General features: G+C 45.1%; 5 protein-coding genes across 7 annotated transcripts; 3 read left to right on the top strand and 2 right to left on the bottom strand.

The window, feature by feature from the left end:
• Positions 1–11,625: 11,625 nt before the first annotated feature.
• Positions 11,626–15,015, bottom strand: OTOL1 (otolin 1). Its single transcript, XM_058031373.1, has 4 exons — positions 14,715–15,015; positions 13,605–13,694; positions 12,709–12,780; positions 11,626–12,521 (listed from the first exon to the last, which is right to left on the bottom strand). Exons 1-4 carry the CDS (start codon positions 15,013–15,015, stop codon positions 11,626–11,628), a joined length of 1,359 nt encoding a protein of 452 aa, XP_057887356.1.
• Positions 15,016–26,694: 11,679 nt separating this feature from the next.
• On the top strand, positions 26,695–37,936 carry SPTSSB (serine palmitoyltransferase small subunit B). Of its 3 annotated transcripts, none has more exons than XM_058031411.1 (3): positions 26,695–26,979; positions 27,283–27,568; positions 36,050–37,936. In XM_058031411.1, the coding sequence occupies exon 3, from the start codon at positions 36,078–36,080 to the stop codon at positions 36,312–36,314; it is 237 nt and encodes a 78-aa protein (XP_057887394.1). In that variant the 5' UTR covers positions 26,695–26,979; positions 27,283–27,568; positions 36,050–36,077; the 3' UTR covers positions 36,315–37,936. The 3 variants fall into 3 exon arrangements, with proteins under 3 accessions (XP_057887394.1, XP_057887393.1, XP_057887395.1); XM_058031412.1 differs by having other exon boundaries at positions 26,937–26,979; positions 27,412–27,568; XM_058031410.1 differs by lacking the exon at positions 27,283–27,568 and having other exon boundaries at positions 26,927–26,979.
• Positions 37,937–48,341: 10,405 nt separating this feature from the next.
• NMD3 (NMD3 ribosome export adaptor) lies at positions 48,342–55,968 on the top strand. Its single transcript, XM_058031072.1, has 15 exons — positions 48,342–48,406; positions 48,492–48,626; positions 49,212–49,308; positions 49,778–49,858; positions 50,092–50,220; positions 50,725–50,815; positions 50,956–51,034; positions 51,318–51,414; positions 51,626–51,743; positions 52,424–52,569; positions 53,092–53,204; positions 53,838–53,910; positions 54,369–54,475; positions 54,710–54,780; positions 55,194–55,968. Exons 1-15 carry the CDS (start codon positions 48,363–48,365, stop codon positions 55,325–55,327), a joined length of 1,515 nt encoding a protein of 504 aa, XP_057887055.1. The 5' UTR covers positions 48,342–48,362; the 3' UTR covers positions 55,328–55,968.
• Positions 55,969–60,990: 5,022 nt separating this feature from the next.
• On the bottom strand, positions 60,991–61,233 carry LOC131087716 (serine palmitoyltransferase small subunit B-like). Its single transcript, XM_058031550.1, has one exon. It carries the CDS (start codon positions 61,231–61,233, stop codon positions 60,991–60,993), a length of 243 nt encoding a protein of 80 aa, XP_057887533.1.
• Positions 61,234–79,451: 18,218 nt separating this feature from the next.
• PPM1L (protein phosphatase, Mg2+/Mn2+ dependent 1L) lies at positions 79,452–141,475 on the top strand. Its single transcript, XM_058031205.1, has 4 exons — positions 79,452–79,995; positions 129,560–129,734; positions 134,142–134,303; positions 135,360–141,475. The coding sequence occupies exons 1-4, from the start codon at positions 79,597–79,599 to the stop codon at positions 135,707–135,709; spliced, it is 1,086 nt and encodes a 361-aa protein (XP_057887188.1). The 5' UTR covers positions 79,452–79,596; the 3' UTR covers positions 135,710–141,475.
• The last annotated feature ends 552 nt before the right edge of the window (positions 141,476–142,027 follow it).

Here is a 142,027-nt window from a genome sequence, read left to right as displayed (position 1 = left end):
AATTTCAAATTTGAGTGAATTCATCCCCAATGACAAAGTCAAAGAAGAAAAGGACCTACAGGAGATACTAAAAGGGCCATGAAATATTTTTTTAAAGCATTTTAGATCTTTTAGAAGCCAGCACTTCATTTTTAAAAAATTAAAATAAATAATCTGCTGTCTAACCCTAAGCCCCCAGCTGGCTTTTTGTTGTTTTGCTGTTTCTGTGGGGTTTGTTTGCAACATCAGCTCCCTTTGAAGGCCAATGCAAATATCCTAAATGTGTGCTCAGGTATTGTCTCATTTCTGCAGCCTATTTTTGGCAATAAACAATTCTAAACAAGCTGATTCACCTCGGCTTATTGAGGAGAACGAGCTGGAAACAACAACAACAAAAAAGGTCTTGAACATCTAATTTAATTTTTATAACTCATTCTTTTAACTATAAAATAAGTAGTTATGACTGAATTCCAAAAATAATCATTCAGTATTTGCTATTTATTCAGATCTATGCAAATGCACACAACTTTCAGATAATAATGATGCTTAAAATGGGATTTTTGATTTATTTCCTCAAGTCTGAGTGCCTCTTAATGCCAAGTATCAGGAGTGGTCAAAATTGTCCTTTTTCAATCATTTGTCCCCAAAATAAAACTCTTCCTACAATGGCATTCAAGTGTCACCTGGTGGCCTTAATTTTAGGATTTTTTTTCCTTGATATATGATTCTTTATATTCTGTTTAATATCTTTATTCCACTCAAAAAACCCAAAATTCCCTTGTTGCCATCTCAAGAGAGCAGCAGGCAGAAGCACTGTGCACTCTGTAAAAATGAAGCAAATCACTGTTTCATGAGACTAAATCATGTCATGAGAGAAAAAACTCTTTTCATTATTAGTTGCCCCATAAATAAGGAAAGAACAATTATTCCTCCCAGCTCTCTGGGTGCCTGAAGTGTGATTTTTGTGTAATTTTGTGTAATTGGAATGACTCTGCCTGACACCCGAGCTCCATTATCTGGGAATTCATGGCTTTTACTGAAGGATTGCTAAAAATATTCCACATTTTGCATGCTATCCCTGCACACCCAGGGACACAGATGGGGCTGGAGATGAGTTAGAGGCACAAAGTGAGGGAATGTCACCCTGCCCAGCCAGGTTGTCATGGATAACAAGATTATTCCACATTAGTTGACCCAAATTAGAGATAAAGGATTAAAAAACATCACTCTGGATGGTGGCACCCTCTAAATGTCCCCCTCTTGCAGCTGCTCTGAAATGTTGACTTTGTGAGGGCATGAGCATCAGTTTTTCAAGCTAAATTTATTCTGTTTGAGCCCACATAAAGCAGAGAAGGGAGACACCCTCAAGGAAATACCAATTATTTCTCTGCAAGGCAAAGCAGGATTAGGTTATGGCATCTATTTAGGGACAGACACCTGAGCTACAACATCCCAAAACTCACAAGAGCAGAGAGTGGTAAGCACAAGATCATACAGATGCATGGTTTTAATGATTTCTGTTGAGACAATTACAGTGGGACAAGTTTTCAGGAGAGTTTATAGGAAATTGCCTTCAAAGTTGCTTTAAAATCTAAATCCAGGATCTTTTGGAAGTCTCCCCATCATTAATAGCAGGAACTCCTTCTGGCCAGAAATAGGGTGGAAATCAAGGTGTGCAGGGCAAAAACTGATGGAGACAATAGGAAAAGGGGGAGAACAAAGGCAAAATCTCCTCAGTTTTAAGGGATTTTTAGGTGATTTCTGTTTGAGTCTGGGCATCAAGCACACAGGGGACACAAGAACTGAAGGCCTTCATTTACCAGATTCCTGTTGTTTTGTCTCCCCCTATTAAATGTTGACTTGTTTCATATTTAGACAGCAAATAATGGATATTCTATGAGGCTTTTCCATGGGTTTTGCCTCCAAAGGTCAAAACTCCAAAGCTCAAACACCCTCCTGGCCTCAGGGGTGACCCACAGGCCCCACTCCTGTCATTCCTCAGAGCCAGGACCTTTCCAAACCCCTGTGCCATAAAAATGCATCATCAAAAACTCTGAATAAGTACAATTCCTTCTAAAATTAGAGCTGCCTGAGCAAGAAGAAGCATGAATATGAATAAAGGCCTCCTGCCCTAGTTTTAAGGTCAGGATCAGAGCAGTCTCATCATCCCAGGTCACAGCCTGGCTGTCACCACCACCTCCTGCTCGGCCACAAAAGGCAAAATGCTCCCAGAAAACAGCAATTAAGAGAGGATAAATAACCCAGCCATGTCTTCTTGGGCAGAAATAAATTACAGCAGAAACAGAAATTAAAATGTGCAGTGGCTGTTGAAGCTGAGGTGTCTGCAAGCTCTGAGGGCTGGGAAAATGGGACACAGCATAAGGGCACCTGAAATCCCCTGGCAATGCTCCCCGAGCCTGTCCTTGAACTGAATTAGTGCTCAAAATGTGGATATTGGGCAAATCTCACCAGGAAAGGCTCAGCTGCAGGATTCTGGCAGTGCCAGGGGGATCCCACCAGGGAGCGGGGCAGGGTCAGGGGGGTTGATGTCCAGCAGAAAAGTGAAAAAGTCAATAAAAACCAGGCGTAAGTCTGTCTTATGAGCCTCAGCCCTGGGTTAAATTTCCTGCAGGTGCAAGCTGAGCTCCTGAGTCCTCCCACTCTTCCTCTCCCCAGCATTACTTTGAAACCATTCTAATTTCAAGCCCAACCTAACTCAGTATTTGTTAAAAAAAAAAAAACAAAGAGAAACAACACATTGAAACAGCACACTGACACCACAGATTCTATTACACACTGAAATCATTTTTATATTAAACATTTCTCTCACAGGAAACACTGACAGGTTCCACTACTTAAAAATTGTTAATTTTTTTCCCCCCAGAATAATTGATCTGCCTTGAGCCTCACTGTAAAAGAACATTATCCCTAAAGCACTTTGCTCAAGAAGTTGATATTTATGAGCCTGAGTTCCCTCGGAATTTCAGCACCATGGAAAGCAGGGGCATCCCTTGGCTTTCCTTGCTCCACACAAACCATCCCTGACCCTCAACCACTCGGACACCCCCCGAGCTGAGGGATTTCACATTTCGTGGCTGAAACAACTCCAACTTCCCTGGAAAATTCCAAAGGCACCATCCCAGTGCTGTTTAATGCCAGAGCAGCTACAAGGGTATGAAGAGTTCATACATCAATATTTGGGGTTTTTTTTAATACTTCTCAGAATTTATTTCAGTGATCCATCCCTATCCATACCTGAAGCTGTTTATGAGGATGAGTTTCCATCTGGGATGGGTCCATTTAGGGGCACGGATTTAATAAACTTTTTCAATTCTGCTTTTAATGTGGCACAGACAGAAATTCAAGAGTCCTGTTGAGAAACTGGATGTGGGTTTCTTTTTCCAAGTGCTTTCCAAATCCCTTGTAAATGCTGATAGGCAAAATGAGAAGAATTTATGACAGCATAAAATAAAACCACCCTTCCCATAAAACTTGATTAGATTTATTGATTATCTAATAAAAACCTAGAGCTGGGTATTGATAAGCTACAAATGGGGGGTCCAAACTGAGAAGCATTTTGAGCTCCTCTCTTTCTGTAATCCTGGCTCAAACCAGGATTGAAAAGCAAAAACCAAGTCAGACCTTGAACATTGCTGGGTTTTCCAGCGATTCCCGGATTGCTGGGTGAACCCTCAGGGATAAATCCAGCCTGGGGACGGAATCCATTCCCTGGATTTCAAACACAAAACATCCACAAGAAACCCACAGGTGAGGATGGGCTTGCAGAAGGTTTTCAAAGCTGACAGTGACTTCCAAAGGAGTCCATCTCCAGGAAAAATGAGAATCCCTTGGGAATGCCCAGCAGTGGCTCCAGCACCCCAGTCCCATTCCCATCTGCCCCGGGCTCCAGCAGAGCAGCACAGAAAGAAAAAAAACCAAACAATTTCCCCAAAGGATAAATTCTTTCAGCCCCACTGAAGCTTCTCATGTTCCCATCAATGCTGATTTGCTTGGATTGCTCTAGGAAGCATCTCCTGCACCTGACCAATGGGAGCGATTTTTCCCTTCAGGATAAAAGTGTTTGGGGATTCTTCAGCAGGCCTGGGAGCCCCAGAGATCTCCTGGGAGGATGAGTTACTGCAAGCAGCAAATATTCCTCTGTTTAGATTAATCAGGGAGGAGTGAGCAGCTCCTGGCCACAGCAGCTCCCAGGAGAGGCTCTGCAGGGATTTTGTTTTCCTTGGCGCCTGGGGAGATGGGGCAGGGCTGTGCTGGGGGAGTTCAGTGCCCTTAGAGGGATTTTCCAACTTAATTCCAGGATTCCACCCTGTCCCAGCACTCAGCAGATATTTCTGAATATTCTGAATATTTTACACCACATTTTGCCTGATGCATATTCAGCTTTTCTCTAAAGCAGCAAAAAAATTTCACCGTTTTCCCATGAAAACAGGAAAAAACATTCACCATTTTCCCATGAAAACAGGAAAAAACATTCACCATTTTCCCATGAAAACAGAGCAGAGCCAGACATTTCCTTACCCAATATTCCTGTGTCTATTACAGAGTAATGTGGGCACATGGAGCTAAAATCCAAATGTTTTCTGTGAATTCACAGAATTCCAGATATTGCTTGTGAGGTCATTTCAACCCTGGAGTTGTTGATATATGTGTATTTACAATTATATCTTGTTTACTCAATAAACTCACTAAAACTGGTTTTATTTCCACTCACTTTTTGTTCAAGTGCATCATTTTGGTTTTAAAATAACTTTTCAGGGCCCGGGTTGAGTTTTTCTCCTTGATTACTCTGTTGGGCTGCCAAGAGATGCTGTAATTCCAATTATGTCGCAGATGAATTTGGGCTCCATTGGGAACAGCAGCTCATAATTTGGATTTATCTTTTTCTTTTAGGAAGGTTTTATGAGGAAAAAAAATATATATTTAGGCTCTATTTTTTTTTCCAAGTTATTTTCCTTAAAGTGACTGAGTCAATTAGAACCAATAGAGTGGAAAGATTTCAGCTGGAGGTAAACAGGGATAACAGCAGTGATGAAGGAATGGGAAGATAAATTTGGAAAAAGCTGTGGTGTGGCTGTTTGGAACTCTGATTACTGCTCCAACAGCCTGGAGCTTAAAACACCTGAATATTGTGACTTTCTGCACAGTTTTGGTGGCATTTTTGTGTCTACAGCTGGATCTGGAATATCCAACCCATCCCTCAGCACCACAGTTCCAAAGGTTCATTACTCTGGCTGATCCCACAAATATTTTTATTCCAATTCCCTTCACACAACTCAACATTATTTTCATATTTTGTAATGGGAGGAGGGTTTATAAGTAATTTTAAATAATAAATTTATTGTTTATAAATAATAAATGTATGAAATTCTTCATAAACCCAAGTCACAATCTACCAGCAAAGCCTTGCAGCTTTCCAGAATTTCCTGGAATTCCTTGTCAAATAAATTAGGGATGGAGGTTTGGGGAACTCACCTGTACAGGAAAACCTCATTTAAAAGCACAAACTGAATTTTCTGACAAAAAGAAAAAGCAGAGCTCATCACAAAAATTCAGTTTTTAAGCATTTAAGTGACACCAATACCCTCCCCCCTAAAATCACCTTTGTGATAAGGATTAAATTCTATCAAATTCTACCTGAGGGGTGAAGAAAAATCTTCATTTTATTCTTTATTTTAAACAAATATTTATTATTTATTAAACATTCTTGGGGTTATGTTTGAGTGAAGTATTAGGAGTTAAACCTCCAATTTACAGCTTTTTTTGGGGGCCAAAGTCCAGCCCAAAATCCAGATTTTACACAGATTTTGTTATTCCTGCAACTTCTCAGCTGGGAAACTGCACAAGACACAGAAGGAATTTAAATATAGAAATATGTAAGAAATGTGATAGATTAATATATTAATAACAATTTTAACATTAATTATTTGCATATTAATTTGTCCAAAAAGGCTCCCAAAGTCCAGTTTACATCTGAAAAATAAAATAACCTGGATATGGAGTAGAGAATCCATTCAGTAGAATGGATTTGAGGGCCCTGACCTGGTAACCATAACAACCCTGCTCTTCCAAATGACTCCCAAATCTCCCATTTTTCCACCCAAAAGTTGCTGCAGAGCAAAAGAGGCACCTGGCAATCACCAGCACAAACCATTTTTTCCTCCTTGTGCAGGCATTAAAGGGAAGCAGGAGCCTCTCTCTCGCTGCAAACCCAATGGATTTATTGAGGATTTGGATTCCAGGAAGCCTCATGAAACTTTTTTTTTTTTTGTTTTTAAGGAACACCTCTAATTGTCTACCACTAATTTGCCAGCCAAAAATCAATTGCAGGTGGAGATAACAGCATTTGGCTGCCTAATTAAATGATGAGAACCACAAATCAGGGAGATGGCCAAGCTTCTGTTGCATTTACAGCTTCCCTGCCTCATTTTCCATGTGTGGAGGCACCAAAAATGTGGGAATTCCAGATTTTTGGTCAGTTTTACCACAAGCCTTGTGTTGAAACCAGCAAAGAGAGTTCCCCATGTGGTCACAGACTTCCTGGGATTATTGAAGCTGGGGAATAATCACAAATTCCAAGCTGAGGTTTGTGCCCCAGCTCTCTGCATCTAGAGCTCTCAGTGTGGACACAGATTCTCAGTGATAAAATAACATTTAAATCAAAATAAACACACAGAGAGCCCCCAATAAACACAAGCCACCCCATTGTGGGCCCAAGCTTGGCCTTTTAAGGGCATCAAATCTTAAACAGACCTTCCCTAAGTGGAAGGGAAAGGCTGGGAGCGTCCCCTCATGCCAAAATCCACAAGCCCAGCTCCAAGGGGACACAAAGAACCTGAGGATGGGGACAAAGCATTTCCTGAGCAGCTCCACAACCCATCCATCACATCCTTTGGAAACAACAACCTATCCATCCATCACATGCTATGGAAGCAACTCATCCCAGACTATGGACAAAATCCATCCCATCCTATGGAAAAAAAACCCACCCATTCGTCTCACCCTATGGAAAAAGTCACATCCCATAGAAACAATCCATCCATCACATCCCAGCCTATGGACACAACTCACCCACCCATCCCACCCTACAGAAACAATCCATCTATCCATGCCAGCCTATAGAAACAACAATCCACCCATCCACCCTGTCCTATGGAAACAGCCCATCCATCCCACCCGAGAGAAATAATCCATCCATCCCTCCCAGCCTATGGAAACAACTCATCCACCCATCCCATCCTACGGAAATAATCCATTCATCCATCCCAGCCTATGGAAATCCTCCATCCATCACATCCCATCCTATGGAAATAATCCATCCATCCCTCCCAGCCTATGGAAACAACTCATCCACCCATCCCATCCTACGGAAATAATCCATCCATCCCTCCCAGCCTATGGAAACAACTCATCCACCCATCCCATCCTACGGAAATAATCCATTCATCCCTCCCAGCCTATGGAAATCCTCCATCCATCACATCCCAAGGAAACAACCCATCCACCCATCCCTCCTATGGACACAATCCATCCATCCCATCCACCCTATGAAAACAACAACCCATCCATCCATCCTTCCCACCCCATGGAAACAACACATCCATCCATCCTTCCCACCCTATGGAAGCAACAACCCATTCATCCATCCCATCCACCCTATGAAAACAACAACCCATCCATCCCATCCACCCTATGAAAACAACAACCCATCCATCCCACCCCATGGAAACAATCCATCCATCCACCAATCCTTCCCACCCTATGGAAGCAATCCATCCCTCCTATGGATACAACCCATCCATCATACCCACCCTATGAAAACAACAACCCATCCATCCATCCTTCCCACCCCATGGAAACAACACATCCATCCCTACGGAAAGCCCATCCCAGTCCCAAGTCCGGCTCCTCCCGTTTCCCAGGGAATCTCCGTGCGCATTCCCGGTTCGGTCGGTTCGCAGCGCCACATTGCCACCTGCTGTCCCTGCCGCGTCCCCAAACACGCCCGGAGCAGAGCCCGAGCTCAAACAGACCCCGAGACAGCGCTTTGCACGCAAAGGGTTTGATTAATTAATTAATTGAGTTACAAGGGATGAGCTCCATGTGGCACCAGAGCTGCTCCATCACTCCCTGCTCAGAGGGAAACCCAGGAATGGTTTGGGGTGAGGGAAGGACAGGGAGAGTCACAGGCAGTGTGGAGTCCACGTGGGGAAATAAATTTATCACCAGAACTGGGTGATGAGAAATAAAATTAATTATAATAGGAATAAACCTATTCCTCCCTTCTTCCTGGGCAGAGGGATCAGGGAATGGGGGCTGCAGGCAGCTCATCCCAGGTTTGCCCTCCTTGCTCCTCACACCTCCTGCTTCTTCCTGTGGGATCACACAGGGCTGATCCTGAGTGGATTTCCACGGGAATACCCAGAGCTGATCCAGGCTGAGCTTCCCAAGGGATCTCAGCCTCTGCCCTGCTGCACTGTAGGGTCAGTAGAAGGATCTGTGCTCCTCCATGGACTGGATTCCAAAGGGATCTCAGCTCCACTCTCTCCTTCTGGGGCTGCTGCTCCCACAAATCCACACTGCACTCTGCAGCTCTAGTATTTCTCCTCAGAATTCCTAAAATCTTTATCCCAGACATTCAGACTTGTCCAACAACAGGTCCAGCACCATTGGCTCCATGGGACATGAGGGAAGATCCTGGCAGAGAAATCCCCCCACTCCCAAATCCCTGCCCCACAAGGACACAGTGGGATGCAGAGTCCCAAAAACCAGCCCAGGAATCAATCCTGGCCCATCAGGTGAGCTGTGCGTGGCTGCACCGCTGCTCAAACAGCTCAGTCCTGCACCATAAATCCCAGCCCTGCGGCTCATAACATCTTATATTTTATCAGCCACACGCCCAGCATGAGTTTTTGAATGGCTCCTGGGGTGCTGCCCTGAGTTCTCTGCAGCAGATTCACCTTTCTGCTGAAACCCTGCAAGCACCCTCCACAGTTCTTCCTAAAATCCTGCAGGAAAGTCCATCAAACACAGGTTTAAGGCAGGATGAAGCCAGCTGGAGCCTGGGTCTTAATGATTGTGGGGGAAAAAAATATTCTTGTAAAATCCCACCAAGTTCTCTAGGCATAGAAAGTGAAAAACAAAATTTAAAAATCAATCGAACCCTTTTTTCTTTCCTCAGGAGCACCAATAAGAACATGAGGAAAACAAGGCTATCCTTGCTAAGCCAGGCCTAAGTTGCAGCCTGCTCCACAGACATTAATCCTCCCTGCAGCAGCTCAGGAGGGAGCCAACAGATGGACAATGACTTATCATGGGAGAGACTTGGATCAGCAAGTTAGAAATTCAGATTTCCACAGGAAAAGCAAGTTAGTCATCCAAACAAATGGATATGCCCTGGGGAGATGAAAAATCTGGATAGCAATGGAGCTAAAATAAAACCTTAAGAAAAATAAAGGCTGTGAGTTTGCAGAGGGGAGAGATAAAGTGAATGTGAGGAGAAAAGAGCCACACAAAGCACTGACAACTCTGCTAAATGCTCTTTTTTATTATTTTTTTGTGGGGCCATATTTATAACACCAGGAAATAAAGATTGCTCTGACAAGCACTGAGGGGATTTGTGTCTGTAGCATCTAAGGCCATATATTTGTGTTTTCCCCAATATTTCCCATCAAAAGGTGTTTGTCCTCCTTTCAAAAGGGAAAACCTGTCAGCAGCCAAGCAGCTGCAAACAAAGCCACAAAATTAAAAAAAAAAAAAAAAATTAACGTACATTTTAGCTGAAATATGGGAACTTGGAACAGGATATTGTATTTGCAACCCTGGTCAGAATCAATGAAATCCATCCATTTTCATCCAAATCAGAGTAAAACAGAACCAAGGGCTTACCTGGGACAAGGAATGGAAACCCAAAGTGGAAGGAGCAGGAGCTGAGTGAGGATCCAGCCAAGAGCAGCTCCCTGATCCCAAATAAGTACAGAATTCCCACCTGGCCCCAATTATCCCTGTAATTAACCACTCCCAGCCCTGAGGCTGCACAGGTGGGATTTGTTCTGGGGCAAACACAGCTCAGCTGGGGACACTCCTGATGGCAGCAGTGGCTTGGGGACACCTGGAAAAACCCAGGGCAGGAAGCACAGGCAGACACCAAGCTCTGCTGCTGATGTTCCTCTGGCTCAGAAGCACAGCCCTGCCCCTAAAATCACAGAACTAAGTGCTAATGTGTGAAATATTTGATTAAAAACATGGAAAACGCCACAAAATAGGTGTTTTTATGGCTTTGGAGTAATTTTTCATAATTACTGACAGGAGCTGCTGGCCTGCTTGGAACCCTGAGCATTTATTTTCTTCCACCTGTGTCAAAATGCTTCACTGCAGCCTGAAGAGGGGACAATTTTACCAAAGAAATTAAAAGCAGGAGTGAAAGGGAACAGATATTTTGGCTTTTTTTTTTTAGCAGGGCTCCACCATGAGACAAAGCACATCCTCAATCAATCCATTGTCATTCTGCCACAGTGTGAAAAATGAGGAAAAACAGCTCAAAAATGAGGAATTTTTTTTTTATTCTTCAATATTTTTAAGGTGGAAACCAGCTTGGATTAAGGTTTTCTGGTCAAATGATCTCTGTGAGGCTTTTTAAACATTCCCACAAATCCTCTGAGCCGTCACAACACCTCAAGGGAGTTTCAAAGTCTGTTCTTGGTGTCTCCTCCTCCTCCCAGCAGCCCGAGGATGATCCCACAGCATCAGAGGCTCAGAACCTGGGCGTCTGATTGGACCACTAAAGTAAATCATCTCTCAACTACTTTTGAAAGTTTCAGATTTATTTTTGTTTAAGAACAAGATTTAGGAGGGTTTCTTACGCTGACTGAATTCTCTTTTACACAATTTTTCACATAATTCATGACCAAAACTAAGGCACTAAATAATACTGATTCAAGGATAAAAGAGCTTTAAGTCTTTTCAGGTGATTTCAAGGAACCTACTGCTCATGTTCCCATCTGGTTGATCCCAAGCATCAGGATGATCCCAAGGATGATCCCACAGCATCAGTCTCAGAACCTGGTGGTCTGAATAGGCCAATAAAATAAAATATTCACCTCTCAGCTACTTTTGAAACTCTCAGATTTATTTTTGTTCAAGAACAAGATTTAGGAGGGTTTTTTACACTGATCTAATATTCTTTTAGACCAAGACTAAAGCACTAAATAATACTGATTCAAGGATAAAAGAGCTTTAAATCTTTTCAGGTGATTTCAAGGAACCTACTGCTCATGTTCCCATCTGGCTGAGCTCTATAAATCAAACCCTGGCATTTTTATCAAAATTAGAGATGATCAGAACTGATTCCTAGAGGGAGCCTGGGCCATGCAAGGCTTGCAGGAGCTGGGAAGGAGTTTCATTCCATGATTTGAATGTTCTAATTACAAACTGTGCTGGGAAATGCCCTCCCCATACTGGTCCTGTTGGTGCTTGGACAATGGGCAAAGGATGTCTGACTTCTACTAATCCATGTCTTGAAATATCAACATTTTTGTTAAAACCTCACAAAAATAACACCTAAACCAAGGTGCTGCCCTTTTCTCCTCTCACACCCAGAGGGAAAAGCTGTTCCTCAGGGTTACAAACTCACAGAAGGACCTCAAAACCATCGGGGTAGAGCAGGAACCCCGTGAAGACGCTGTCGTCCTCCGCGCCGGCGTAGAGCCCGTTCCAGTCCTTGCCAACCTCCAGCCACACCTGGTCACCCACCCTGAGCTTGAGGATGGTCAGGAAGGAGGCCTGGTCGATGTCCTGGCCATAGAGCGTGTCCCTGGCCTTGGCCACCCTCCTGCTGCTGGCCACGAGGCTGAGGCGCGCGGGGCGGCCGCGCACGGTGACGTGGTAGGAGAACACGTAGGCCCCGGGCACGCTGCAGTTGAACTTGCCCGTGGCCGGGTCGTAGTCGTGGCGCTCGTCGAACCACACGCGGTCAAAGCGGATGGGCACGTTGGGAGGAGGGAAGGGCCGCGACAGCGCCGCGCTGAAGGCCGAGCGCGGGGCCCTGGGGACGTTGCCCCGGGCGCCCTTGGCCCCGCGGGAGCCTTTCCTGCCCGGGGCACCGCGGCCGCCCTTGGCGCCGGGCTCGCCCTTGGGCCCGCCGGGGCCCGCCATGCCCACAGGGCCCACGTCCCCTTTGTCACCCTTGTGGCCCTGCTCGCCCTTCTCCCCCTGCTTGCCGGCCACCCCCCGCATGCCCTCAGTGCCCGTGTCCCCCTTGCTGCCCTTCTCGCCCTTGGTGCCCCCTTCCCCTCTGTCCCCCTTGGCCCCTCTGCCCCCCGGCTCCCCACAGTAACCCTTCTCCCCCGTGTCCCCCTTCTCTCCCTTGTCCCCCTGCTCTCCGCCAGCTCCTGGCTCCCCAGGATCCCCCCTGTCCCCTTTGTCTCCTTTGGTGCCGTTGTCACAGGTGTCCCCTTTAGCCCCCTTTTGTCCCTTCAGTCCAGGGAAGCCGTAGCTGCCCTTGCTGCCTTTGGCTCCAGCTTCACCTGGGGGAAAAATGAAGATTAAAACCAATAAAAAAGAAAGTTAAAACCAATAAAATTGGATTGCTCTGGAGGTGGAAGGACCATCCAAATGGGTTGGTCCTTCCAGGCTCTTGTAAAACCCAGAGCAGAGGGAAAGGTCAGAGCAACCCTGGGTTTTCCAGAGCAATCCTGGATTTTCCAGACCTACCTTGCAGCCCAGGTTTCCCTGGATAACCGGGGCTTCCACTCGCTCCTCTCTCTCCTTGCTCTCCTTTTCCTCCTAGGACATTGCAGCGGTGATTAATTAATTAATGAATTAATTGGTGCTGGCGCGTGCAGCACAGCAAACATCACATCCCGCTGGGACTATCTGTCCCTCACTTCGTTAGTAAAACAGAGGTGAGCAATGTGGGTTTTGAGGAAACAGCTCCAGGAGCCTCAGCTGGATCCCACAGCCCCCAGCACCACCTCACTCTGAGATTTCTGCCCCTCTGCCAGGCAGCTGCTGCTGTTTCATGGAAGGTGGAGAAGGTGACAGCCCTGCATTCCTCATTCCAGCATGGCCAAAAAGCTTTTCCAGGAGTGAATCACTGCCTAAGGGGCTGCAGGGACTGAACAGCACCAGACTCTGCTGGGAATCTCCTGCGTGATTCCCAGAGGCAGCAGCAGGATCCTGCCAGGATAAACCCCCAGGTGAAGGGCAGGGCTTCCTTTCAGGAATACTGATGGATAATGATGGCTCAGCATCTTAACTGAAGCTCTTCTGCCTGAGAGATTGAAATTGAAATGCAGATTTTACACCTGCACACGATTTCCATGGCGGCTTTTTCACTTCTGTCCTTCATCCAAAGCAAACTGAGCCCAGATTTTGAACTCCTGTTCAGAACAAGAATTTTTGAGTGAGATCTTTATGAGCAGCTGCTCCTATTCCACCTGAACAAACACTGCCACAACCTGAGTTCCTGTCCCTGCACTGATGCCAGCTAAACCCCTCCAGGGCTCAATCCCTGGCAGAATTTTTCTTTTGCTTTAAAAAATATGGGTTTTTTAATAATTTTGTGGTGTTTTATGAGGACAGCAGCATTTTCCATTACTCTGGTTTACCTCTTTCTCCTTTAGAGCCTTTTGGACCTTGAGGGCCAGGGGATCCTGGCAGCCCTGGCAGCCCAGCATCTCCCTTCTCCCCCTTGGGACCTGTAAAATCAACAAAATTACCTCAGTAACTCCAAGGTTTAACTTCCAAATAACATTTTCATCAACACCTGAGCAGTGTGGCATTGAGGAGTGTATGTGAGATGATTCCATCACCTTGGGAAGAGCTGCTTGTTTTATTTGACATCATCAAATCTCACAGCTCTGCCTTTCACTCTGGGCCTTAGTTAAAGACTTTTTAAAACCAACTTTGAGCTGCCTCAGAGCCACAGGAGCTCAGAGGTTCACAAAACATCAGAAATTAATCTGCCTTCAATATCTGAGGAGCTGCCAGAGCTTGGAATTGTCCCTTTCCTTAAGGAGAATTAATTCTGCCAGTATAGAAGGGGAACCTGGCCAAGAGCTCCACACTGCAGAAAGGAGGGATTGAAATCATTTCCCTTTTCCATCCCCTTGGGAATCCAGAGATTCCAGTGTCTGTCTGGGAGTAGATTATGGTACCTTCAATCACCACAAGGACTCTTCCATCAAGAGATGAGAGATCAAACTCGCTTTACACCTACCACAATTTCCATGAGCCAACCGTTCCCAAGCCATGGGAACGTGAAAATCCCTGGAGTGCATTGGATTAAAGGAGAAGAACCTTTCCCTAAAATCCTGATATCCACCCCAAACCTTCCCTGGAACAGCTCCAGCCATTCCCTGGCTCCTGTCCCTGTCCCAGGGAGCAGCGATCAGAGCTGCCCTCAGGAAGAGCTGATGCAGGAGATTTAGGGGTTACAGAGAAATTGATTAGGGGGAGCTGACTACACACTGTGTATCACTTAACATTTACTGTGCTTGCAGAAGTCAGATGAGAGAATGCAAGGCTGTTGTGATAAGAAAGAGAAGAATGCAGGGCTGTCGTGGTGAGGAGCCCCTAAAGCAGCCAAAACCACCCAGCATCAGAGCTGCAGATCGCTGAGATCTCCCCCACCAGCTGCACAAACACGCCCAATGATTTCTTGCGGGAAAAGCCGCTGGATTTGGCATTTCCAGCCCAGCAGAGAGGGCCCAGCACACCTGGGGGTCCCGGGGGGCCCGGCCAGCCCCGAGGCCCGGCCGCGGGCGGGCAGCAGTCGCAGCAGTTGAAGAAGAACTCGGCCGAGTCCAGCGTGGAGTTGTCCAAGGGGAGAAGCGTGGGGAGCTCAGCCCTGCCCGGCGCCGCCGGCAGTGGGATTTTCCCCGGCACAGATGGAGGGGCTGCCGGGGGCTGGGGAGGTCTGGGCTTGGTGTAGAGCACGGCCGGGGTCACCTTCAGCGCCGCCAGCGCGGGGACAGCCAGCGCCAGCAGCAGCGGGACGGGCCGCGGGCAGCTCGGCATGGCAGCGGCTGTGGGAGACACACGGACAGACACACAGACAGACAGCAAAACCCTCCTGCATCCTCTGCCTCACCCCTCTGCCCTTCACAGAGAGCAGCAGGCAGTAGTTTCCCAAGGATTTCTCCTGGGGAAGGCAGTGGGAAACTCAGAGAAGAAGAGAAATCAATTCGTTTCTCTATTGGCTGCTCCCGTTGTTGCACGTGTGGAATGTGTAATGGGGATTGTTTGCCCAAAGTGAATTGGTTAATTGGACATCATGAAAGTTGTTTTGAGTGACTGGCCAGTCACTCAAAGCTGTGTCCTGGATGTCTCAGACACTCATGGGTTTTTTTAGTATCTTTGGTATAGTATAGTATCTCTATAGTATAGTGTCTCTATAGTACAGTTATAATATAGTATTAGTGTAATGCAGTATACTTTTAATGAAACAATTTTTTAGCATTCTGAATCATGGAGTCAGGGCACATTATTCCCTGGATAATAACAATAATAACAATAATAACAATAATAATATAGCATTATATTATATATAAAACTATACAATTATGATTATGATTATTACGATTATTATTATTATTATTATTATTATTATTATTATTATTATTATTATTATTATTATTGTTAATAATAATAATAATAATAATAATAATAATAATAATAATAATAATAATAATAATAATAATAATAACAGGGGCATTGCTTGTTTCTCCTCTACTTCCCTGAAGCCAAGGGTGAGGCCCTGGCTCTGCTTCCCCTGAGGAGTTGTGGTTGCCCCATGCCAGGAGATGCTCAGGGCCAGGTTGGGTTGAAGGGACCTTAAATCCCATCCCGTTCCATCCCTGGGACACCTCCCACTGTCCCAACCCCATCCAGCCTGGCCTTGGGCACTGCCAGGGATCCAGGGGCAGCCAGGGAGTTCCTGGGAGGAATTCCTTCCCAAAATCCCACCCAACCCTGCCCTTCTCCAACTCCAGGCCATTCCCATCACTCCATGCTTTTGGGGAAAATTTTCTCTCCAGCTCTCTTGTAACCCCCTTTGGTCCTAGAAGGATGTGGAGAGAATTCCATAATGATTTCAGAGCCCAACACAACTACACACAATAAAGAGCTCTTTCTCTAAAAGAATAAATGGAAGCAAAATGAAACATCAAGTTTTCCAGACTCAGGTCGTTTGGTATCAAAAGTATCAAGTGCGCCAAAATTTTTATCTCGATATTTTTCCATTTCTGCCTGATTTTCTGGATTTTTTAGTGTAACCTTTCACATCTGCTCTTTCTATTTTTCAGGTGTTGATTCAGCTGAGCCAGGGAGAAAGGGCAAAGGCCCCAGTTTCTCCTCTAGGCCAGGCGCTGCCTCTCAGGTGACCCGTCACAAAAAGCACCTTTGTTCCTTTGTTAAAGCAGGGTCCCCCCTGTAAATGCAGATGGAACAGAGCCCCTTTCTTGCTGGGGCTGAAACCCAACCCTCCTGAGGAGCCACAGCATTCCAGAGCATGGGAAACCTCCAGGAGAGACCCCCCAGCCCTGCCAGCCAGAGGGCAAAAGGAGATCCAGCCCCACACCAGGCGTTTTTCCATCTTTAAAAAATCCATTTCAGAGGGAAAAAAGGTGATTTTTAAATTTTTTTTCCCCTCACCATTTTCAAACAAAATGAAATCATTGAATGGAAAATTGATTCCCCACATAAAACCCCCAGTGGTCACTCCTGGATGTTGGAATCTGCTGAGAATTTTAGAATTTAGCACTGACCTCCAAGAGAACACTGCTTTTAACCTGAGGCTGTAGGAAAAAACTTCCACAATTAAATGATAAAACTAAGATTATAAATGTGTGTTTGAAATAAAAGTGTGTAATATCACATAGTAAAAAACTTACAGTTTTAGAATATAATAATATATATAAAGCAAGATAAAAATTTTAAGGCAGAAGCGAATCCTTCTTCTTCACCTTCTTCTTCATTAAAGTAGTATTGTATAATTAAATTTTATATGTATAATTTTAAAATCCACATTACAAGCCACAAGTAGTTAGTAATTAAATTAAAAATAAAACTAATTTGTGTCATTTGTTAATAAAACAGTTTATCCTTATAAAAACATATAAAAACAAAGATACAACTCCATTTTGAATTTGTTAGAGTAAAACACTATAAAACTCACAATTTGTGAAGCTATAATATAAATAAAAACTAAAAAACACCTAAATCCAAACAAAACCCACTATCTCACACATTTAACCCCAACCCTAACAAAAAAGAAAATAAAACTCAGCAGTTGCCCACTGGGACCCTTCAATCCATAAGGATAAATTATCCCTTCCCTGTGGGTGAGTTTATTTAGAATGGGGTTCCAGGGCTAGATTTTTGTCCAAAACTGGGATTTTTTTCCCTTACCATGAAGAGTTTTCCTGGGAAGTTGGTGTGGGGGGAGATGCTCAGCACGGGCAGGCAGGGAGCAGCCAGAGCCTGCAGCTGCAGCCACAGAGAAAAAGGAGAAAAAAAGAGAAAAAGGAGAAAAATGAGAAAAAAGGAGAAAAAATGGAGAAAAAGGATAATCTGCTACCTGGAAAAAAAACCCCCAATTTCTCCTTTTGAGCAATATCCTCAGACAGGAGCGCCCTGTACCAGCTGGAGATAAGTAAATAAATCCACTATTTACACCAAAAACCCCTCAGAGATTTTAGGGATCTAATAGCTTTATGGGGAAACCTTAAATCAGTTCTCAAATCCAAACCATTCCTGAGTTTTCCTGTCACACATCACAAGCCCCAAACCCAGCCAGATTGATTGATTGCTGTCAAACACTGGATAAACATAATTAATAACCAAATTTTACCTCACCACCCTGAAAAAATTAAATCCTCAGAGCAAGGAATCACTAAACAAATTTTCATTTCAATGGGCAAGACTGTTTCTAGATTAATTATACTTAAATAATTATTTTAGGATTTTTTTACATGTCAGGGCGTTGGAACAAGTTGATCTTTAAGGTCTCTTCCAACCCAAACCAGTCTGTGATTCTAAATAAATGCACTTAAATAAAACTGAAATTTTGAGCTTCTTCATTACATTAATTCACCACCACTGAATATAAAATCATTCATTGGAATCCCCCCACTAAAATTATAATTCACAGTGAACACAAAATAGGAAGAATTAAACTTTGCTGCAGTGCCATATAATTCATAAATTAATCTACATTTAATTTGATCTAAATATCTACTAATTATTAACATATTTCCCATAATAAGATGGTAATAATACACTTTTTTGTGCGTATGCTTCCTAAAATTCCAGATATTCCAGTTCACAAGAGGAATTTAACCCAAATCCATCAGTTTGAAATATCAGGGAGATGATTGCACTTTATCTTATTTAATTATTCCTAGTTCTTAGATGTGTGAGGAAAGAAAAACTCTAATCCCCATGCAGTTACACACTGATTATAGACAGGAAATTTTCTGCAGATAAATTCTATTATTTTAAATTGTATGACTCTCTCCTACCTTATAAACGCCCCTGCTCCCAGGAGAACCCCCCCTCCATGGCACCTGCAAAAAGGGAATTTATTTTGGGAGAGAATCAGATTTATTTGGTCCCAGCTGCTGCTGTGGCCAATGAGAGCCTGCAGGGGGGACAGGGGGGATTGGCAAAGTCCCCGCAAGGAGCTGGGGACACTGAAATCCCAGAAACCCAACCCTGGCATTGGCACCAAGGAGCACAGGGACACTGAAATCCCAGAAATCCAACCCTGGCATTGGCAAAGTCCCTGCAAGGAATGAGGGGACACTGAAATCCCAGGAAAATCCCAGAAATCCAACCCTTCCCTCAAACCCTGGGATGCTCCTGGGATGTTTTGGCTCTACCCCAAAGATTTTTAGGGGATTTTAGGGATGCTCCTCCTTCATCTCATTGGGTACCACCAGACTCAGCAGGAATTTGCCTGGACAGTTTTGAGGACAGTTTTGACATTTGGGGACCCAAAGGAGAAGGAATTTGTGCATTTATTTCTGCAAGGTCCATTTATTTCTGCAGTGGGATTTCTCCATTTCTTCCTGCAAGGTCCAGACTGCACTCTGTATTTAAAATGCAGATTTTTGGCATCACAATCCCCTTCCTGAGCTGGGAGTGTGGAAAGGGGTAAAGGAAAAATAAAAAAGCTCTATGGGATCATGAAAGCAACACATGTTAAATTCCTTTTGGATGGTAATTTGTTTTTTTTTTCCCCCCAATTGATCAAATTGTGAATTAAATTCTTGAGAGAAATAAAACCTGAAAATGAAGGAGAAAATAATCTTTGGGTTTTGCCTTTATAGTTGTTCTGTTCTCAGGTTAAATTTGGGAGTAGAGGGGATTCATTTGTGATGAGAACTTTAAATGCTGCATGGGGTAAAAATTATTTCATTTACATAGAAAAAAAGCAATGGTTTGTGTAGGAATTTAAATGCTTGACTAAAGACAATACATAGAAAATTAGAAAATATATGGAAAATACATACTAGAGAAAATATCCCCCTCCACAGGGATTCCTTTGGATTCAGAGGAATAAAATGATCTTCCTGTAAATTCAGTCTCATTAAATTTGGTGTTACTAAAATTCAGATATCAGGGGGAAGATGGGACGGGGAAAACCTGCATCAGTTAGAGCATCCCACAGCCCCTGCACCAAATGTTGGTCCAAATCCCCTAAATCTGCAGTTGCACCTAAATAAGGATTTATTGCCCTTTAAATTTACTGGCTAGGAGCTCCAAAAGCTTCTATTTCCCAAAAATAACCATTTGGGGAGTTATTTGAGAACCTCCTGGAGTCAATCCCTCTGAGAGCCCCGAAATGCAGATTTAGAGCAGCAGAAACACGCAGTTATTTATGGGAGACACCAGAATTACAGCTCAGGAATTATTCTGGGCTGGGTTTTAGAGCCTTTTGGGATGTAAAACATATTCCACATATTCCCTCAGGTGTTATCCCAAACCCTGCCCCGGGATTTCCTTTGTGGGGAGCTCTGGGCTGAGAAAAGCATCCATTGTCTGCTCTGGAAACTGGAGACACCAAAGGGAAAAGGGATAAAATTCCCTGGCTCCCCTTTTCACCCGGGGGGCCCTTTGTGAGGCAGCCCCGGGATGTCATGGACACCCTTTTATTCCCAGGAAATCTTGTTTTCCTTGTGTGTTTGGGAAACAAAACCATCCTCAAGAGCCCTTTTTGGCATTGTTGCCCTCCTTGTGGCCAGTGCCAGATTTCAGGGAAAATGAGAGGCTGGAAATGAGGGGGGCAGGAGTTCCTTTGGGGCAGGGCTGCCATTCCCTCACCCCAGCAAAGCCTCTGGAGTCATCATTTAATCCTGGCAAATCCATCCAGCACCCAGCTCCCCACAATAATGAATATTTTGTGAGATAAAGGGCTTGGAGGTTTAATTCACGAGAGGATCCTGTGGCACAGGGTCCCTTTGCAGGTGATTTCAGCCCAGCAGGTGTTGCAACACTCCTTGGAAAGAAGGAAATGGGAAATTCTGGTTTCCTTTCACCCAAATTCTTCTTGGCTCTGGCAAATCCGGGCTGTGCAATAAAATCCAGGGCTCCAGCACAGGGCAGTGCTGCAGCACCTTCAAATCACAGCAGGAAGCAAAAATCTGGGAATAAAACTGTCTCTTGTGTGCTGGAGTCAAGGAATTCAGGGAGGTTATGGTATTTTGGGAATTAAAAAGCAAAGGAGAGTGAGAATTTTATTTTTCTGATCTAGAAACTCGCTGCAAGGGCTTTGGATGTGCACTAAAATCAGAGGGAAGATTCCCACTGATTTCTTTGGAAGAGATGCCTAAAACTCTCCACCTCCTCTGCAACTCACCCAGAAACAGCAGAGGCAGCAAAATATCTCCAAAAAATAAACAGGGGGGTGTAAACAGCAATGAATTATAAATAATTGTAAAATATATTGTAGTTGTTAGATCTCCTGACTCAAATCATATCCTGAGTTGGAGCAGATCATTAAAGTCCAACTGCTGGCTCTGCACAGGACATCCCACCCACCAGGAATCCCACCAGGATTAGGGCAGGAGCAGAGTCACTTCATTTCCTGTTCTTATTTCTCATTTCCTGTTCTTATTTTTCATTTTCAGCTCTCATTTTTCATTTCCAGCTCTCATTTTTCCCTTGGAAAGGGAGAAGCAGCAGAAAGTGCTGAGGTGGGAAGGGTTCCTCCGTTCCATGGAGGTGGCAGCTGTGCCAGATGTCACCCGGTGCTGGAACTGGGGACAGCAGCTTTTAAAAAGGGGTTCCAGGCTGGCAGGTGGAGCTGGGGAGGAGCAGGATGGAGGGCAGGAGTGGGATGGAGAAGGAAAAGCCAGGAGGTTTTTGGGAAACACGGGAATTGCTGCTCCAGGTGAGGCTCGGCACAAGAGGGAGCTCCAGGGGCTCCCAAGAGCCCGGCCAGGGACGGGTTTGCAGCTGAAGCACCAAAATCAGGGAATATCCCGGTTGGAACGGCCCCACAGCCCAATTCCTGGGCAGGACACCCCAACAGTCCCACCCTGTCCAACATCCCAGCCCTAAGAATTAATGACCCACAAACGCTGAGCCATCCTGATCCATCCAGGACAAGCACAAAGCTCCAAACAGAACATTTTCCTGGGATAACTTCCCAAAATGGAAATTTTTGAACACAAAATGAATTTTCTGAGAGACCTGCACTGTTCAAACCTGTTTGCATTGGGAGCAGTAACCTAATAGGGGGAAACAAGCAAAAAAATAAAACCTGGATGTGGGAAGAATTCCTCATTTTATGGAAATTTCCTGTGGAGAACTGATTTTAGAATGAGTAGGATTGCTCTCAAAGCTGGGCCTTCTACCAGGTGAAAAACTTCTCCAGCCCCAGGGTGGGATGTGTTCAATGGGTGATTCCTCCAAGAGCACCCCAAACTCAGCTGCCTCCTCCAGAGGGAAACCTGAACCTCCCAAAGCAACTGGATTTTCCTCTGGAACCCTTGGGAAGCAGTGATGGGCATTCCCTGGGTGGGGATCCCCACCTGCTATCCTGCAGCCATGATATTTTCTGAAAAATCCCTTATCAGGATTTTCCTCCTGAGAAGCTGAGAGGCCTCAGGAACAAAATGTGAACAATGGTTATCTGCTGCTGTGGGATGCAACAGGTGCATCTGGGATTGGCCTCATGTGGTTGTTTCTAATTAATGGCCAATCACAGTCAGCTCGCTCAGAGTCTCTGAGAGTCAAAAGATTTTATTATCATTCATTTCTATTCCTTGCTAGCCTTCTGATGGAATCCTTCCTTCTATTCTCTTGCTATAGTTTTAATATAATATATATCATAAAATAATAAATCAGCCTTGTGAAACATGGAGTCAGAGTCTCATCTCTTCCCTCGTCCTGTGAACACCAGCACAGTGTCCCAGTGAGGGTGGCAGGATGGGCACGCTGGGATCTGCAGGTCAAGAACAAATCCCAGTTATCCCAGTTATCCCAGTTATCCCAGCAGATCACACACTCTGCTCTTCCAGCCTGGCTGGAGCAATTCAGCATTGGCCAAGGGACACAGCAGGAAGCAGAGATGTGGGAATGTGACTCACCCGGCACTGGAGATCCTGCCCAGCCCTTGTTCTCTTTATTCCTTTACCTTCTAATTAATAACTTGTTCCTGATCCCAGAATTCCACCCAGCACCTCCTCTAGCTGGGTGCAGGCCAATTAACCCAGAACATTAATTGATATTGCTATTGATTTTTTGATATTGAAGAGAACAAGGCTGCTGATAAATAATCCCAATTCCACATAAAACAGATAAAACAGAATTTCTCAGAAGGAACCACGGAACTCATTTGGCACAAAGCTCCCAAGGAAATCACAGCACAAGGGAGGGTCAGACCCGGTCACTGCTGCCACCAACCCCCAGAACAGGAGCTGTGGTGGCACCTGGAGAGACGCTCACCCACAAAGGGCTGTCACCACACCCCACAGGGCTTTGTGCAGCCTGCCCTGTCATTAGATAAAAGGGTTGTTCTCTAATTTGATAAAAGGGTTGTTCTCTAATTTGTCAGCAGAGGGTGGCTGTGGGCAGGATCACCGCACGCCAAATTAGTTGGGAGCACAATTAGCAACACGATAATCTCAGGTTCAGCCAGAGCATCACCTCAGCCCACAATATTCTGCAGACTCTGCCAGATTTCCTTGCTGACCCTGGAAATTTCCTTTCCTTTAATCAGGACAGCCTCACCAGCCAGACAAAACCTGAACAGACACATCCAGATCTCCCAGTGATGGAAAATGAAGAGTTCAGGCTGTGGCTTTGTTGGGTTTGCAGGAACATCCTCAAGTCTGCTGAGGTGGAGGCTTAGATGAGATTTTAGGGAGAAATTCCTCCCTGTGAAGGTGGGGAGAGCACCCAGGGCTGCTCCATCCCTGGCAGTGCCCAAGGCCAGCTTGGATAGGGCTTGGAGTGACCTGGGACAGTGGGAGGTGTCCCTGCCATGGCAGGGTGCAATGAGATGATTTTAAGGTCCCTTCCAAGCCAAACCATTCTGGGATTCTGTGAAATTGGATTTTCTGGGAACTCCTCTGGTGATCCAGGCTGGGAAGAGCCTGAGCTGTTGTGTTCCTGCAGGGCTGGGGCAGCCCAAAGGCTCAGGAAATACTCCCAGACTCTACAAAAGCCATGCTGGCCTCTCTGGCAGGGCAGGGATTTTATTCCTGTCCCCCGGGGCTGAGCTGGACGTTTCCTGCAGGAGCCAAAGCCACGCTGGACTCCCCAGCAATAATTAACACAAATCCCCAGGGGCCAGAGCAGAAAGGGATCAGATCTCCCAGAGCAGCAGCCCCTGGGCAGACAAGGAAACAAACTCCTGTACTTTTATCTGCTTTATGCAGAAATTTGGTCTGATTTTACCATGACAAGCAAAGGGCTCTTAGGGAAGGCTGAAGTTCAAGCAGGTCTGGAGCAGGAGGATGGTAACCCTGAGGAAGTTGGCAATTAAATGTGCTTGTGTTCCTTATCTTTTATTTTATTTATTTTATCTTTGATTGTAAAGCACTGGGAGATTCTGGGGCTCCTTTGCTCAGTGCAAAAGGGTCAGCCTGCAGCTGATAAATGCACGGGTTAGGCTTATAAATAAATTTATTTAACCACATGAAGTCTCTCCTTTTCAAACCCTGCTGTAATAGAAAATTAATTCAAAAGTTAATTCTTAATTTCCCTTTTTTTTTCTTTTTCTGTTTTGTTTATTTGCTTTTCATTCCTTGCAAGGACAATCCAGAGGCTTCTCCTGAGTCAGGGGAGGAAGCAGCAGGAGCACGAAGCTCAGGAGGAAGCAGAGCCGATCAGCAGCAGGGCCTGATAAATCAAACCACAGCCTCCTTTCAAATAAACCCTGTCCTACTTCTCAGAATTCAGAATCCTGAGTTCACTCAGTTCTGGCTTGGGAGGTTCTTCCCTCTGGAAACACCAGCAGGGCCTGGCAGGGCCCCTCAGCCCTGTCTTGTCTCAAGGCAAACAAAACTCTATTATCAGCCAATCTGAAATTTATTGTGAGGCAAATCCTTCTCCGTTTAATAAGCCAGAGTGGGCCAAAGGCAAACTGAGGCATTTACACAGCACTGAACCTTCCTCTGCAGCCTGGCAGTGAAGGGAATGGAGCACCAGGAGAGGCTGAGGGAGCTGGGAAGGGTTTGGGGCACCAGGAGGGGCTGAGGGAGCTGGGAAGGGGCTCAGCCTGGAGAAGAGGGGGATCAGGGGGGACCTTGTGGCTCTGTACAGCTCCTGACAGGAGGGGACAGCCGGGGGGATTCGGGATCTTAGCCCAGGGATGAGGGAACAGCCTCAGGCTGGGCCAGGGGAGGCTCAGTTTGGATTTTGAGAACAATCCCTTCCTGGAAAGGGCTGTCCAGCCCTGGCACAGCCGCCCAAGTCTCCTGGTCTTGAGGTGTTGGGGACCTCCAAGGACTGTTGGAGTCCCCATCCCTGAAGGGATTTAAAGCTGTGGGGTGTGACATTTGGGGACAGGGTTTAGTGGTGGCTTTGGGAACACTTGGACTCAATCATCTTGGAGATCTTTTCCAACCAAAATGATTCCAAGCTCCAGGGATTCTGTGCCCATCAGAAGCAAGGCATCAGCAGCTCATCGGGGTGCTGATGAGACTGTGGGACAGCTTTCTGTAAACTCCTCTCTGGAAAGTTCAGGCCTTGGAATAAATACCCTAAATTACACTGTTATGTGGAGTGATGCCTCAGGTTTAGCTTTTATATTTTCCAGACTCTGTGCTGCTTTAGTGTGTGGGTCTGAGCTTCACATTATGGGATGGTGAGCTGTGTGCACAGAGCAGGAGACAAAACAATTCCTGCTCCAGCTGGGCACCAAGGACAAATGACCCAAATCTCAGCCCAGGAGCACAAACCCCGTGGGCTGGAGAGAGAAAAACAAGCAGGGTGGGACTGCCTGGGCTAAAGCTGCAATGGGACAATGAACTGCAAGGTGCAAATGGAGCAGAACTGATCCCAGGGACAGACCCCGGCAGCGCTCGTGCATTTTGGGGCCATTTTGGTTCATCTTGGGTGCAGCCCTGGCTGGGCTCTGGTGCTGCCCAAGGTGGATCCATGGAGGAGATGCTTTGGATAAATCCCTGCTTTATTCTGGGACCCTGCCCAGCCTCTGCTCCAGGGCAGCCTGCACAAGGCACCAGAGCAGGTGCCCTGATAACCCAAATGGCTTTTGCCAGGACTTTTAGGGGATTGGGTGACACCCACCCACCCATCATTGACAGAACCACTCTGGCCTTTTCAAGCTCTGCCCTCTCAGGGATTTCACCACCCCAGACACAACACCGAGCTCCAGGACAGGCAGAGCTCTGCCCTGGGCTAGGAAGGGACACAACCATCTGTAAATTTTGAACAAAGCCTTTGCATGTGAATATTTTACTATCAAAGGCTAAGCAAGCATCAGTTCCACAGTCAACATCCATAAAAATAGCAGAGGCAGAAAGGGGCACTGCTGGGTTGGGAATGAAAGCCTCACATCCTCGTGGCCCCTTTGTCACCTGCCCTGCTCTGTTTGAGCAAGCTCCTCTTAAAGGCGTTCGCCGTGGAAAGAGCAGATTTAAAGCATCGTTAAAATGTGTTCAAACAGGAAAAGAACAGCTTTAACCCCAGCTGTTACATCTGGCCCTGCAAAGGTTTGCATTCTTTGAGGTCGGAAGGCACCGGTGGGTGCCAGAGCCGCGACACTTTGTTCAGTGAGGGGATCGTGCCTGGAATCCGGCTGCTCCAGGGGAAAATCCGGGAAAAAGCATTTCTGACACTTTTATTCCTCACTTCAACTGCAAAGTTATGTCCTGAAGTAGATGTTTTGGAGCCAGCAGGACACTACAATGAGCTTTTTTTATCTCTGGGACAGAACAAGCTACACAAAGCTGAGCCTCATGTTTGGCAGGGTCGTGCTGCATTCCACGGCATTTCAGGTTAAGTTTTGTGAATTCCTGTCCATCCCCGGGCTGGGGAGCTGCAGACCCCTCACCTGACACCTGGGGGTACCTGATCGGTGTGAAACCACCCCGAACCCCCTTTCCTCCCCCTGGAACACCGCGCTGCAGCTCCGGCTCCTTCCACACATCCCCCTGGAGTCGGGATGCTCGCAGCACCTGCCGGCACCCTCGGCAGGATAACCGCGCTGCAGGGGCGTCTGTCGCGATGGAGGGCTGCCATATGAAGGCTGTCTATCGCGACAGAGGGCTGCGATAAGAAGCCTCGGCGCATCCCGCCGAGCTCACGACGCCAGCTTTTTCCCGGGAAAAGCCAGGGAAGCGCGGCGCCGCAGGAACAGCCGGCGTGCCCGAGGTGCCAGCCGGCTCCGTCCCACGGGTTTCCCCGAGCCCGGCTCGCCGCTCCGCCTCCCCCGCTCCGGGCGCAGCGGCTGCGGCAGCGGGCGGGGCGCGGGGACCGGCCCGGGCCCACGGACAGAGCGGGCGGGAGGTGAGCGCCGGGAGGAGGAGGAGGAGGGAGGAAGGGAGGGGGCAAAGGTGGGGATTTAAGCGCGGGCAGCGCCGGGCTGGGGAGCTGCGGTGCGCGGAGCGGAGGTGAGGGAGGCGCGGCGCCGCGCTGTGCTGCAGCCCGGTGCTTTACATCCCGGTGTTTTACATCCCGGTGTTCTGCAGCCCGGTGTTTTACATCCCGGTGTTCTGCAGCCCGGTGCGCTGCAGCCCAGTGTTCTCGTAGCCCGGGGTTTTGCATCCCGGTGCGCTGCATCTCGGTGTTCTGTATCCTGGTGTTCTGCAGCCCGGTGTTCTGCAGTCCGGTGTTCTATATCGCGGCATTCCAGCATCCCGGAGCTCCCGCATCCCGGTGTTTTACATCTCGGTGTTCCCGCATCCCGGTGCTCTGCATCCCGGCGTTCCCGCATCCCAGAGCTCCCGGTGCCGGCCCTCATTCCCCGCTCGGCTCAGCTCGGCTCAGCTCGGCTCGCCCAAGGGCACCGCGGCGGAGGCGCGTCCCGGAGCATCCCCAGCAGGGCCGGTGACCTTGGCGAGCGCGGCCGCGGCCACGGCGAGTCCCCGGCGGCTCGGTAAGGATCGGGGCAGGCCCGGTAAGGAGCGGGGCAGGCCCGGTAAGGAGCGGGGCTGGCAGCCGCAGGAGCCGGGGTTGCTGCGCTGTGCCTCCCCGCAGGGAGATGCCGGCTCTCCGGCCGCACCTGCAGCTCCAGAGAGGGCTCGGGGCATCCTGAGATGGCCTTCGAGGTCCCTTCCAAGCCAGACCGTGCCGTCATTCCGGGACTTGTTGCTGCAGCCCTGCAGCCGGGGGTTCGCTTCCAGGTGGCAGGAGGGTGGTTTGCCTTAGGGATTCCCTAAAAACAGTAAAACGGCCAGGAGAGGGAAGGGGGATGGAGGAGGCTGTGCTGCTCACTGAGCTGGGAACGCTCATCGCCGGCAGATTTTTCTTCTCTGCTTCTCTTAGTTGCCTTCAGAGGGAAGCAGGTGCAAGCCCTGCCTTCCCTGCTGGATAAACGCTGGATAATATGGAGGAGAATCCCTGCAATAAACGCTGTGGCTCTGCTTAGTCAGCACAAGGCACTTTGGGGGATTTTAATGCTTTAGGAATTGGGATGCTGGGTTTTCTTTCTCTGATGAATATCACAAGTATGGTACAAATAACTGCAATTCCAGGAGTGCTTGGATTGATTTCTGGTGGGGAGAAGCAGGGAAGCTGTGCATGGAGCATGGATGTTATTCCAAGATTGCAGCTGGAATGGGAGATGCTGAAACACTGCCTGGGGAGCAGCCTGGGCCCATGGCAATGCTTGTGCCACCCCTCTGTGCCCAGAAAGCGCCCACAGCACCAGGACACAGAGCTCCAGCTGGCTGGGAGGCAGCCAGGGCTCTGCTCTGAGTCCTGCCAAGCCACATTTTATGGAGCTTTGCATTTGTTTTATGGAGGATATCAACAGCTTTGTGTGTCCCAATCTGTTTGCTCACAGCCTGCAAAGGAAGCTGTTCCTCACTGCATAGATGGGGTTAAATCTGTGAAAAAAGTGCATCTCCTTTTTTGTTTCTTATCTGTTGCAAGCATCTCGCTCCAATTTTGCTCTTCCCCTCTGGAGCAGTGACTGGAGTGGTGCAACTCTGCTTCCTTTGATGAGATCTCAGGGAGATGCCCTTGCACAAGAGTTTGGTCCCATTTTCCAGCAATACCTGTCATAGCTGTGACAATATTCACCTCCTCACGTTGCACACAACCCAAGCTGCTACTTTCAGCTGCCTCAGAAATGACTCAGAGCAAAGCAAAGAAGTCTGAATAAAATAAGGGCTACAACTGCAAGTAAATCTTATTTTAGAGCCCAGACATCTCGGTTATTTTGTTGGTAGATTGATGTGTTTACACAACCTCCTGAACTTGGAAGCCTTCAGAGGATGTAGACGATGTCCCAAATCTCACAAGGAACTGGGGTTTGTCACCAGGAGCAAATGCAAAACCTCTCTGAGATATTCTGGAACAGTTCTTTAAGAACTCTCAATTTTTAAGTGTTTCCAGCTTAAACCTGCTGCTGCTCTCTAGTCCCAAATTTGAGGTTTTGGTTGGGAATAGTTCTGTTCAATACCATGTTCCTAAACTATACTTACACTCAAAATAGAGGGAAAGGTTTCCCTTTTTCCCTTTCCCTGGGATTCAATTTGCCATTTTCCCATCTCCTCTGGCAGAGCTGCTCACCTGTTCTGCCCCAAGGTACAAATCCAGAGCCCAAACCATGCCCAGCCCAGGAAAGCTGGAAAGGAAGGGATCTGTACCAAAACTGCAGCTGGTTATATAAGGAAACAACTGAGGAAACTTCAGGGGAGGGAAGAACAGGAAAATTGTTGAAAAATTAATTTAGCCTTGGAAGAAAATGGGACAGAGCTGCTCCAGGAATGTTGTTAGTACAGAGAAGCTGCATCTTCTCTTCTCCCTGTGCCTGAGTAAGGAGGGGATTGGGCACTGATAAATCAGCCAGGCTGCAAAGGCAGGGGCTGCTGAGTTATTCAGAGCTGTGCCTTTGCTGGGAGCAGCCTCCAGCTGTCAGGGGCAGGTAAGGCAGGAAATCAGCCCCAAATTCTGCAGTACTGGGCTGGTACTGCATGGTCAGAGGCCTCTCTCCAAAGGAGATCCTGTGGGTGCTGCAGAGCAGCCTCTGCTTTCCTGAGGGTGAAAAATTCATGGATCTCATTTGAAAGGACTTTTCCACATGGTTGTAGGACACCATAAACTCCATCTGTGTACTCTACTCAACTGAAGGAGAAAATTCAGCCATGCCCTGGCTGCTGTCCCCTGCAGCAGGCAAGGCAGGCTGACAGGAATCCCCTGCTGCAGAATCCTCTGCTCCAGGCAGAGATGCAGCTGAGTTCCAGCCCCAAAGCCCAGAACTGCAGCAGGAGGAGCACACACACAGATCAGGGTCCGGGTGGAGACGAGGAAGTCGGCTCTCAGACTTTGTGCAGGCGTGGCACAGCCACTCGAGGAGGGGTTTGAGGTTCCCAGGGGTAACAGGAACTCTTCCTGGACAGGGAATGCTCCTGGGCTTGGTGTGCACTGAGCAGCATTTCAAAGAACCAAAATAGCACCTGCGTGCTGCCACTGAGGCCAGCAGGAAGGAAGTTGGGGTTAAAGATTAGGAAGATGCTGGAATTCACTCTCCTGAGCCAGGTAAGGCAGAAACAGGGCTGCAAACACCGCTGCTCTTCCTGCCTCACCCCTTCCTCTCCTGGGAGATTTGATTTCCAGCAAAGCCCACGGGCTCAGCCCAGCCACGCTCACCCACGTGCAGAATGGCTGAGTCATGAGCAGCACCAGCACTTCCCAGCTCAGACCCTCATCCTGTGCTGCACAGGACATGTGGAAGGGATCCACATCTCCTGGGGCTCTGCAAGGGATGGCCAAGGGTGCTGAGGGAGGGGAACCAGGATTGCTTCCCTCTGCTGTGTGCTCCACAATTCCAGGGGTGGTTATTTATCCAAATCTGCAAGGCAAGGTGATTTTTGAGCTGTAGCCTTGTCTTTCAGCCTCGCCCCTTCCACTCCTGGAAGAAATATATATTTTTTTCATTGCTAGAAGAAATATATATTTCTTCCAACAATCCCCACAGGTTCTGCAGTGCACTCCAGAATTCCAGGAAGGGTTATTTATTAAAATCTGCAAGTCAAGGTGGTTTTTGAGGTGTAGCCTTGCCTTTCAGCCTTGCCCCTTCCACTCCTGGAAGAAATACATATTTCTTTCATTGCTTTCAGTGCACTCTAGAATCCCAGGTGTGGTTATTTATTCAAGGTGGCTTTTGAGGTGCGTTCTTGTCTGCAGTGGGAGCTGTGCTGGGATTGATGCTGCTCTTCTCATTCCTGGGATTTTCTCCCTGGGAGAACAAGCTGGAGGTTAAATTTACAGATCCATGTGGGAGAGCTTCAGGAACCTGAGGGCTCTGCTTGCCAGGAGGGGAAGGCAGATCTCAGGGCTGGGCTGCTGCTCCATGGACACGCTCCGTGCGGGATCAGAGCTGCAGGGATGAAACAGAGGAATGGGCTGGGGTGCTGCTCCCAGGAAATTCTGGGATTTGGATGCCCTGGAATGGGCTGAAGTGGTGTTCCCATCAAATCTGGGATTTGGATCTCCTGGAACAGGCTGAGGTGCTGTTCCCAAGAAATTCTGGGATGTGGAATTCCCTGGAATCTGCTGCCTCATTTCAATTTCTGCCCAAGTACTGATTATTTCATCCCTTGATCCCTTGTGCACCATGCTTGGTGCTCACTGAATAAAACATGAATGGAAATGCCTGGGAATGGGAATGGGAGTGGGGATGGGAATAGGAATGGGAATGGAGATGGGGATGGGGATGGGGATGGGAATCCCTTCCTGGTTGTGCTTGCACTTGGAGTTGTCAGCCTGAATAAAATCCCTGGGCACATCCCAGAATTCTGTCAGCATTAAGAGGGACAAGATGGTGCCTTGGACAAATCAGGATATTCAGCAGGACAAACCCATGAAGTTACAGATAAGAACAGCTGCACATCAGTAACTTGCAGACAGGATTTCCATTCCAATCCCAAGGAGGTGATTGCCCATTTAGCTTCTAATATCCAAGATTATTTACAGATCAGACAAGTTTAAATTCAGTCTGGCACTTTGCCTGGCTGCACCTGCCTTCATGTGGGTGCTGGTGGGACTGGAACCTCCTCAGGGACTCGTGCAAGGATTTTATTTAAGCTCCAGCACCAGAGGATTCCCTCAGGATGCTCCAAACCCCATCCACTCTTGCTGCTGGGCTACCCCAGCAATTATCCAGCAAGTGGTCACTTTTAGCCAATTAAATATTTGTATTTTGGGGATGGATTGATTGTTTGCTGCTTTCATTCCTCATCTCATCCCTTCTTTCCATTTAAAGCAGCAGAGGTCACCTGTTGAATGGTCATGAGGCCATTTCCAGCTCCAGGCTTTGTTTTTGCCCACTCCAGATGAACTTTTCCTGAATATCTGTTGGAACCCTTTTTCCCTGGATGTGTAACTCAGCCAACCCCTCCTGCTGAGGGCATCAGGTGTTTTTTAAGCACTCTCTGGAAACCAGTCTCTCCCAGTTCCCCTCCAAGAATGTTTCTTTCCACAGGAATTTCCCAGCAGGAGCTGTCTGGCCACGGGTCAGAGCTGCAGATTGAAAATGTGACCAAAATTCCCCAAATCCCAGCTGCTCAATGCAGAAATTATATATTAAAGGACCTAACATTGGCATCTTCTAACTCCCAGCTAGCTCTGACTCCAAAAAATAAGGTCATTAGTAAGGAAATTTGGGAAATTAGTGTGCTCTGAAATGGAACCTTGATATCTGGATGATGATTTATCTTTTCAGCTGCCCTAATCACAGACATGTGTCAACAAGCAAGAAAACCAGGCAGCCACTTAAAACACTAAAAGCTGCTTTACAGGTTTCTCTTCTTGCATTTTTTTTTTCTCTTGGAGGTGCAAGTGCTGAAAATAACCTCAATATTGCTTAACAGGAGCTGAATTCTCCTCATTTCACTCATAGCTGGCTGTAACAGTCCCGTGGCCTCTGAACAGGAAGGCATTTCCCCAGCACCTCGGAATGTTTCAATCCAAATTTGTAGACAAATGAATGCTGAGTTAAAATTGCATAAGAACAAATTATCTCCTGCTCTGGAATAGTGGGAACTGATGAGTGAATAACTCAGGGCCCTTTCAAGTGGGAGTGCCAGCTGGAATAGAATAAAGCACAGGCATGGACGTGAAGCCTCTCTAGGAGGAATCCTGTTTAAAATACAGATTTTTAGCCTCTAAAGTTTGCCTAGTAATCTGCTGTTCCTTTTGATTGCTGCTACAGTTAATTTGGGTGGTAGAGCTGCCACAGACCTCTGCAGGTGTGGGGTTTGGGGCCACTCCTCATTCCTCATAAGGGGATGCAAATTGTGCCTTCCCCAGGGGATCTGTGTGACAGTGCCACAGAGGAGCCCCATCTCTCATTGCCTCAGCTGCTTGCAAATGGCTTTTTCCCCTTCCCCTCCTGTGTTTTCCTTTATCAATTATGCATCTGGAGTTGTGTTATCCCTGCACAGCTCCCTGCTCTCAGGCTGCATGAAGTGCAGAAGTGTGTCAGTGGTGAGGGCACAGGCTGTAATTTGCTTTTGCCTTTTACTTATCCCAACCTGCAGCATTCATTAGGAGACCTCAGAGCAGGAAGGCAGCTCGTGTTCCTCCTGGAATTCCAGAATGCCTGGGGATGGAATTGCTGCCAGGATGGAATTACTGTGCTGGGGCTGCAGGGAAATGCAATCCCCAGGCTGGAAAAAAGGTGCCGAGGGCTTTGGTTAAACCCAAAGGGCTGCTCATCATTTCAACTGCCTCATCCTTTATTCACGTGGCCCTCCAAGGGGTGATGGTGAGGCTGCAGCCTGGAATATCAGTAAAACCAGCCTGGGGGATGTTTTTCCTGTCTGTGGCTGTCCTTCAGCAGCTCTGGATGGAGATGCACAGGGCTGGGAGCAGCTCTGGATGGAGATGGAGATGCACAGGGTGTGCACAGGGTGTGAGCAGCTCTGGGCACTCAGACACCCCCAGCACTGCTCCAGCCTTGCAGCTGCTCTGGGCAGGGGTGGGGATCAGCAGGGATTACCCACGGAAGGGATGAGTTTAACCAGCACAGCCCTAACCCCAGTGTAAACCCCATAATCCTGGGAGGGGGCTCTTCTCCTTCTCCTTCTCCTTCTCCTTCTCCTTCTCCTTCTCCTTCTCCTTCTCCTTCTCCTTCTCCTTCTCCTTCTCCTTCTCCTTCTCCTTCTCCTTCTCCTTCTCCTTCTCCTTCTCCTTCTCCTTCTCCTTCTCCTTCTCCTTCTCCTTCTCCTTCTCCTTCTCCTTCTCCTTCTCCTTCTCCTTCTCCTTCTCCTTCTCCTTCTCCTTCTCCTCCTCCTCCTCCTCCTCCTCCTCCTCCTCCTCCTCCTCCTCCTCCTTCTCCTTCTCCTTCTCCTTCTCCTTCTCCTTCTCCTTCTCTTTCTCCTCCTCCTCCTCCTCCTCCTCCTCCTCCTCCTCCTCCTCCTCCTCCTTCTCCTTCTCCTCCTCCTTCTCCTTCTCCTTCTCCTTCTCCTTCTCCTTCTCCTTCTCCTTCTCCTTCTCTTTCTCCTCCTCCTCCTCCTCCTCCTCCTCCTCCTCCTCCTCCTCCTCCTCCTCCTCCTCCTCCTCCTCCTCCTCCTCCTCCTCCTCCTGCTCTTTTTGCAGAAAGTCTGACCAGAGGCACTTTTGGCTCCCAGGGAGCCCCACTTTGCCAGCTGTGCCACTTTCTCTGAAGGCTCTGCAATATTTCCAAGGCTTTAAGGCCTCTCTCTCTGGAGTTGTGCCTTCCAGTAGATGATGTGAAAGGAATCAGCTTCCATTCATGTCTGGCCAAGAGCAGTGGTGCCTTCCTCCCCAGGCTGAACCCCTGCAAGGAAAGCTGGTCACAGACACAGCCACTGCTACATTTAAATGTTGATCTGTCCCCAAAAGTGTTTAGGAACTTTCTTGCTCTAGGAAATATGGGAAGATGGAAGTGAAGGAAATGCTTTGGGAGCATTAGTAGGGAAAACTTCATTTTCGTGAATCCTATATCCCCCCAGAACAGAGCAGGAAACCACTGAATATTGGAATATTTTTCACCTATATCAGTGGCCCATTCTTATTTTAATTCCAGGTACAAATTTCCCAGTGCTGCTTCAGGATCTGCTGCTTCGAGGGACAGCAAAGCTCTGCTGCCCCAAACTCACTGTGAACACCACACTGGAGGGCTGTGATGTGCCCAAGCCTCTTTGCTCTGGCATTTCAGGCAGCACAAGTGTAGAAGAAAATGGGGCATTGGGAGGTTTTCCAGCAGGGAATCTGTGAATTCCCTGTGGACTGATCTGCTTGGAAAGTCCTCAAACCCCAAAATAACAGAATCCTGCTGGAAAGCCTTGAACACTTTCTTGTCATTCTGTTTTCTCTAAATAGATGCTTTTAGCCTGCATTTAAAGATTGTTTCAGATGCCAAAAATCACATTTAACAATGAACAGTGGAGGCAAACCCTATTTCCTGTTTAATTCTTGCTCAGCCATTCTCCTTCCCAAGTGGAGCTGGGAACAATGAATGCATAAAGGCATTACCCAAGAGGAAAATCTGTCCTAGATTTGTAATTTCCATTAAATATTCTTTTAATCTGTAACATTTTTCATTTCTTTGGAATGAACTGCAAAAAAAATCCTTCTGCAATCAGAGATTACTTTTTTCTCCCTCTCTCTTTCATAACTTGGTTTTTCCTCCCAACAATTGCAGACCAATAAAAACCATTATCAAAAGTAAGCAGAGCAGTTTTTACAGGGCAGTTGTTTTAGTCTTATCTTTATTCCGGGGCATGCCCGGAACTTATGGAACATTTATGGAACTTACGGAACATTTATGGAATTTATAGAACATTTATGGAATTTTTGGAACATTCCTGGAAGCTGACCCAAAGCCTTTCTTTTAAAATGCCTATTTCCCTGATTTCCACAGGGAATGGTTAGGAAAACACATTTGGAATGTGGCAATTGATGGAATCACAAAGCCTTTCTTTTAAAATGCCTATTTCCCCGATTTCCACAAGAAATAGGATGGGAAAACCCACTTGGAATGTGGGAATTGATAGAATCACAAAGCCTTTATTTTTAAATGTTTATTTTCCTGATTTCCACAAGAAACGGGATAGGAAAACCCACTTGGAATGTGGGAATTGATAGAATCACAGGAAGGTTTGGGTTGGAAGGGAGTTTAATCACCAGTCCCAGGCCTGCCATGGTCAGGGACACCTTCCACTATCCCAGCTCACTCCAACCTGGCCTTGGACACTTCCAGGGATGGATCAGCTTTTCTGGGAATGCCCAACTGCTGCAGCTCCAATAACTGAGCAGCAGCTGCAGAACCCATCCATGCCCTTTGGTGCAGGGGAGCTGGTGGCACTGACACCTCAGAGAACGAGTCTGTGTAGTGTTTCCACGGGACGCCCCCGCTGTAATCCCAATTTCCCTGTCATTCCAGGCGCCCTCCAAGCCCCCTGGAGCTGAAGATGGACGTGAAGAGGGTGAAGGACTACCTGTACTGGCTGTACTACCAGTACCAGCTGGTGACGTGCAGCTACGTGCTGGAGCCCTGGGAGCAGTCCATGTTCCACACCATCACGGTCACCGTGCTGGCCATGGTGGTCTACACCGCCTACGTCTTCGTGCCCATCCACGTCCGCCTGGCCCTGCAGTTCTTCTCACAGATCTTCGGCTCGCAGCCTGAGGGGGCAGTGCTGAACTGAGCCGGGCCCAGCAGGGCCCAGCAGCGCTGTGGAATGGCTCACAAATGGTTCCTGCTGAGGAAAACCCTGCTTGATTCACCTCCGGGGATGGAGAGCGGAGCGAGGCGCTGAGCACGGCCCCTCTTCCATGGACACTCTGGGAATGGCACAGGACCCACACAGCTCCCACCTCCGGCAGCAAACCCCATCTCCTGATCCATCCTTCTCTGCCATTCTCTGTCCCAGTGCTGCTTCAGGATCTGCTGCTTCGAGGGACAGCAAAGCTCTGCTGCCCCAAACTCACTGTGAACACCACACTGGAGGGCTGTGATGTGCCCAAGCCTCTTTGCTCTGGCATTTCAGGCAGCACAAGTGTAGAAGAAAATGGGGCATTGGGAGGTTTTCCAGCAGGGAATCTGTGAATTCCCTGTGGACTGATCTGCTTGGAATGTCCTCAAACCCCAAAATAACAGAATCCTGCTGGAAAGCCTTGAACACTTTCTTATCATTCTGTTTTCTCTAAATAGATGCTTTTAGCCTGCATTTAAAGATGGTTTCAGATGCCAAAAAGCACATTTAACAATGAACAGTGGAGGCAAACCCTATTTCCTGTTTAATTCTTGCTCAGCCATTCTCTTTCCCAAGTGGAGCTGGGACCAATGAATGCATAAAGGCATTACCCAAGAGGAAAATCTGTCCTAGATTTGTAATTTCCATTAAATATTCTTTTAATCTGTAACGTTTTTCATTCCTTTGGAAATGAGCTGCACCCAATCACTCTGGCAGAGGTTGTTTTGGTGGCTCCTCACACCCAAAGTTCTACCAACACAGTGCAGGGGCCAGGTTAGAGGAGATAAAAAATGAGGATATCCAGCAGGATTGGAGAGCTCATGTCTGGCTGGTTGGTGACTTCCAGGCTTCAATGGATGGGAGAGGAGTTTGGAAGAGAAAGGAACAGGAGGATGAACTCAAATCCAGCTTTTTTCATGTCTAAGTTCCTGTGTTTGAGTTCAGATGGTCTAAAATATTTTCTTTTTGGAAAAATGTCCTCCACCTCATCTTGCAGCTCAGTGAGGATGACAGGAAGGAGCAGCCCTGCTCTGTCTCAGTGCCCTCCTGCCTTCTCTGATGAAAATCAAAATCTTTTCTTGCTGCTCCCACTCTCCAAGGTAGCAAAGTGCAAATCAGCACCAGGGGAAGAGGATCCAGAGTGGAAATAATATTTTAATGCCTGCAGGGAAGGCTTAGAGAGATCTCCTTTACAAAGAAGAAACTGGATTTATTACCATTGCCTGTGGGGAGGTTTTGAAACAATGGGAGGCTTGTTTGGTTTTCACTGTACACAAATCAAACGTGGGTGCCAAATCATAAATTACAGCTGCACTCTGCACGTCTCTACCAGCTGATGCTCCTGTTAGTAGAAGTGAGAAGTGCAAAATGTAAATAGCTTTCAAATGATGTTTGCACAGTTCTAGATTAAAGGGAAAACCCTCTAAACTCCTTTCTCAAGCTGCAGTGGGCTCCTGCATGCTTCAGAGCACAAATTTGTTTGGAAACGAAGACATGTGGTGAAGGTTGCCCAGATCTGAACATGTGTATGCAGTTTTTTCAGCCAAAAAAAAAAAAATTTTATTCTACACAAACGATCTCTGGCTGCATGACTCAGCTCTTCTGTGTTTTCCACTCATTCATAAATATTCTGCATGTGTGTGGGCCAGGCTGGCACCGTGTAAGAAGGATTATTTTGTGGTGAATGTTTTGGGGAGAGGTTGGAGAATCCTTTAAATGGATCTGGGGTGAGTGAACTTCAGTGCAAGAGCTCTCCTGTTTCTGGAGGGAAAAAAAACCCTCTGATCTGCTTCAAATTAAGGCATTATCAAGTAGCTGAGTGTGCTGAGAGCTTTGGGCTCCAACAGGAGCTGTCCTGACAGTTTATCACAGTTGGGAACTGCAAACACGAGGTGCCAAGCTGTAATCACACCTCGAGTAATGAGCACAGCACTGGAGGAGATGAAAAATGGCAAAACCTGGGGCCATTCCTCTTGAAAGTGTCTGTAAAATAGACTAAAAGTCATAATCCCAACGCTGGAGGTGAAAAGTGAGAATATTTACTCAGCAAGTTGGTATAAATTCTGTCTCCGAGTGGGTTTAAATTCTATCTCCAAAGATTCTGCTCATCTAGAAAATATGATGATGTGTGTGAGTGCCAGGGCTCCTCCTCATCAGTCCTGTTCCCATTAATTTTTAATTCCTCCAAAAGTGGATTTCTTCCCCACACCACCAAACTCAACTTTCAGAACACAAGGAAAAGTTTTTTTTGTCCAGGAATGCAAAGGTTGAAGCTGCTATCTGCAGGAGCCCACACCCGGTGGAACATTGCTCTTTAAACATCTCATTTGGCAAACAGAACATGGGGAGGACTTTGTTCAGGATTTCCATTGCCCTGCCATGGTGGGATCCATGCAAAGCATTTTCCTTCCTTATTGTGCCTGTTCCCTGTGTTTGGCTTTGGGAGGTGCAGGGAGTGGCAGGGAAACAGCAGCAGGTGCTTTTGGGGAGGGTCCCTGCAGCTTGAACCAAGTAAAAACTCATTTTTTGTGTGTGAATTCTTCACCTTCTTCATTAAATTTTAAAGGGTTTGGGCAAGAGGTATTTCCTAGGAAGGAAAGAAGCAGCTGAAAACAATCTCTGCTAAAAACCTTCGGAGATTTCCCCAGCCCTTTGCACTTCTCCTCGCATCCAAAAAGCTGGAATAACCCTCCCTACATCATATTCCAAATCACTGGGTTCCAGCAGGAGACTTTGAAGGATTTTGGCACTCAGCAGGGAACAGAAGCTTTTTTTTCCCCCAGCTGAAAGAGAGAGGAGGTGAGATAACACTTCTGACAGCTTGAGACCACACCACAGCTTAGGAAACTCTTCCAGCTCTAAAATCCTTTTCCCTGGGGAAAAAAAAATCATTCCTGGACAATGGGAAGAGGTTTCCATGGGATCCCAGCTGCACATGAAGGTGGGATGGTGGAAATTTGGAGCTCCCAGTAACACCAGTATGCCCACTACAGGGTGACAGCTCTCTTGTGAGGGATGTGATGTCAGGCTCTTTATAAAAGTCTCTTTTCTCCTGCTTCATTACAGTTCCATGTTAATTGTAGTTAATTGCTTCACTGGGCTAATTGTAGCACAGCAGCTGGAAGTGTTCACACCAAAAATAATCCAAATAAAAAGAGGAAAGAGAACCAATAATCCAGCAGTGAAAAAGGGAACAAAGGCAGAACAGGAGATGATCCAATTCCAGCTGCATTGACCCTGAAAGTACAAATGCCCCATTAATTTAAGGAATGAGAAATGTTGGGGCTCAGCTGGCCAGCACCATACACCTCTTGTTTAAAACTCATTTTCTTCATTTCATCTCATCAGAATTCTCAATTATCCTGCCATAAAAGTTTCCTGGCCAATTTCATGGATCACCTCCCACATCCATTACTGAGGGCCACAACACACCAAACCATGAACCTCCAGAACCTTCCTCCCAAGCCCCTGAGGGCAGCTTTTACCCAAAACTATCAAAAACAGCTTCCCAAAGCCCTGAGGGCAGCTTTTACCCAAAACCATCAAAACCAGCTTCCCAAAACCCTGAGGGCAGCTTTTACCCAAAACTATCAAAAACAGCTTCCCAAGGACCCTGAGGGCAGCTTTTACCCCAAATCATCAAAAACAGCTTCCCAAAGCCCTGAGGGCAGCTTTTACCCAAAACTATCAAAAACAGCTTCTCAAGGACCCTGAGGGCAGCTTTTACCCAAAACTATCAAAAACAGCTTCCCAAGGACCCTGTGGGCAGCTTTTACCCAAAACTATCAAAAACAGCTTCCCAAAACCATCAAAAACAGCTTCCCAAAGCCCTGAGGGCAGCTTTTACTCAAAACCATCAAAAACAGCTTCTCAAGGACCCTGTGGGCAGCTTTTACCCAAAACTATCAAAAACAGGGATCAGGATCACCACCAGTGCCACTGCACGTCTGAGTGTCCAATTTACTCAGAATTCCAGGGAAAATTCCTGTGCTTATGGAATTTTGAAATCTTAAACAAGCTGGGGGTTTTTTATTTGTTTTTGTTTTTGTTTTTGGTTTTTGGTTTTTGTTTTTGTTTTTTGGTTGGTTTTTTGTTGCTGGTTTTTTTTTGGTTTTTGGTCTTTTTTTTGTTTAAAGTTTTCTCATCGTTGTAATTCAGCCATAATCTAAAATTCTTACTTCAGATGCTCCAGTCCTAAATTTAATTCCCTGATTATTTGGAAGTTAGGGAAAAAATTCACACAACTGCTTAAGCCATGGTAAAAGAAGCCCAGCAGGTGTGGGAGAGTCAGCAGAACCACACAAACAGCAAATTACAGTCGTGCAGCACCAGTGAGAGCCAGAATTGGGACAATTCTCCCAGATGAATTGCTGCACCCCAGGGCACAGACGTGGACAAGTGGCCACGTGCCAGGCTGAGCACTGAAATTAAAGCAGAACAGGCAGATTTACAAATGAAATATTACAAAATGTGGAATAATTAACTTTCTCTTAATCACACACAATGATCAATATTCATGCAGCAAAAGCAGCTCTCTCCTCTAGCCCCTACCCAAATAATTTCAGTTATTTTTCCCTCAAGCACCAAACAACAGCTGAATATCCTGAAATCCTTCCACAAACTGAAAAACTGGGAGGTGAGGAGCAAAGCTGGACTCAAAGTGCAAATCTCAGATCCAACATCAAACCACCCAAAGCAGCCCTGCTGCAAACTTGTGGTAGTCAAGGGAATCAGGGAGCCGAAACCAATGAAATGTTCAGGGAAAATAACCCCAGGAAATGGAGAATTCAGGGTTTGTGAGCTGACAGAGGAGGGCTGATGCCTCCTGAGCTGCTGCAAAGGCTGGATCTGAGCTTGTCCCACAACTCCACCAGAACAGATAAAGGAAATGGGCTCCCCTTGACTCCGTCCTCACACCCAGCAGGGAAAACCCAGCCTGCACCAAACAAAGCCCCTTGCTTCAGCAGCTCTGTCCTTCATATTCCTTCCAATAAGCAATCCAATAAATCTGAATTTGAGAGCCCAAATCCTGAGAATATCTCCAGGCAACTTCCATGGGAACTCCCTGGCTGGAAGGCTCTGATTCACAGGTGGAGGTCAGAATTAACTCCAGAAATTCCCACTTGTCATCATCCCTGCCTGCTCCACCCTTATTTCAGCATTGCTCCATCGGGACAGGTAAGAGCTGATAAACTCTGCTGATCCTGGGGTTTCAGGACAGCCAAGGCCTCCTTTTTGTTGGAATAAGGAGGTCCAAGCTCAAAATAGGCTATGGAAATTGTTTTATGTAAGTTAGAGCCCTCCTCAATTACCAACAGACATTAGTCTGGGTTTAAAAGAGAAATTAAAACCATGCACCCTCTGCATCAAAATAAGAATCTCAGTGCAGGAATATAATCAGGCAAGAGGAAAAAATCAGGAAACAAGACAAAGAGGAGAGGAGAAATATCCACGTCAGAAAATAGGGTAAATGTGGCAAATCCATATTAAAAAAACAAAAACACAGATTCTGCTTTTCTTACAATGACTGAGCAAAGAGGGAGGAAATGAAGGTAAAAATTGTGGCAGGGTCAGAAATAGATCCATTGGCAGCCCGGGTGCTGTTCCCGTTATTTTCTCTGGCAGCTCCTATCTCTGCTTTGTAATCATGGAGTAAATCAGAAATATCTCTTTATTTCAAGGTCGTACTCAAGGAAGCAGCTTTAGGTGCTTTTAAAAAAAGAACAGGGGAAAAATGCAGGTAAAATGTTCATCATGGGGAATTTGAGACAAAACAAGAGAAGCCAGGCTCAGGATGAAGCACCTGGCATGGAAAGGGCTGGGATGGGATTGCAGCACCCTAATTAAAGATGGGGAGCAACAGCCTCACCCATGGGGCTGGCAGAGGAAAGGGCTTCCAGCAGCTCCTTGCATTTCCCACAGCCACAAATTGCACAAGAGAGAAGCCTCGCTGAGGCAGTAATTATCTGCCAAATGCACAGAGATTGAGTGATTTATGAAGGAACAGCTCAAAAAAAGATGCTGCAAACTAATTCAGCACATCCAGCTCTGGACATGACGCTGCCTTGCTCAGAGGACACATCTGGAATTTCACTCCAGGTAAATAATACATCTCAAGACATTTTCTCCACACATTTTTGATTTCCCATTCCAATACTTCTCCCCACATGAGAATTAAAGGTGAAATCAAGTGGGATCAGGCTGGTGCTGAGGTGTGGGTACCTACACCCAGCAGTCCGTGCTGCCTCAGGCCTGGTGTGGAGACACATCCAAAAATTCCAAGTGCTTCCAGTGCCTAAACCTTCCACAGCTGGCTACAGGTGCCTCACGTGCTATCCAATAATCTGAGGTAATTGGTATCCAAAGTTTGGCTAGTTTTGATATCTAAAAGCTCTTCCATATCACAGATGTATTTTAGCGATAAATACCTCAGAGCCCCACACCCAGTTCAGCATAAAATTGGATTTTGGGGAGAAATCCTTCCCTGGGAGGGTGGGGAGGCCCTGGCACAGGGTGCCCAGAGAAAGGATGGCTGATCCACCCCTTGAAATGTCCAGGGCCGGGCTGAATAGGGCTTGGAGCAACCTGGGACAGTGGAAGGTGTCCCCATGGCAGGGGTGGCACTGGATGGTCCCTTCCAACCCAAACCATTCCTCTCCAATCCCCTCCACCCATGGCAGTGAAACAGCCCCTCCAGCATCCCTGGCTCCATGGCCTCTTTTCCCCAGGAAATCCTCAGCTGCCAAACGAGCATCACTGGTATCATCTTTCATATAAATGCAGATACTCCTAAATAAATGATGAGCTGCGGCCCCGGGATCAGCTGGGGAAGTTTCCACTCCCTGGGCCGAGCAGCCAGCCCTGGTTTTGCAATGCTCAGGCTGAGCAGCACCTGCACCAACACCTTTTCCCAGGGATGTGTCAGCACTCCGTGCCGTGCCTGGTGCCTGTGCCAGCAGGTGGGAGCGCTGGGAAAGGATCCATCCCACCGCAATTGCGACATCTCCCCCCCGGGAGTTTATCTCGCTGGATAGCTGGAACATGTAAATGCCCTCAGAGAGGACTGGAGCAAGCAGAAAGAAATAATGAATAGTTAACAAGAAGGAGTTAATTGTCATTTCATTTGGCAAATTTCATTTATTTTAGCACATCTTAGGTTGATGTGGGAAGATGCTTAATGCTAAAATGTCCCAGTGTTCTGGTGAAGCCCTGCAAGGACAGAGTGTCCCCGTCCTCCTCCTCCTCCCACTCCTCCTCCTTTTTCCATGTTTTCCTTCCCTGGTTGTTTAAGCAATCTTCATTCACTGAAGTGTATTTTTGGCATTTTCCCTGGTTTTGTCTCCAGCCAGACAGAGTGAGGCAAGGAAAGTCAGGAAAGTGAATCTGGAAATGTCAGCTCTCTCCATAATTTTTATGTGCAGCCTTTGAGTAGGAATAATGTGCAAAATATTTTCACCTGCATATTGCTCTTCTCACGCTCTCTCATCAGAGAACTCAGTGAAAAATACACTCATTTTCCTATCATAGAATTACAGAATCATTGAGGTTGGAAAAGATCTCCAAGATCATCAAGTCCAACCTTTAACCCACTAAACCATGTGCTGGTTTAACACTTCCAGGATGTGACTCCACCACGACCCTGAGCAGTCCATTCCAATGCTTAACCACTCCTTCAATGAAGAAATTCTTCCTGATATCCAACTTGAACCTCTCCTGATGTCCACACCTGTCCTCTCCCAGCAGCTCTCAGCTCTCCCCACCTCTCACCAGGATTCCTTTAATGGGATGAGATGTTTTAGCTGGCACACAGAAGATCACCAAAGGCAAGTGGAAAGCAAACAGCTCCTGTACAATCATCCTCAGGTCCCTCTTGTGTTCTGATGAGCAAATATTTACCTTTTAAAACAATTATTTCTCAGTCTGAGGTTCATGCCTAGTGCAGCCTGGTAACAAACACAACTAAAGCAGCACCCCCTGGCTCCTGTCCGTGCTTTGCCTTAAAGTGAAACCTTGGCCGTGGCTGTCTGTGGTTATCAAGGAAGGATAAGCCATGATGTTTGAGTTATCACAATTTCACAGAATCCCAGAATCCCAGAATGGTTTGGGTTGGAAGGGAATTAAATCCCATCCCATCCTGCCCCCAGCCATGGCAGGGACACCTCCCACTGTCCCAGGCTGCTCCCAATGCCCAGCCTGGCCTTGGGCACTGCCAGGGATCCAGGGGCAGCCACAGCTGCTCTGGGCAGGGCCAGGGCCTCACAGGGAACAATTTCTCTCTCATATTTAATCTAAATCTACTTTCATTAATCTGGGATGTCTCCTTGTTTGAGCAGCTCAATACAGTTTGGGTTATTTTGGTTTAAAAAGGCTACAAAGCTGCTTGTAAGCCCGTGACAGGCGCAGCAGGAGTTTTTCAAAGGTTCCAGGGATTTAGGAAGCAGAGGGTGCTGTTGGCTCCCCTGACTGCACACACCCAGCAGCTCTGCCTGTGAGCATCCAGCCATTGCCAGCTGCCTCAGCAGGGCTGGGAGTTATCCCCCTCTCTGACACAGGGCAGCACTTCCAGAGGTATCCCTGAACTGCACCCAAGCGTGTTTGACGTGCAGGTTTCACACAACATGAAAAGAAAGCCAACCCACGGGTATTTGTGCTGTGACAAAGCTCATTAAAGCTGGTGATGCAACACAGTTTCACCTCCATCAGCTGGGAGTGGAATGTCACAATATCCCCAGCCCTGTCACAAAGCTATTTTATAGGAGCTCTTCTGGCTCCTTTTGTTCCTGCCTTGAAGTTCAGCAGTGATAATGCTGGTGGCTCATACTGTAAATTGGATTGCTAATTGGGTTCCTCACAAGAACTGAAGAAATAGGCAAGAACTGGAAAATAACTGGAGCATTATCCCAGGAAATGTAGTGCAGGTGAATGCACAGAGAGCAGCCCTGGAAGTGCCGTGTCCCAGGGGAATCAGGGAATGTTATTCCTCCTGTTCAGACCACAGAGGACACGCTAAAGCAGCGGCCCTTGCTGAAATTACCACTCTGCAACTTCCCAGCTGCAATCCATGATGAAAAGCAAGGAGAGCCCTGATTTCCAAAGGAATAGACAGCCTGGAGATGTCTGATTACAAACTGGGAGCTGGATCCTGGCTTGGAACAAACCCGGGACCCGCCACCCCACACGAGGCCAGGCACAATCTGCTCCTGCCCAAGGATGTCTCCAGTGGCACTGGGAGCTGAAACAGCTCCTGTAAAAAGCCCTGCCTTTAATTCCCCTCTCCAAATCCTGGTGACTCTCCTTGTTAATTCCCCTCTCCAAATCCTGGTGACTCTTCTTGTTAATTCCCCTCTCCGAATCCTGGTGACTCCTCTTGTTAATTCCCCTCTCCGAATCCTGGTGACTCTTCTTGTTAATTCCCCTCTCCAAATCCTGGTGACTCTTCTGTTGCTAATTCCCCTCTCTGAATCCTGACAATTCCTCTGTTGTCAGAATAGAAACTGCTCCACTTCTCTAAATCGTGGCTTCCTGCAATAGGAAGAGGAGCAAAATTGTTGGGAATGTGTGAGTGCTTGTGAGAAACAGATTTGTGAAGAATTCTAGAATAGATTGGTAAAGAAATACAGACTGGGTGTCTCCGGGATCCTCCTCAAAACTAAACTGGGCACCAGTAAAGATCAGGAAGGGGTTTTATTGTTATTGCACAGCCCTTCCCATGCTTCCATCTGCATGCTGTTACTGAAATCCTGCAGTTGAATGAGGATGTTTTTATTGTTTGTGACGTGGAGGTGCTGTGCACGCTGCTCTGAATCCCCAGTTTATAAGGGAGTGAACAGGAAAAAATAAATGTAAAACACTGTTTGGTTCTGTTCTTAAATTCCCGGAGTTTTATACTGAAATGAGCACAGGTAATGCAAACAGCAGCCCAGAACAATCCCTCCTTGGGAAGCTGAGAGCAGGAGAGCTCCAGGAGCTCCTGGGGCACCTCCTCTCCTGGATCCAGTGAATGTGAGGGAATAGTGACCTCAGGTGTCTGTTCCATTAATCACAGGGATATTCCCATGAATTTACCATTCCATTGGACATTCCTGCTGAAAATGAGAAAATGAAGCTGCTGGGAGCTGCTGTCACTGGCACAAAGTCTCTTGGGTTTTCTGGCCTTGGCTTTGAGCTTTCCCAAAAACACCTACAAGACCTTCTTCAGGGCCCAGCCACCTGCAAAAAAGCCTGAGAAAAAAATCTATATTGAAATCTGTTTTTAAATAGTGTGAAATTTTTAAATTTGACATGTATTTAAATAGTGTGCTCACTGTCCTTGCCTATTGCACAGACCCTTTAAATGCTGTGAAAGAATATGGCAGTAGAGGCAGAAAACACCCATTTTAAAATGAATATAACATTTAATACTCACTGAAAAGCATGTAAGAAATCAGAACAAACTGATATGGCTTTCATTAGGGGTGAGATTCAGGCTGCTGTGCTCTTCACCTCATTTTGTGCAATAAAAAAATATTAAAAATTATAAAATCCTTCAGAAGTGGCTGTAACACAGTTTAAAACACAAATTTTCCACAGAAGCCAGAGGACAACCAGTGCTCACAGGCAGCACAAAGTACCTCAATGACTACAAAGAACCCAGTTTTGATATTCACTGAGGCTGTGCCTTGAACTGAGGTGGGATTTGGTGTATTAGCACCAAAATTAGGTGGAGAAAATAAATCTGCAGTTGAAAATAAATCTGCAGTGGAAACTTTTCCAGCATTATCAGGATCCAGTTCTCCTCCCATAGGCTTCAAAGATGTGGCTTCCATAAAGGACACACTTTGTCCCACCCCTCTCCCAACGCCAGTCTCCAAATGCCAGCCTGGAAATGTTTTATTTCCCAAATCAAAGATTGAGTGATTCATCAGGGCTTCAAAGTGAAAACTATGTAACACCCACTTGTGCAGCAGAGGTTCTGAAACAAAACTTCAGAGCAGGGAAACATTTATTTTTTATTGTGCTTTTTCCTTTCATTGTTTTAATAATATGGTCCATAGAGAGTCTCCAGAGAGGTCTGCAAAGAAACTTAATTTCAAAGGAGCAGAAGTGAGTAAGTGTGTGAACACAAGCATCGCACCAAAGAAAAATGTGCCAAAGAATTAAAAACACGGCAGACAGCTTGACAGGCTGTGATTTTCAGTCCTCGAGTGAAAGAACTCTTCATTTCCATCAGGATGTTACCACATTAAATAAATCCCACACAACGTGTTGATGCAATTCAGCTTTATTTTTCCCCAGCGTAACCTGCAGGAAACAAATGCTGATCTACAAACAAACCTCGGTGTCACAGAGTCATCAAATGACAGAATGCTTTGGGTTGGAAACGACCCTAAAGGTCATTTAATTCTAACCCCCTGCCACGGCGGTTCCTCCTTTCCATAGGGTGCTTATGGTACATTACAAATGGAATACAAAGCGAACGGACTGTGCGGGTGGTCCTTGTAAATAAAATTATCATTTAATTCTTAATTAATGAATTTTAACAACGTACGTCTCTCACGGTTCCCGCCCGCTCCACGGCTCCCTCACGCCCTTTCGGGGCTCACTCAGGGCTGCTCCATGGCTCCCTCACGGTTCCCTCCCGCTTCTCCATGCCGGCTCCATCACGGCCCCCTCACGGTTCCCTCAGAGCTGCCGCCCGCCTCTCCATGGCCCCGTAAAAGTCCTTTCTACGTTCCCTCACAGTTCCGTCATGATCCCCTCACGGCTCCCTCACCGCTTCCCCCACCTCTCCATGGCCCCTCACGGTCCTTTCCGGGCTCCATCAGGGCTCCTCCACAGCCCCCTCACGGTTCCCGCCTGCCTCTCCATGGCTCCCTCACGGTCCTTTCCGCGTTCCCTCACGGTTCCCGCCTGCCTCTCCGCGTCCCCCTCGCTCCACCCTCCCCGGGGCTGGGCTGTGCTCAGCCCCGCCGTCTCCTCCCCTTCCTCTGCCGGCCGGAAAGCGCCGCGTGTTCCGCAGCCATGGAGTACCTGCCGGCGCCCGCGGCCCCGGCGCAGGGACACATGTGAGCGGTGGCGGGGGAACGGGGTGCCCGGTGGCCATGACCGTGGCCATGACTAACTGTGCTTCTCTCTGTCCCCGTGTCCCAGCCTGTGCTGCCAGTGCGGTGTCCCCATCCCGCCCAACCCGGCCAACATGTGCGTGGGCTGCCTGCGGGCCCAGGTGGACATCACCGAGGGCATCCCCAAGCAGGGCACGGTGCACTTCTGCAAGCAATGCGAGAGGTGAGCAGCCGCGAGATCGCTGGGGAGGGCAGCAAAATGTACTTAGAATGTATCATTTTCGTGGTTTAAGGAGGTAAAAGCGCACAGGTTTGGTATGGGGAAGCTGGCGGGGCACAGCCTGGAGAAAAAGCGGCTCAGGGGGAACCTGGCTCTGCACAACTCCCTGACAGGAGGGGACAGCCAGGGAAGAGTTAGTTTGGATATTGGGAAAAATCCTTCATGGAAAGGGATGTCCAGCCTGGCAGAACATCCTGACAGCAAGGGACAGCCAGGGAAGGGTTAGTTTGGATATTGGGAAAAATCCTTCATGGAAAGGGATGTCCAGCCTGGCACAGCTGCCCAGGGCCCTGGTGAAATCCCCATCCCTGGAGGGATTTAAAAGCCCTGTGAATGTGACATTTGGGGATGTGGTTTATTGATGGCTTTAGCAGTGCTAGGGGTATGAACTCAATCACCTTAGCCACTTTGCCATGATTTTCTGTGATTCTAAAAGTTGTAGTTGCATTGGTGTTACTGAACTGAAAGCTTTGGAAATAGCTGCTCGTCCTTGGAGTGATGTAAGGTAAAATGCTCCCTGCATCCCAGGTACCTCCAGCCCCCAGGAACCTGGATCCAGTGTGCCCTGGAATCGAGAGAGCTGCTGGCTTTGTGTCTGAAGAAAATCAAAGCTTCCCTGAGCAAGGTGAGAACTGATCCTGCTGGGATTTCACAGTCTGGTCTGCAAAATTGTTACTGCAGAGATAGGAGCTGAACAGAGTGAACTGAGGGAAGCTGGTGTGGTTTTAATGTACCTCAATTTCAGAGGTTTTTGCACGTTTCAGAAATTATTTATGCAATATTTGTTCTCACTGGTTTATGATGATACAAAAAAGGGTTGCAGAGGTCTGTGTATAGATTAACTCAAATTCACATGTTTCAGTTGAAAGAAGCATCCCTTAGGTTCAGAATATTATTAGAGGAAGGACCTGAGACTGAGCATCTTGATTTTATGTCAATCAACCTCCATGTTCTAGCTAAGCACTATTAGTTGGATTTGGGATATTAATATATTTTTTTTTTTAATTGAGATTATTCACTTTCTCACTACAGACTGTTTGTGTTTGTGGAGTTAGGCTTGGTTTTACTGAGCTCTTGTCCTTCCCCACGGGCAGGTGCGGCTGATTGATGCAGGATTCATTTGGACAGAACCACATTCCAAGAGGATCAAGCTCAAATTGACTGTTCAGAAAGAGGTAACTGGAGCACAACCTTCTCCATGTGGCTTTTAAAAAGCTTTTATGGCAAACAGCAGGATTTTTTAATTATTATTTTTCCTATTTTTAGATTTCATCCTGCCTATATTTTTTCACTGAAGTGCCATTCATCAGAATGAAGAAAGTTTTTGTCTGTTCCAGTAAAGATGGGAAAGTCTTGCAGTTATTTGTGACCCAACCAGAGCCTAAACCTTGAACATTTTGTTTTGCAGGTGATAAATGGGGCAGTTCTGCAGCAGGTGTTTGTGGTGGAGTACGTTGTTCAGTCTCAGATGTGTGAAGACTGTCACAGGATTGAAGCCAAGGATTTCTGGAAAGCTGTGGTGCAAGTCAGGCAGAAGGTAGAGGCAAACTGAATTTTTATTTGATCATGGCAGAACAATCAGGCAAAGAATTGGGTGATTTTCTGGGTTTCTCAGACAAAAATGTACTCAGATTTAGCCACAGGGATATGGTTTGTGTTCAAGGTTGTTGAATTTTTTCTAACTCAGTTTAGAAAAACTTTTTGCTGTCCAGTATTAATATTCTTTAAAATGATGCTGGCAGGAGGATCTTGTGTGGATAACTAATGCTCTCCTGTATTTTAAGGCAGTTTGGGAACAGTGGGGCAAATATTTAATTCTTCTTTAAAGGAAATAGATCTCTGTAGCAACCAGTTACACAAAAATGAGAAATGGAAGCTTTAAATAATTTGGTATAAGTAGAGCAATCTGAAATATTTTTGTTTAGTTGGATGTTCTTTCTCTAGGTGATCTCTTCAAATAAATGTTTATTCTTCAGAGATCCTGCTTTGTACTTGATGCTTCTTAAACAACCTTGGTGCTTTTGTGTTTGTTTGGCTTTAGACTGTGCACAAGAAGACTTTTTACTATTTGGAGCAGCTGATTTTGAAGCACAGGCTCCATCAAAACACACTAAGGATCAAAGAAATCCATGGTGAGTGGCTCTGGAGGCAGAATAACCTGGATTTGTGATGGATGTTTTCATGTTTGTGTGCTGGAAGCTGTGCAGAGAAAAGCTTATGAATTATATTTGATGAAATAGAATAGAAATAGATTGGTTTCCTTGCTTTTCAGATGGCCTGGATTTCTATTACTCTTCCAAGCAACATGCCCAGAAGATGGTGGACTTCCTTCAGTGCACAGTTCCATCCAGGTACAGCTCCCCTGTCCATTGCCTTGAGCACTCAGAACTGTGGGGAACTGTCTTAAATCCTTCCTTTTAAAAGAATTTTTAAGTGCAAGTGTACAAAATCTGTATTTTAATCCAAACAGACAAAATCCCTTCTACAAAAGTCCCATATTTTCCACTTAACCATGGTAAAATTAACCTCTACTTCCTCAATATTTGTATTTTTGATGCAGACACTTTGTTCCAAGGATCTCCTGTTCCAGGTGATGTCTCTTGTTTCCTGAAACTTTATTTTTGTGTTTTACAGATCCAAATCATCCCAACGTTTGATCTCCCACGACATTCACAGTAATGTCTACAACTACAAAAGCACTTTCTCTGTGGAAATTGTTCCCATATGCAAGGTGAGCTTCCTCTGCTTCACCTTTGGGGTGTTGTGGGCAGAGTTGGGGTTTGGAGGTTGCAGGGTTTGGGGGGTTAGGGAGGGATCCACACAGGAAATGCTGAAGTTAGTGGGCTAGAAAAATAAAACCACAAAAGTTTAAAATTTTGTTTCAGAAGATTTGGTAAGAAACAGAGGAAATGGGAATGTCAATTGGTTGTGTTGGTTTGCAGGACAATGTTGTGTGTCTGTCACCCAAGCTGGCCCAGAGCCTGGGGAACATGAGCCAGATCTGTGTGTGCATCAGGGTGACCAGCACCATCCACCTCATCGACCCCAGGACTCTGCAGAGTGAGTTTGGGCTTTTCCCCAGCCCTGATGGTTCTGCTGGCACAATTACTGTGGCTTTGTTTCCATAAAATCCTGGATCTTTGGACCTTAATATTGTTAAATTGATCTGTACAGTAGAAATTTCGTAGTGAGCGGAGAGTTCTCCAAGCTTGATCCCCTGGGCAGAATGTGCAGGCTCAGTTTGAGCTCCTGGATGTTCTAAATATTTACCTCTGTCACCTTTATTCCTCTACAATTACATGGCTTGGTTCCCATGGGATCCTGGGCAGAATGTGCAGTAGAAATTTCATAGTGAGCTGAGAGTTCCCCAAGCTTGATCCCCTGGGCAGAATGTGCAGGCTCAGTTTGAGCTCCTGGATGTTCTCAACATTCACCTGTGTCACCTTTATTCCCCTACAGTTACATGGCATCTGGATTAAATTTTCAGGCACTTCAGTACCAGAAATTCTGTGCTTTGCTTGCTGTGTGCTGGGGAGCTTGGGCAGCAGAATCCCTCTGAAAGGATGGATCCAGGAATAAATTCCTTTGAGCAAAGTCTGCCACAGATCAGCTGCTCCTGCAGCAATGTGGGTCATGTCCTAAATTACTTACAGAGATGAACAGATTGTGTCTGGCAGTTGCCTGCATTTTAGTTAATGGTTGTTTTTTCACAAGAAATTCTCTCCCTGATCATTTTGCAGTTGCTGAAATCGATGGCAACACCTACTGGCGCCACCCCTTCAACAGCCTGTTCCACCCCAAGCAGCTGGAGGAGTTCATCATCATGGACATCAGCAGGGTCCATGAGAAGAGAAAAGGTGCTGGGGCAGGGGCTCGCTCAAACAAGGTGAGTTTCTCTGTTTAATTCGTGTTTTGGGCCTCCTGCTCAGCTGAACTCGTGGGCTGGGTGTGCCTGGCACAGTCTGGGCTGTTCTGGGTGTCACCACTGGCAGAAACTTTCCTTGGGACCATTTGGTTTGGAAATGGCACAGGCAGGAGGTGAATTCCACTCCCAGGAATTCTGCTTGCAGAGTTTAAACTCTGCTTGTTACTGGGTGTTGAAATATTAACTTTGCAGCTTTCATGACTGAATTGGTCTTGTTAAAGCATTTCTTTCTAATTAGAATTAATGGATCTTCTCAGTTAAAAGCTAAAATAGGTGTTTCTTTATAGAAACAGCCTTTGGGAATTCCTGGAAGTTGCCATGTCCATTTCGTTACTTTTATGGAATGAGAAATGAGGAGTAGCAAGGGATACATTGGATGTGATGCAGAAACACAAGTTTAATGACAAGTGGAGTTTAAATCAGTGCAGATGTTGGGGTTAAGCTGGGTTTGGTTAAGGAATGTTTTATTTTCCATTCCCACAGCACACTCTGGCTGAAGCCTGGGTCAGGAAAACCTCAGAGCTGGACACAGATCACCAATATTTCTGCTGCACTCACCTGGGGCACATCCTGAACCCTGGCGACCTGGTCTTGGGGTCTGTTCTTCTTTTCTGAACTTTTATTAAATGATTATTTAATGACTGAATTCATGTGCTATCAGAAAGTGTTGAACTGCTCTGATTTCAAAATGAAAGCAGCAAAAGGTGGGGAATTTCCTGGTCCTAATCCAGGAAATCTCTTTTCTAGAAGGAGTTTCCATGTAAGAATTGTAAGAAATAAGAGAGCTGATTGCCTTCAGAGTGCAGCTTGGAGTCACAACTTAGCCACAAATAAATGGCAATGATTTTTAAAACACCAATTAATTATTTGTTTGCTAATGAATATCATATACAGTGATAACAAATGTGAATTATTTGTAAGATTAGGCAAATTAGGTGATGCTTAGAAAGGTTTAAACATGAATGTTGTGAGCCCAGCAGCACCTCAGTGGATGTTGCAGTTTGGATTCCAGAGACTGGAAAGTGCCAACAGAGCAGGATTTGGGAACTGCAGCTGCTCAGACTTAGGAGAGCTGCACATTAATGTGGATTTTTATTTGTTTCCCTTCCTCTGGAAATATTCCTGTTCCTTGGGAGCTGCACCTTGCCCTGTGCTGCCCTTTAGCACAAACACGATAGACTGAGGTCAGGGTTTTTATAAAGAAGAATAAAACCGTATTTCTGCTTTAGCTTTGACTTGGCCAACTGCAACCTAAATGATGAATTTGCCAACAAGATGAACCCCCAGCACATCCCTGACGTGGTAAGAAAATCCCTTTCTCTGTCCAAAGTTCCTCCATTACCCAGGCTAGGAGGGAGTGTGATTTCATAGTGAGCAGTGCCTGAAGGAAGAGAGGATATTAACAGTGACATTTGAGCAGCATCTGATTTTGAAGGATTATTTCCTTAAATATTTGAGTGATGGTTAAATAACACATTTATTGTTTGGGTCTTTTTCCAATTACCATGGTTAGCTAATACATTAATTGTTGGTTTTATTCCAATTACCAATCCCTGGGCGCTGAATAATAACTCCAGTGTGTGCCTGTCCCTTCAGGACCATTCCCCAAGTGTTTGGACATATTTGAACCAACAAACTCCCTGTAAATTCAATATAACACTGCTGAGTGGCAGCCCAGCTGGTTCTGGATGCCCAGATGGGGATTTGGGAGCTGATTTGGGGTTTTGGGAGGTGGAAAAAGGAGCTGCTTTTCCCTGCAGGTGCTGATCAAGAAGAGCTTCGACCGCTGCAAGCGGCAGCGCCGCAGGAACTGGAAACTGAAGGAGCTGGAGAGGGACAGGGAGGCCTCAGACACAGATGATGAAAGGTTCAGTATCTGCTCTCCTTGTTCAGTGACAAAGCAGCCTCTGAATAACCTCCAGCTGAGAGGGAAAAAGGGAAAATGAGAGATAATTGATTTGGGAAGTAATAGGTGAGGGTAAATCAGCGGTGAGTTGGAAATGTGGGGATGCTCTGGGGTTTTGTTTCTGTGATTTCACTTTGAATGAATTTCCATAAATCCAAAGGAACAGGGAGTAAATACATCCCACATCTTTTACAGACAATACCAGGACTTCCTTGAAGATCTGGAAGAGGATGAGACCATCAGGAAAAATGTCAACATTTACAGAAGTAAGGCCTTTCTAACTCCCTCACTGGGTGTAATTAAATCATGTTTAAATCGTGTTTGAGGCAAAACAACTTTACTGGAATTCTCTATTTACATTCTCCAAACTCTTCGTGCCTGGAGAAATGTTGCAAAGTATTTCACAGATGTGTTTCACCTGATGGGTTTTGTTTCCTTGCCTTTAAGTGAAAGAGAACTTTTCTCCTGCACCCAAAATCTCTGCTGGGGGAAGGATTTGATACAGAATTCAATTTTTTTCCATGAGGGGACTGAGGAGTTTTTTGTTTTGTGGTTTGTTGGTTGTTTTGGTGTTGTTGGTTTGATTTTTTACCCCCATTTTCCCTTGGTGTTGCTCTGGTGGTTTGATGTTTGTTTTCTTTGCTTAACTGATTTTTGGGGGGTTTCTGTGTGTTGTTAGATGCAGATATTCCAGTGGAGAGTGACACAGATGATGATGGAGCTCCACGGATCAGCCTGGCTGAGATGCTGGAAGATCTCCACATTTCCCAGGACGCCACAGGAGGGGAGGGAGCAGAAATGCTGACAGAGTGAGGACAGTGCCTTACAGCCAATAAATATTCCCTGGGGAGCAAAAACTCCCCAGACCATCATTAACCATCACAGGGCCAGGAAAAGTGACAAAACTCCCATGCACCCCAAAATAATGGCCTGGAATTCATATTTTATGGATGATATCCCAGAGAATCAGCAATTCAAGCTCAATTTCTGGTGGAAGCGTTGCAATATAAATTCCACAAGTTCCTCCCATCCCTGAGGGATCTTTCCATGCAGTTTCTGCAGTGGAGAAAATAAGGAAAGATGTCCAGAGGGAGAGATTTTATTGCAGTTCCCTGGATTTTAGGTAGAGTCCCTACCTACTGTTACAGCTTTAATTTCTCACATGGGGAAGGTTTTCCCCATTTTTGGCACAGTGGTTTGAAGCCTTTTATGATACCTGTAGATTATTCCATATATCCATATTTAGGGAAGCTCAAGACTAATTTCTGTTCCCTTACACAAAGAAAACTTCCCTGCAAAGCCCTTGATCAGGAAGATTGGAAAATCCTGTGGAGTGTGTGATGAGTGTTGAACTGTATCCCATGTCTGGATCAGTGGATTAAAGCAACATGCACAGCAATCAATTAATAAACCAGCTATAAAGGATTAAAAACCTCTTGAGATGTTTTGATTCATCATTTTTTAGTTCATTTTCAAATCCAGTTATCCTCTGCAAGTCCAAAGAGGACAGAATAATGAACTCCCTGTTGGTGGCAGGTGTTGGGGGGGTAATAAAATCTGAGTTTAAACTGTGCTGTTTCCATCTATCCTTTTCCTCCTCCCTGTTTTCCTTGCTGGACTCTCCCAGGAATGCTGGATATTTGCTGCGCTGGTTATCCCTGGAGATTTCCCTCTTCCTTTCCCCCCTTCCTGGAAAAGCTTCCATGGATCTTTTATCAGAAGATTTTGTGCTGCTGAGGCCTTGGATGCAAGCATTGCCTGGATTTGTGGGATTTTGGCTGGAGCAGCTCCCCACAACCAAAGCTGGGTCTCTGTAGGTTCCCAAGCTTCCGGTGCCCCTTTGGGAGCTCAGAGGGGTTTAGGAAGTGCCCAACAAATTAAATATTCACCAATATTTTAAGTTAACAAAGTATTCATTGTCTTGGATAAAAGCTGCCACTGTCCCTGCAGCTCTTCCTGAAAATCTCTGACTTAAGCCACAAAAAACTCCTTTTATACAACAGAAATCCTTCAGGGTTTTAACCAGACCTGCTCAATGATGCATTTCCACCCAGATGTTGATGGATTTTGAGTTGGAAGTCATGGGAGAAGCTGTGCAGAATGTTGGAATTATGTTTTGCTCAGAGAAAATGGTGAAAAAATGTGTTTTGTAAGTCAGAGCTTACAGCACTAAAGCTGGATAACTGAGGGGGAAAATGAACAGAAAAGGGAGATTGGAATGGGCAAACACTCATTTTTTATTTATTTTTCCCTAGATAAAAGTCTTGTATGTTGATGATGAAAAGCTTAAGGTGATGATTTCACTTTTAACTGCTTTAAAAATCTGTTAGTGGATGGCCTGATGTAACTCCAGGGCTCCCAGATTTTCCCAGATGGAAATTGCTGAGGTGAAATATTGATGGGAAACACTTCTAACCTCAGGCCAGGTGCCTGAGCGTGGCTGCCCTCCAGGGACAGCTCCTGGGCCAATTTTGGGAGCTTGCAAGCTGAGGAATTGAGACACTGATCTGGTGGGGACTTAACAAAATCAGTGTTATTTCACTGGAAGCAGCTTAAAATAGGGAATTCCAGAGGAATGTTGTGTCAGGGAGTTTCCCACAAAAAGCTGGACAAGGGCACGATCCAAATTCTGTTGGATTGTTGGGATTTGGAATCATTTCTCTGAAATGCCAATGGGAAGAGTCTGGCTCCATTTCCACCCTGGGACTGACAGAGATGGATCCAATCCCATTTCTTCCCCGTTCTCCTGCAGGAGAATCCATGGAAAAATCGGGATGTGCTGAACGTGAGAGTCCACCTGGTGTCACTGTTCCTGCACCCAGAGCAGGTGAAAGGAGTGGGGGAATTGGAGATCCAGGGGGATTTGGGAAAGTTTCCTGGAGCTCATTCCAGGACACAATCATGGAACAAAGAATCTCGTTGCTGTCGGAATCTCCATTTCCTCCTCAATACAAGATGGGAACCTGGTTAAGCCAAATCAGAAAATGAAGTTTAAAACTTGTCAGGGTTTCAGTTCCAAACAAAAGCAAAGCCTGATGGTAAAGCAAGAAACTGAAGGGATTTTGTGCAATTGAAATACTCAAATCTTCCTAAAATGAAAGCATTTTGGATGATGCTTTCATTTTAGGAAGTTGAATACTCAAATTGCACAATCCCCAACAAGGATTGAAAAGCCTTGAAAGCCAATTTTAAACTCACCTCTGTCAGTGAGGTCTGTGAGATGGAAGGAAACTCCTGAAGCTGTGAAATATTTGGTGCTGTTTGCACACCCTGCTGAGAGTGGTGCTTCACACCTTGATCCCTGGAAAAAACACCTGGAAAAATATCTAAGAAAAATCTATTTAATGTAATATCTCTGCTGTGCACTGGGAATGCCAGCAGCAGAGGAAGGAGGAGTTTCCTGTCTCAGAGAAACTGGAACTCAACTGTTGCATGAAGCAGTTTCAGCTGGGCAGGGAACCGAAGCAGAAACTTCCAGCCAGGCAGGACAGAGGGATTTCAGGTCAGCTCTGGAAAAGCAAACAGAGCTGCTGGAAACTCCCCCCTGCTCTGAGCAACCCTGCACATGGAAATGTCCTGTGGGATGCACGGCCAGGAAGTGCTGACAGGTTCATTCTCCAAGCAGGATTTTCAGGTCAGGTGATGGAGAGCAGAGATAAGAACTGCAATTACACGTGGCTGGAAATGAAGCAAAGTGCTGCTGTTGGAGTGCAAAACAATGACAGGAACAAGGAGCAAGAAATTATCTTAGAAAGCTTCTAAAAACTCCTGAGGTGATCAGCAGCAGAGGGGCTGAAATTCCACATGGGCAGAACCATCTTTAGTGCCTTTAGGAAGTGCAAACTCTTTGGATCAATAAAATTAAAGTTTCATGGGAGATAAGGTGTGAAAGTCCTACAATAAAATCACTCCTAAGGAGGATGCTGGGATTCCAGCAGGGTGTTCTGGCTGGAAACATCAAAGGTTTGCTGTGAGCAGCACGAGCAGGTGGATTTTAGCAGCTGCTTCTTATTTGTTCTTTAGTTTCCACTCTTGCTGAAGCAGCGTGGGTTAAGTTGTGCAATTTGAATATTTCCTTTTCACGTGGCAGGGATCTGAAAGGTGCTGAATGTTACCTTGCATTCCTTTCTGCCAGGACAGAAACTTCCCCCAGACAGACACAGCTGCCCTCAGCGTGCTCAGGGAAGGGTGTGCAGGGAATATTCCATTTCCCATTCCTCTGGGAACACTTCCTGCTCCAGCCATACATCCATTCATCCATTGGGGTTTGGAACACTGAGAATCAGGTGGGAAAAACTCAGTGCTGTGGCCACTCAGAGCAGCTGGTTGGAAAAATCTGGAGAAATGTGGAAAGAGCCTGTTTGACCCCAACAATCCCAGCCTGGGCATCCCTGGAGTGGTGCCCAAACCCTCCTGGAGCTCCAGCAGCCTTGGGGCTTTCTCTGGGGGCCTGGGCAGTGCGCAGCAGCCTCTGGGGAAGGAGCTTTCCCCGCTCTCCACCCTGTGCCTGATCCTGATCCTGATCCTGATCCTGATCCCGATCCTGATCCTGATCCCAATCCCAGCTGAGCCTGACCTGACAAATCCAGAACCCCCAGGCAGGAACCTGCCCAGGCAGGGCTGGGAACTGAACTGGGATGAGATATTGTAAATCCTGGAGGCTTGGGACAGGCAGGGGAAAGGGGGGGGATGAGGAAAATGAATGAGGAACTCTGGGGAGCTCCGGTTGCCCCTTGGCCCCCTTGTTTCCTCTGCTGGATTTTGGTGCTTTCCTGGCTCTGTCCTGTTCCCCCAGCCCAGCTGGGACCTGGGGATGGGAGCAGAGCCCCACCCCAGTCCTGCACCCAATCCCATCCCAATCCTAGCCCAGGTGTTGTGAAAGAGGCACCCCAAAACCCCCATGGGAAAGGGCAGCAGTAACACCAGCAGGGTGAATAATACAATAACACAACCTGCTCCGCCAGCCTGCTCTGGGATTCCTGAGTGCCCAGAAATGCTCAGGATGTCCCTGTGGAGTCCTGCAGGGACTGAGGGTGACCTGCTCCTGCCCTGGGCTCACTCCCAGGCACAGCTTGAGCAATAGTTATTTTCATAATCTTGAGAAATATACAGATTTTGCACCTTTAATGCAAAGTCCTGCCTGTATTTCTCTGTATTAGGGACTGACAGGCTGGGGAAAACTCACTGTCTCCATAAACAGGCTAATGATCGATATAATTAAAATATTGTGTGCTCCCTCTTCTTCCTGAACATCAGTAAATACAAATTATATTGATAAATATCAGTAAACATAATATGCAGACTAAGCATGAAAGCAAATCTACACTAATTACTACTTCAACCATTATATTACTTGAATAAAACATCCCATTGGATCCAAGTTTGGAAGTATTGAATAGATTTTTTTTTACAAACTTAGAGATAATTGTTAAAAGACTTGGGAGTTTGAGCACAGCTGTCCTCATTTTCCTAGAGAAATTATTTTCATCTCCTGCCTTATTTCCCCATAATTATAAACTGGGAAAGCAGCTGAGGTGACAAATGACATAATTGATGTCTTCACTTTGTTTTGATGCCTCCTGTGATCAAGCCTCATTCCCTAATTCCCTGCATTGCCACCTACAGCAACAACCCATCCTCTGGAAGGAGAGGACATCGCAGGGGCTCGGGAAAAATCCCAAAACAAAAATTTAGAAGGTGAAATCGAGGGAGTAAAGGGTTAGGAAAAAAAGGAGACACTGTATTTTTATATTTTTATATGTTTAGGGGTTTATTTTCAACTGAAACCCAACCACAAGTGAATCTGTAGTGTTATATTCTCTTTATGATGCATGTGATTTACTCATCTTCCAAAGACTATCTGGTTTTATAAAGCCCAAGAATCTGAGAATTTAATCAGAAATTTTCACAGCAGCACATCCTCACATTTTTAATGAATCAGTGGCATTGTTTGCACCATGATAACGAGCCAGCCAAGTAATTCATTGTATAAAACAATCAAGGAGACTGAATAAATCCTGAAATCATTCCATAAGAACACAGCAAGCTCAGGGAAGCAGCTCCCACTCGTCCAGGATTTTTGTGTGCACATCTCTTCTGGCAGACAAGAACAAATCCATGCTGTCTCGTTTCTCCAGATGGAAACTTCCCATATCCAAACAGCTTTCCCTGGGATAAAATCTTCAGGGAGGTTGTTCCTTCCCCAAAATAACAAAATCTTCAGGGGGGTTGTTCCTGTGCCCTGGAATAACAAAATCTTCAGGGGGGTTGTTCCTGTCCCAATCCCAGCTCTGTAATTCCAGTGGGTCACTAAAATTGAAAGCTCTTGAAGAATCAAAGAGTAAAAACAGGGATTGATTGGAGCAAAAATAATTTCCTGTCAGAGCAAAACACGAAGCGAGGATAAAGCAGAGTTTGCTGCTCCTGGACAAAAATGGCATAAGGAAGCTCTTTGATGCCCAAGGCAGGCTGAGGTTTTACTTCACCACAGAAAGAGAATTTTCCCGTGGGTTTCCCAGGAAGCTGCAGAGGAGCTGGAAGGCCGAGCTGGCGTGGAAAGCCAGGCACACATAGGTGGTGTAGAGCAGCAGCCCCAGCATGGCCAGGTTGAAGGAGTAGAAGAGCACCTTCTCCCAGGGCTCCATCAGGTAACTGCAGGTGATCAGCTCAAACTGGCAGAAGAGCCAGTACAGGTACCTTGGGGTGCTCTTCACATCCATCCCCAGTCCCAGAGCTCCCTGTGGGATGAAAGAGGGGGGATCATGGAAATGGGAACCTGGAAATGGGAACCTCGTGTTGTACCTGAAGGGTGAGGGATCATGGAAATGGGAACCTGGAAATGGGAACCTCGTGTTGTACCTGAAGGGTGAGGGATCACAGAAAGGGGAACCTGGAAATGGGAACCTCACATTGCACCTGAAGGGTGGGGGATCATGGAAAGGGGAACCTCACATTGCTCCTGAAAGATGGGGGATCATGGAAGTAGGAACCTGGAAATGGGAACCTGACATTGCTCCTGAAGGGTGGAGGATCATGAAAATGGGAACCTGGAAATGGGAACCTCGTGTTGTACCTGAAGGGTGAGGGATCATGGAAATGGGAACCTGGAAATGAAGGGTGGGGGACGATGGAAATGGGAACCTGGAAATGGGAACCTCACATTGCACCTGAAGGGTTGGGGATCATGGAAATGAAAACCTGGAAATGGGAACCTCTCGTTGCACCTGAAGGGTTGGGGATCATGGATATGGGAACCTGGAAATGGGAACCTGACATTGCTCCTGAAGAGTGGGGGATCATGGAAATGGGATCATGGAAATGGGAACCTCACACTGCACCAGCCTCACCAAGGAGGCTCCCTGAGAGCTCATTTCACCCAAGAGCTGTGGCAATTCCATTCCCCAGGCCAAACTCTGCCAGAATTTCACCTTGCACTGGGTTACTCAAGGCTCTGTTGGAGCAGCTTAATTAAAACTCCTATTAAGCCCTCTCTCCTTCCTCCTCCTCCTCCCCACCTGTGGATTTCTACACAGAATTTGCTACAAGGCCAATTCCTACCACTGCAGGCTGGATTTTGTCTCATGCTCCAGTCGCTGCTGGAAGTTCCAGGTGCAAACTGAGAGCATGGAGAGCTCCACACAAACAGAATTCCAATAAAAGGAAACTACATCCAGGTTATCCAGCTTTTTCTGCAGCAGGGAGTGAATTGATCGGTTGCCAGAATTAAATAATAATACTAATAATACTAATAATACTAATAATATTATAACTACTACTACTAATTATAATAATATTTAGTGTATAATATAAAATATTATGTTGTATGTAATATATATAATAATGTAAAATAATAATAAAGACAAATTTCTTTTAAAGAAGAAATAAATCAATGCTAGTAGTTACTGAGTGCTGCATTATGGCACCAGCAGGACACAGAACTGGAGGGCAAAAGGGAAAACCGGACTAGTTCAGTTATTGACACTTTCTGTCCTTTGGTAAATAAGAGGCAACAAATCAAAACCTCTGATTTCCCACTTTTTAATTAGGAAGTAAAGAACCCCTGTTGGTGTCAAAATCTGTGGAAAGAAATTTATCCCTCAGAAATGACATGCCATTAACTCCACAGCCCCAAACAGAGTGGGATTTTACCCTAAAAAAGCCACTCCCCAGAGATTTTAGTGACATTTTGCTTCTATATCTCCTCCACCTCTTTTCTTCCTGCCAGGTGAGTGAAACAAATGCCTCTGTAGTTTGAAATATTAACAATTGCTTGTGAAAATATCCTCATTAACCACCCCATTTCTGCCCTTGAAATATTAACAATTACTCGTGGAAATATCCTCATTAACCCCCCCATTTCTGCCCTTACACACAGTTTTTACTAAATTGGGTGACACCTGAGCCTCTTCCCACCAAATGCATCACAGTGAGGTAAAATTTGGGATGTGAAAAGCAGAACTCACCTGTGCGGGGCAGGGGATGCTCTGGAGCCCGGCAGGGAGCAGCTCCCGTGTGGATGGAGAGGCAGAGCCCAGGAGTCTGATCCTCAATTACAGAGCGTGTCCTCCACTCCCCGCCCTCCTGCTGCCTGCTGAAATCTCCTCTGGCCACAGGACTCTGCTTTGTGCAATAATTTATGCTCTGCCTGCACCACACTCAGGACACGGCACCGGGATCCTGGGGCCGGGCCCAAGCTCAGGGACTCTGCAGGGAGGAGCACAGCAGGCAAACAAATATTTACAGTTCATGCCTTGGCTGATTGCAAACCTCCCAAAACACCTCTGCCCCCGTGGGGCTCTGAGCTCCTACAAGGGGCAATTACGTGTCTCCACAGAATTACGGGGTTAAGCAGCCACAAAAATGTGGCACAGGAAGGCCTGCGGTGAAGCCACCACCTTCTTTTGCAACATCTGATTGGGATTATTTTCAAACAGCTCCCAATCTCTGCATCTCCCAAATCTCATCCAGAAACCCCAGGGTGGAGGGGATTTGGGGACCAGGTTGGTGTAAGGAAAGGAGGGTGAGTTTTCCTCAGAAAAGCTGCAAAATAAGAGCAAGCCGCAAATGCTGGAGGCTCTTTAAGGATCTAATTGGGCAAGTAAACGAGGTAAGAATCTGCATAATGGATGGTGTTCCAAACTATCTGCCTGCAGCCAGATCATTTCCAAATATGAATCATGGGGATGATGTGCCACAAGCCATGTCTGAGCCTCACCTTCCCTCCCTCCTGTCCCAAACACAGCCTGAGCTCAGCTGGAGCAAACCCTGCCCTGCTCCCTCAGCCTTCTGCTTTTCCTCCTCATGTTTTCCAACAAAATCAAATTTTCTGTTTAAGAGCTGGCCCTTTCCCCTAGAAAATGCAGCAATGGGGAAGGACTGCCCCAGGCAGCAGCAGTCAAAATGCTCCATTTTCAATCTTCCAACCAAATTCTCCATGTCCAACCCTTGTCCCTCAGGAATTCCTGCTTCCAACCAGACCTTCTCAGCCATGGTTTTCTGTGGTGTCTGGAGGGCTGGGGTGGGATGCTGCAGACAGGTAGAGATATTAGAAAAGGAAAAATAAAATATGGTTTAGGCCCTGCTACTCTAGCTAAGCTAGCAGCATCTGAGTGTGCTTCTCACAGAATCCTGGGATGGTTGGGTGGAAGTGATGCCTCAGGTTTGAGCTTTTCTATTTTTCATATTCTGTGCTGCTTTAGTGTGGAGTTCTGAGCTTCACATTATGGGATGGTGAGCTGTGTGCACAGAGCAGGGAGACAAAACAATTCCTGCTCCAGCTGGGCACCAAGGACAAATGACCCAAATCTCAGCCCAGGAGCACAAACCCCGTGGGCTGGAGAGAGAAAAACAAGCAGGGTGGGACTGCCTGGGCTAAAGCTGGAATGGGACAATGAACTGCAAGGTGCAAATGGAGCAGAGCTGATCCCAGGGACAGACCCCGGCAGCGCTCGTGCATTTTGGGGCCATTTTGGTTCATCTTGGGTGCAGCCCTGGCTGGGCTCTGGTGCTGCCCAAGGTGGATCCATGGAGGAGATCCTTTGGATAAATCCCTGCTTTATTCTGGGACTCTGTTCGAGGGCCTAGCCTGCACAAGGCATCAGAAACAGGGATCCTGCACAAGGGGGGAGTTTCCCTCTGCAGCTCCAGGGCTGCTGCAGATGGGCCTGGGCTCCTCTGGGAGTGCAGGGCAGCACAAAGCTGCTCCTCTGGGAGTGCAGGGAGCACAAAGCTGCTCCTCTGGCCATGCAGGGCAGCACAAAGCTGCTCCTCTGGGAGTGCAGGGCAGTACAAAGCTGCTCCTCTGGGAGTGCAGGGCAGCACAAAGCTGCTCCTCTGGGAGTGCAGGGGGCAAAGGCTGCTGTGCTGTCCCAAAGCTCAGATTGTACCCAGGTAGGAATGCTTGGCTCCTCCCCTGGGCGGAGCATCTCCCCATGGGATGGTGGGATTGGATCAGCCATGCAGGGACACGCACTGGCCATGGACAGAAGATAATTAATAATTAATGGCCCATGAACAGCAGAGATCTTCTGGAGGGAGGATTGGCTGTGGGTGAGATAAAGAAAACTGCCCAAAGAACAGCAGAGAACTGCCCCAGCTGGCCCGGTATCAGAGGATGTCCCTGGTAACCCCCTTATCAGAGGATGTTCCTGTTAACCCCATTAACAGAGGATGTTCCTCCAGAGTTATGAGGGATGGGCCATGGAAAGGACAAATAACACTGCCCCACCTGGATTAAACAGCTGCTGTAGAATACACACCCCTGGTTCCATCCTGCACTGCAGCCTAAGACAAGAACACCCCACAGAAACTGGATAAGGAATTTCTGGGCCTCAATCAGGAGTTTATCTGGGCTGCACTGCTGAGGCTGACTTGCTGCTGTTTGGGATGCAAATCCAGAGTTAATTAGGACATTGCTGCCTGCCAGAGTCATCCCATCTCCCACAGCTCCCCACACCTGCCAGACCAGTCCAGGAGCTTCCTCAGCTCTGCATCAAGAGAGGTCATTAACCAAGTGAGAGCAGGGATCTGCTAAAGCACAGGAATGTGCATGGAATATGCAAGAAATTGGCCCAGAGGATGGGGCACAGCCTCTGTCAGCTCCAGGGTGACACTGACAGTGTCACAAATGAGTGTCCCATAAAAGCTGGCCAGGGAATTAGGGCGGCTGTGAAACCCAGAACTGCCCTGAAGGCCTTTAAATAAAGATCTCCTTTTCTATTACCTCCTTAATAAAACCATCTCAAGTTTCATTTCCAAGCTGGAGAAAAGGCAACACCTGCTCAGCTGGGCTCTGCTTTCTCTGAGCTGGCACCAATATTTATCCCCCTCAGTTCTTCCCCTGTGCTGCCCAGGCTGGGGCATCCCTCACCTGACACCTGCTCTGCTTTCAGGGGCAAAACAAATGAACTGGGAAGGAAAAGCTGCCTGAACCAGGTTCAAATCCAGAATGGCACAGATACAATGCCATGAGCTGCGACTAAGAGCTGATTAAACTGGGAATTCTTGAGACCAAGTTCTGACCATGCTGTTCTCCAATTTCCAGCATCATTCTGTATTTTTTCTTTGAATCAGGGGTGATACCACCCTTGCTATCTTGCAGATTTTCAGCACACATTGTACAGCTGACTGAAGCAGTAAGAAATAAAATTTATCTGCTTCTAGTAAAGAAATGGCAGCATTTTTATAACCGTTTTACACCTGTAGAGGAAATTTTTTGTAGTCTTAACAAGCACAGGCCTGTCAAACACTATGGGAGATTTTAAAGAAAATAAAGTACACTTGGAAGTGTTCAAGGCCAGGTTGGAACAGCCTGGGATAATGGAAGGTGTCCCTGCCCCTGGAAGGGGATGAAACTGGATGAGTTTTAAGGTCCCTTCAACCCAAACCCACTGGAATGCTCAATGATTCTTCTTCCTGCCATTAATCCACAGAAAATTCCTTCAGAACACCCTGCTAAAAGTGACAGCCCAGCAAAGTGGCCCAGGATGGGAATCGGGGATTTTCCAGTGCTCAGGGATCTCACATTCCCTCTCTCCGCCACTGCCTCTTGTTCCCTCTCCTCTCCTCTCCTCATTCAGCTTGGAAGTTGTGAACAGTGTGAATAAACACGCTCCAGAAATGTTCCATCCCTTCTCCAGGAGGATTCAGCTCTCTGATTCCATCCCCAGAATTCTCCATCCCTTCTCCAGGAATTCAGCTGCCTGATTCCATCCCCAGAAATTCTCCATCCTTTTTCCAGAGACTCAACTGCCTGATTCCATCCCCAGAATTCTCCATCCCTTCTCCAGCGGGATTCAGCTCTCTGATTCCATCCCCAGCACTGAGGGAACCCCAAAAGCTGCCAGGAAACCCAGCCCAGCTGCAGCAGAGATGGGAAAGGCTCCTGAGAGAGCAGCAAGGAATTTTAAACCCCTGCAGCACGAAACCTTCCTCCAGCTGATGCTGGGACCACAGGGAACGCTGCACAGGGACTGGAATGTGCAAAGGAACATTCCAGCAGGGAATCATCGAAAGGACATTTGGGAGTTGGTAATTAATAATCATATAAACACAAAATAATGACGGGGTGTGCTCGTTTCCCCGTCCCAGCTGTGCCAGCAACCACGGGCAAGAGCTGAGGATGCACCTGGGCTGTGCAGGAGATGCCTCTGGGAGATAAATCAGCCTAGGGTGAGGTCCTGGGAGCTGGGTTTAGGAGGGAAGGCAGGGAATTAAAATTTGGGCTTTTTAGGAAAATATTCAGTGATTTTTGAATCAGCTCAGTGATTTTTTTTAGGGTCCAGAGCAGCCACATCAGCCTGCCTGTATTTATCTCAAACCTGCCTCAAAAGAGTATTTATCAATGTCATCAGAGTGAAAATATTCTTAAGCTTATATAAACTAAATTTTCTTGTATCTCCACATTTTAAAAATTCTGTTTGGATCCCTGGTGCTTTATAACTCTGATGAAGGAGAAAATTCCATGGAGCTGTAGAAGGAAAATGGGGTGTGGGTGGTGGATAATAATGGGGAGGTTGCCAGAATTTCTCTTCCACTGAGGAATCAGCCCATGGGGAGGCTAAAATACACAGAAATGCATCTTTTGCTACATATTTTATATTTCTTGCTCTCCAGGCCCCACAGATTTGGAACCTTCTGCTTTTTTCAGTCAGCTCTGGCCTTACTTGGTGGCAACACCTCTCAGAAAAGTGGATCCACATTTTATTTTATTTCTGTCTGAAAAAATTGATTAATTGAGAGTGAGATTTTGAGGCACATTTTTCTTAATCTTTATTAAGAAATTCTTGACTTTTCTTGTAGAATTTTCTTAATCTTGATGTATTTTCTTGTAGAAAGCAAATCTTCTGCATTTCTGCCCTGCCAACATAATCAGCGCTGCTGCTGCTTTATTCATATTATTTTGACAGAGGTTCAGACCTTTCCCTGGATATGAATCCTCTTTATTTAGATATTTCTTTTACACATGTCCTAGTTTTTCTGAGACTGTAGTCCAGAGAAAGAAACGAACAGGAATTTATTTTTCTTTCCTGTAAGAAACAGGAATTTCTTTTCAGTCTAATAGTGGGTATTTCTTCTGTGGGGAAATCTTCCTCGTTAGTTATTTATTCCCATAAAATCCTGCTTTGTGTGAAGTTTCCCAGGTTTTAGTGCTATCTTTTGGAAACTCTTTCCCACTTTGCAAAACAGAGGTTTCTGTTGTGCACATTTATTTGGAATGGAATCAAGCACTCCCACAGGGGAGTTATTTCTCTCCACACACCTAAAAAGTGGATTCTTTGTTAAATATGCTGCAGTTATTTGGTAAATTAATTGATAAGAACTGGAATTTTGCAGTTTTAATCTTTGTTCTGCTTCGGCCCCCTCAGAGCTGCCACAGGGATCATTTTTAACATTTCTCTTTTCTTTCTCCCCCTTTATATCCTCCTCTTATTAAGAGCCATTTGTCACTGTGGAATTTTCAGAATTTTAGTGTAGATGTAAAAATATCTTCTTTTGTACATATCCATCTTTATGATTAATAACAGACTGGCCTGAAAAGAGCAATTCCTTTCAGAATTATGAAAGGTTTTCATCCCATCTCCTCATCCGATCTGAAATGGGGACATTTTCACTCCTGGAAAAAAAAACTGAGGTGTTGCCACTCCTCTAAATCTAAATCTAAATCTAAATCTAAATCTAAATCTAAATCTAAATCTAAATCTAAATCTAAATCTAAATCTGATCTCCCAGGCTCATTAAATCACCAGAGACGGGTGGAGATTTCCTGGAAAGTGCAGCCCTAGTGATCAAGTGATGGAGTGACAGATAATTTCAGCTCAGGACAGAGATCTGCAGGTGCCAGATTTTATTTCTTTCTTTTATTTAATGCCAGCCTCTCCAGGTGTCAAATCTTAAATTCTTTTTTGCCAGGGTGGGGATTAAACGTGTGGGATGGTAAAGATCTAAATTAAAGACCAATCCCAGGCCTACTTTAAACTGAAATCCTGAGGCTGTCAGGAGGCAGAGTGGGGTTAAGGAGTTATGTGAGAACAGTGAGGAAGCAGAGGATTGCAGCCTCTGGAATTCTGGCACTGAGGAAAAATCCAAGATATTTACACACCTTTACACCATGTTCTTTTACAACTTTGATGGAGTTAAACACACCAAAATGCAGCTCAAGGGGGAAACGACGCTATTTATCCTTTAAACACACAGCTATGGATGGGATTAAATAATGGAGCAAGTTGCTGTCAAAAGATATTCTGTGAGAAGAGTGAGTATTGAGCAGTGATGCAGGAGTGTGGAAAGAATTATTAAATTGGATTTTCCCATTTTCTTATTCATGCACTGGGCTGTACAAATTCCACATCCCTCCCAAGCAGCCCCAGTGACTCCCCACATTCCCAAGAATGCAGAATTGTGTGGAGGAGGGCACAGGCTGAAGGTCACTGGGACTATTTCTGTGCTGAAATGCTTCCAGAGCAGGGTCCCAGTTAAAAACCTTTCCATTTCAGATTGCTCAGCACAACCTGGCTGTTTGGAAAAAGCCATTTCAAGCCCCAGCACTTCATTAAATGTCTCCTGGTACCAGAGAGGAACAAGTGAACCTGAAGGAAGTAATGGAGCGGCTTGAGAAATGGCAACTTTCTGAAATCTGCCTTATTCCACCCCAATATAACTTAGCCAACATTTAAAATCTATTTTCATTTAGAATGAGGGTTTCTTGCTCCTTCACAGAGGTTCTGACTGACTTTTTTTTTTTTTTTTGTCCCTTCTGCCTTGCTATTTGTCCCTATGAGACTCCTCAGACATTTAAGGGCCCATTTTACTGGGGTCAGAGGCCTTTCTGAGCTGCCATCAAATTCCCTGGACAAGGACTCTTGAATTTCCTCACATCTCCCCAACTCCTGACTCCAGACTGTTGGGAGGGAGCTCTTTGTGGTGACTCAGAGCTGAAGGTCACACCAGGCAACATTTGCTGCTGCAGCTCCTGCATTTCATCTTCTCCCTCCACCAGCACTGCAAATCCTCCTGAGAGTGACAAACTAGGAAAGATAAAGAAAAATACCCTAAATTTTCCCAAATAATATGTAATAACTACTAGAGGAACAGAATATTTGTGCATTTAAGTGTCAGTTGTATTCATTTTTCTTATAGTATTCATTTGTTGTGTTCTGTTGTACTCATTTCTCTTATGTCTCTTATGTCTTCATTTCTCTTCTCTTGTATCCATTTCTCTTCGATTTCCAACATTCAGGTTTTATCCCCATGGTTCTGCTGTTCCATATATGACTGAAGCCACTCTTGCTGAAGGGAACACTTGAAAAGGCACTGAAGGAACGGGGTCTTCCTTCTCAGGCTGCAAACCCATCTCCCTCCACTTCCAAAGGCTTCTGTGAGTCAGGATTTCCACGAATTTTCAGCTCTAGACAGCTTTTCAGACAAAGAAAAACAACGGAAGAGAGATGGGTGAATCTGCAGGCAGCCCGCAGATCCTGCACGCTGCGCCGTGTTTTGCTTTCCTGTCCTCACAGAATTAATTCCTGTTGCTTCTGCTTGGGAGCAGCCTCAGCAGGGCCCAGGTTTGGCCGCCGGCCCAGCTCCTCTGACAGAAGCGCCTCAGCCGCCTCCCGCTCCGCCACAAATCCACAGCAGCACGTATTTGCTACACACAGAGCGGGCCTCCTCAGTGCTCAGCCAGGCTGGGAAATCGTTCCTGGCCTCCTTTGCTTTCCCCATCGCGGCCGGGAGCACAAAGGAGGAGCTGCTCCATGCGCAGGCAGCTCTCAGGTTTGGATTTTTGGCTTCCAAAGGCAGCGTTAATTCTCTCATTAAGGTGTTTCTGCTCAGTTGGGCTGCCTGTCCTCAGGCACATTTCTTGTGCTCAGAAGATGAAGTAGGAAAAAAATCCTTCCCTGAAAAGGTGGGGAGGGAATGGGATGGGATTCCCAGAGCAGCTGTGGCTGCCCCTGCATCCCTGCAGTGCCCAAGACCAGGCTGGATGGGACTTGGAGCAGTGGGACATGACTTTCTGTGGTTTTTTTTCACAGAATTCCCAGAATCACTGGGTTGGAAGAGACCTTCAAGATCATCGAGTCCAGCCCATGCCCTAACACCTCACCTAAACCCTGGTATCGAGTGCCACATCCAGGCTTTATTTAAACACTTTTTAGGAAGCAATGACTGATTGTGGCAGGCAGGAAAAGTGCAAATCCCTGCTCCTTATTTGTGGGGCATTACTCACGGATTGGGAATGGGCTGCAGGGAGCCAGAGCCCCGGGACCAGGAGCTGCTGGTGTCAGCAGATGATCAGGTTGCTGCTTGTGTGTCCTCACCTCCCTTATTAAGTGCATTTGAGGTGATTTTCTCTCCAGATCCCAGGTTTCCTGGTTGTTCTGGAGAATCCCAGCTCTCCACAGTGACCAGAATTGATAGTAAAGCAAAAAAATCACGAGGCACAGCATTAACAGTGGGCTCACAACACAACAAGATTTCCCCCTGTATTTTAAAGTTCCATTTACTTGGCAGAGCTGCTCTCCTGACTTCCAGTTTGAGCAGGAAGGTCAGCACAGAACAATGTTTTTGGAGAAGTCACGAGCTATAAATAAATCCCTTCACCCAGCAGACAAACAGCAGAGGGATCTGTGGAATTACATTTCTGGGGATGGAATCCCAGCCCTTCCCCTGCTCCTCCTTTTCCTGCTCCTTTTCCAGCAGCTGAAGGAGCCGCCAGTCACTCACCCCCTTCCCAAAGAGAAACTGGGCATGTGGCACGTTCTGGGAGCTGGGAATGCTGAGAGCACTGAGGCAGGCAGGGAGGAAAGGTGGATTTAGGATCATCTTGCTCCCACCAGCTTTTTCCACGTGCAGAAAGGAGCTGGAAGCAGCACCAGGGAAAGCCCACAGATGTTTGAAGCTCATCCCCACATCTGGTGGCAGCTTGTGGTGCTTCAGGAGACCGGGGAGTGATGTGGGAATTGGAAATTCAAGCAAAGTCATGAAATTAAACGGCAGCCAGACGATTCCCCCCGTTCCATCCCAGCTCCAGTGCAGCAGATCTGCATCCTGAGGAAGCAGATGGTGCTGTGCATGGAGAGCTCACCACGTGGGGAGGAGGAGAGGCACTGCTGACAGCTGAAGGCTCCAGCCCAGGCAGCTATTTTGGGCCAAAGCACTCCATTCCCATCACACCCAGCATATTGCCCAGGAGAAGCCATTCCACTGATGCTTCAGGTTTTAGTTTTTATATTTTTCATGTTCTGTGCTGATTTAGTGTGTTCTGAGCTCCTTTTCAGGCTATGGTGAGCTGTGTGCACAGAGCAGGAGACAAAACAATTCCTGCTCCAGCTGGGCACCAAGGACAAATGACCCAAATCTCAGCCCAGGAGCACAAACCCCGTGGGCTGGAGAGAGAAAAACAAGCAGGGTGGGACTGCCTGGGCTAAAGCTGCAATGGGACAATGAACTGCAAGGTGCAAATGGAGCAGAGCTGATCCCAGGGACAGACCCCGGCAGCGCTCGTGCATTTTGGGGCCATTTTGGTTCATCTTGGGTGCAGCCCTGGCTGGGCTCTGGTGCTGCCCACTCATCTGCCTTGCCCAAGGAAATCTGAATTAACCCAGAGCTGGCTTCTCTCAATCCTGCCTCAGAAGGTTTCACTTTTTGGGTTTTATCAAGAATTTGGTCAAGGGAAGGTGTCGGGGCTGGAATGAACCTCTGGAATAGCCAAGGCACCAAGTGAAATGTGGATTTACACTCTGCAGTCAGCTGAGGGCACAGCTAATTTTAGTCTCAGAGAAGTCACCAAAAAAGGCACCTGTAACCTCAGCTCCCCTCTCACCTCAGCTCTTTGGGACAAGCCTGGCCTAAGGATTTAATCCTGAAGTTAAGCCTGTCATGTTCTGCAGCCAGAAGTGCCTCAGAGTGAAAATGAGAGGCATTCAAATGTATAAATCAATTTTGCAGCCCTTTGCTTAATGCAAATTAAACAGTCTGCACCACAGACACGAAACAGCTGCTAAACAGAGTAAAAATTAATGAAGAAGAAAATGAAGATTGCTTTGCTGCTGCTTTTTATCAATTTGTGCCCAGATCTGAGGAAGGTTTGTGAGAGCGCTGCCAGTTTGCAGAGCCATCCCATGTTGCTGAGCTCCTATTTCCATTTTCCTGGAGTTCTGTGGGCAAGGGGGGAGTTTGTGAGGCATTAATTCCCAGAAATGCTGCACAAACTCTCCCTGCTGTCTGCACTCTGCAGTGCTGCTGCTGCTTGCACCAAAGATCCCTCCAGGGAGCAGCTCTGGGGCTCAGGAGCATTTTCAGTTTTACCTGCTGGGTGTTCTGGGGGTTCCTCGGTCATTTCCCAATTTTCAGCGAGCTCACACCTGGAAAATGACAGGGAAAATCTGTTTGGAATAATCTCTGTCCCCCAAAATTTGTCATGCTCTGGAGATGTGGACCCCAAATCAATATTTTAGGGATTGTGTTGCCAGTGACTTCAGTGGCCAAATTTTTGTGGCAATTCTGGAATTGGGGCAATTCGAGGCTCTGTAAGTTGGCCAACCCCCGAATTTTCTTCTGAAATACGTCCCAGGTTAAACTTTTCCATTAAATTGACATTGACATCTTTCCTTGATGTACCACCAGGTAGTTTGGCTCTGATATTCAAAGTCAGTAAGATGTAAAGGTTAATAAACAACATCCCATAGCTTACTTGGGAAACAAGATAAATTATTGTTTTCTTAAAATAATGTTCCTTTCAGATATAATTTACATCCTATAAAATGAAAATTTTGTATTTAAAACTAAAATTCTATATTTAGAATGAATATAGAATGAATATGAACATAGAATGAATATATTTATAGTGAATATGTAATTCTTGAGAAACCAAGAATTATATTCCCTGAGTGAGGTAGGTGTGTGATTTCCACCCCAGGCAGCTGCAGGTATTAAACCAGGATGTCTTCCTATTTATAATTTATATATAAAAATTTCACTGCTAATTTATATATAAAAATTTCACTATTATATTTAATAATTTCACAATAGTGAAATATATATATTTCATTGTATATATTATGTACATTTAATAGTATTAATAATGTAACGTAATGTAATGTAATGTAATGTAATGTAATAATATAATATAATATAATATAATATAATATAATAATGATATGATATGATATGATATGATATGATATGATATGATATAATATAATATAATATAATATAATATAATATAATATAATATAATATAATATAATATAATATAATATAATATAATATAATATAATATAATGTAATGTAATGTAATGTAATGTAATATAATGTAATAATATGCTGATATTAGATATATATTATATCTAATGTTGGTGCACACCATTCCACAGCAGTATGTGTTTATTAAAAGATATTTTTGAAATATCTTTTATTTTTATATATTTAAATTCAATATCTTTAAATATCGTTTATATATATATATATTTATAAAAGATATTAAAACATCAGTCAGAAATCTCCCTATGCCTCTCCTTCCACTGACACCAAAATCACTTGATGGCACTGGGAAATAAATAAAAATCAGATTTTACACATGAAGATGTCCCGGAATTGAGAATGTTGGAAAAGAGAAAGGAGCCACTTGTGTGGAAAATTGCTGTTTGCATTTCCCACCTGCGAATGTTCCTGCTCAGGGGAGATGCAGAGCAGAGCTGTGGGATGGGATTTCTCCGGGGGAGGCAGAATTTCCCTGCAATTCCTGGTGTGTGAGGTGAAATCCCGGCAATGGCATCAGGAAATGGCATTTGTGATATTTATAAATGGCAATGGTGATTTATATCAACGGGGATGAAAGCGCTGTCAGGAGAGCTCAGCCCGATTTCTGTCATCCAACCCGAGGGACAGAACAGGTTCTGGGGCTGCACCCCGTGATTCCCCTGCAGAGCTGGGCCTGTGGCACCTGAGTGTCCCAAAATCGATTTTTACACCTGCCCGCAAAGAGAAACACAACATTTCTTTTACTGCACTGCAGTCCTGATGTGAAAAACCCCACTTTTGCAGTTGTTATCTATTGTTGGCGCTGATTTTTCTATTCTGATTTTGTAGCTCAGCAGAGGAAAAGGGAGGTGAATCCACAGATTTTGGGGGATATTTTGCTTTAATATTTTCTAATCTTCAATGAATCACATTATTGTGCACATCTGATTTATGCCAATAGAAGTATTTAAACCTGAGAAAACATTTTCACTGGGCAGCAGAATTCAGCAAACAGCAACAGCAACATCCCCCAAATTTTAGCATCCCAGAGAATATCATAGAAAGGATATTCTACAGATTTTGGGAGTCATTTTCCTAGGAAATCTCCATCAAATTAAACGTTTCTTGTAATGATTTTTGGTGACCCACCAGTGTTGTGTCCTCACTGCTCATCGCCAGGGTGAAATAATGGTAAATTCAGTGTGCAGCTGCAGGAAATTAAAGTTTTTCACTGCTATTATTTTTATTTAAGTTATTCTTGTAAATACATTCACAAAATGAGGCTTCTTCCAATTAGAAATATTGAATTTTATTTAATACAAGCAAGAAATGACAATGATAAAAATGCTGGTATTATTCAGGCTAGCAAATAGTGAGAGTTCCTCCATTATCTCACTCTCTATTTTCATTCTGGGTACCACAAAAATTGCCGCGAAAAGCTGAATAAATACTGTTTTGGGGAAATTGGGAAGATTTATTATTTATTATTTCAGGTTTATTCTGTTTATAACCCACAACTCCTGCATACTGGAGCACAGAACAGACAATGAATTCCCGTTTGCAGTATCAGATTATTTGGTCCTGTAGCCAAAATATAACAACAATTGATGTCCTGATGCTTTCACGCTTTGGGCGAGCAGGAGGAGGAGCTGTTGAGCAAGGAATGCTTTTCCCAGTTTTCCAAGTCGATAATTCTCCACTTTATTCACAAACCTGGCTCAGAAATCGCTTGCAATTCCTCTTACAAGTGACAAAAAACTAAAATTAAACAGCAGCTGTTACCCCGAACATTGGTGACGGTTTTATTGCTGATTTTTAAAATAATCTGTGAGCGCAGAAGTTCTGCTTCTCTTCCGGGAAGTGCAGAATGAGCCCTGAAATTGGGATTTTTTGGCTCAGGCCACTGGGCTGGCTCAATAATTATTGCATTTTTATCTTCTTGTTTTTTTTGTGTTAGGGTTGGGATTCAAGTTTGAGATGTATTTTGTGTTTGGACTTGGATGTTCATTATTTCTTATCTATATTGCAGTTTTATAGACTGTGAGTTCTGTAGTATTTTAGCAATAAGTTAGGTCTTCTAAGGTTAAACTGTCTAATTAAGAAATGACAAAAATTATTTTTACTTTTAAGGTAATAATTAATTATTTGAAGTCTGCAATGCAGACTTTTCTAACTAATTACAAAATACTATTTAAACTTATGAAAAAGAAAGTTAAGAAGATGAGCTAGCTACTGCTTTAAAACTTCTATTTTGCTTTATATATATATTTTAAAATTTTGTGGGCTCTGGAACCTCCTCATTTCCTCCACAATTCCAGGGTCTGGACCCAAATTGCCATCAGGGAAACACAACCTCACAGGAGTCACAGTTCCACATTGATGTTGCAGTAAAATGATAAATAAATAATGAATTATTTGGTGGGAGAGAGCAGCATCCTCCTTATTTTACATTTATTTTATCTTCCATTAAGTATAAAAGTAATAGAATTTAAAATCCATAATAGGGATAGTGATATAATAATGTTACGGAATATATATATTAACATATATGACTAATATTATTAGAATTACTAGCTTGCAGCTAATTATTAGTTTGTAGCTAATAGTGACACATTTATATTGCAGTAAAGTGACAAATAAACTTGTAGGTGGGAGAGAGCAACATTCTTCTTGTTTGACATTTATTTTATCTTTCCTAAAGTATAAAATTAATAGATTTTTAAAGCCGTAATAGAGATAGTGATATTAATAATATTAGAATATTAGCTACACAGTTTGTAGCTAATAGACAGTGGCACATTTATATTGCAGTGAAATGACAAATAAATAACAAATTAATTGGTGGGAGAGAACATCATCCTTCTTATTTTACATTTATTGTATCTCTCCTTAAGTATAAGATTAATAGATTTTGAAAGCCATAATTGGATAGTGATATAATAATATTATAGAACATCTATATTAATATTATTAGTAGAATTACTATCTTGCAGCTAATTATTAGTTTGTAGCTAATAGACAGTGACACATTTATCTTACAGTAAAAAGACAAATAAAAAACAAATTGGTTGGGAGAGAGCAACATCCATCTTATTTTACATTTATTTTATCTCTCAAGTATAAAATTAATATAATTTAAAAAGCTGTAATAGATATAGTAATATAATAATATTATTAGAATTATTAGCTACACAATTTGTAGCTAATAGAAAATGACACATTTATATTGTAGTAAAATGACAAATAAATTATTAGTTGGTTAATGGCAGTGAGCAGCATCATCCTTATTTTACATTTGTTTTCTCTTTCCCTGATATAAAATTAAGAGAAATTTAAAAGCCACAATAGATATCATTAATATGAATAATATCATTACAATTATTGGCGACACAGCTTTTTATCAGCTGCACATTTCTGTAAAATCAAAAATATTATTTCCTTCTTGTTTACCTCTGTTCAGGACACTCAGCCTCAGTTTTCCCGAGTATTCATTAAGTACTTTAAATTAATTAATCAGCCTCACTAGCTACAGGTGCTGCAGCACCTGTGCTGGTACCTCACTCCCCAGCTCACAGGTGCAGATTTTGGCATTTTGGGTAAAAATTCTGTGGCTCAACTCAAGCACATCCTGACAGAGGGGAAGATAAAGGGGAGAGGTTTTTCTAGGCCCAAAATGGAAAATTTTGCATAAAATACTAACAGAGTGGTTTGCACTTCTTAAATTTAAAGCAGTGTCATGGTTATAATTAATATTTGTTATTAATTTTGGCGTTTTTCAGAGCTGGATGTAAGAATGGAACACAAAAAGGCTGAAATTGTTAACTTTGGGTTAAGCAGGCTTCAGGTTCTGTCATTTATTCCAGCCCATCTTTGGAAGAAATGGCAAAGAAAGAATTTGCAGCAGAGCAACAAAAGTCCAGAGGAGCTGCTGAAAAACTTGGAATGCTCCTAGCTGAAGTTTCTCTGTCAGAATTTCAGTTTTGGGGGTTTGTGGTTTGTTAATTCCCTTTGTGTCTGAGGTGTTTGATTCTCGTGCTGCCTCTGACACTCTCTGAGGTCGGTTGATGTTTTGGTTTGGTTGGTTGATGGATTTTGTGTTTTGTGCCCCTCAGCTGGCAGCAAACAGCCCAGGCACGGCATTTAATTGTTTATATTTAAATCTAAATATTTATATTATATATTATTCTGCTCACACACACAGCTCGTGGCTTCAGTGCTGTCAGTGCAGCAAAATGGCAATCTACAGAAACAGGGCAGAGAAAGAAGAGAGATGCTTTGGGGGTTTTTCCAACAAAACGCTACCTTGGCAAACTCAACTCTTGATTTAATAATTGACAAGATCCTGCTTTGTTTCCGTTTTGACTGCGAGCTTGTGAATGGAATTGGGAAACACACGAGGGTCAATTTCATCCTAAAGAAGAATCCCGGTATGGTTTGTGCTGGAAGGGACTTTAATGGGCATCTCATCCTATGTGCAGGGACACTTCTCGCTACCCCCGGTTGCTCCAACAACCAAATAACTCTGATTGAATAATTTTGATTACATTTTTAAATTTAAATTATTTTTATTAAAATCCCTTTAATTCTATAATTTTAATTACATTTTGATTAAATAATTTTGTTTAATTTTTTTATTTAAATCACTTTGATGAAATAATTTCAATTACATTTTGATTAAATAATTTTGATTTTTTATTTTAAATTTTTTTTTATTTACATCATACTGATGAAATAATTTTAATTACATTTTGATTAAATAATTTTGATGTTTTCATTTTACAAAGTTTGATTTTTATTAAAATCATTTTGACTAAATAATTTTCTCCTTCTGCCGGCTCCTTCCCCGGCCTTCCCCAGCCTACAACTCCCAGCATGCCCCACACCCCGCCCGCACCGGCGCGCTCCCGCGGGGGCTGCCGGGATTTGTAGTTCAGCGGCGCGGCGGGGGCGGCGGCCGGGACGCTCCGCCCGGGTGGAAGGAGGGCGGGCCGGCGCCGGGCGCGGGGGACACGGGACGCAGGTACCGCGGGCGGCCCTGGCAGCCACCTCCGGACCGAGCGGAGCGGAGCCGAGCCGCGGCGGGCAGCGGCGTTCGGGAGCCATCCGGCGGCGCAGCGCTCGGCGCATCCATCGGCGGGCCCGCGCCCCCGCGGCACGGACGGGGCGCCGCGGGGCCGGGGCGCGGCCGCCGGGAGCAGCGGGAGCGGAGCCGCAGCGAGCGGAGCGGAGCAGAACGGAGCGCGGGGCTCGGCGCTGCCCGGCCGGCCGAGCATGCACTGAGCGAGCGGCCCCGGGCTCGGAGCCGCCCCGCTGCATGCTGTGGGGAGACACGGTCGCGATAATAAATGATAGAGGATACAATGACTTTGCTGTCTCTGCTGGGTCGGATCATGCGTTACTTCTTGCTCAGACCGGAGACCCTGTTCTTGCTGTGCATCAGCCTGGCCCTGTGGAGTTATTTCTTCCACACGGATGAGGTGAAAACCATTGTTAAGTCCAGCAGGGATGCGGTGAAGATGGTGAAGGGCAAGGTGGCCGAGATCATGCAGAATGACAGGCTCGGGGGTTTAGACGTGCTGGACGCTGAGTTCTCCAAGACCTGGGAGTTCAAGAGCCACAACGTGGCTGTCTACTCCATCCAAGGCCGCAGGGATCACATGGAGGACAGGTTCGAAGTAATCACCGACCTGGTGAACAAGACTCACCCCTCCATCTTCGGGATATTTGATGGGCACGGAGGAGAGGCAAGTGCTCAGCTGGAAATAACCAATAATTCAACAACACCAAAAAAAAAGGGGGGATGCGGGAGGGAGGATGGTCCAAGGCAAGGCGTGGATGTGTTCTCACCCACCAGGTTTGTGTGGTTGTCTTGTACATTGTGGGGAGGGGATTTCCTTGCTTTTTGTCTCTGAGAAAGGGCTGTGTAATCCTCCCTTCCCTTTATCCCTCCTTACCCCTTCCACTCTCAGCACGGCACAAATGTGCCCGTACCCCCTTTGCCCTTTGCAGTAGTAGAGGTTTAATTGAAGGCAAGGCTGCTGGAGGTGGCTCTGACGTGCGTGGAATAACGATGATGAGCACAAACTCCCCGGAGTCATCTTTTGTTACAGCCAAGTGTGCTGTGATGTGATTTTGGCAGCGGGCTGGCTGCTCCCCCGGACACAGCCGGGCTCATCGGCTGAGGTGGAACAGGAGCGCTGCTGGAGGATGCTAAAGTGTGCAAAATGTGCTCTGGGTAATTCCCTGTCCGGGGAGCCGAGCACAGCGCGGTGTTTGGGAATTGTGTTTGGGAGTTTATGTCATTAAAGGGGGAGGCAGCAGAGCCGGCATCGTGGCGCTCGGGGCTGGGCGACCTCGGCGCTCTGCCGGGCACGCTGGTATCGGGGTATTCCGGGGGTTCGTGGATGACAAATGTTGGAACTGCAGCTTCCTCTGCCTTGAGGATGTGGTGCTGCCACGCAGCTCTTGGTGTGGCACAAGGCACGCGTTTCGTAACTGTGGGCAAGGACGAGGAGTTCGTCCTTGTGTGGCAAAGCAGCTCCGGCTGGGTGTGAGGGAACCCGCTGGGGTGATGGGAGAAACGCTGGGAATTTTCCGTGAGGGAGGGTGTTCCTCCAGATCCGAGAGTCCAAATCCTTCCTGGAAAAGCTCTGGCAGTGCCCAGGCACTCGCGGGGCACAGGGGTGGCAGCTGCTGCCCTGCTAAACCTGGAAAGGCTCCTGGAAAATCCAGGCCCTGGGCTCGGCTGCCAGGCTTGGGAAGGGACCTGGGCTCTCCTCGCAGCGTCAGCTCTTTGGCCCCCCTTTAAATCAACGCAAACTCTTTGGGTATTGAGGATTGTCGGCTTCGTAAAAAACGCTGAGCTCTGTTTTGGGGGTATTCTGTCTGATTTCAGGTGAGCACAGCAGTGCCAGCTCCTCCTGGCATTCCCAGGCCAGTTCCCTGGGCATGGAGGAGCACGGCTGGCGATGTCTGTGGAACAGGGGTGGCGATGTCCGTGTGTCCCGAAGCATTCCCAGCTTTTTTCCAGGAGCCCTGAGCAGTTCCTTGGGGCCATCTGGCTCCTTTGTGCCCGGAGGAAGGTGCCGGGCTGTGCCTTTGTGTGAGCTGAGTTTCCTTGTGGGAACCCAGCAGCCCAGACAATTGGGGAAATATCCGAGTGGTGTTTTCAAACAGAGCGCTCCGAGGCTGTGGGATCCCGGCTGAAAGGGGGATCTGATTTCTTTCATTAATTTTGTAGCTTGCCCTGCACGAGATGGCGAGCTGAGGGTATTGAATAACCCCCGACCAACGCAGGGAATGTTGGCATTTCGCTAATGTGCCCCGTGGATATTGCCTGCTTTGTTGGGCATCTTGAAATTCCATCCATGGCACGCATTAACGCTGGACCCGTGGAAAACTCATTGGCCTTTTGTATTCTGCTTCCTCAGAACTTGCTCTGATGGATTCAGTGGCAAAGTACAGGCAGGTTTTTAATTTTGAAAGGTTCAACAGAACTCTCCACAGATCTTTTCTAAATTTAGTGGTTTATAAATGTACCCGTCTCGCATCTGTTATTCATAATGGAATCCTAAGTGTTCTTCATGGCCTTTACTCCTACAAAAATAAGTTGAGGACCTAATTAGTTTCGAGTTTTACATTTTAGGTGAAACTGTTCACAAGAACATGAAGTGTGTGCTGAGCATACAGCAAAAAAAAGAAGAAATAATGAGGAACAGTTTTTATTCCTAGCAGGTTTTGAGTAGAAAGCGAGAGAAGAAATAAAAATTTATGCTCTTATTTAATCCCTAGTACATAACACTACATTTTGTGTCTCTATTTGAATGGGGGTTTTGTGTGTCTTAATTTATTTTCATTTTTTATGAACATCAAATACTCTGTGAAACACTTCATCTACGCACTTAGCGAAGCCTTTGTGAAGGTTAAATTTTCCATATGGGCTCCCATTAAATTTCTTTATGTGTATTTAAAGAATAAAGAACAGCTGATCCCTGGGGTTACGTGTGAAACAAACTGTTCTGTATGGGGAGAAATTTGTTTTTTCAAGCAGCCAATACCAGAAATGAGATGCCAGGTTAATTATTTGCAGCTATATGCAAGGGAGCCTGTCTCCATTAATTACTTCCTGCCACATCCCATTGAAGTGGAAGGATGGAGGAGCGTGATTCAAGCAGCTTCAATTACTGCGCACTGCTAATTTATGAAGATTTCTGAGCTTTCATATCACCAACATTTTGCATAAATTCTACTTTTCTCTTATGTCATTTCCTCTTCCAGCTTCCAGTTTTAGCCAGGATAGGTTGGCAGACATTGCTTTGGATTTTGTGGGTGGCTTGAGAAGGGAGCAAGCAAAAATAATTAATAATGCTCTAGTTTGGTGCAGTAACTTCTGAAAGGCAAGAAGATTTCAGAGAGAAAATTGGATGTGGGGTGTGTAGTGCAGTCTTTTATTGAAGGTTAGTTTCTTGGAGAAACTTCTTTTATTAAAGGTTAATTTCTTGGAGATATAATGGTGATGATGATGATAATAATGATGATGATGATGATGCAGAGCAGGTAGAGGTCAAAGAAGAGACCTTTCTAGATCTTCCTTTCATCTTTCTGGATTTAGAAGGAATAAAGAAAAGTTGCTGCCTGTTGTCTCACTGATTGACTTTGGCCAAAGGATCATCCTTCAAGGTGACTTAACTTAGAAAAGAAAAAAATTTCTGTTGCCTCATCAGTTTCTTTTTAAGGTTTAAAAATGCCTTGAGTGCTTTTCTTTTTCTTGCCCTTTTCCCTTTATTTAGGAATTTTGGGGCTGTCCAGGCTGGAAGATGGAGCACTATCAAACTCTACAAATGACCAAATAACAAATGATGAGCTGGGAAACTGAGCTGAGGAAAGGCTGGCTGCTTAATGAGAGTGATTTCCCTATTTTAACTACCATTTACTCTCAAATATTTAAGGTTTAAGCACGCAGTTTAATGAGATCTCAGCATTAGACAAGGGCAAAATAGCTCAGCTCCCATCTGCAGTTTTATAGTTATGGCTCTGCTGTAAATCATTGGTTTTTTCCTAACCCTGTGGGGTGAAGGTTTTAAAAATAATTATGGTAATAGATAGTACCTTCCTCTGCCTGGGCTTGTTTGCAGTTGCAAACGGATGTGGGAAATTACAGCTCAGTAACTGTCTCATAAAGAAATGTCTCTTTTTTATTTCCCTCCACCTCCTGAACGGGGACGTGGCGGGGCTTGTCCCTCATGATGTGTAGCTGTGGGGAAGAGCTTTTTCTGCCTGGAATAATTGGGCTCTGGAGCTGCTGAGCCAGTGGTTTAGGATGGAAAATGCACATTTTTATTTTTATTTTTTTATTCCCAGCGCAGGGAAAAGGCTGGGGAGCTGGGATGGGGAAGGAGAGAACGGCGTGGGGCTCAGGACCTTGATATCAGCAGCACCAAGTGCTGGCTGAAAGTCTCTGGTTGCTGATTAACTGAGAAAGACACCAAAAAAAAAAAAAAAAAAAAAGGAAAAAAAGAAAGGGAAAGGTCAGAAGATAACGGTGGAGAGTCCTGAGGAGCTGGTGTGAGGCTGTGGAATGGGAATGCTGAGGTGAGGCCTGGAGGAGAGGGCACTGTGCCAGCTGTGTTTGAACAAAGCTGCTGTGCATTCCAGCCCAGCTCTCTGATCCTGACAGCAGAAGGTGTTTGTGCTGTGCTGAAACAAGAGAAAGCTGCCAATTTCACAATTTTAGTTCATTTTTTGGGGTTTTTTTAATCTGCTAATTCTCATTCCAGCCCCATCCCTGTGATGCTGAACTACTTAAGCAATGTCAGCAATGAAAATTTATCTATTTATCTATCAGGCTTTTGAGTCAAGGCCATTCAGGACTGATGGCTTGGGATTTTATAAAAGGTAGGAATAAATCAAACACAGGCTTTGGAGTTTCTCTGGATGTTACAGCCCGGTTGTAAGGAGAAGTCTTTGAGGGTTTGCAGTTTTTAAACAGAAACTGCCAGCATGGTTTTCCTTTTATAGTAACTTCCTTTGGTTTCTAATCTAGAATCTATTGCAAAGTGCCCAAATGTTTGAATAAATATTTACATAGGTGAGGTCATGGTGATAGGCAAGTCCCAAATCTGCTTATGAATTCCCCTCCAGTGGCCTAAAACACAAGTCAGAAATGACCTACAGGAACATTCCTGTCATTTTGTTCAGTTTATCCAAGTTTTAGTCTTGCATATCATGCTCCAGGATTATGATTTTCACCCTACTACACAATACTGATTCGATTCAGGGTTAAACTCTATGCTCATTTGCTGTACAAAAATTGATTAAAATGCTGTAAAAAGCTGTAATTGGAAGGAGGGACTTTAATTGCTGCCATTCAGGGCTGTATCATTGGGTGTAGGATTGAGCCTTTTTTCAATTCTGATAACAATCAAGAAGCCAATTAATTTTTAATGTGTTTTGCCAGCTTTGTTTTAATCGGTGTGTTTCCCTGTCTGGGCTCTCAGGCTGCCAACAGATTGCCACTGGTTTAATGAAATCAATTTTGATTATGAGAGGCTTTCAGATTATGAAAGTCATTGAAGTTTTCCCCATGAACTTGAGGAACTCAGGACTCCTCCACGGGATGTGTCCCTGTTGGGAATTGCTGTGAATGGGGAGGAAACAATCTTGGAGCAGTGGGATTTTATTAATTTCTGTCCCTAGCTCAGGAGTTTGGGTATTTTTGTGTGAGAGAAAAAAAAGAAAAATAAATTCAGGTCCTCTGTCATGTGGGTTAATTAAACCAGCAGATTGCTCTGCCTCCAGTGTGGCGTTTCCAGCAGCTCTTTTGGAGCACAGTAGGATTTCTCCTCCCTCCCTTTTTGCTAGAAACCCAAATATTTACGGTGTAAATTGTGCCTTAAAGCTGTGATTTGGCTTCTGGCAGTTTCACTTCTGAAACAATCTCCTGGCACGTGGTTGCTGTGTTGTGCTGCTGGCTGGTTGCTGCTGGTGGCTGCAGTTTCCTGCAGCAGTTTTGGCGCTGTGGCCATGTCCCATGCTCGTGGCAGGATTCCCATGCGCTGCTTTTGCCACTTCTCAATTTTTTATTCATTTTTTCAGCGCTTTTCAGCCCTGCCCCTCTTCAGCTGGGGTTTTGTGTCTTCCTCAGCACGCAGGTGTTGCCTGCTCCGAAGTGAAATTCCAGCTTTCCTCAGCCCCAGCAGCCTTTGGACACATTGATCTGCTCAGAAATGAGTGGGGCTGTGCTGTGGGATCAGCCAGGTTTGGGGATCCAGCTCTGGAAGTGTCCAAAGGCTTTGGAGCATCTTGGTCTAGTGGGAGGTGTCCCTGCCCCTGGGATGGGATGGGTTTTAGGGTCCCTTCCACCCCAAAGCAGTGTAGGAAAGGCAGTGCAGAGGAACCTGGCGCTCATTTTTCTCAGGTCTCAAGGTTTAGTTCTTGCTCTTCCCTCAGAGCACAGCACAGAAACCCTGACAGATCTGGGAAAAGGAACAAAATGCTCGTGTGCTCCTCCTGCTTTGAATCTCTGCCCTTGCAGGGAGACTTCCAAACCTAATTTAAGGGCAGCAGCTGCTCTAATTATGAACAGAAAGTCACACGCCTCTTGCTCCAGTTTTTCACTCAATAATTTTTGGTAAATGCTCCAAGTTTAAGTAAATTCAGCCCTTTGGGCCCTACTGCACCCCCTGCTCTGTGCCCCACACAGACCCCTCACCCCCATTGCTCATCCCTGCTGGTCCTGTGGCCACTCTGCTGTCCCTCATCCCTCAAACCCTCAGGGAATGCTGTGTCCCAAGGAGCTGTGCCCATTCCAGGTCCCCTGGGATAGATTTTGTTCTTTAAAACAGATTTTGGAGCTCCAGTTCCCTCTGGCTGCCCCTCCTGGAGCTCAGGTTCTCCAGATCCCAGCCCAGCTGGCCAGACCAGTTCCTCTGGCCCAACCCCAGCCCAGGAGCCCTCCCATGTAGGAGATGGTCATCAGCACTTAATGACTAGTTCTTTATGAGCCTGTGGAGTTTCACTTCACCCAGAAGGTCAGGAAACAGCAAAAGCAATCCCAAAAGGGAGTTTTCATCCTGACAAAAATATCCAGTGCTGGATCTCCAGGCTGTTGTAATATGTGTGTAAAATCAGGAGTTGTAACAAGCTGCAGATTTTTTTTCTCTCTTTTGGGCTGTTTTATCTGCTTTTACTCCTGTTTTTTAGCTGGTGTTAAACACTTCAATGTTAAACACTGCTGGTTTTATTAAAGCAGTTTAAAGCTTGTGCCAAAAGTAGGTTTTATTTGAAAGCAGCATGGCTTTGAAAAAATGCAAATTTCGTTACAGTTTATGAGAGAAGAAAGGTTTGCAGGTGCCAGAATACTGACAAATACTCAGGGTAAGTGAGACTGGTGAGAATGGTAAATTTTAGTTGAAATAATTGCTCATTCATGCCGTGAAATTGATGTTTATATGGCAAATACAGCCTGGACCAGATCAGGCCTGATCCAGGAAGGATCAAGGGGAATATTTTGGTCCTGCTATAAACCAGAAATAACAGAAAGCTGTTGTTAAGAGCAGGCTCTCAGCTCTGGAGTGGTTTGCCATCAAATAATGTGGATGGAGGAGAAATCCACTTTTCTTTCTGCTCCTGTGGAAAAGCCATCCCAGAAAAGCAGCTGGTGGTGGAAACACTGAGCTGGGATCTTGGGATTGGGGTGTTGGGTGAGGAGCAAAGGGGACGGGGGGAAAGAGGGGTGAGAAAAAGGGACGGGGGAAAGAAGGGTGAGAAAAGGGGATGGGGGAAGGAGGGAGTGAGAACAGGGGAGAAGGGAAAGAAGGGTGAGAAAAGGGGATTGGGGAAAGAGGGGTGAGAACAGGGGACAGGGGAAAGAGGGGTGAGAAATGGGGACAGGGGAAAGAGGGGTGAGAAATGGGGACAGGGGGAGAGGGGTGAGAAATGGGGAGAAGGGGAAAGAGGGGTGAGAAATGGGGAGAAGGGGAAAGAAGGGTGAGAAAAGGGGAGAAGGGGAAAGAGGGGTGAGAAATGGGGACGGGGGAGAGGGGTGAGAAATAGGGATTGGGGAAAGAGGGGTGAGAAAGGGGAGAAGGGGAATGACGGGTGAGCAGAGTAGAAAAAGAGAAAGGGATGAGCAGAATGGACAAAGGGAAGGAGGGATGAGCAAAGGGGACAAAGGGAGGGAAGGATGAGCAGAGTGGACAAGGGAAAAGAGGGGTGAGCAGAGTAGACAAGGGCAGAGTGGAAAGAAGGATGAGTGGACAGAAGGAAGGAGGGATGAGCAAAGGGGACAAAGGGAGGGAAGGAAGGATGAGCAGAGTGGACAAAGGGAAGGAGGGATGAGCAAAGGGGACAAGGGCAGAGAAGAAGGAGCGTCATTCTTTGGGTTAAGCCCATCCCCACGCCCCGAGAGCAGCGAGGCAGCACAAAGGGCTGTCCTGCTGCTCCATGAACTGGCTGTGATGCTGGAACATCTCCTGCTCTCATCATGTGTGACCCTCCCAGCTGTGGGAGCAGTGACATCTCCAGCCACACGATCACAGGGGGTGTTCTCACTGCTGAGCCACATCACCATCAGCCACAGCTCCTCGTGTGGGCAAGCCTCAGAGCTCCCCTGGAGAAATGAGCACTTATTTGCATTTACTTTCAGCACCAAAATGTTATCCCTTGCAGATTTGCTCATTGTCGTAAGTGTTGATAAAGCCTTTTTTATTTTTTTCCCTCTGAATCCCCTTCAGGGGTAAACATTTGATTTTATTAAGTTCTGTTATAATAGCTGAAGCTGTCATACAGTGCTGCTTTCAATCAATATGCTTTTTTATGTAATAAATCTCCTTACTTTTCATTCTCTTCCCGAAAGAAAACTGCTGGAAGGTGTGAAACATTTCTTCTGGGGGAAAAGTGCGTGGTCCATAATACAGCTCTGTGCTATGCCACTACTTTAAACTTCATTTTAAATGGGAATGTGATTTATTTCCAGGTAATCTGTGCATGCACTGCATTTTCCCTGGAATGTGTGCTCCCTCCAGACAAACACTGAGCTATTGAAGTATCTGATTGTGGTTGGCATGAAATAAAATCTCTGTCCAAAGCTGTGTGCTTCAGGAATGAAGTGTGGGAGTAGGAGGAAGGGGAGAAGGAACATGCTTGTCTCTTTAGTGTTCTTGATGTTTATACCCCTGAGCTTTCATCTGCTTTCGTGCTTTGCAGAGTGAATGGTGTTTTTCTGATTTTTATAGCTTTTGTTTTATTGCTCAAGTGTTTTTGGAGATGTCTAAGACATTATGTAGGATGTGGAAGGTGCTTTTCGTGCTGGGTTTTTTTTTAATGTGGGATATATGTGATGTGGTTCCTGTGGTTTTATTTCTGCTGGCAAGCAGGGAAGTTGGGCAGCAGTCTGGATAATCCCACCATACAAAACTAATTTTTCATGTGATATTTATTCCTAATTATCTGAAGTTTGGCTGTTTATTATTGTGGGAGAAAAGGGGAACCACAGCTGAAGTTTGGCCCTTTATTGGTGTGGAAGGAAAGGGAAATCCTGAAGGTTGGTGAAAAAAGGGAAACCACATCTGAAGTTTGGCTCTTTGTTGGTGTGGAAGAAAAGGGGAATTAGAGCAGGAGAAGCAGCAAAAACCAGTCTCCAGCTCCCAAGGAGGAGAGAAGCAGCAGCCCTGGGAAGGAGACAATCCCAGTTCCCCAAAGTGGAGTTAACTCAGGGATGTGCACTTTGGTGGGAGATGCCAAACTGGTGGAATCCAGCCAACACCTGAGGGGCTGGATTTGTTTTAGGCGATTCCTGAGTCAGGATAATGCTGGTTTTATTTGGTGCTGGATTTGTTTTGGGTGATTCCTGCTCAGGATTATCCTGGTTTTGTTTGGTGCTGGATTTGTTTTAGGTGGTTCCTGCTCAGGATTATCCTGGTTTTCCCTCTGAGCTGGATTTGTTTTAGGTGATTCCTGGGTCAGGATTATCCTGGTTTTATTTGGAGATGGATCTGTGTGTGAGTTGAGTCCCATGGTCAGGATAATCCTGGTTTTATTTGGTGCTGGATTTGTGTATGTGGAGATTCCTGTGTCAGGCTGATCCTGGTTTTATTTGGTGCTGGATTTGTGTGTGAGGTGATTCCTGATCAGGATGATCCTGGTTTTATTTGATGCTGGATTTTGATTCCTGGTCAGGCTGATCCTGGTTTTATTTGATGCTGGATTTGTCTTAGCTGATTCCTGAGTCAGGATGATCCTGGTTTTCCCTTAGAGCTCGATTTGTTTTAGGTGATTCCTGGTCAGGCTGATCCTGGTTTTGTTCAGTGCTGGATTTTGATTCCTGGTCAGGCTGATCCTGGTTTTATTTGGTGCTGGATTTGTGTGTGAGGTGACTCCCATGGTCAGGATGATCCTGGTTCACCCTTGGTGCTGGATTTGTGTGTGAGGTGATTCCCAGGTCAGGATGACCCTGGTTTTATTTGTTGCTGGATTTGTTTTAGGCGATTCCTGGTCAGGCTGATCCTGGTTTTATTTGGTGCTGGATTTGGTTTCAGTGATTCCTGGTCAGGCTGATCCTGGTTTTATTTGTTGCTGGATTTGTTTTAGGCAATTCCTGGTCAGGCTGATCCTGGTTTTATTTGTTGCTGGATTTGTTTTAGGCAATTCCTGGTCAGGCTGATCCTGGTTTTCCCTCAGAGGCCGGGGAAGCAGCCAGCCCCATGTTTTGGCATCTCTCCTTTGTGGCTCTCCAAGCAGCCCTTGCAGTGCTGTAACCCCGGGTGTTTTGGGCACTAAACTTTGCCCTCATTGTTTCTGCCACATCTCTGCCGTGCTGGCACAAATTCCAGCCTGAGCTGGTGCTCAGGACAGAGGAACAAAGAGTGGGAGCAGCTGCCATGGTGCCAGTGCCAGTTGGCATCAGCCAGCAGAGAGAGCCCCAGGCAGCCCCCATCAATATCAATATCAATATTAATATAAAACTGTTTCATCCACAGAGAATTCGGGGTGACACACCCTCATTCTCCTCAGTGTTTGGTGCTGTCATATAAAAACCATCCCCGAATTTGACTTTTGAAAAGCCTGAGGACTGCAGTCACAGGAGTGGCTCGGGAGTGAAGCAACGAGGGAACTCTCAGAGGATGAGCGTTGCATGAAGGATTTGTAATCCTTGGCAATTAGGAAATTGTTGCTGAGGTTAATGGGGATATTATTTTTAACTTTGAGGGCAGGAGTAATCTCCTGCCTCCGGGATAGAATCATTTCAATCAGTGCTTTAAATAAGCACTTTCTGGGATTGTTTAAATTGACAAACATTCAAATCATCAACCTGAATTCTTTTTTAGCTGTTATGTACCCTGATATATTCACATTATTTTTATTTTGCATCGAGGCAGAATGGTATTTACTACCAGTGTTTAGTTGTGTCAGGTTGGCCGTTTTTCCCTGTTTTTTTCTTTTTTGTGGATATCATTACTGTAAATAAAAGTAGAATGAAAAGCTAAATGAGAGGCCAAATACCGTGATGAGATCAAGAACCTTCTCCTCAGGCTCCATTTATAGCTGGAATTAGAGACAGACAAGAACTGGAGATAATTATACTCATGGTAACCACATCTTCAAAGAGAATGATGGCAAAATAATAATTTATTTTTAAAAACCACAATTTTTTCCTGCTTTTAGGAGAAACTCCTAGGGGCTGGTTACCACTCTTTTTTCTTTAACCTTCAGAGGCAAACACGTGCTGTTTACATCTGTAATTCCAATTAATTATCATACTAGGGGGATAGATTAGGGTATATTCTCGAGATTTTCATTAATAGTTTTATTTTTGAACAATTAAAAAAAAAAGGTAACTTAACATTCATTCTTTCAGGTGTGATTATTTTCAATATCCCAGGCCACGTGAACTGCTTGCAGTCAGTAAACATTTTAATTAGATTTTTTTAAGGTGATAGAGTATATTCTCGGGCATTGAGAAATAAATTTTTGTTAATAGTTCTACTTTTAAACAACTTTTTTTTTTTTTTAAAGAAGCAACTTATTTGCCTTTTTTGTGTTGTATCACAGCTCGGGGCAGTAACTGCACACGGGTTCAGGCTGCAGCACTGCATGTGATGAGTAGAAAAATATTCCAAATAAATTTAGGGAATAACTTGGGATGCTTTGGAGCAGTCCAGGCTTTTGAGCTGCCTCAGTTGGAGTTTGTGTACTTTAAAGTGTCCATGTAAACATTCACTCTTCCAGGTGTGATTATTTTCATTATCCAAGGCCATTTGAACCTCTTGCAGTTATTAAACTTTTTATTTAGATTTTTTTAAGGTGATAGAGTATATTCTCAGGCTTTGAGAAATAAATTTTTGTTAATACTTTTAAGCAACTTAGAAAAAAAAAAAGGCAACTTATTTGCCTTTTTGTGTTGTATCACAGCTCTGGGCAGTAGCTGCACACAGGGTCAGGCTACAGCACTGCATGTGATGAGTAGAAAAATACTCCAAATAAATTTAAGAAATCTCTTGGGATGTACTGGAGTACTCCAGGCTTTTGAGCTGCCTCAGTTGCAGTGTGTGTATTTTGAAGTGTCCCTGTAAACATTCATTATTCCAGGTGTGATGATTTTCATTATCCGAGGCTGTTTGAACCTCTTGCAGGTAGTCAACATTTTAATTAGATTTTTTTAAGATTATATTCTTAGATTTTTAAGAATATATTCTCAGGCTTTGAGAAATAATTTTTTATTAATAGTTTTGCTTTTAAACAACTTTTTTGTTTTTTAAAAGGCAACTTATTTGCCTTTTCATGTTGCGTCACAAGGGTCAGGCTGCAGCACTGCATGTGATGAGTGGAAAAACATTCCAAATAAATTTAGGGAATAATTCAGGATATGTTGGAGCACTCCAGGCTTTTGAGCCGCCCGAGTTTGTGTGTTCTGGAGCGTCCCTGTAAGCATTGCCCTGAGAGCTGAGCTGCGGGCACAAGAGCCAAGGAAGGGGTTTGCAGCTGCGGATTGGGAGGAGTTGTCTCAAGTGCAGCTTTTAAAAGCTTTTTTGGCACAGTGGTGTCCATCTTATTATGGAGAGACCTGCCTGGGAGGGAAGATGGTGTGGGTGAGTAACGGGAGAGGCTGTAACCTCAAACCTATTATAGAAAAGAGATATTTTTACTGGAATGTTTTGTTGCTGAGTTTCCCAGCACCTGCAGTTGGCAGGAGAGCTAAACACAATTCCAGTGGCAAACACCATTCAACTGAGACTTTTTTTTTTTTAATACAAAAATTGAAAACTTTGTGGGTTTTTTCTGTCTCAGTGGCTTTAATTGACCTCCCTGGGCCTCTGATTGAAAGCCTCTCAAAAGTGGGTCACAAAAACATGTTCTACCTCTGTGAACAGGTGTTTCCAGCTCATTTTACAGGCTCAGATTTCTGCTTATGTCTCTTGGCTGCTCTCACACAAGTCAGGATCACAACTGAAAATAGAAATTTGTAGCCCCTCTCTTGTTTTCTCCCACAGGCAACTGCTCCTTTATTTATTTGTGTTTTTGTGAGACTCCCCCTGTGTGCCTTCTGTTATTTAATGTGACACCAGCACCTTCCTGCTGGGCTCTGCAGGCCCCAGGTGCTTTGTTTAATGGGATTATTAAGAAATTAATGGCACCTAAGACAGGGCAGTACCAATTCCCATTCCAGATCGTGGACCTGGGTGGTTTTTTCACACCAAAATGAGAAACCCTGGTTTGAACCTGGGCCAAACCTTGAGCTGTTGGGCATCTTTTAGATGCATTTTGGTTTGAAACAGTTAAAAAAATGATCTAAATAGCCAGGCAGGGGTGGGGAAGTGGGGATTTCTGATCCCTGCCTTTCTCTTATGTGCAGAATTTGTGGCATTACGGACACCACAAAAAGAGCTTGACTTCTTCGTTTATCACAAAATGAACTGAAGCTCTCAGCAGCCCAAAGAGAGGTTTGAGGGAAAGTTTAAACAACAACAGTGAAGCAGGAAAAGTCTTTTCCTTTCTAGAAGTGTGGTGGTTTCAGGACGCCCACAAGTGAATTAACCCCAGAAGTGAATTAATCCCAAAAGTGAATTTACCCCAGAATTTCAGCCCTTTTTTCTGAGAGCATCACTCCTGTGCTCACCTGTCCCTGGGAAAAGAGCTTGTTGTTCCCTCTCCTTGCAGCAGGAGCCTTTCCATGCAGGCAGGATTTGGAAAATTTGGAATAATTTTCCCTCTCTGGAGCAGCACAAAGGAGAATCTGCAAGAAATGAAAGTGTTGCCTTTGGCTGAAGGGCTGCAGGTGCTGCAGGGTGGGTTCCTGGGGTTGAACTCTTTCTTCTCTCTCATTTTCTGCTCTTGTTTAAAACATGCCCTGGAAAAACTCAAAACCTCCTGGAAGCTTTTGATCCAGCTCCTCAGAGAATGGGGATGTGGGCATGGGCACTGAGCTCTGATTTAAATAAAGAATTAAAGAAGTTAAATTAGGGAACATAACAGGGTTTATGATTCTGATGAAAACGCCCCAGAAGATCGAGTTAAGTGGTTTTTTGGTTTTCACTTTCAAAGTTCCCTTAATAAAACATTTAAAGCCTCCAGATCTGTCTTGAATTAAAGTTGTGTATTGCAGGAAAACTGCTCTTAGCAGTGAGGGGCGTTTCAAGGTGACCAGGGACGAGTTGGGAACAATAAAAAAAATTAAATTAATTACAATGTGGGTGAGGCTGCCTGTGTTTTATCCTCCCTCTGCACAGCCACACGAGGACAGGAAATCCAGTGAAGAAAGCTGAGCAGGATTTTGTTATTGCCTAAAGCTTAGAAAACTCCACACCACAGGAAAGAACCTCCAGGCATTATTTTTGTGCAGCAGGAACTGGTGACATGTTAGGGGGGAAAAAGGAAAAAAAGAGAGAGATAATGAATGGTCAAAAGCAGCAAATATGTATATTTTGTAGGGAGAAGTAATTAGAGATAGGAATGAGCTCCCGCTCAGCCTGGGCTGCCAGGGCATCTCAGCTCCCCAACAACCAGTTTGAAAACACATCAGAGGTGCCTTTTTTCCTGCTCTCATTAAGCTCTGGCAGCCAGGGACGGCATTATTGAAATGTCAGGGTTCAAGAGGCTGCCAGGAAAGGGCTCAGAGCAGGGAAATGCATCCAAACACTCCAGCACAGCTCTTGGTGCTCTCCTGTGTCTGCAGGGGCACCTCCAGGCAGCACAGCTCCCATCCCATCCCTGGGCATCTGGAGCAGCAAGGTGGAAATGTGGAATTGTCACGGTGGGAGCTGCAAGGTGGAAATGTGGAATTGTCACTGTGGGAGCAGCTGGAAATGTGGAATTGTCACTGTGGGAGCAGCTGGAAATGTGGAATTGTCACTGTGGGAGCAGCTGGAAATGGGAATTGTCACTGTGGGAGCAGCTGGAAATGTGGAATTGTCACTGTGGGAGCAGCTGGAAATGTGGAATTGTCACTTGGGAGCAGCAAGGTGGAAATGTGGAATTGTCACTGTGGGAGCAGGAAGATGCAGCTGGAAATGGGAATTGTCACGGTGGGAGCTGCAAGGTGCAGCTGGAAATGTGGAATTGTCACTGTGGGAGCAGCTGGAAATGGGAATTGTCACTGTGGGAGCAGCAAGGTGCAGCAGGAAATGTGGAATTGTCACGGTGGGAGCTGCAAGGTGCAGCTGGAAATGTGGAATTGTCACGGTGGGAGCTGCAAGGTGCAGCTGGAAATGTGGAATTGTCACTGTGGGAGCAGCAAGGTGCAGCTGGAAATGGGAATTGTCACGGTGGGAGCAGCTGGAAATGTGGAATTGTCACTGTGGGAGCAGCAAGGTGCAGCTGGAAATGTGGAATTAGCTGGAATTGTCACTGTGCCCTGTCCTGTGCACCAGGCACAGGGCAGTGATCACTGCATCACTCAGGGGTGACAATTATCAATATAATTATCAATATCCCAAGCCATGGGAACCTCTTGGAGTTAGTAAACTTTGTATTTGGAATGATAGAGTATATTCTCAGACTTTGAGAAATAAGTTTTGTTTATAGTTTTACTTTTAAACAACTTTTTTGGTTTGTTTTTTTTTTTTTTAAGCAACTTATTTGCCTTTTTGTGTTGTGTCACAAGGGTCAGGCTGCAGCACTGCATGTGATGAGTAGAAAAATACTTCAAATAAATTTAGGGAATAATTTAAGATATATTGGAGCACTCCAGACTTTTCAGCTGCCTGGCTTGGAGTTTGAGTTTTCAGAAGTGCCCATGTAAGCATTCACTCTTTTGGGTGTGATTATTTTCAATGTCTGTGGCCATTTGAACTTCCTGGAGTTATTAAACATTTTAATTAGATCTTATCTGCATCAATTGGATAAGAGTGGAGCTGCTGTAAATTGCAGCTGGATTCCAGAGGGGCCAAAGCCAGGCTGGGTTAAAGTGCATTCCTTGGATACCTGGCACTGAAAATGGGGCTTTTTTATCCCTGCCTTCCTCTTTTATGTGCAGAATTTATGGCAGTAAGGGACAGCACAAAAAGAGCTTGACTTCTTCATTTATCAGAAAATAAACTGAAGGTCTGAGCAGGCCAAAGGAGGTTTGAGGGAAAGATTAAAAACAACAGTGAAACAAGTAAAATCCCCTTTCCTTTCCTTTCCTTTCCTTTCCTTTCCTTTCCTTTCCTTTCCTTTCCTTTCCTTTCCTTTCCTTTCCTTTCCTTTCCTTTCCTTTCCTTTCCTTTCCTTTCCTTTCCTTTCCTTTCCTTTCCTTTCCTTTCCTTTCCTTTCCTTTCCTTTCCTTTCCTTTCCTTTCCTTCCCTTCCCTTCCCTTCCCTTCCCTTCCCTTCCCTTCCCTTCCCTTCCCTTCCCTTCCCTTCCCTTCCCTTCCCTTCCCTTCCCTTCCCTTCCCTTCCCTTCCCTTCCCTTCCCTTCCCTTCCCTTCCCTTCCCTTCCCTTCCCTTCCCTTCCCTTCCCTTCCCTTCCCTTCTTTTCCCTTTTTCTTTCCAAAATCAATTCATTTGTTAATAGAATTCTGGTAAAGATAAGAATATCTGGGTTAAATTCTGCTCTGTGTGAGCGATTTCAGTACTAATTACTCATTCTGTGGGTATTACATTTTCTTATTTTACATGCAGCTTTTTAAATCCTTATGTCTCAAAACCCTGAATTCTAAAAGGAATTAAACAATCTGGATTTAGATGGTTTTGGAGCACAGGCATGGAGGTTTGCAAAGCACAATCTCTGGATTTCATCACAGTTAGCAGTGCATTTTTCTGGACGAGGAATTTGCATAGAAATTCATGTCATGAGTCGAGCGTGGGGAGAAGCATGTGTGGGTCACTGTGGGGATGTGAACAGCAGCAGCTCCAAAATGCTCCTTTTCTTGGATTTCTACCCTGAAAATACATTTAACAGAGGTTTAGGAAGAGCTGAGAGGGATCATCTATAAAGTAAAACCAGTTCTTACCTCTGGATTGTTTCAGAGATAACCTGGGCAGTCTGGGCCAGTGGAATGAGGTGATCTTTAGGATCCTTCCTAACCCAAGCTGTTGTAGGATCAGTGATATTTAATTTATTCATTGTCATAGGAATCCAAACTGACTGTAAGGGATGCTCATCCTCCCATCCTTGCCGTGCCACAGCAGCTGCAGGTGGGAGAGCTCCTTGGAGTAACTTTCTGCTCCCATTTTGTAAAGGTTGCTCGAAACTTTGCCCTGTAATTGAAATTCATCAATTTTTCAAATTTTCCCACCCAGGGCAAAAAGTGTAGCTTTATGTTGGCTGAATAATGCATGGCTCCCTGGGTGTGATCCTGCTGCTGCTCTCCTGGCAGGGCATCGATCTGGAGGAGAGGGAAACAGAACCTGGAGACCAAAAAATCCCAAAATTTAATCAGGATGTGAGGAAAACACAGAGAGGCTGAGGCTGCAGCTGGATCCAGCTCATCCCTGTGGTTTTTTGGGGTGTCCAGCACTGCTGCCTGTCCTCTGCTGGTTCTCCCAGCTGTGTTTGCTGGAGCTGACAGAACTGGAGTGGAATGACAACAATTCCTGATGCAGGGAACGCCCTGGGACCTGTCCCGAGCCTGCTGAGCTCGTGGGTGTCACTGCAGCAAGACGAAAACATGGGCAAAATACAGGGGAAACCCAGCTGAACAAAGCTTGGGGCCTTATGGAAGAAAAAGCGGAGATTTCTGTGGAAAAAAATTAAAAATACCCCAAGGAAACCTCGTGATGCTTCCCCAGCTACAGGAGGTCCCTCTGAAAAGTTGCATTTTGAATTTATCAGAGCCAAACGTCAGGAGCTGAAGTCAAAACCGTGTAGGAAATGAAAAATCTGTGGGCATTGTTGGTGTTTAGGTCTATTAGTCAAGATTTGTTATTTTGAACTGTTCCAAGTGCAGAATGGGATTGGGACATGAGAGGCTCTGTGATGTTCCTGCCTCCAGAATGGGGTGCTGATCCCAAACCTCCCCTCACTGATCCTTCCCGGGGCAAAGCACGGCTTGCTCTCCAGATATTTTGAGTAGCTGCTGTAAACATGAGCCTTTAAATCCATTTTTGGGGTTATTATTTATTTATTTATTTATTGGATAGCGCTTTGCAAACTTCTCTGTTCGTGCTTCAAAACCATCTAAATCCAGATTGTCAAATTCCATTTAGAATTATTTATTATTGTTGGATTTATTAGCCCCCATCTGGAATTAATCCTGTCTTAAGATATGAATTCTCTTCAGAGAAATAATGCAGTTTAATTTTTAAAATGTGGATGTGATCATATTCATTTTATAATTATTTCATATTCACTTTATACTGACATTATATTCATTTAATACTTATTTCATACTCATTTTATACTCATTTCATACTCATTTTACTGTCATACTCTGATTATTTGATCTTCCTCAATCCCAATAAATAACAGGGAAATAAATAACATTTCTTGTAATTCTTTAGGGTTGTTTTGAGGTAATGACCATCCTGTGGCAAATCTTGATTGCACATTTCCTTCTTGAAAAATTAATGTTTGAAAAACTTGCAGTTATTTCCACGCTGAAAGAAAGTAGAAAAGAAGGGAAAATTCTGCTGAAGTGTAAAGGATGTTAATCTCTAAGAACTGCAGGTTAAGTCTCCATTTGATTCTTACTTACTGTACCAAAACCGTGTTGTTATTACTGTTTTAAGTTTCTGAACTTAAAATTATTGCTGCTATTATTATTATTATTATTATTATTATTATTATTATTATTATTATTATTATTAAAGTTTCTGAACCTCTGTAGAAAACATGCAGATTAAACTGTTTCTTTCATTTTTAATTTTTAATTTAATTTTTCTGAGCAGCTGTGTTGCAAGCAAACATCTCATTCCAGGACCATGGAAATACACTTTTTGGGAATGACCATCACAGCTGTGATGCAAACTGGAGCAATTTCCTATCAGAGCGAGAGCGCCTGCAAATTAATCTTTTTTTTAAATATATATAGAAATGAAAACAAATTGAAACAAACCCCCTGTGTAATTTGATAATATTTTGACTGGACGAGCAGTTTCCTCCAACCCTCAGCAGTCCAATATAAATAAAACACCAGAATTGCTGTTCCAGGAGGTGTCTGCAGCAGGAGCTCTTTGGGATGAGCTTTTGCTCCTTGTTTTTCCTGGCAGAATTAATGGGATTTTATTCCCAATCTTTTTTTTTTTCCTTTCTCCTACATAAAAACCTTCATGGTTGTGTGCAGCCCTCATCCTCTGATGGTAAAGGGAGAAAATTCCCATTTCTGGGAGCACCTCCAGTGTCCTGAGTGTGACAGCACATCCCAGTGATGGTCACAAATAACCCTTCCCTTGGGCTGCCTTGCCAGGGAGAAAATATTCTTTACGCTGCATAAAACCCACTTGGTATTCTTAAATATGCATGAAATTAAACAGATATTTCTCCCAAGGCAGGGGTTTTGTACAGAGAAATAAATGCTCTGCAAGAGATGGTCCTTGCTTTCCTTGCTGTGGAGAAAAGCTGCAGCAGGAATGTTGGCTGGTAGAAAAAGAAAAGTTTATATGTCTGAATTTTGGAGTTCAAATATTAGACACAATTATGGAAAACTTCAGCGTGGGTTGTGGTGGATCTTTTGGAGGAGTGGGTTGTAGTTGTAGAAGGAAAATGATGAGAAAGGACTTCAGTACAGGACAAGTGGAAAATCCCCGAGTGCAGAGGGTGAACCCAGCTCAGGATATTCCATCCTAGGAATTCTGCTATTCCAGGTACCACCAGGAAATAGGATATTTCAGGAAATAGGATATTCAGGGTGTCACCAGGAATTTGGATATTCCAGATGTCACCAGGAATTCTGCTATTTCAGGTGTCACCAGGAATTTGGATATTCCAGAAATAGAATATTCCAGGTGTCACCAGAAATAAAATATTCCAGGTATCACCAGGAATTTGGATATCCCAGGTAGCACCAGGAATTCTGCCCCATTTCCAGCCTCCTGCTTTGGTGCCTCATGGAAGAAGAAGTGTGGATTTCTGTAGCAAAATTAAAAATGCTCCAAGGAAACGTTGTGGTATTTCCCCAGCTACCAGAGGTCCCAACCCTGCTTTGGGTTTACAGTCAGGGACTCATTTCTGCCCAATCTCACCAAAAACAGCCCCAACCTCTCTGCATCTCCAGCCTGGGGTTGCAGAGGTTCCACGAGGCTGACATTTCATTTACCTGCCCTGAATTGGTTTGCATCAACACACAGCTCCCAAAAATCCTCCAGTGCAGGATTCACCCCATCCCTGCCCTTTCCTGCCTGCCCTGCTCCTCCTCCTGCTGTTTCTGGCCACTCAAAACTCTTCAGCTGAACTTTCCTCCCTCTGCCAGGTTAATTCTCCCTGGGTTTTGCTTCCTCCTCTGCGCTAAAAACAAAAAAAAGGGGGACGGCATTCCTAATTCCACAGTTCCCCTGGGTGCTGTCCTAATAAAAACCCAGCAGGGCAGACTGAAATGAGGTTGGTTTGTGCAGGTGGGTTGGCTCTGCCTCTGCAAGTCTAAAAAATTTCTGTGGTTTGGGGGTTTTTTTCTTGTTTGTGGGCTGCTTTGTGAGGGGAAACAAGCAGAGAAAAGCCCTGGAGCTCAACCCCAGCTGTTGAGTGTACAGTGCAATTTGCTGAAGTAAAGTGTAAAAAAATTATGAAGAATTAAAGGGAAAAAGGGGGGGAATATATATATTTAATATACATTTTTATATTTTATATAAATTATATATATATAAAATTTTTAACTTTTATATAATATATAATATATAATATATAATATATAATATATAATATATAATATATAATATATAATATAATATATTCTATTATATAATATACTATATAATATATACTATATCATATATAATATATATGATATCATATATAATATAGTATATAGTATATCGTATATAGTATATAGTATATAGTATATAGTATATAATATACATAATATATAATATAATATATATTATATATGCTATTATAAATAAAATATATATGAAATAATATATAATATTATATAATATATGATACATATTATATATGCTATAATATTAATATTATTGATATTGATACTTATATAATTAATAAATAATTGTTTCTTTAATATTCATATTTAGCTATTTCTGTGGATATATAGATAAACAAACAAAATATAGATATTTGGGGTTATTTTTTATAATATATATATATCCACTGAAATCAGTTAATCCAGGGATCAGATCAGATCTCTGGAGCTGGAGGAGCCCCAGGAAGGAGCTTGCTTGAAGGACCTGGGTTTTACTGGGTTTTATTTTTCAGCTAAAACTACATGAGTTCATTTATTCCAGAGAGGTGACCGAACCTATAAAAATGGCTTGAAATTATTGAAATTTCTGCTCAGCTTAAACCCAGCTCTGTGTGTGCAGCTTTGGATGTGGGTGGTGTTTGCAGAGTTAAAGTGGATTATTCTTTGTTTTATTCTTTATTTTATCGGTGGTAACTGTGATGTGAGGGGCACCTCATGGAGACAGGGTGGCTGAAATAAAACAGTTTGGTTCTGGAAAAGCTGCCAGTGAAAAAGAATGGGAATTTTGGGGATGAAAGGCTCCATGAGGGATCTGGGATGGTGTTTGTGTGCCAGGTCACTGCACCTGGCTGGGCTCTGAAGTGAGGGGATGGTGATAAACTCCCAATAAATCAATAATTCTGTGCTGTGTTATTCCAGCATCTTTATTTGATTTGTGTTGCAAACCACTCCAATATTTCTCTTTTTTATTTATTTGACAGTGCTACCACTATAAATTAAGCTGGGGGGAGAAGCTGGAGCTCAGCTGCTGCCCTCATCAAGCCAATACTGAACACATCAATAATTTCAATATATCAATAACTTCCCTCTTACTGAAATGCCACATTATTCCATTTCTTTAGCACATTTTTGTTCTCTTGGCCTCATGGCTTGCACTTCCCACATCCTCACCATCCCATTTATTTTCATTTTTCAATGGAAAATGTGTCCAATTCCAAATGGGCTTTTTGTGCTTCCTGACCTGTTTGGCATCATCTCAGCCACATTTCTGAATTTGGAATTGCTTTCATGTGAAAGCAGCCGTCCCATTTGATGTTTGCTCCTTGAAAAGGCACAGATAATCTAATAATAGCTGGAAGTTTGCTAAATAAGGCTCTGCCCAGCACATCTTCTTGTTGCAATAAAGATGTGTTAATTAGTTTTGCTCTCTCTTTGCTCTCCTGGTATTGGTGGAAATCAGCTCTGATCTGATGAGTCTGGGGACCCAAGGGGCTGAACCCAATCAATGGTTGGATAATTTATTTATAAAAAGAAATCTGTTTATTTTTAAAGTAATTGTCCAGGCTGTTTTAAGGTGAATTTTTGTCTATTTAAGTGTGTCTGTCTGCAGTGGAATCAGTCTGGGCAATGATATTTATTTAATGATATTAAAGGCTCCTGATTGCTCTGATGAAAATTATGACTAAGATGAGGCAGAATGCAACAAAAGGGAAATCTTTTCATAATTATTAAAATAATTAAATAATAACTAAATAATTAAGATAACTAAATAATTAAAATAGCTAAATAATAAAAGAAATAAATATTAAAATAAATAATGAAAATAAATAAATAAATAATGAAAAGAAATAATAAAAATTAAAATAAATTAAAAATAAATAATAAAAATAGTTAAATCTTTTTAAAATATCCATTTTTAAAGGCAATAAAATTAAGATTATTCTATTTGTAAATAACTTCCATTGAGGAAATCTTAATTTGTGCTTTATTCATGTGTATAAAAGGGAGTTCAAAAGAATTCAGGTCCTGAGGAGGAACCATGTTTGCCAGGTGTTTTTAAAGTGCATTTTTCTGTGGTGTGAGATGTTCATTCCCTGCAGGGCTCATCCCACAGGAGGAATTCCTGGATCAGGCTCCCAGGGCAACCCTGTTTGGGTCAGACCCAGATCTGTGGTTTTGTCCCAGTGCCAGGAGTCACCCAGGGTAAAGAAAAGCTTCACATCCCACAAATTCCCTCAAATAAATCAGAATAAGTGACAGAAATGACATCACTTGTTCTCTTTCCTGCACATATTTAAGAGAAATATGCTGCTCATCCTGCCAGACGTGGCAAAAGGGGAGGAGGGTTTGTTTGTCTGCCTCATCTGCCCCACAGAAAATCTCTTTGGAGGATGATTAAAATAAAATACCACAGTTGATTTGAAACCAGGGATGATCACACAGCAAGAAAACTCTTTTATTAGGAAGGGATATTTTAATAATTGTTTTATTAAATCCCAGCCCTGCCATGGCAGGGACACCTCCCACTGTCCCAGGTGCTCCAGCCCCAGGGTCCAGCCTGGCCTTGGGCAGTGCCAGGGAGGCAGGGGCAGCCCCAGCTGCTCTGGGAATCCCATCCCATCCCATCCCATCCCATCCCATCCCATCCCATCCCATCCCATCCCATCCCATCCCATCCCATCCCATTGATCCCATCCCATCCCATCCCATCCCATCCCATCCCATCCCATCCCATCCCATCCCATCCCATCCCATCCCATTGATCCCATCCCATCCCATCCCATCCCATCCCATCCCATCCCATCCCATCCCATCCCATCCCATCCCATCCATCCCATCCCATTGATCCCATCCCATCCCATCCCATCCCATCCCATCCCATCCCATCCCATCCCATCCCATCCCATCCCATCCCATCCCATCCCATTGATCCCATCCCATCCCATCCCATCCCATCCCATCCCATCCCATCCCATCCCATCCCATCCCATCCCATCCCATCCCATCCCACCCCATCGATCCCATCCATCCCATCCCATCCCATCCCCATCCCCATCCCATCCCATCCCATTGATCCCATCCATCCCATCCCATCCCATCCCATCCCATCCCATCCCATTGATCCCATCCCATTGATCCCATCCCATTGATCCCATCCCATCCCATTGATCCCATTGATCCCATCCCATCCCATCCCATCCCATCCCATCCCATCCATCCCATCCCATCCCATCCCCAATATCCCACCCAGCCCTGCCCTCTGTGCCATTCCCCCTGTGCCTTTGACTCCTGATTTATTCCTCTGCTGGAAAAGCTGTTTTTGTGTCCCTGGACAGATTTACTGTTTCAGCACTTAGTCCTACAAATGTGACAGAGGTGAAGAACGAGGTACAGAGTGTGGGTAAATTTTTCCTGTGTATTTCTGCACGAACAAATCCCCTTTTTGTGGCTGTTGGTGGAATCCCCTGCCCGTCTGTGCTCTCCTGGCCCTGCCAGTGAGGACGGTGAGGATTGTCCTGCGTGGCTCCGGGTGCTCTCCCATCAGAGATCTCCTCAGTGGGAGCATCCTCTGATGGAATTCCAGACAAATCCACATCTCTGCACACCCCCAGGCTCCTCCCCAGCACTTGGCAGGGCAGGAGAAGCAAAGAACAACGAGCTGTGTGTGCAGGACAACAAAACACTGAAATCACCCCAAATCTGCCTGGCGTGGTGTGCTCATAGAGGGGAATTGTTCTTGCACAGCTTTCCCTCTTTGCCTGTGCCACCCCAGCCTTGCCCAGGCCTGCTGTGCTCACAGAGAGCTTTTATTGCAGTGTGGGCACCCAGAAATGGGCTGGGCTCATTCATACCTGCCCTAAAAACTGCATTTCCCCAGCTGTGGGGAGAGGGCAGCAGGGAATTCATCTTGGTGCCCTTGTGGGCAGAGTGACTCTGTCCTGTGCTGGTCTCATTGCACCCCTGTGCATTTATTAGGATTTTTAAGTTAAGGTTGTGATTAAATGTGTGAGATTCCTTGATGTTTATTATTTTATTTATACTATATTTATTATTTATTATTTATTATTTATTATTTATTATTTATATTATTTTATATATTATATATATTATATATTATTTATGTTATTTCATATTATTTTATAAATAATACATTTATAATAATATAAAATAATAATATTATTTACTTACATTAAATATATTATAAAACGTATTTGTAATTTATTCATTATATAGAATATATAATTATATTTATGATTTATTTATTTATATATTTTATTATTTATATTATAGTCTCACAAACGGTGAGATTTACAATAACAAACTAAAAATGGAGTTATATCTCTCTTTCTATAAGTTTTTTTTTAAGGCTAAACTGACTAATTAAGAAGTGACACTTAAATAATTTGTTTTTTTACAAAATATAAATTGTATTGTATTTTTACCTCAATAACTAACAGCTTGTGGCCTGTCATGTGGACTTTTTAATTTAATTACACATTTTCCCTCTTGGTCTCGTGGCTTGCACTTCACACATTCTCACCATCCCATTTATTTTTATTTTTCGATAGAAAATGTATGCAATTCCAAATGGGCTTTTTGTGCTTCCTGGCCTGTTTGGCATCATCTCAGCCACATTTCTGAATTTATGATTGAAAAGTCAAGGAGCAAACATCAAGTCAAATTTCCTCCCCTTTTCTCCCCTTCTTTTCCCTTTCCTTGTCTCATGAGCAGCCCTGTTTTGTGGATAACTCAGGGAGTCCCAGCTGGATGCTCCCAAAGGGGATCCATGGGAATTGTGGAGCTGGGATCAGGCTCTGCTGGTGAAGGAAAATCCACATTTCCTGCTGCCACCCCCATTCCTGCTGAATTGTTCTGTTCTCTTTGTATTTCCACATTCCCACTCCAAAACTGAAGGGATTCACTGGCTGGGGATAAATACTCCCAGCTACCATTAACATTAAATAAACAGAATGGTGAGATTAATCCCATTTTATGTATTATCAAAAGTTGGTGTGTCCTTTTTGTAATCTTACAGAGGAACGGCATCAACCTTTCTCCCTCCATGGCTTTGCTTTTTGAGAAACTCTGCAGGAGAACAATATGGAAATAATTTGCAAAACGGGCATTTTGGAAAAATCCTTGTCTTAAAAGCTCTCAGCTTTGCAGTCCCAGGAGGATAACCTTCAGCTGGTAACAACTTAAACAATAAATCATGTCCTGTAAATGTGTAAAACCCTGTGGTAAGCAGGAAATTTCCAAGTGAGGACTAAATCTCAACTCAGGCTCCCAAAGCTCTGCTCAAGAGCTGCCTCTTGTCATTGCCTGCTTGCCACTGATTTACAGGTTTAGCATTTCACCCTGCTGGATGTGTTTAAAGTTTAAAATCGTTCCAGGCCCGGGAGCAGCTTGTGGGGCTTGCAGGAGCTGCCCAGGTGAGCAAACAGAGCTGCGGCTCCTCCCTGGGCTGGGTTTGTGTTTGCCCTGGGCTCAGACATTCCTGGGAGCCTCCCCAGCAACCCCTGGGCGCTGTTGAACTGAGCCTTTTCTCACCCAAAAACGGGGCAGCCGACACTTTGAGCGCTTGGAAAACTTCCAAGAGTCTTAAAGCTAATAAAAGTTTTAAAAACTTGTAGTTCATTTTCGCGCGAAGGATCCCAAGCCCTGCGTGGCATCGTGGGTTTCCTTCTTCCCCCTGATTTATCCAGCACTGTCCCAATTAGCTGTACACTGCTTTAATTCTGGGGCCTGAAATGCAGAGAAATTTATTTATTTATTTATTTATTTATTTATTTATTTATTTATTTATTTATTTATTTATTTATTTTTATTTCAGGTCAGGCTTCCAACCGAATGTAAAGTTCACGCACAATTTTCGCCAGGCAGCTTTAAGTTCGTGTGGTTTGTTTTGTTTCGAGAGTTTTTGTGTTTGGTTGTTTTTTGAGTTTTTTTTAATGTTTTATTTATTTGTTTTGTTGTTGTTTTTACTGTTTGGGGTATTTTTTTTTAATGGCTGTAGAGGAATTTAAGATTCTTTTAAACGGCTGAAAAGTTGTTTGACAGGAGCTGCTGTGAGTAACTTCCAGAAGCAGCCAAAGTTACAGCCCTGAGCCTGTTCCGGTGATGCTGAGGGAGCAAAACATGCAGTTTTCCTGATAAATACAGCACTTTTAATTAGCCAGCCCTAATGAACAGCAACTCAGCTTTTCATTTACAAACTGCCAGGGCAGAGCATGAGGGGTTGGTGGAATAATTGTGAGGAAAGAAGGAATGAGGAGAAAATGGCTTTTTGAGCCTGTTCCTATGGAAGGGCTGTGGCAAACACAGCAGTGTTTAAAGTCCTTTTTGTGCATCTGTGATAGAAACACTCACCTCTCTTTCATTTGAATAATCTGATTTATTAACACTCCCCGAGTTCCTGAAGGCTCAGTAGCGCTGGAGATGGCACTTGGATATTTCTGTCTTCACTAAAATCCTGAATTTTGGTTTATTTTTTGCCCTCCCTCCAGAGCAGCATTCCCTGGGCACTCCTGTGTGGGATTTTTGGCTGTCCAGGTGTGGCAGGGAGTGACGTCCCCAGGTCAGGTGCTGTGCCTGAGGCCTCTTGGGTGACACAGCACTGCAGGAGAATTTTCAGACTATTTATAGAGTGTGCTTTGAGCTAGAAATTCTGCTTTAAAAGATAGGTATTCCATGAGTTTTCTCTTTTTCCTGCCTGCCTTCACAGGGAGGGAGGGAAGGAAGCTTTGGGTAATTAGCTGTGACTTAAACCTGACTTTTAAACCCTGACTTTTCTGTGAGTTGAGTTCATCAGGTGAGAAATTCAGCAGATTTTCAGTTTAAAAAGGCTTATTTTTCCCAAAGAAAGACGAAATCAGTGGTGGTGGCACTGCCTGGCACATTTCTAACCCTTCCTGCCAGCCTCACCCTCAGAAACTGCCGTGATCCATATGCAAGGAAACAAATTCCTTGTTAATTAACTTGCTGAATCAAAGATTTTATAGTTATATATATATATAATGTTAAATATAATATATAATATATAATATATAATATATAATATATAATATATAATATATAATATATAATATATAATATATAATATATAATATATAATATATAATATATAATGTATCATATATTATATATTATATATTATATATTATATATTATATATTATATATTATATATTATATATTATATATTATATATTATATATTATATATTATATATTATATATTATATATTATCTTGCTGAATCAATTTTATTTTATTATATATATATTAATTATATATGTATAAATATATATTCTATTAACTTGTTGAATCCAATTTATTCTATTATTAATAATATTATTCTTATTTCTAACCTGTTTAAATCAGTTTTTCAAAGATATTTTGTCTATCTTGACCCAAAACAATTCTTTAGTGTTTATACAACTGCAAAGGAATAATATCTGCATCTGGAATTTGTATTTTCCTGGCTGGTTTGGTTGGAGTTTATTGAAATAATGTGTTTATCCCTGCTGGTTTTTGGGCATTCGGGGACACAAACCCATTTTGGATGTGCTGTTGGCAGCTCAATGCCCCCATCCCTCCTGGATCCAGGATTTTCCCTCTCTTCCTGCATTTAGGCTCTGCATTGGCAGGTGTGAAATCCCTGTGAGTTATGAGTGGAAAACACCCCCTGGGATCTCCAGGAACACAGATGTGTCAAGTGTTGCATCAACGGCAGAAAATCACCCTGAAAAACAAATTATCTGGCAGCAAAACCATCCAGGAAAAACGATGCAGACCTGACTTTTTCTGGGCAGAAATTCCCCCAGCTCCCTCTGTGTCTGTCCAAAGTGCAGACTCTGTGGTCTCAGCTTTGAAAGGCTCTTCAGCTTCCCTAAACCAAGGAATTATTCATAGCAGAATGTTCACCAGAGCTATTTTTAGAATGTGCAGACTCCGGATTATTCATTTTATATTTACTTGGGGGTTTGGACTCTGTTTCATGCTGGGGAGCACGGAGTTAAAATACCCTGTTAAAATATGAAATTCCCTGTTAAAACCCTCTTAAAATATAAAATACCCTGTTCAAATATGAAATACCCTGTTAAAAACCTTCTTAAAATATAAAATACCCTGTTCAAATATAAAATACCCTGTTCAAATATAGAAATATTTATATAGAAATACCCTGTTAAAACACCCTGAGCTCAGGGAGGGAAGGAGGGAGCAAACCCCGGGCCTTGAGGGGTGGTTTGTGCATTATTGGAAGAGGCTTTGGTCTCCTTAATTAATTTTTTACTCATTAGAGGAAAGAAAGAGAACCTTAAATGAAACAGCAGCTCCACAGGAGGCGCTGCCAGTGGACAGACACATCCCCACTGCCTTTATCCCATGGAAAAAATCAGGAATGTCCTATTTGCAGAGAGATTTTTAACAGAGCTGGGCCCTGGGTGTGTTGTTTGTGTTTTCTCTGTGTTTTCACACAGGATAAATGGTGCTGTCCGATGTTTTTGGGTTCTGAGCATCCTTTTCTCAGAGCCTGGGGTTGCTGGTGGAGGGTGAGCACTCAGAGATTCAATCCACCTTGCAAATTCACCCCTTAGAGGGAGCTTTCTTACCAGCAAAGAAGAAAAACTCCATTTTCAGGAAAATTTTCAGGAAAAAAGTGCATTTTTCATCAAAATTTTCAGGAAAAAAGTGCATTTTTCTGCCTCAGAGCAGCACTCCTTACATTTGCCAGCGCTGCACCAATCCCAAACCCAATTTTGTACAACCCTTTAAATGGCACTGAGGAGAAACCCAAGCAAAGCCTAGAAAATATGGGAGAAAAAAAATTTAAAGTGGAAAAAAACTCACTTTAAAGGGTTATTTAGTCTGAAATGGCTGCAGAGGAGTCACTGGAGTGTTCCCTCCGTGCTTGGCCATTAATATTTATCTTGGAGGAGCTGAGAAGGCAGAAAGGGAAATGCTTTGGTGCTGCTCCATTAGGCTGGAGGAGATCACATGAAGGTGCTCAGTGACCCTGCAGGATGAATTTCCTGCAATAATAGAAATATATTCCTATTTTTGGGGGCTCCTGAGGGAAGATTTTGTGTTAGTGGCTTTTCCTGGGTTAAAGCTGGGACCTGCCCAGGGAGACCTTGGGAGGGCAAGGCTGGAAAAAAGGAGCTGGGAAAAAGAGGATGGAAAAAAGGAGATGGAAAAAAGGAGATGGGAAAAGGAGATGGGAAAAGGAGATGGGAAAAGGAGATGGAAAAAAAGAGATGGGAAAAAGGAGATGGAAAAAGGAAGTGGAAAAAGGAAGGTGGGGAAAAGGGAGATGGGAAAAAGGGAGATGGGAAAAAGGGAGATGGAAAAAGGAGATGGGAAAAAGGAGATGGAAAAAGGGAAATGGAAAAAAGGAGATGAGAAAAAGGGAGATGGAAAAAAGGAGCTGGGAAAAAGGAGCTGGAAAAAAGAGATGGAAAAAAGGAGATGGTAAAAAGGAGATGGGAAAAAGAGGATGGAAAAAAGGAGCTGGGAAAAAGGAGATGGAAAAAAGAGATGGAAAAACGGAGATGGAAAAACAGAGATGGAAAAAAGGAGATGGAAAAAATGAAATAGAAAAAAGGAAATGGAAAAAAGGAGATGAAAAAGGACCTGGGAAAAAGGAGATGGAAAAGGAGCTGGCAAAAAGGAGATGGAAAAAGAGATGAAAAAAGGAGATGGGAAAAAGAGAATGGAAAAAAGGAGATGGCTTCAGATTGGCACCAAGGGCTACAGAACATCAATCCCCAAAATACTCCACAACTGCTGCTCCCAAACCAAATCCTCTGCTTTGTCACCCCACTGCTGTGTCAGGAGCACAGAGCAGCCAGGAGGAGGGAGAACTTCCCTGCATTCATCTCCCTCCCAGCTCTCCTGGCAGGGGCTGCACATCATTTATCTTTAAACAGTTTTGCTTTGCTCTCAGCTGCCTTTGGAGTTCAAAGAGACGACAGCTTTGGGCAGAGGAATTTTGTTGCAGTGTGTGTAAAGCAAGGAGGTGTTTGTGTAGTACTTGCCTGGCACTAGAGAGGCTGGATTTATTATTTATGTGTGTGTTATAATACAGACAGACAGAGGATGGGTTTGTTAGAGCTTGTGCTGTTCACAGGGAGGTAATTCCTGCAATATTCCAAGCGCTGCTGCCCTCAGTGAGGTGTAAGCAGCTTTAATGAGATATTTTATTGCATTGATGTGGTCAGGGATGCTGGGAGCATCATCAGCTTCCTGTCAGAAAGATTTTATCTGTGTCCCCAAATGCTGCTCTGGGTGCTTGTGATGGAGAGCTGGAGAAATCCCACATTTTTGGCAGGAAATCCCAAACCAACATCTTCACCTGGGCTGGTTTTGTCATCCCTGGAGCAGCAGCAATTCCAGGGTGCAGAGGGAAGGGCCATCAGCAGGAGTGGCTACAATGGATCCATGCCTGGAACCAACCCAGACCTCTCCTAATGCTTTTCTCTTCCTCCATCCCCAGGGGGATTTCAGAGAGGGAAAAATCTCTGATTTTTAAACATTGCATTGCAAAGGCAGCCCTGGAGAAGCAGCAGGTTCCAGTGGCAAAAGGTGCAAGTTGTTCTTGTTGTCCTTAATCCAGGAAATCCAGGGCTTTGTAGTTTATTCATTTATTATTGACATCTAGGAGTGGTGCTCATCTCTTCCAAAATGCTCAGTTCTGGATTGATGGCTTTGCATTCACATCTGAAGCAAAAATTATCTCTGAAATTCAAACCTTAACTCTGTTACAGCATCCTTAGTTCTCTGCTGAGGTTTTCACTTGGGTTCTGGAATCTATTTCTAAAATGTTTGTGCCATTATAAATTCAGGGAGAAAACCCTGGTGTGTGAGTCCCATGTCAGCAGCAATTTGGGCACTTTTGTCAGGAATAAAACCCCCCTGATTAATGGTTTTTAAGCATTGCATGTTATGTGCTCAGTAAGCTCTGCCAGTGCAGAGGTGAAGGTGCTCACAATTATAGTGAGAGTAGGAAAATGCCCTTTAATGTTTGCTTTAAATGTTTGAAGAATGAGAAAAGCAGAGTTAGCATTCTCAAGGCTGCCATCCCCTACATTTAAAAGTGGAGTTAAGTTTCTGCTCTTTGCAGTGTGTCCCACACTTCCCCCACACTCGTTCTGTGCTGTTCACACTATTAGATTTCATTTGTAGGTTTTTTTTTTTTCTTTTGAAAGATGCTAATTTTGCATAAAGAGAAGGGAAAAGATCCTTCCAGCTGATTGAATTCAAATGCATGGTGGTGATTTCATCTTGGCTCTGTGCTGGGGTGAAGCTCCTGAGGACAGGGATGGGACAGAGCTGGGAGGAATCTCCCACCAGCCATTCCCAAATCACCATTTATTTCATTTTCCTGGGATTGAGCCTTCAGCTGTGCCAGGAGAGCCACCAGCAGCACCAAGCTTTGCCTGCAGCCACAAATGAATCCAGCCAAGCACTTTGTGTCTGGCTTTCCTTAATTCCAGAGATTTAATTCTGTTCCCCCTGCTCCATGCAACTAAACTGGCATCCGTGTCAACACCAGTCCCACTGCTGTGGTTCCCTTTGGTAATCACCCATCTCTGAGGGAGTGGAGAAGAAATCCTGAATTTCTTCTAAATCCTAAATACCAGCAGCTTGTGGGGCTGCTGCAAGCAGGGAGGGTGGGATGGCTCTTTGGTGCAGCATTCCTGGGGTGGGCCAGAGCTGGGATCCTCATCATCATCATCTGTCATGGACATATTCCATGAAAAATCCTTTCCTTAGGATTTTTCCTCCTGAGAAGCTGGAGGCCTCAGGAACCAAATGTAAACAATGGTTATCTGCTGCTGTGGAATGCAACAGGTGCATCTGGGATTGGGCTCATGTGGTTGTTTCTGATTAATGGCCAATCACAGTCAGCTGGCTCGGACTCTCTGGTCAGTCACAACATTTTATTATCATTCCTTTCTATTCCTTTCAAGCCTTCTGATGAAATCCTTTATTCTGTTCTTTTAGTACAGTTTTATTATATAATTTTCTTTTAATATAATATATATCATAAAATAATAACTCAGCCTTCTGAGGCATGGAGTCGAGATTCTCATCTCTTCCCTTGTCCTGGAACCCCTGTGAACACAGTCACATTCATCATCATCATCATCACCAGAACCATTGCCATCACCATCATCACCATCACCACCAACCACAAGGAGCCTCCTTAGCCCCAAACTCCTCCTCCTCCTCAAGGTTCCCACCTCCTAAGCAGAGCCCAGGAACTCAGAATGAAGCACAAATTTGGTTTAAGCACAAATTTATCCATTTTCTGCAGCCTGCTCATTAAATTTTAAGTGCTGCAGTCTTTTCCAGAAGGGCTTGGAGCAGGGTTTTCCCTCTGCTGGATAAATGAGTGCTCTCTGGAGATGTGGGGTGGTGAAGGGTGATGTTGCACAGGTTCTAAAGCTGGCAAACACCATTATATTTATTGAATTAACCTCTGAACTTGCTTGAGAATAGCTCAAAACACCCAACACAGAGCAGACAGCTTCTTTTGCTTTATAGCCACAGTTCGGGTACAATTTACCTCATTTGTCATCTTCTGTAATTATTTTTCTAATGCTGCATCTACTGCAGGGACAATATGTGAATTTGAATAAGCTGTGAAAAGCTGCTCATGAATAACAATTTAGAAGTGTGGAGGTAGTTACTTACACTCATTCATTTCTTTTTAAAGGAGTTTCTTTACCCTCTTTATTTCCATTTAGCCTTTATTATTACTAATGCTGTGGCTTGTCCCCACACACTGCCGGGGTTTGAGTTAAGAGTTATTGGGAGGGCAATTCCTTCCTATTGACCTGAATTAGCTAAAATGGTGTCAGATCAGCAGGCAGGAACTGGAGCTGCTCACCTGAAATGGGGAACAAACCTCTCCAGGGAGCTGTGAGGGAACGGAGAGCCTGGCAATGAAGAGCTTTAATGGTGGAGGGTCCCAAAAAGGGGATGTGGCATTGAGGATGTGGTGACCACGGTGGTGGTGAGCTGGACTCAATGGCCTTGAACATCCTCCCCAAATTTAAGGATTCTCTGATGGATTTGACCCATCCTGGTCATTTCCTGGAGTGTTACTGGATCATTTCCTGCTCATCTTCCAACCTGTTAAACTCTGGGAGGGGTCCCACGTGCCCTGGTGGGAGGGAGGCTTCACATCTGACGGGGAGATGGTTTTAAACTGGAAAAGGAAAGGTTGGATTAGGAAAAAATCCCTCAATGTGAGGCTGGAGAGGGACTGGCACAGAGCAGCTGTGGCTGCCCCGGCCCTGGAAATGTCCCAGGCCAGCTTGGACAGGGCTGGGGGCAGCCTGGGACAGTGGCAGGGTCCCTGTCCATGGAATGGCATTTAGGGTTTCATCCTTGGACAGGGCTGGGGGCAGCCTGGGACAGTGGCAGGGTCCCTGTCCATGGAATGGGATTTAGGGTTTCATCCCTGGACAGGGCTGGGAGCAGCCTGGGACAGTGGCAGGAATGGGATGGGATCTCCATGGAATGGGATTTAAGGTCACCTCCAGAGTTCCTTGGACAGGGCTGGGAGCAGCCTGGGACAGTGGCAGGGTCCCTGTCCCTGGAATGGGGTGGCATTTGAGGTCCTTGCCCCCACAGCACTTGGTGACCCCGGGATTCTTCCAGCAGAGCTGCAGGAGCCCAGGTTTGGGGCAAACCATTGGGTTTCATCCTCCTCTTCCCCCTGGCTGGGACCGTGTGTCCCCAGCCCAGTTTTCCCTTCCTGCTGTTCCTGGGCTGTCCCTGCCCTGCTGCTGTTCCCATTCTCCTGCTCTGAGCTCTGGCCCTGCCCCTTTCTGCTCTCCCAGGTTCTGACCTTCACAGCTGTACCAGATGCCTCCTCCTCTGTTACTCATAAATCACTTCCTCTCCTTTTATCCGGGATTTTTCCCCCTCATCTCTTTTTTTTGCCAAGTGCAGGGCTTTGTTTTCCAGCTGTCAGCACTTCTTTAAAGGGTACCAGTGTCAGTGCCCTGAAATGCTGCCAGCTGGGCACAGAACTCCCTTATCACCTGCTGGTCTCTTCCTCAGGTATCTCTCTGCACAGATTGATCAAGGTCTCTCATCTCAGGTTCTTCATTTAGGAGAAACTCGACAATTCTTGTGTCACTGTGGCCTACAGGAGTTCTGGTTTATATTTGGATTTTGCAGTTCTTGTTCTTCATGAAGGAGTGGTCTCTCCTTCTCTCATTTCTCCTTGAAATAGGATAAAAAAGCATTTATCCAGAGGGATGTTCCATGCAGGGATCACACTCTGAGCTGATCACAGCTGGGTGACTCTGTCTGCCCAGCTCTCCTGTTTCCCACTGAATTCCATGAAGGAATTGTGTGATTTGTTCTTATCCCTCAGTAAAGAACATTTCCTCAGCCTCACAGGACTGAGCTGCTCTACTCCTCAGTCAGGTGCTTTGGGCAAATTCGCTGTTCTGCTTCTCCACATCCCCTCCCAAACCCAAAGGAAAAAGAAAGGAATTCTGTCAATACCGTTCACTAAATTTGATTTTCCTCCCCGTCCCTTTCACCTCGTGCTGTGGATTGGCAATGCGGGACATGCGATGCAATCGAGGCACAACACAGTTCATTAAAAGCCACAACAAAGCTCTGGATTTTGGGATTGACTCACAGGAGCACCTTGGAGCCATCCCAAATTTCAGCCCAGCCTCAGCACCCTTTGGAGATGTGCTTGGACAGCCCCACACCGAGTGGGGATAATGAAATCTTTCATGGCACAAATCTGCTGGTGGATAAATACAGAATTAGGAGGGCTCTTCCTAAAAGCCTCTGCCTGGAAAATGAGGGGATGTTGGGATTTTAGTGGCAAAAGAAACAAAGCTGGGAAAAACCCTTTGTGGACTGCTGATGGGTGAGACAGCAGAGGTGGCACTGGGGGATTACTGACAGGGAATTCAGCCCATCCAAGGGCAATCCTTTGTTTTTGGGGTGTAATGTCAGTGCCATGGGAACGTGGTGGGGAGGAGCAGGGCTGTCCCTGAGGAGGATAATTGCTGTTAAATCAGGTTTGTCTTGCATCTGTGTGGGAGAGCTGCATGGCCAAGGAGCATTTTTGGGACAGAAGTGTGGCCGTGGGGCTTCCCTTGTGTTTTATCCGGTCACATTCCTGGTTTGCCGTGTCCCTTCTCCTCCCAAACCACCTGCATTTTAACAATTCTTGGTTTTTAATAATTTCCCACTCATTTTTCCAATTTTCCAGCAACATTCCTCTGTTTGATGTGTCCAGGCTCTGCTGCCCAAGGTCCCCTCCTGTCTCTGGGTGTTTGGTGGATGTTGATGGGAGTGGGATGTGAAAATCTGCCCCAGGCTGGGTTCTGGACCAGGATTTCCATGTCCTGAATGTTATCCCAGTTTTTATTCTGGCAGCTTCCAGGCAAAGCCTGTGGTTTGCACATCAGGACAGAATAATTCCATTTTCCAATGCAGAATTCACAAACATCCTGTCCGCTCGTGTGTTGACACTGATTCCAAAAATGCCTCCTAAAATAAACCTGGAAGGGCCACATCAAAGAGGGACCTTGGCAAAATTTCCCCCAAAATAAACCTGCAAACAAAGCCCTGGCTGGGATGTTGGAATTGTTAATATTTTGTGTTGTTTCCTTGCTAAAAGATCTGTGAATTCAAGGTTTGTCATCTATTCATAAAGCATTTTCTCTCTCAGTGGTTTCAGTAAAATGGATTTTAATTTGATTTATGAGTTATGGTCGAGGTAGGCTGGCTTTTCCTTCAGTTCTATGTCTATCTAGAGGCAGTGGTGAAAAATTAATTAAATTATGCTGCCAATAATGATTACACTGATCCGTGGCATGGGATACCACCAGGAATGGGATGCTCCAAAAACTTTATTTAGAAATTATATAGAAATTACGTACATAAATTACATCCATAGCACATCATGTTCTGTACAGGAAAATGAGAATTCTTTTTCCTCTATTTATTGAGGTTTAGGAATCTGTCAGATACCCTGTTGTGTTCACACCATTGCTCTGGAGCTTCCTTCCATTTGCCTTCACTTCCAAGGAATTTTTGAATCATGGCTACTCCATTTTTTCCCAGGAAACCTCCATACAAACTGATTTAAATGCTCCATGCCCTTGGTTTTGTCTTTCTGTGACCTGGTGGAGCTCTTTACTCCTGCAGAACGAGGCCAGCCAGCAAGAAAAGTCCAAGTTTTACCCTGCCACATCCAGTGGTGCCACCCAGACTTCAGGCAGGCCAAAACATTCTATTTTTAAACCCAAAATAATGCTTTGAAGTATTTATTCCAGCCAGAAAAGGCACTGGGATCAGCGCAAACTGTATTTTATTTACGCCTGAGGTACAAAATAGAGGTTTTTGCTCAGAGATTGTGCCTTGCAGAGATTTAGGCCTGCAAATGAGAATATTTTTATTTTTTTTCCTGCTTAGCCATTCTTTGGCTAAAGGACTTTTTAGCTTTTTTGTTGGTTTCTTGCAAAGGAATAATTGGTGTCACAAAGCTCCCATGGGGGTGAATTCCTCTGGGTATTAATGCAGATTTCAACTGGTCAGATTTCCAGCTGTCAGCACATTTGGTAGATTTATATTTCTTTAATTTATATACACAATATATATTATATATTATGCATATTAGTTAGACATTATAAATTATAGAATATATTATATAGATAAAATATGTTATAAAATATATGCACTATATTATATTTGATATATTACCTATAATATGTAATTCATTATATATTTATTATATATTTTATATATTGAATAGTATATAATTCAATTTTTTTCTATATTTTACATATTTCTAAATATATATTTTATATATTCCAGTGATGGAAACTGGGGAAAAACCTCTCTCCTTCCCTCTCCCAATGCTCCACAAAGCAGAAGCTTCAGGATTTGCATCCCCTGGTTTTCCCCCCGGGATTGCTGCAGTTGTTCATGACCCAAAACCACAAGAAGGTTCCAAAAAAAGGAATGGAAATATTGAGGGAAAGCTTCTGCTTCCCTCCTTTCTGGGTCCACCGTTTGGTGCTTGATTAAAAATTCCAAACCTGGTGTCTTTTTTTATGCAAAACACCTCGAGTTGGAAACAGTCAAACGTGAAAAGTGGAATTATCCTGAATTCCCTGTGGCATTTATCCCAAATTCCCAGTGGGATTTGTCCCCAGTTCCCTGTGGGATTAATTGCAATTTCTCTGTGGGATTGATCCAAATTCCCTATGGGATTTATCCCCAGTTCCTGGAGGCATTTAGCCCAAATTCCCTGTGGGATTTATCCCCAATTCCTGGAGGCATTTAGCCCAAATTCCCTGTGGGATTGATCCAAATTCCCTATGGGATTTATCCCCAATTCCTGGAGGGATTTAGCCCAAATTCCCTGTGGGATTTATCCCCAATTCCCAGTGGAATTTATCCCAATATCCCTGTGGAATTTATCCCAAATTCCCCATGGAATTGATCCAAATTCCCTATGGGATTTATCCCCAGTTCCTGGAGGCATTTAGCCCAAATTCCCAGTGGGATTTATCCCCAATTCCCAGTGGAATTTATCCCAAATTCCCCGTGGGATTGATCCCAAATTCCCTGTGGGATTGATCCCCAGTTCCCTGTGGGATTTCCAGCTCGTGGCATTTTCCGTGTCAATTCTCAGACAAATTGCATGGAAATGATTTTATTTATTAGATGCCTTTCAAAGCTAAATGCCTGTTAGTCCTTGCAGAAAGGAACGAGCTGCAGGTTATTTTGGGCAATATTTGGTAAGAGAAAAACAGATTTTTCTCGTAATTGATTTCACTGTAAAAAGCCACGAGGCTAAATCACCAAGAGTTGTTGTTTGAGTGGGTTCCTAGCTCGGTTTCTAAGAGAAAATCTGATTATTTCTTGGCCACCTACCTATGAAAACATTTTAACAGTTTTTTTGCTTGACCCTGTAGTTATGTATTTTATTTTAAATAATTCCTGTGAGCTGAGAAAGACTAAAGGGGAAACCACAGGAATCAGCAGGAAAAAGCATTTTCTCTCAAGCACATGCTCCTGGTGCATATAAAGTACAATTTTAAAAGATTTTAAGGAGTTTTATTCCATCTCAGTCATACTCTCTAAGTGTGGAGTGCTCAAAGTTTGGTTTTTAGACCCAGCTGAGTTTCACTGTTTTATTTATTCTCTGTTTATTTAATATATTAAAGAACCACAGAATCATTTAGGTTGGAAAAGACCTTTCAGATCATCAAGCCCAATAATACTCAGCAGATCATAAAGCCCCAAAATCTACAAAATGCACTTTAATATTCAAAATTCGCGGTGCAAAAATAGCACAGTGAGAACCAGAGTTTGGGTAACAGTGTTTGGGCTCTGCTGGAAAGTTGAGGCCTTAAATTCAAAGTTTTTAAGGACTTTTAAGGAGAATATAAAAGGAGGTTCTGTAAGAAAGGATGGAAACAACTGGGACTGGGGGAGGAACGGGAGTGGGAGAGCTGTGCAGAGAGGCCAAGGGCAAAAGCACAGCAATGAGAAGTAAAAATAGCAGGATAAAGATCATTCTGCTACCAAAAAATAGCCTGTAGCTCCTCGTGTGCATGTGAAAGGGGAATGGTGACCAAAATAACCTCCATGGAAAAAACTCCAGGATGGTTCCCCAGCAGCTCTCCAGAAAAACTGGGCATGGATGGGAGTGAGGAAACATCCCTAGTGAAACAGCTTTTTAGCCATAAAACCCTGAGAAACTCCTTTTTCATTTCTTAATTTCATTGCTGGGATTAAATATTTCATTTTTCAGGTAGTTTCATCTGCAGGTCTTTAAAGGTATAATATGCCCTAATTGTATCCAATGAAAACATTCATTGCATAATTTTGTGTTTGGATTCATTCACCCTCTGATTTCCACCTGATTTCCCAGCAGCAGAGTTTATTGCAGAGCTTTAGAAAACCAGATTAGAATATTATTTTAAGTGTCAGGAAGCATCAAGCATTTTATCATGATTTCCTGCAGTCGTTGCTCTTGCAAATTTGATTTCCCACTTCACTAAAATCCACTCGATGAAAATACTGCAGCCACGTGTGGGGGAAAGGGAGTTTATGGGCCCCAAAATTGGGATAAGGAGCTCAGAAATAGCCCTGATTCAATTTTCATGGGCTTTTTTGCTGGTGTGTTTTGTTCTGGTGGAGCCTCTTAGGTGGGAAATGAAATTAAGTGTTTCCTTTAAAGCTGGATTTTCGCCTCCCAGAGCAGCACATTCATTTGCTCCCAGGATATTTTTGGGTTGGTACAGGAGAATCAGCAGCTCCTTAAGGTAAGGCTCAATCTCAGTGTTTGTTTTGCAGGGGATTTTCTGCTCCCTAAAATGAGGTGGAATTAAAATAGCCAAGAAGGCCAAGCAAGGGAAAATAATCTGGTTTTGAGCTGGCACAAACTCCTGGGCAGGGATCAGCTCCAGGCTTTTCCTGGGGATTTGGACACTCCTGAAGGGCCATGGATGAGGCTTGGGAGGTTTTCATGTTTAGCACCTCTCCTTTCTTTTGGCCTCTTAGCAAAGCTCATCCTTAAAGGTGTCTCCCAAAATTCCCTTTCCTGTGACTTCCCTTAAATCTCCCAAAATTCCCTTTTCTTTAACTTTCCTTAAATCTCCCAAAATTCCCTTTTCTTTAACTTGCCTTTAACCTCCCAAAATTCCCTTTCCTTTAGCAAGCTCCTTGGTGCTCAGCCTTCCCTTTTGTCCCTTTCCTTCTCCCAGACTCTCTCCCTCAGAAATGCCATTATTTGGCCGTACCATCCCGTTGGCTCCAAAATAAGTTTCTCACTCTTCTACACACCAGGTTTTTCCCCCCCTCAACATTTCCTGCTGGTATTTTATTTGTCTCCATTTAGATGAGTTTCTAGCACACCCACAAGATTCCCAAATCCTGTTTTTACCCTTTTTTTGCTCAGTGTTGGCAGCATTTCTTTGAACCTCAACGATTCTCTCAGATGTTGTTTTCTCATTCCCTGTTTGTGTCCCGCCGTCGGTCGTCAGGAAACAAACCCACTTTTTTTGGGGTGGAAAGTTGAAATTCCACGTTTTCCTGCCCAAAATTATTCTCTCACATTTTTTTTGCCCCGATCTGTTGAGACACTTCGAGCTGTTGAGATTTTTTTTATTTTTTTTCCATTCTGCTCTTCTCTGGTTTCACCACAGTTCATCCCTTTAGCGTTTGCTTGCTCCAAGCGTTGCTGGGAATAAATCTGGATTTCTTATTTAAATTTATTTATTCCAGCAGCTGGGATCAGGCAGTGCCTGCAGGGAAGGGGTTGTGGAGGTGGATTTAAAAGCAGCTGCACCTGGGGGTGATGTGCTGGGAGGCTTAGACATGGTTTGGTGCTCAGGTGTGGCAAACAGAGCTCAGGCAGAGATAACACCTGGGATACATCACTCTGAGGGTAATCCTGCAGCTCTGGGGGATAAGAGGATGAGAGGAGAGGGGATTTAATGATGCTCCCACTGCTTCATCTGGAGATGTTCCCAGAGCTGCCTGGTTTGGGTTGGAGTCCAGGAGTTTAGAGATGGGGAAGTCATCAGCTGGGAGTGGGGCTCACCATGATCCTTGCCTTGGACAACTGTTAGGGAATTTTCTGAAAAATAATGTGGAAAAACTGTCTGGAAAATGATGGAAAACCTGTGGACTAGGATTAGTTCTGGGGAGATGATCCAGGTGGAATAATGGGCAGGAAGAATCCCCACAGAGTTCCCCCGTCCTGAGGGATGAAGTGAGGGAGCAGCAGCCTGTGAGGGACAGAGCAAGGCCCCAACGAGCCCAGGGACTCTGGGGGGAAATAGTAATGATTTTGGGAAATGATAAATCAATGTCTGAGTGACAGCAAAATATGTGGAAAAACTCTCTGGAAAATGGTGGAAAATCTGGTGGAGTGGGATTATTTCTGTGGAGATGATCCAGGTGGAATAATGGGCAGTAGGGGAAAAATCCCCACAGAGTTCCCCCACCCTGAGGTATGAAGTGAGGGAGCAGCACCAAAGAGCCCAGAGACTTTGGGGAGAAATATTAATGATTTTGGGACATGATAAATCAATGCCTGAGTGACAGCAAAACATTGATTTGCCAGCAGCTGTTTTTCTGGGAAATGAACTTGATCTCCCCAGCTTCCACCTCAGAGACCTGGCTCAGGACTTGCTCACCACCCTGGCATGAAAACCCAACCAGCCCCTGGGATATCTTGGGTTTTCTCTGAATTTCAGATTTGTTTTTCTTCTGAATCCTTGGCTCAGGTTTGCTTAAATTTCTGTTTAAACTCCTGGAAGTGAAAGGTTGAATATTTTTGGGAATGTTGCCAAAATATTAAGCTGTGTTGCGTGAGTCACTTCGCTCCACGCTCCCGATAAAAGGTATTTGCTTTTTGTTGTCTCAAGGCTTGCCACGAAATCTGAAAACTCCAGGCTGTGTCACTTTAATATACAAACACTCCAAGCAATACAAAAGCCTTAAAATCAAAGCTGTGCTGTTATCTCTTCAGAGCAGGAGCTTTTTCAAGGAGCTTCTAATGCAGGAGCAGAATCACTTCCAGTTGCTGCTTTGAAGTTTTTTATAGTGTGCTATCATGGACCTTTAATCCCTGCTGGGGCTGCTCTTAAAAATAGGAGGAAATTGCAAAGTGAAGCAGTAAAGGGAAAGAAACATCTTGGACATTTAATCAGCCTCCCTTGGGAGAGGGACTGGTGCTGTCCCCGTGAGAGGAAACCTGGTCATGGCTGTCACTTGGAATGGCCCTGCCTGGGTGCACTGCAGCCTGGCCAGGAATAAAGATACAAAAAAAAGATATAATAAAATATATAATAAAAGATATAAAATCTGCTCAGTTATGGCTGCAACACTCTGGTGTCACCCAGAGGGTCGGTGCTGGAGGTCCCAGCTCATGGCAGACACTGTTTATTCCCCTTTCCCCTCTCAGCTGCATAATTCCCTGCTCAGCCCCCCCTTCTCCGTCCATTCAGAGATGAAAATAGCTGGGAACCTCCTTGACCTTCTGCTTTGATAATAAGTGCAATTAACAATCCTAACGAGCTGCAGAAACACGATGACTGTGTATGGTCTTATTTAATTAAACTGTGTTTCAGGAAAATTTCCTTTAAATGACCATTTAAATGAAAAGATTTCCAGTCTTTTGGAAGGATTTCCCTGGCATTGAATCACTGGGGTTGGAGAAGATTTCCAAGACCATCGAGTCCAGCCTGGGCCTGATCCCCACCTTGTCACCAGCCCAGGGCACTGAGTGCCACCTCCAGGTGTTCTTTGAGCACATTTGGTTTCATCTTTCTTTTTTCTGACTTCCATTTTACTTGGTGCCTCAGGTTTTAGTTTTTATATGTTTCAGGTTCTGTGCTGCTTTAGTGTGTGGGTCTGAGCTTCACATTATGGAAGGTGAGCTGTGTGCACAGAGCAGGAGACAAAACAATTCCTGCTCCAGCTGGGCACCAAGGACAAATGACCCAAATCTCAGCCCAGGAGCACAAACCCCGTGGGCTGGAGAGAGAAAAACAAGCAGGGTGGGACTGCCTGGGCTAAAGCTGCAATGGGACAATGAACTGCAAGGGGCAAATGGAGCAGAGCTGATCCCAGGGACAGACCCCGGCAGCGCTCGTGCATTTTGGGGCCATTTTGGTTCATCTTGGGTGCAGCCCTGGCTGGGCTCTGGTGCTGCCCAAGGTGGATCCATGGAGGAGATGCTTTGGATAAATCCCTGCTTTATTCTGGGACTCTGCCCAGCCTCTGCTCTAGGGCATCACACTCTCTGTTCTCCCTTCCATCAGTATTTATCTCCCTCCTTTTCTCCTACATCTGCCTCCTCCCTCCTTGTTTTCCCATCTTTTGGAATGATCTCCTCATGAACTTGAGGAATATGAACAAAACCACCTCCAGACCATTCCCTGCTCCCCACCTGCCTTTGGGCTCAATAACCAGAGATGTTCTGATCCCAAAAACCCTTTTTTAATCCTTTAAATATACATTTGTAGAGGGAAGCAGGAATTACATCCAGGCACTGCTGTTTGTCCTTACTGGGCCTGATTTATGTCCCTCCTGCTCTCAGGGGTGCAGCTCTCGGAGTTTGTGTTGTGAAATGCCTCCAGAAAAGGAACAGGCCTTGGAAACTATTTATGGATTGGAATTGGCTGCTGTTCTATTTAATGAAGTCCCTGTCTTTGAGCCTCTGCCATTTAATTAAGCACTTTATATAATTACTGTGTGACATCAATTCTGTCCACTCTGGGAGGTTCGTCTGTTCCTCCTGAAGGAGGTGTTTTATTTAATGGCAGTTTCTGGGTCCTGCTGCAGCTGAACTCCAGGGCAGCCACTCTGCAGCAGGATGGGATCCTGAGATCCTGATCTGGTTATTCTTTTTTGTCTTGGTCACTGATGTCCCTGAAACTTCTCTGATTCCTCCTGTTTTTAGGAAAAGGAGCTGTGGCACTACAAGCAAAGCATCTCAGAGCCTTCACATCCTCACCTCTGTCAACTCACCGGAGGGAAAGTTTACTTCTCTGGAAAAAATCCCATCTTTTTCCCCCCTTTTTCTATTGGGTTCCCCCTTTTTTTATTGTAATTTCCCTTTTTTTATTGTTTCCTTAAACCCTCAGATACTCTCTATTTTCTACCTTTTTTTACTACCTTTTTCATTGTAACTTCCCCCATTTTTTATTGTTTTCTTAAACTCTCTGGATTCTCAGATTCCAGGTATAACAAGCAGGGTTTTCCATGGACAATTCCCAAATTAGTTCCCCCAATCAATCATTATTACCCCACTGTTTATACACTTGGGATTCCAGGAGCCTTTTTAAGCACTGAGCGCTGCCACAATCTCGTGTTTCAGCTGCTTATCACCCACATGATCCCCAAAATCTCCTTTCCTGGCAGCCTGCTGTTCCAGGAGAGGACACAAAAGTTTGCTTTATTCTGGATTAGTTTGCTTTATTCTGGATTAGTTTCACAAAACCAGGAATGTGGCTTGTGCAAGTGTTTTACTGACTGGGAAATGGGAAATAATTGGGATTTCGTGGATCATACCTGTCCCTGCTGGGCACAGGGAGAACAGAATTTATCATTTTTCCATCTTGTTGGCTTCCTTGCCCCTGGTTCCAGCTGTCCTGGCTGCCTCCAGCTCATTATTCAGGTCAATACAGTGGATTTTTCAGACCCAAAGGGAGGAGGGCAGGACCTCAGAAAATAACCATAATTACATTGAACCAGGGCTCATTGAATCTGCAGAAATTTTAATTCCTGAAGGAAAAGGGGGATTGCAGCTTTCCCCTGTTAACCCCTTGTGTGCAGGGTTTGTCCCAGGTGTGGAAGGACAGGGTTGGGTCCCAGTGGTGTCTCCATCCCTGGATTTCTCTGGAAAAAGAGAAATAAAACCAAAAGGTTTTATCTCATCTCATCTCCTCACAGCTCTGGGTGGAACACCAGGCCAATTATTCATGGGATTTCTTAACAGACAACTTTTTAAGGTTGGACTTCAATGGAAATTTAAGGGTTGTTCCCAAATTGGATTTATCTGGTGTAGGAAAAGCCTTATCAGGGCCCCAAGGAACAACATCTCCTGCTCCAGGAGCTCTCCTGCTCCCCTCAGGGGATTCCTGGCTGGGGAAGGCAAAATGAGAATATTTTCTACATTGACACTCTGCTGCTGTTTGAAGTTTCTGTGTGTTTGCTGCTTGCTGAGCTTTGGGGCTGTGCTGGATGGAATCACAGCAATATTCCATTTGAAGGTGCTGGGAAGGGTGGGAGACAGGTTTGGGAGCAGCTGGTGAGACATTCAAGCAGCTGAAAACTGATTTTTTTTTTTTTTTTTGGCTCCTGCGTAACTCACCCAGACTGAATCTTCCCAGTTCTTGGTTTCTGCTTGGCACAAAGTGGAGTCTCTAAATCAGGAGAGACCATTTAGGCTAAAATAAAATATTCCACTGCTCTCCCCGAGTGCTGGGAGGGAGAGAACAATGGCCCAGAAAGATGAATGCTTCTTGCTCTTTAATTGACTCTAATAGGCTATAAATACATTTTTTCCCTCAACTACAGGAGCAGAATGAAAGGCTTCTGGTAAAACTGGTTTTTCACTCTAAAAATCCCCTGCTCTCTGGAAAAGCTTCTGCACAGAGCCACCTGTGGAAATCCCCTGGAGTAGTTTTAAGGCATTTTAATTCCTAATGAAAGCTTTCAGTTCAGGGGCTGCGCTGGTGCAGGGTTGCAGAGTTGGAAATGTCATTTCGAGTTGAGTCATTTTTGCAAACCTCCTTTTTTTTTTTTTTTTTTTTTTATTTTACCTTCGGTGTTAACTTGATGAGCTCAGTAAAACCCAAAATGCAGCATTTTGCTGTATCAAAATGAGCAGTTCAGCACCTGTGTAAATGCAGAGGGTTTATGGCGCTCTGACCATTATTTTTAGGGTTATTGCTTTTCCTCTCATTTCTGCCTGTTTGTGCCAATATTAAAAATGATCCCTTTTGCTTAGAGTTGATTACAGGGATATAAGAAATGTTTCATTTAATCCTGCTTGGGTGAAATATTCCTGTCTGGCCTTGCAATGCAATCCCTGCTCACAAAATTTAGGAAATAAATTGTAATTTGGGTTTTGCTGGGTTTTTCTGCATTGTTGCCTGGTAATGGCCAAGTCTTTTCAGTACCTTTTTTTACAGACCTTCATTTCATATTCAGCTCATCTCTGCTAATAGTTCCACCCAATTACCATCAAAATCAGGTGAATTCTTGACATCCCTAATTTATTTTTTTATTTTTAGCACTTCAATCGCACCTGTTTCGCTTTGTGCCTTTAACCGAATGGTGCCCTTTGGTAAATTCAGATATTGAATTTGAATATCAGACATTGATGTCCTTTCCTCGTGGTGTTGGTCACAATTTCCGAGCCTGAGCCTCTCCCATTTTTGGGGCTCCATCCATCCCCCTGCTTGGCATTGCTGACAGAAATTGTGTCAAACACCTGCTCTGGGCCTCGTTTCCCCACCAATCCTCATTTTTTCTCCTAAAAGAGGCAATGATTGACTTTCTAATTAACATTCAGGGTTTGTGCGTGTGCAGTTTAGATGCCGGTGCTTTTTGCTGCAGGAATAATTCCTTTACTGTCATTATTGCTGATATTTTTAATTTTGGGGGTGTGGGTGCGTGTGGTTGTCAGAGCAAAAATTCAGAGTGGGATAACCCAGCTGGGATTTGGTATTTCCATATATCAAATATGGGAAATTTGGTGACTCCACGGCCTCTCAGGGCGCCCTGTTTGACCAGAAAAATAAAGGTTTTATTTAAGTTTTGGTGGAATTTCCTGCATTTCAGTCTGTGCCCGTTCAGGATACACAGAAATTGTTGGCTTGGTGTGTTCACTTGGGAAATTGTCCTGTGACTTCTCCAATCTCTGATGGAATAATTGATAAATAATTGATAAATCCAGAGGAACTGCACTCATTTGATGGGGGGGGGGGGGCACTGCAAATAACTTGGAATTAATAAATCCAAGCAGAATTCTAAATATTTAATAAATCCAAGCACAATTCTAAATATTTAATAAATCCAACCGCAATTCTAATATTGCACAGGGTGGTCTAAAGGAAAATTTAGGGAAAATTAAGGAAAATTAGAATTTAGGAAAATTAAACACAAATTCCTGAATTTGAGATAAAATAATCAATGTACAACGTGCCTTCTGACCTTTCTGGGGGAAAAAAACAGCTCTTTAAATGTAATGTTCATTAATAATGAGTTAATTAATTTCCCTGTGCTTGTGTGGACAGTTGCTTTGGTTTTCCAGGAGAAATTCCCTGGTGCCACAGGGGATCAGTGCAGGAACGTGGGACACAACCCCAGGGATGTTTGAGATTGCAATTTAATCTCTGATTTAATCTATTTGGAAAACGAAATATCAAAAAAAAAAAAAACCCAGAGCAGAGGAGAATTCTGGTCCCTCCCAACCCTGGGATGAGCAGCATTCCCAAGGCTTTGCCTCTTGTGGAGCCATTCCCACTGAGCTCATTTATAACACAGTTCATTAAAATTACAACACAATTCATTAAAATTATAACACAATTCATTAAAATTATAACGCAATTCATTAAAATTTGTTTGGGTGTTTCAATGCCAGGAACGGCATTAAAAATAAACCAACTTTAATACAGGAATAAAACAGTTTATTATTTTATTTTCTGGGTTTTTGCTCAAAAACTGGAGCACGGAGGGGAAAGTGGAAAACCCAAATTAAAGTGTGCCAGAAAAGGGAATTTCCATTCCCTGTTTAAGGGGGTGCTCCAGGGGATGGGGGGTGCTGGAAATCCAGATTGAGCCTGGGCTGGTCCCAGAGGTTACTCCGAGGTTACTCCGAGGTTACTCCGAGGTTACTCCAGCTTTACACCAGCCCCAAGTCCAGCCCAACCCTGCCCTCTGCTGGGCCAGAGCAGGGAATTAAAGGGATTTTAATTAATTAATTAAAATTAATTCCCTGGGTTTGTGCGTGTCAGTATTTATGGGCTGGGGGTGCACCAAGGGCAGCGGGAGGGATTCCACCTGTGCTTTAAAATGTAAAAAATAATTTTAAAAAACCACATTAAATTGGACTCTGCTCTGCCACACGCTGCTTTAAAATTTAGAATAAAAATTTAGAATAAAAATTTATAATAAAAGCATTGATTCCACTCTGCCACTTGATGCTTTAAAATTTGGAATAAAAATTTAGAATAAACACAATAAATTTGATTCCACTTTACCAATTGGTACTTTAAAACTTAGAATAAAAATTTAAAATAAAGAAATTCAGAAGAAACACATGAAATTTAATTCCACTTTACCAATTGGTGCTTTCAAATTTAGAATAAAAATTTAGAATAAACACATTAAATTTGATTCCACTCTGCCAGTTTGTGCTTTAAAATTTAGAATAAGCACATTAAATTCTATATCGCTTTGCCACTTGGTGATTTAAAATCTAGAGTAAACACATTAAATTTGATTCCACTCTGCCATAAGGTGCTTTAAAATTTAGAATAAAAATTCAAAATAAAAAATTCAGAAGAAACACATTAAGTTTGATTCCAGTCTGTCACTTTGTGCTTTAAAATTTAGAATAAACACATTAAATTTGATTCTGCTTTACTAGTTGGTGCTTAAAAATTTAGTATAAAAATTCGGAATAAACTAATTTAATTTGATTCCGCTTTGCCAATTGGTGCTTTCAAATTTAGAATAAAATATTCAGAATAAACACATTAAATTTGATTCCACTTTACCAATCGATGGGTAAAATTTTAGAATAAAAATTTAGAATAAAAGTTCAGAATAAACACATTAAATTTGACTCCACTTTACCAATCGATGGGTAAAATTTTAGAATAAAAATTTAGAATAAAACTTCAGAATAAACACATTAAATTTGACTCCACTTTACCAATCGGGCACTCGAAAATTTCGAATAAAAAATTCAGAATAAGCACATTAAATTTGACTCCACTTAACCCAATCAGGCACTCAAAAATTTCGAATAAAAAATTCAGAACAAACACATTAAATTTGACTCCACTTTACCCAATCGGGCACTCGAAAATTTCGAATAAAAAATTCAGAATAAGCACATTAAATTTGACTCCACTTAACCCAATCAGGCACTCAAAAATTTCGAATAAAAAATTCAGAACAAACACATTAAATTTGACTCCACTTTACCCAATCGGGCACTCGAAAATTTCGAATAAAAAATTCAGAATAAGCACATTAAATTTGACTCCACTTTACCAATCGGGCGCTCAAAAATTTCGAATAAAAAATTCAGAATAAGCACATTAAATTTGATTTCACTTTTCCGCGTGGCGCTGTAAAATTCCGATTAAACCCCTGGGATGTGCAGGTGGCCCCGTCCCAAGCCCTGAGCTGTGGGTGTGCAGTGCGTGCGCAGCGCAGGGGCTCTCCGGGTAATTATTTAAGGTAATTAATACCTTAATGAAGGTGATTAACGGCGCTGTTAATTGCAGTCGGCAGCGGAGTACGTGAAGGCGCGGCTGCCCGAGGTGCTGAAGCAGCACCTGCAGGACTACGAGCGGGACAAGGAGAACAGCGTGCTGTCCTACCAGAGCATCCTGGAGCAGCAGATCCTCTCCATCGACAGGGAGATGCTGGAGAAGCTCACCGTCTCCTACGACGAGGCAGGTACGGCTGGGCTGCTTAAAATGCTCATTTTTTCACCCCAAAAATCGCTCTTTTCCCCAAACCCTTCAGCTTCTGTCCTTGTTTTCTGAAATGTGTGCTCCTCTTGAAGTGGTTCCTCATAATTCTCATTTTTTCGCCCCAAAAATCGCTCTTTTCCCCAAACCCCTTCAGTTTCTGTCCTTGTTTTCTGAAATGTTTGCTCCTCTTGAAGTGGTTCCTCATAATTCTCATTTTTCTGCCCCAAAAATTGCTCATTTCTCCAAATCCCCTGTGCAGGTTGAGCTTTTGGTCCTCATTTTTGTTCCTCCTTAGGTGGTTCCTCATAATTCTCATTTTCCTGCCCCGAAAATCCCTCTTTTCCCCAAACCCCTTCAGCTTCTGTCCTTGTTTTCTGAAATGTGTGCTCCTCTTGAAGTGGTTCCTCGTAATTCTCATTTTTCTGCTGCAAAAACCCCTCTTCTCCCCAAACCCCTTCAGCTTCTATCCTTGTTTTCTGAAATGTTTGTTCCTCCCAAAGTGGTTCCTCATAATTCTCATTTTTCTGCCCCAAAAATGGCTCATTTCCCCAAACACCTTCAACTTTTCTCCTTCTTTTGTGAAATGTTTGTCCCCCCTGAAGTGGTTCCTCATAATTCTCATTTTTCTGCCCCCAAAAAATTGGCTTGTTTTCCCAAACCTCCTGTGCAGGTTGAGCTTTTTGTCCTCAATTTTGTTCCTCCTGAAGTGGTTCCTTAGAATTCTCTTTTTACTGCCCCAAAAATGGCTCATTTTCAGTCCTTCCCCAAGGTCCTTCAACTTTTGCCCTTGTTTTTGTGGAAATGTTTCATCCTCCTGAAGGGATTCCTCATAATTCTCATTTTCCTGCCCCAAAAATGGCTCATTTTTAATCCTTCCCCAAACACCTTCAACTTTTGTCCTTGTTTTTGTGGAATGTGTGTTTCTCCTGAAACGGTTCCTCACATTTCTCATTTTCCTGCCCCAAAAATTGCTCGTTTTCAGCCCTTCCCCAAACCCCTTGAACTTTCGTCCTGATTTTGTAAATATTTGTTCCTCCTGAAATTATTCCTTATAATTCTCCTTTTACTGCTCCCAAAAAAATTATTCATTTCCAGTCTTTCCCCAGTCCCCTTGTGCAGGTTGAGCTTTTATCCTCATTTTTGTCATCTTTTATCCTCATTTTTGTGAAATATTTGTTTTTCCTGTCCCAGTTTGGCTGGGGATGTCCCCCCCGGGTGCTGGCAGGAGCTGAGGGGACACTTCTGGCAGCTCATTGTGCTCTGCTGTTAATTATTTTAATTATTTCCTGTGTCTCTCCATTGCCACCCCCTGGTTTTTTGCTCTTTTCCCCTTCACAGATTCCTGATTTTTGGCCTTTCCCAGCTGGGAGTGGACTGGGCAGGCACAAAATCTGATTTTTACCCTGACACGAGGATGGGCAGCCAAACCCAGGCAGTTTTTGGGGCTTTCTGGACACTGAACTCCCAGCTTGCAGATCTGACGCTTTTCCTGGCATTTTGCTCTCAGAAATGCCTTTCAGCTTTTAAATCCTTTTGTAAAATACACCGCACACCACGAGCTTGGCCTGTGGCTTCTCAAAGGCCAGCACAGGTCAAAATGAGGGTGCAGAATATTTCTTTCATCACATATGGCTTGCTTTTAATAATGCACAAAAAATAAGCTTCAAAATTTGTTGCTTTCTGTCACCTCTGTTGATTTTTCTCACACAGAATTTCCCAAAATCCTGTAATTTTTTTTCCATTAGTTTGGTCATTCCAGCTCCTCTCCACTTATTTTCATTTAAAGCAGTTTGTTAGGGAGGAGAAAATGCAGGAAATTACTGATTCCTGTCAAAAGGAAAAGAAAGCTTTTTCCTTTATGGAAATCTCAGTGTTTGTATGGTTAAAATAAAGATTAAAACTGCTTGAAACACATATTTGGGGATTTATCTCATCCAGCAAAAATCATGTGGAAATGAGAAGCTCAGTAATAACTGGTTTAGAAGATTCCCAGCAGCACAGCTGTAAATGAAAGCCCCAAATTCATCAGAGATGAAAACACAGCAGTGGAGCCCCTCACCCTCCTAATTGTGCCCATTATTTATGAAAAGGCAGAAATGGCTCTACCTGCCCTTGGAACCAGAGCTGATTGTGAGCAAAGCACAGAAAATGGGCAGTTAAATGTAATTACAGCAGCTGCTGGTGATCCTGGGTGCTCCAGCCCTTGGTGCTGACATTTTCCCTTTTTTTGGCTTTTTTTCCAAACAAAATCAACTGAACGAGGAACTCGAGCTGCTGGCGGGGTGTAAAAAGTGAAGGAAACAATCCTTCAAAATTGGCAAAATATGAAATTAAATATTTTTTTTTTAATTATTCCTTAGTTTCACTCCAGACAGGTTTTGTCCTTGTGGTCTGGAAAAATGAATGTCTCTCATGTCTTCTTTCTCTCTTCTGTCTCATAGTTTAGCTCATTTAACGAAACAAGAATCTGAATTTGCCACTCTTTTTGCCTGGTGTTTTTTTGGGGGTTTTTTGGGGGGTTTTTTTGCTTCAGCTTTGGATTCACTGAAGCTGAAGTGAATCCCCAAAATATCTGTTGTTAGCGTGAGGGGCAGGTTTCTCCATTTTCAGGTTTCTCCATTTTCAGTGCCTCGATAAATGAAGCCTAAGAGGGGAGTGATTCACTGTAAGAAAAGGCCTTTGGATTCTGACGGAAATTTCACCTTGAATTGGTTTTTAGATTTTGCTGCTGCTCCCAAGGAGCAATGTGGGAGCACCTGGAAAATGTTTGTGTAGTCCAGTCAACAACCTTGGTTCTTCAGCCAGTTTGGGCCCATTTGTTCTGTCAAAGGTCTCAGCCTGAAAACAGAAGGTGTTGCTGTTGGGAGACACCCATCCAGAGAAATCCTTGTCTGTGGAAAGCAAAATTCTCACAAACGACTCCTACACCAACCATTCCTCCTCTGATGGTGGTGAAAGGGGAGAAAATGCAATTTTGTCTGTGATGTGAGGGATCCCCCCGAGCCCTCCTGGAGCCCTGCCAGGGTTCCATCTCTGCAGGAGTGATGAGCAGCTGGAATTCCAGCAGCTGGCAGCCAGGGCAGCTGCCAGGGAGGCTTTTGGGGGGCTCCCAGGGCAGGGGAGCACTCCCACACCTTTTCCAGCCTTTCCCATCCCTCTTGGAAGGACCATTCTGCACCCCCAGGTAAATCCTTTCTCCCCAAGTGGGTTCAGTTCGAGTTCAGCCGCATCCCTTTGCCAGGAGAAAGCTGAAATGCTCTGATTTTGGCACAATTTTGGGTGTTAATTTGGCCTTTCTGGCAGCATCCAGTGTTAATAAAGTGCAGCCTTGATGGACTCCACATCCCAACGTGGATCTTTCCCTTTTTTCCCCTTTAGGAAATCGATCCATCAGAGCTACACATAAAATGAGTTTGTCTGGGAATAGTCGAGTGCTGGCAAGATTTCTTTTTGTGAGGTTCGAGTAAGGAAGCTTTAAAAAATGAAAGCAGGCCAAAAGTGACAGATGGGGACAAATCCTCTGCTAATCTGTAAATCCTTTAGTTTAAAAAGTGGCATTCTTGACTAGCTAAGGCTGGGGTAATTTTGTGCAAGAATATTTTCTCCCAACAAAGCTTTGCTGGCTCTTAATCCCATTCCTTTGATTTGCAGCATCCCTAAACATCCGAGGTGGTCAGTGCCTGATCTGTGGCAAATTTTGGTTATTTAAAGGAATTTTAGCATTTAATCCCAATGTTCCAGGGAATTCCAGCCTGCTGGGAGGTTCTGGAGGGGTTTTGTCCTGTGAGAAATGGCTTTTTTCTTTAATGGATGGCCCTTCTTCCCTGTGAGTTCTGAAAAAATTGAGTTTCATTACTGCACAACAAAAAAAGAGATGGAATTCATTTTTCCCTGCTGTCAAGCAGTCCTGGAGATATTGATATTTAGGGATTGCATCCAGAGCCAGGAGCCAGAGCCAGCCCCAGAATGGGTTTTTTTTTTAGCTGATATTTGCTGGTTTTGGGTGAGGGGGGCAGGAAGGGGAAGATGGGAACTGGAAAGGAGATGGGAAATGGGAAATGGGAAATATTCCTCCCGTTTTAAGGTGGGCTCAGTGCTCAGAACTGGAAAGGAAATGGGAAATGGGAAATATTCCTTCTATTTTAAGGTGGACTCAGTGCTCAGAGCTGGAGAGGAGATGGGAAATGGGAAATATTCCTTCTATTTTAAGGTGGGCTCAGTGCTCTGGGGGTCGCAACTGGGACTCCCCAATCCTGGAAGTCCTTCCCACCTCAACCACCCTGGCATTCCGTGACAGGAACAACACTTCCCTGCTGATCAGGACCATCCGTTTCATGGCAGAAATGTGATTTCCCCCACCTCTAAGAGCAGCCCCTGTGGTTCTGTGCAGGCACCACGTGTCTGATCGCCCTGCTGTCCGACAAGGAGCTGACTGTGGCCAACGTGGGCGACTCGCGGGGCGTCCTCTGCGACAAGGACGGCAATGCCATCCCCCTGTCCCACGACCACAAGCCCTACCAGCTGAAGGAGAGGAAGAGGATTAAGAGAGCTGGTGAGTTGTTGGAAAGTTCAGCTTTTGTTTGTCGCTAAAATTGACATTTCCTCCAGGAGAGGGTGGGAAGTGACTGAGGTGGCAGCGGATCAAATCTCCTGTTCTCCGCCCAAAATTCCACAGGGCAGAGGTGGCAGCAGATCAAATTGGAGTTCATTGTCCCATTGCAGCTTTAGCCCAGGCAGTCCCACCCTGCTTGTTTTTCTCTCTCCAGCCCACGGGGTTTGTGCTCCTGGGCTGAGATTTGGGGCATTTGTCCTTGGTGCCCAGCTGGAGCAGGAATTGTTTTGTCTCCCTGCTCTGTGCACACAGCTCACCATCCCTTGATATGAAGCTCAGACCCACACACTAAAGCAGCACAGAATCTGAAAAATATAAAAACTAAAACCTGAGGCATCACCTCCCATGTTCTGAGCTCTGTAATCCCTCAGGATGAAACTTTGGGGGGTCTGGCAGGAACCAGAGAGCTCCTTGGGTGTTCCAGAGAGCTCCTTGGGTGTTCCAGAGAGCTCCTTGGGTGTTCCATAGAGCTGAATGTTCCAAAGAGCTCCTTAGATGTTCCAAAGGGCAATTTAGATGTTCTAAAGAGCTAGATGGTCGAATGAGCTTCTTGGATGGTCCAAAAAGCTGTTTGGATGTTCCAGAGAGCTCCCTGGATGTTCCTAAGGGGTCTTGGACATCCCAAAGAGCAGTTTGGATGTTCCAAAGAAAGAGCAACCTGGGTGTTCCAGAGAGGTCCTTGGACATTCCAAAGAGCAGCTTGGATGCTCCAAAGAGCTCCTTGGATGTTCTAAATAGCTGGATATTCCAAAGAGCTCCTTGGATGTTCCAAAGAGCTCCTTGGATGTTCCAGAGAGCAGCTTGGATGTTCCAAAGAGCTCCTTGGATGTTCTAAAGAGCAGCTTGGATGTTCCAAAGAGCTCCTTGGATGTTCCAAAGAAAGAGCAGCCTGGATGTTCCAGAGAGCAACTTGAACATTCCAAAGAGCAGTTTGGCCATTCCAAAGAGCTTCTTGGGTGTCCCAAAGAGCTGATTTAAGCGTTGTTTCCCCCCCAGGTGGGTTCATCAGCTTCAACGGCTCGTGGCGCGTGCAGGGCATCCTGGCCATGTCGCGCTCGCTGGGCGATTACCCCCTGAAGAACCTGAACGTGGTGATCCCCGACCCCGACATCCTGAGCTTTGACCTGGACAAACTGCAGCCAGAGTTCATGATCCTGGCCTCGGACGGGCTGTGGGACGCCTTCAGCAACGAGGAGGCCGTGAGGTTCATCAAGGAGCGCCTGGACGAGCCGCACTTCGGCGCCAAGAGCATCGTGCTGCAGTCCTTCTACAGGGGCTGCCCCGACAACATCACCGTCATGGTGGTGAAGTTCAGGAATAGCAGCAAAGCTGAGGAGCAGCAGTGAGGAGCCCCCGGGCCCGCTCAGGACTCAGGACAGTCTGTGTGTGTGCTGGGAAGCTCCAGGAGCGCCGTGCGGGCTCTCCCGCGGCCGCGGGTCCGTCCGGGCTCTGCTCGTGGCTTGGCAAAAGGAGCAATACAACAAATAAATCCATGCTGAGCGACCACAAGAATCCAGTCTGCCCCCCGCCCCTGCCCTGTGCCCTCGCTGCTCCCTAGGAACCGACTGGAAGCTCCCATTTCTCACTTTTCTTTAGGAATCCTGTGTGGGTTTGGGTTTGATTGCTCTCCTCAGGGGCACGGCAGGGCCAGGGCGGTGCTGCTGCTCCTCCCTCCTGCTGTCCCTGCTCAGGAGCTGCTCCCGTGTCCCTCATCTCTGCACCCTGCAGTGGGAGGGCTGGCTGGGCAAGGGTTTGGGACGTGAAGGAGGAAGAGGAGCCAATCTCAGCCTGCTGCCACTGCTGGCTCTGCTTTGTTCAGCCTCCCCCCACAATAAACCCTGCCGAGCATGTGAGTAGGTAGAGCTCCTGAAGCACCACGTCTATTCAGGCTGTGCATTACTCTAGGACAGTTCTTCTAGGCCATATTGTATCCAGACCAACTCATGGTGAACTTCAGCAAAGCCCCGGGAGCTCTGAAGCTCCTGGCTGGGGGCAGAGCTCAGCTGTGGGAGCAGAATGTGTGTCCTGCACCGAGATCCCCCCGACCTTACTGCTGTGGAAGGAGATGGGAGAGCAAATGGATTTCACTGGTGACTGGTGGGAGCCTCACCCAAGCAGGGCGTTCCTCAGAGGTTCCTCAGAGCTTCCTAGCTGGAAGTCAAGCCTGAGAGAGACTTCCCTGTACCACTGCGGGTGGATTTGTGGTGTTAATCCCAGGGCAGACCCCTCTGGACGGGCTCTTGGGATGACCTGCAAATGTCAGGCAGCATCAATGCACTGTAGAGATGAAAGGTTGTGTTAAATCTAGGTTTTAAAAGTGTGTTTAGATCTAACTTTCAGTATTTAATTGTATTTTGGGATCTGTGACTGCTGTGAGTTGGAGTGAGGACAGTTTGGGTTTGCTGCACCTCTGGTACCAGCTGTGTCATGGCAGAGGGACAGGGCAGGCAGGATTTTGGATGGCTCCTTTGTCCTTACCCTGCCTTACAGAAGTCCTTGGGATCTCCCCAGAACGTGGTCCTGGACACTCTGCTCAAGTCCTCGGGGTGGTGGAGGCTGTCTGTGTTTGGTGTGGAGCTGGGTCAGGGATTCCCTGGCCTTGCCTGTTCCTTGGGAAGGTCCAATATTCCTCATTTCCCAGCTGTGGCCCCCCTGCTCACCTGCAGGATCTCTCAAGGCAAAAAATCAAAGAGCACAAACTTCTGCTCGAGAAGGAATCCCCATCTTTGTCTTGTTTTGTCCCCACAACAAACTTCCCTCCTTTAATTTGTTTGGGGATAATCTCAGCCCTCAGCTGGCTCTGGTGGTGTTTCCAGAATGTGTCTGGAGCCCTGGGAGAGCAGTGCCCAGCAGGCAGGAGCCTGCCCTGCTCCTTTCCCTGCCCTTTCCCATCCCTGGTGCAGCTGAGTGCCCCTGGCTGCCCAGCTGGGCAGTGAACAGGAATTGCTGAGAGCTGCTCCAGGTACTGCAGCGTGCACAGAGTGAGGGCAGAGGGCTGCAAGTGCAGCCCTGGGTGATGGTGATGCCATGGGAATGCTGGATCTGGGCTGGAATGGCACAGAGCACTGGGAGAGCAGCTCCAGGCAGAGCTCAGGGTGTGGGGTTTGTCTTCCCTGTCCCCCTGTGCCTTCCCTGTCCCCCTGTGCCTTCCCTGTCCCCTTCCCTGTCCCCCTGCGCCTTCCCTGTGGAGGGCACAGCTCCTGGGGAAGGAGGAATTCCAGCAGCTCTGAAGGATGTTTGTGAGCCCTGAGCCATCCCAGGAGCTGCAGGGGTGGCCATGCCCAGGAGAACAGCACAGATCCAGCTGGGGTGGCAGCTCCCGGCGCATTCCTGAGGGATCCACGAGCCCTGAGCACAGCCAGGAGCAGGAGCTGGCAGGGGTGGCAGCCAGGAGGGAGCAGTGGCAGGGCAGGGCACTGACCCAGCAGGGCAGGAGGGGTTTGCAGGTTTGCTGGATCCTTCCAGGATCATTCCAGGATCGTTCCCAGTCCCCCAGCCAGCTCCAGGTGGCTTCAGCTGCAGCAGGAACTGTCCCAGCACCTTCAGCTTCCTCCCCCCTCCCTGGCAGTGCCATCCATGCCAACATCTCTGCTCAGCCCGGGGTTTTTTTGCTTTGATTGCTTTGGAAAAGGAGCTTCAGCTGCTCCAGGCTTGAAGGAGAAGGAGTGATGGAGGTGAGAGGCTTTGTGTGGTGTCCCACATCCACGTGCAGTGCCTACCTGTGCTCCCAGCTGGAGGCTTTGGAAGCTTTCCCTGCCAAGGGAGGCATTTCCAGCTTCCAGTGGTGCTGATCTGTGCCAAACTCTGCCGTGACACAGCTGGAGGCTGCAGGATGAGCTCCTTGTGCACACTGCTGATGCACCCCGACCAGTGCAGGGCTCTCCCACTGCCTTAACACTGCATCCATCCACCCATCCATGCTCCACCTGGGGAGGAGCTGTGGCCAGGAATTCCCTGTGCCTGTGGCAGCAGGGCCCCAGCCTTCCTGCTGCTCTGCTCCCAAACACAGCTGGGCACAGCTGGAGCTGCTCCTGCCAATCCCCCCGGGCACAGCTGGAGCTGCCCCTGCTCACCCAGCCCGGTTTGGTGCCTTCATTCAATCCCCCCGGGCACAGCTGCAGCCTCAGGGCACAGGGGTGGCTGCCAAGGAGCATCTGCAGATGGCTCAAAGTGACAAAGGGACCTTGAACCACGAGGCTGAGCCAGTGCTGGGGAATTTGGGCTGTTCCCAAACTGGGCTGCTCCCAGGAACATCCCATCTCCCAGTGCTGGGGAATTGGGCTGTTCCCAAACTGGGCTGTTCCCGAATTCATCTGTTCCCAGGGACATTCCAGCTCTCAGTGCTTGGGAATTGGAACATCCCAGTGCTTGGGAGCTGGGCTGTTCCCAAACTGGGCTGTTCCTGGGGACATTCCTAGGGATGTCCCAGCTCCTAGTGCTTGGGAATTGGGCTGGCCCCAAACTGGGCTGTTCCCAAATTCATCTGTTCCCAGGGACATTGCAGCACTCTGGAATGCAGCTGTTCCCAAATTCTTTTGGTCCCAGGGATGTCCCAGCTCCCAGTGCTGGGAATTTGGGAATTTGAGCTGTGTCCCAGGGATGTCCCAGTGCTCAGGAACTGGGCTGTTCCAGGGACATTTGGGAACTGGGCTGTTCCCAAACTGGGCTGTTCCCAGGGACATTCCAGCACTGTGGAACTGGGCTGTTCCCAAACTGGGCTGTTCCCAAACTGGGCTGTTCCCAGGGACATTCCAGCACTCTGGAATTGGGCTGTTCCCAAACTGGGCTGTTCCCAGATGTTCCCAGGGGTGTCCCAGTGCCAGCTCCCTGCCCTGGGATGCTCTGCTGGTTCCCTCCTCCTGCAGCACAGGGGCTGCTGTGGGGTTCACCCATCCCTCGGGTCACTCCTGGAATGTCCCAGCCTGTCCCCAGCCTGCTGTTTCCTTCTGCTGGCCTCAGACATCCCCACAAACCCCACAGCAGCCCCTGGCATAGAGGATTTCTGCTCCCACTGCTGCTGCTTGCAGGTTAAACCATTTCCAGAGGTGAAATTTAAAATATTGTGCAGATTTTAGAATCCAGGAGGAGTCAGAGTTAAAGCACTGCATCAGCTTGGATGCAGAAACACCAATGCCACAGCCTCAAAAAAAAAAACAACAAAAAAAAAAAGGGAATTTTATGTCTCAGGATACAGGGCAGCCCTGCTTTAAATAATATGGATTTATTGCTGATGTAGCTGAGACTTGTTTTACACAGAGAAGCATTCAGTCAGTGATTATACTACAGAAAAAACACCTCAGCAGCCTGTCATGCCCCAAGGCAGGATTCCAGGCCTCTGAACAGAATTCCAGGTGAGAGTGTTCTGCTGGGATTTGGCCACTGCAGAGCCCAGAGCTGCAGCCCCTTGTGCCCAGTGTGTTCATAAATGGCCTTTCTGAAACTCCAGGGAAAAAGATCTGTACAGACAGTGAATAATGAGCTGAAGTTTCGTTGCTTTTATTTTTCCAGTGCTGCCTGGACGAGGCTTAGGGGAGCCAGGGGATGAGTCTGGATTTTCCTGAGGTGACTCAGAATCCCGGGGAGCAGCTCTGGAGGATGCTCTGGGAAGCAAAACCTGCCGGGAGCAGCTGCCAGAACCACAATCAGGGGTTTGGGGGCAGTTCTGGAGGGTAAATGATGGATTTGGATGGATTCCATGGGTCTGGGCAGCTCCTGGGCCTGCTCTGCCCAGCCCTGAGGGATGGGAGGGTTTTTGGGGTCCCTTCCAACCCAAACCAGTCTGGGATTCTGGGAATTACCTCAGCAATAGGGAACTGAAGCACTTTAGTTCTTTTTCCCAAGCATATTTCATGCCCAGTCCTGCATTTTTTTGCAGCCTGAGTTGCACCCGTGGGCACAGCCTCTCTGACACCAAACATCCACAAATGGGAGGCAAAATTTGGGGAAATATCCCAAACCTCCTTTACACTGAGCACAGGGAGTGCTGCCCCACATCCCCTGTGTGATTTTTGGGAATTTCTCTGTGCCAGGGCGCACACAAAGCATTGCAGCATTTAACTCCTCTGACATAACAGCCAGAGTGGGAATTTCACCTTCTGCTCCCCACCCAGCAGCAACTTCCAAACACCTTTGCCCAATTTATTATTATTATTATTATTATTATTATTATTATTATTATTATTATTAGGCTTTTCATGTCAGGAAACCCCACAGTTTTCCCATCAAAATCACAAATATTTTGAATTCTGATTTAATACAGCTGCATGAGGGGAAAAAAAAAACTTATTGGGATTTGGGAAACCTTTAGCCTGTGCTTTACACTTTGTTTTTAGTACAATATTCCAGGCCCATGCAATAAAATTAGGCCCCTCCCTACTTCAGTTCCCAGATTATTTCATGCTTTTAAGGTTTTTCACCTTTTGCCAGGCTGCTCACACTAAAAACTTCCCTAAAATGGCTTTGAGCAGGAACAGGAGCTCAGTTAGGAATTCTACAGCCTTTTAAGCAATAATAAAGTCAGAATCAAATACAAGCCAGACTTGGAAATGAGTTTTTTTTAGGAAAGCCAGGAGCAGGATGGATGTATTTCCAATGCTGCTGGCTCTGTAAAGGACAATTAACTTCAGGTGGCACAAAGAGATCACTGTGTACAAACCTAATCCTTGGAACCTGAGAGCAGTGTCAGCATTTGGGGCACAAAACCCCGAATTCCTGCAGGTGACAGGAGAATTTCTGGCCATCCTCACCTCCCCATCCCTCCCTCACCACGAGCACTCTCTGCTTTATCCATTTTCTGAAGGCAGCAGAGTCGTGATTACGTTTTTATTTTGGAAAAAGCAATACAAGCTGTGCTGTAGTATCAGTGTTCTTGTGGTAAATGATTTATTTCCAGGCATTTCACGTGGCAGGCTCAGAGAGGAACGGAGGGGTTGGGGTTTGAGGTGTGGAAACAATCACAGAACAGGGCACTTCCCCCAGTACCTGCTCAGAGAACAATCCAATCCCAGCTCCTACACCCACAGCACAGCTGGAATTTCACCTGGAATACAAGAGCATCATTCCCTCAGTTATGCAATACTGTATTTTCCCAGAAATAAAAAGAAAACAAATAACAGCCTTTATTTTTTAAAAGCTTTGATGAGAACACTGAAACCCTTGTCTGGAGAGTGCTGTCCCCCCAAGACTTTTTCATCCTTAAAAACAACACAAGAAAAAAATTCCACCCCAGCTCCCAGCTGTGGAGCGGAGCCAAAGGCAGCAGGGTCCTGGTGAGCCCTGAGCCCTGTTCCTGCAGCTCTGGGCAGTCCTGAGCCCTGCCAGGGCTGTGGGTGCTGCCCAGGGCTGTGGGTGCTGCCCAAGGCTCTGCCAGGGCTGTGGGCAGCTCTTCCATGGCTCGAGGCATCCCTGAGCTCTGCCAGGCTCTGGGGTGGTGCTCCAAGCTCTGCCATGGCTCTGGGTGCTGCCCTGAGCTCTGCCAGGGCTGTGGGTGCTGCCCAGGGCTCTGCCAGGGCTGTGGGCAGCTCTTCCATGGCTCGGGGCATCCCTGAGCTCTGCCAGGCTCTGGGTGGTGCCCTGAGCTCTGCAAGGGCTGTGGGTGCTGCCCAGGGCTGTGGGTGATGCCCTGAGCTTTGCCATGGTTCTGGGGTGCTGCCCAGGGCTCTGCC

Source organism: Melospiza georgiana, chromosome 10 (assembly GCF_028018845.1).
Source record: "Melospiza georgiana isolate bMelGeo1 chromosome 10, bMelGeo1.pri, whole genome shotgun sequence".
Classification (NCBI taxonomy): Eukaryota; Metazoa; Chordata; class Aves; order Passeriformes; family Passerellidae; genus Melospiza; species Melospiza georgiana.
Note: the sequence above shows the minus strand (reverse complement) of the source record. Positions and strands in the feature narration are given on the sequence as shown.

Coding starts and splice junctions, on each gene's coding strand:
- LOC131087716 (XM_058031550.1), bottom strand. CDS start 61,233: ATGGATGTGAAGAGCACCCCAAGGTACCTGTACTGGCTCTTCTGCCAG.
- NMD3 (XM_058031072.1), top strand. CDS start 48,363: ATGGAGTACCTGCCGGCGCCCGCGGCCCCGGCGCAGGGACACAT. Junction 50,816..50,955: donor AAGGATCAAAGAAATCCATG/GTGAGTGGCTCT, acceptor CTTGCTTTTCAG/ATGGCCTGGATTTCTATTAC. Junction 54,476..54,709: donor TCAGACACAGATGATGAAAG/GTTCAGTATCTG, acceptor CATCTTTTACAG/ACAATACCAGGACTTCCTTG.
- SPTSSB (XM_058031411.1), top strand. CDS start 36,078: ATGGACGTGAAGAGGGTGAAGGACTACCTGTACTGGCTGTACTACCAG.
- OTOL1 (XM_058031373.1), bottom strand. CDS start 15,015: ATGCCGAGCTGCCCGCGGCCCGTCCCGCTGCTGCTGGCGCTGGCTGTC. Junction 13,695..14,714: donor GGGCCCCCCGGGACCCCCAG/GTGTGCTGGGCC, acceptor TTGATTTTACAG/GTCCCAAGGGGGAGAAGGGA. Junction 12,522..12,708: donor AGGGAAACCTGGGCTGCAAG/GTAGGTCTGGAA, acceptor TTTTTCCCCCAG/GTGAAGCTGGAGCCAAAGGC.
- PPM1L (XM_058031205.1), top strand. CDS start 79,597: ATGATAGAGGATACAATGACTTTGCTGTCTCTGCTGGGTCGGATCATG. Junction 129,735..134,141: donor CGTCTCCTACGACGAGGCAG/GTACGGCTGGGC, acceptor GGTTCTGTGCAG/GCACCACGTGTCTGATCGCC. Junction 134,304..135,359: donor GAAGAGGATTAAGAGAGCTG/GTGAGTTGTTGG, acceptor TTTCCCCCCCAG/GTGGGTTCATCAGCTTCAAC.